General features: G+C 39.0%; 1 protein-coding gene across 2 annotated transcripts; it reads left to right on the top strand.

Annotated features, from left to right (window-relative positions):
• The first annotated feature begins 5,227 nt into the window (after positions 1-5,227).
• LOC110380376 (EGFR adapter protein) lies at positions 5,228-119,547 on the top strand. 2 transcript variants are annotated; one of them, XM_049838689.2, is made up of 11 exons: positions 5,228-5,441; positions 36,904-36,984; positions 73,846-73,920; positions 74,191-74,337; positions 99,018-99,098; positions 110,322-110,407; positions 111,050-111,268; positions 111,580-111,747; positions 112,991-113,132; positions 113,549-113,716; positions 116,766-119,547. In XM_049838689.2, exons 1-11 carry the CDS (start codon positions 5,418-5,420, stop codon positions 116,994-116,996), a joined length of 1,422 nt encoding a protein of 473 aa, XP_049694646.2. In that variant the 5' UTR covers positions 5,228-5,417; the 3' UTR covers positions 116,997-119,547. The 2 variants fall into 2 exon arrangements, with proteins under 2 accessions (XP_049694646.2, XP_049694647.2); XM_049838690.2 differs by lacking the exons at positions 5,228-5,441; positions 36,904-36,984 and adding an exon at positions 65,908-66,045.
• Positions 119,548-144,179: the final 24,632 nt, after the last annotated feature.

Raw genomic sequence — 144,179 nt, forward strand, 5'->3', positions numbered from 1 at the left:
ATAAATATTACAAAACAGTATACAATTGAACTTATTCTAATTGCGTACAAACCACGTATAAACAAGTAAATTAGACTAAGACGCCTTTATATACATTTTGACAGAATAATTTGAACGTTATATAAACATATTTGAATATAAACACATTAAATTAATTGTTTGGAACGAGGTAGTCTTAGTCGTGACTCCCGTTATATTAACTGGTAAGCTACAGTAATGTAGATATTATTAAGTTTAAATTTATATAATAAAAACAAATAGAAAAGAGGGTAGATAAAAAATTCTGCTTGGAATGCACTGCGTCGCAGGCGCACGAACTGCGTCAGGTGATTAGCGAGCTATCGTCACGATTCTCGAAGGAAGTAGTGATGTGGCAAGCGATATCGATTGTAGGTTCGAGAGTAAGGTAGTGTATGTAACCTACTTTTGCCTATGTCAACAATTAGTTTATTATGGTGTTTAGGGTTTTTGTGGAGATAAAATTTGCGAGATAATTTTAGTATGTAGTCTTTTAACAAAGGAAATTTTATTTTAATGTGAATATTTTTAAGGTTCGTACGAAACGGGGTGTTGTATGAAATTTTGATGGCTTTATTTTGAATAGTTTGTAATTTTTTATAATTTGTATCATAAAGGTTGCACCACACAGGTGCAGCATAGGTTAAGTTGGGTCTCACTAAGGTTGAATAAATAAGTAATTTGGTACTAGGACTGAGATTTGATTTGCGATTTAATATAGAACCTAAGGAATTAAGAGATTTTGAGCCTTTCAGAATAATATTTTGTGTGTTTTTATTCCAGTTTAATTTTTTATCGAGTATTACTCCAAGATACTTCACGGATTGCTGCCAGGGAATTTGGTAGCTATCAATTTTGACGTGTCTATTAGGTAGTTTTCGTTTTCGAGTGAACATGATGGCTTCAGTTTTAGTAGAATTTACTTTCAACTTCCAGGTCCGAAAATATTCATTTAAAAGTTCTAAAGACAGCTGTAGCCGTGAAATTACAATATCGATGTCCTTATCAGACGTGTACACTGCTGTGTCGTCAGCATAAATAGCAAGTTCAGTATGGGGCTGTTTAGGAATATCATTAAGGTAAATAATGAAGAGATACGGCCCTAAAATAGAGCCTTGGGGTACACCAGCGGGAATCAATTTAGAAGTAGAATGATGTTTTCCAATATAAACTGCAAAAGAACGGTTATGTAGATAATTTTGGATGAGTTTGATTAAGCAGAGAGGTAAGTTATACATTAGTAACTTATGCAATAGGCCTTCATGCCAGACAGTGTCAAAAGCCTTTTCGATGTCCAGTAGAATCATGCCCGTAGAGGAGCCAAGATTGAGACCATTGGCTACATGTTGAGCCACTCTCGCAAGCTGTTGTGTAGTCGAGTGAGCGCCACGAAATCCAAACTGTTCAGGTATTAAGTATTGTTCAGTTGTATTAGAAAGTCGGGACAGAATAACAGACTCAAGTAATTTTCCTATGCTTGGTAATAAGCTAATAGGCCTATAGCTGGTGGGATTCGATTGATCTTTGCCTGTTTTTTTAATAGGGATAACTTTAGCGTGCTTAAGAACCGTTGGGAAGTAGCCAATTCGCAAACAGCCGTTAAATATCTTTGTCAAGTATACGATACATTTCTGGGGAAGGTTTTTCAGTAGTCCATTTTCCAGACCGTCAAAACCAGGAGCTTTGCGTGTTTTTAGTTTATGTAGTAATTTCTGTATTTCCTTAGGTCTTACTAGTTTAGGATAGTCAATAATCTCATGTTGGTTGATCCTAGCCATTGATTTTTTGACGAGATCAAGAGTTTTACTGTCACTGATCCAGTTTTTTGTGAGAGTCATGTTTTCAAGGAAGGTATCGGAGAGAACATCGCATTGTTCAGAAGGGGATTTAGTAGTGATGTTGGAACCCGTATTCAGGGGAGGTATTGAAGAAAGTTGGTGGTTAAGTGATTTGACAACACGCCACAGTTCAGAGGTAGAATTTGAAACATTAGCTAATTTTCTATTCCAGAGGTTATCATTGAAGATTCGGATGTCAGATTTAATAGATTTTTGCATCATGTTAACCTGAGAGAAAAGCTGCCGCCGGGTGATCGCTTCGCGTTCCTTGAGAGCTTGCTTTCGCAGTGAATTTTTAATTTTAATATTGGTTTTGATTCTTCGAGGCAGCTTCACGGTGCCATTAACAGATATTTGGGGTACTGAGTTATCACGAGCGTTTTTCATTGCATGCGTGAGTTGATCAATGGCAAAGTCAATATCTTCAGGTTTGTCTATTGTCGTTGAATTTAAGCAAATGCAATCATTAAGGTACGATCGATAGCTCTGCCAGTTCGCTTTATTGTAGTTGTAGGTGACGCGGTCCTGTTTGATAACTTTAGCAGTGATGGTGAATAAGACCGGTAGATGGTTAGAGGATAGACAAGTGAGGGCCTGAAGCTGAGAGAGGTTAGCAGAGTTAGTAAGAACGACGTCGGGATTAGATGGCGTATGTGTACTATGATAGTGAACTAATGTTGGACTAGATGGAGCAAGTACATCATACTCATTATGTATCATATGATCAAACAGGACCTCGCCGTGCCTGTTAGATAGAGAACAATACCAGTATGGATGCTTCGCATTAAGATCCCCCATGATGACGGATTTAAGATTCAATTTATTGATGATATCCAGATCAGATGACAATAGTGGTAAATTGGGGGATTGATAAGCCGAGACAAAGGCAATTTGATGATTAGAGTCGGGTGATTGTATGACTATTCCAACACATTCAAGATTTTTTGTTGGGGGTAGTATTAATGGTGTGTGGGCAATGCTAGATTTCACTAATATAGCCACTCCTTGACCATAACCATCAGGATTACTGTCACGTCGATAGCAAGTGAAGCCAGGGGTTTTTAAATTTGTGTGTGGGTGTATTCTAGTTTCTGACAGGGCTATAATGTCTATTGATAACTCGCTTACCAGATGCAGCAGTTCGTATATCTTAGTGCGTATGCCGTCGGCATTCCAGTACAAAACACGCAAGTGATATGGATCAGACATATTGACCCAGGTGTGTAAGAATTAATATGACTTTATCCATCATATTGTTGCAGCTCAGAAATTGTGTTTTAATAGATTTAATAGTCATAAGTATAGCCACCATGTCATTTGTAGCTTCTTCTTGGGTAACATTATTTACAGGTGGTGTATGAGTTTTAGCAGCAGCAACTGAGTTCCAGGGGCGACCATCAACGAGATTAATCCTGGTTGGAGGCAATTTCGTGGTTTTTGATGCTTTGAGGTGTTCTTGTCGTTCCCGTAGAGCATTCAAATACTTTTCACGTTCTTTGCATTTGCGATAATTTGCCGGGTGATTGCCACCACAGTTACAACACATAGCCGGTTGGTCACGTGTTGTCTTAGCACACTCGGCTGTTGGATGCAGCTCGGTGCATTTAACGCAACGAGGACGGAGGTTGCAATTGCGTGATGTGTGTCCAAAATGTTGACATCTGAAGCACTGAGTACCATATGAGTTATTATTCTGATACTTGCGAATTTGCACTACTGTATTACATAAGAATTTGATTTGACGGAATTTCACAAAGTCAGCTCCGGGTGGCAACTGGATCAGGAAGGGTGGCAAGTTAAAAGACTTCTCTGCAGATGCTTTCATTTTGCGCACCTTGACATTATCGAAACCAAGTGAGGCAAGCTCGGCTGTCAGAAGCTCTTCAGCGTAATCCGGAAGACCAAAGATGACTGCCTTATACGTTTTCTCATCCTTACGTGAGAAGGTATGAAACGAGGCCTCTTCTAGACGTAATCCTTCCTTGACGGCTTGGTGGCTTTCAGGCGTGTAACAAATAATAGCCACTTTGTTGTTGCGTCTATACTGTAGGTGAAAGTTTTTAGAATAACTCATGATAGTATTTCTGATGTGATCGTGTGTCCATGTAGGTTGTATCTCAAGAATAATTGGAGGAATGCGTTGATTCTTCTTGGAAACAGTTGCATCGCGTAGCTTTGCGTTGTACTCGGTATGTTGGTTACTTGGGAGAGACGCAAATCGCTTATTGAATACTTGGCGATCATGTCGCTCCGCTAATGTTCTTCACATCTAAAACTGATTCACACTTTGTGAACTTTACGAGTGTTTCTATGCACTGAATTATTTAGTGTTCTTATTCGTTCTTCTGAACTAGGGACATGAAGTATTTAGAATTCATATATTTTATTTCTTGCTTATCTGCCTACTCTACAGATCGATAAACTACGTAGAGTTATGGTTTTATCCCTCGTTTTTTAAGTTTGTCAAGGTTAAATTCCCTGAAAATGTTCAGTAGTTCCAATACAGCGTGTGTAAGCAGGTTGAGTGAGGCAAAGGGTTCGTGTGCCGTGTGCGGTGACATCTCATTGATAAAACAATCCGGTGGCTGCAGGTGCGAGCTCGACACGCGCATATATTGAGATTGATTCCATTCCATGTATTAGTGATCCGCCAGTGAATACGATCAGATTGACGCCGATCAACATCCACACGACACATTGCTTTCATCTCAGATATGAGATCTTTGTACCTACAACGTTAACTCGAGGCAATTAAACCTAGACACTAGAGCGTGATGTCACAAGTACATAAGGGTTACAGGCATGCCCATTACGGTGCATCTGCCTGCAAGTATCAATATTTGTTGTAGTGAAGTTCAATAATGAATGGTGATGAGTGCTTGTTATGAGACAATGGCAGCATGGAGGCACGCGCTGTATGGCAACAGTTCGCATAGAATGTGGTAGCCGCCGCGTGCGCCCGCGCCGCGCTGAGCAGAAGCACCACTCACGCCGTGTGCGGGGAGCCGCCGGGGTCACAGCCAGCAAAAGCTAAGAGCAAACACAATCTCCTCAACAAGTTTCCTGCCAATGAAGTACCATAATGTTACGGTAGCCTATTGTTCGAATACGAAAACTATGTGATTTCTCCAGTCTTCGATATACAATATTAACACACTTACTTTCTAAGTTTCTTCTTACATAGATACCGCGACTACAAGTTTCCGCACTGAGTTCACGCTAGTCGCATGTCGCGGCGCTTTTGTCGTGCAGTAGGCCTTCTGTAGGTCTAGCACGTCGGCAGGCGGCGTACAATTCGGCGCGCGGCGCAGACGCCGGTCGGACCGGTCCTCCCCTCCCGCAGCCCGCACCCCGCGCGACCAGTTCTGCGAGGTAGTGGCACTCGCAAAAAGTGCCACAGTCCCGCCGCAAGCTCCGTCCTATTTGTTTTGGTAATGTCCAAGAATCGCGGTCAGTAGAAAAACGCGAGTGTCGCGGAATGTCAGCGGCGCCGGTGTCGCGGTGTCGCGAGTGTGCAGTGTCGGTGATGTAGTGTCGGCGGGAGATGTCGCGGGCGACAACATGCTCGCCGTCCGCCATGCGAAGGTATACTCCCACTGTCCTCCCGGTGTCACCCGGCAGCCTCGCTCTGCAGCAGTCGAGTGCACCTGCGTTCATATGCACTTTAACGCTCTATAGATCAGTGAAATGTAATATGCATACAGCATAGTCGACGTATCCTAATAACCGGTTGTATAATAATATAGTCTACTCAACACAGAAGCAATATACGTTGCTGTCAATTTTTATAACAATATATGATCATGACTTCAATAGGTGTGTTACTTCAACACGCTTGTAGAAGTCGGTAAAACCCGAGCGCTCGGCGCCTCCGGGGCCATCACTCGCACGGCACATCGTCTCCACTATTTACAATAATCCGCACAGATTACAGCGCTGTGTACTGAATTTCATATCCTTATAGGAGAGTGTCCCGAGGGTGCTCCGGGACGCTGTAACCGAGGGCTACACTGTTTATACGGTGAGTGACGCGCCGAATGAAGTCAAGTGCGAGAGCTCATCATCGGCGAGCGTTAGGAGCACTCGCGGTAAATGAGCCGGCACTAACAAAGGGAACTTTACAATAACCGTGACCAATGGCCTGGAAACTCCCTGCGAGCGCTACACAGATGACGCCTTGTATTTTAAAATGCAACTCAAGGTTTTTTTTTCGCACCAAATCTACATAAATGTAAGCTTTATCTTTGTATTCGCGTTAAGTTCCCCTTTGATTAAGTATTATTCGTTGTGATTGCGTGTTCATCCCTGTGGAGCGCTAGTTTGCCAGCAAACAGAGATGAGGCACAGATTGTGCGCCCGACACAGATATGAGCGCGACAGTGACAGCTCGCGCCGGCAGCACGGCGCTGGCGTTTATTTGCCTGCACCACCACACCACCACGCGTTTACCCAAAACTAGGGCTGCCATCCGTCCGGGTTTCCCCGGATTTGTCCTCGTTTGGAGGCCGTCCGGGGACCGTCCGGGCGGGGTTTCAAGAAGTGTCCGGGGAAAACCCGGACACTTTTCATGTAAAGAAGCACCTCATTGAATTTAAGTATATGTTAATAGTAAATGGATTACAAATTAGGTATTAATTTGTTTAAAAAAATCGTACTTGTTCGGGAAAAAAATGCGATTTACGCCAAATGTCCGGGTTTTCTAATGTTTCTTGTCCGGGTTTGGCGAAATTCGAGATGGCAGCCCTACCCAAAACCAGCATTTGACAAATAAATTCTTATTTAAGGATCGCAAGGTCGACTTACGTACCGAGTGCATTTATTTTCACGTTCAGTTAAAGCAGTCTCACACTGACAATCACTGAGCAAGGATTAGCATCGATAACATTTTACGGTTGAATGTAGCTTTCAGTATGATTTGTTCAGTGAGCCGACGATACAAAACCAAAGCGTTCACTGTTCCACCAGTGAACTGGTCGGCACTGTGCCATTATCTTTCAATTTTACTAGGCAAGTGTATTACTATATGAACCGGGAAATTATATAAACAAGCTAATTTAAAGTTCTCAATCACCTCTTGTGCCCGAAACATAAGCAATTTCCGCAAAATGTTTACAAACTGAAGACTGGAGAATTAGGTCAGGTGCACTACTCATATTTGGGCTACAGTTTCGGAGTGGTGTTGAGTTTTTGCGCGCACGTCGATGCAAGCCGCAGTTCTTGTTCGTTTGTGCGCGATACTAAAGTGATCAGCCGCACTAACGAGACGAGTCGCCGCATGCCGCCGCGACGCGCGGAAAAACTTGCATAACTAATAGCCGCGCAGACAACACACAGTTAGATTTAGTATTTTGCTAACAAACATTTGAGCGAAAATATTAGTAGCGTCTGTTGGAGATGATTAACGAACCTGAGTCGCATTGTTACGAATGAACAGTGTCAACATGTCTAATGTGGAAAATATTTTGTGATGCTTTTATAATCTTTATTTCCATTTATGTCGAAAACAGACAGCGGACAGGATTCATTTCCCGTGTTTTCGAAGTAGACCTGAGAGTTAACTAGTAGGTATGTTTCTAGTCGGCGGAAAACCCACACACCGCAATACAATATCATTTCAATTCTAGTACATATATTGCTAGTGAGCAAGTGAAATCGAACATAATGTGAAGCGGTTCCCAAACAAGCGAGGCTTAACTCAGAGCCGGGTGTTGATACACGCACTGATCGTTTGCTTAGGCCGCGTCACACACTACTGTCTCACTAACATACTGCTGAGGTATTACCGCGCCTCTGATACCCACACGCTTTGACAACGCATTCACTAGCCTAATTCCAAACCTAAGCACACTCGCCGGATCAATAAAGGCCCTTCTGTTACGATATAATTGTGTCGAGGAGCACTTATCATTCGCCAGAGGTCGGACCAATTTCCGACCTTTTTAAAAATGCTTATTTCATCCCTTTGAGCAGTGCGGTGAGTGCGCGGCGCGGCCGGGAGCGCGGGCGAGCGCTCGGTGCGCGCTGACAGGACAAAGCGCATAAACCAGCGCGCGGTCAGCGACCTGCTCGCGACAATAACGTTCATTTGTACTGCACTTGAACTATTAGCGTGCACACGTGTCAAACTGTGTGCATACGCTTTGTTTCCAATCCTCTACGGTGTGCTGCTGCTGGGGTCATGATCTAAGTGTCGCTTGTTTGCGTTTTTGTAAAAAAAGACAATTAGCTGTTTTTTTTTTGTAAGCTCGATTGATGTCTTATCTTTTTTATATCGGCTCACAGCGTTACTCGTGCCTCACGTGCCTCAAAAAAATATTCTTATTCTATTTCTATTTAGAACAGCAAACTCGTTTTGTTGTGCAAATGATTGGCAGCGCTCAAACGGAGCGACATTACTGCCAGCCGAATGTTGGTAAGTGAGAAGTGATGAGGAGCGATATCGGCCGCGTCTCCGACACAATGCCGAACATTATCTCCGCGCCGCCACCCGCCCGCGCATACACACAAAAATACTAACTGCTGTTTAAAGTACCAAGATCCACCCATACAGAAAGGAAACTAATGAACTGTTATCATATTATTTAATTACAGGTGTTTGATAGATAGATCATTGGATATCAATTTGCTACGGACTTATTGACGATTGAATAAACATCTATCTTGAAAAATTTATCGAAGACCGCCTCTATTTGGGGGTGAAAATAATGAAGTAACAAGAATGTATCAATATAGTGGTACCTTAAGTATAGTATGTTTGAAAATAATGAACAAACCTCAATTTGCTGAAGGGCAGTGCGAATTCTCGCTTTGTGTTTGTACGAGCAGCAGCAGTACGCGTCGTCACAGGCGTGTGATAGATTGTTCCGCCGACGTTATGTACGAGACTATTCAAATTACACGCGCCGTATCACTCAGCATTCCCTCAGAGTTATGGCGAGAGCTTGTTCCCAAGCGTCGCGTTCATTCTACCTTCTGCACATTTGTCTAGCGAGTGGACTTTGATTTGTGTTGAACGGATCGCGTCAATACGTGTTATTATAACACCCAGTGATTTCGCACAAAAACTAGTCCGTTGAGGTTGTTGCTCGCGAACACAGTTATTGGAATGAATCTCAACATAATTGTCTATAATCACTGTGATTTCACTTGTCTGTCTTGTTGTCTGAATACTGATTATTTATTGTATGTTTGTTTCGCATGGCAAATGACATCTGATTCGTCTACTGCCTCGTTAAAGGCAGATCAGTTCTATAATATCTGAGCCATGGCGTAGAAAATAGAAGAGTTTATCCTGTGTTGATTATTTTTTGGATGTGAATTTATACATACATAGAATATTAGGTATATTTTAATATCGTGTTGTACAACATCAGTAGACAGCTCTCGGCATAGCTTTATCGTAAACTTGTATTATTATAAAGTTGATAAGACCCTAGATATAGTTAAAGACTTTTACTTTCGTACTTAGACGTCGTCGGAATGAAACGTAACCTGTATCTATATTATTATTACCAGGATAATGATCTCGAACGCGTCAAGGGCGCACTTCAGTCTCGAGCCTCCCACAGAACGCAGTCAATGGAAAAATAAACTCTAAGCCGCAATAAATAGAGCTCAAGTAGATTCAGCATTGCAGTCATCTTTCATATCGGCTTAATAAATTGTAAAATATGCAGAAAGCTCATCTTCCGCATTATGTATGAACACTTAAAAAATGTTATCTCTAATTTGGTTCTTGAAAAAATAAGTGCGTTTTAATGAAGTGCAAAAAAACGTATTATTTTCTGATAATTATTGCAAGGCCCATCCGAAGGGTACGGCGCATCCGAGTGCCTCGCTCGCGCGGGCCGCGCTCCCGCAGGCCGCCGCGCCGCTGCGCGCGGTCGCACGCGCATTGTTTTGTGCTATAACTTGTGCCACAGAAGTGTGAAGTTAAGTGCGCCGCGTGTGTTACACTATGTATAGGTAAACCCTTACGATCAGACAAGATAATAGCATAGAGCAGGCGTTCGACTCTTACAAAAACATATCCGCGTGCTTTAAAATAATAGCTTCTATGTTTCCGAGCCAAGGTAACTCTCTCGAGCAATCCTTTAGGCTGCGCATTTTAGATATTCCGTATTTGTTTTATTAGAAGCAATCCTCATTAGCATGTAGTGTTACAATAGCTTATATTCGCCTGGTTCAGTGTTCCGTAGCGTTGATCTCACTGTGTAGTGTATCTGCTGATTGTCTAAGCCTAATGTAGCGCGGATGCTATATTTGCTTGAAGCAATTGGGTGGATGACTAGGTCAAAAATAAATTACGTTGTCATATTCATTTAGTGAAGCATCTAAAAATAATGTCACTTCCATTTATCGTTTTGATGGAATAATTGATTAAATTTTTTTATTGATAATATAAGCTAAATAAGAATCCAGTTTGATGTGAAAAATGTGTGACGTCATAAGTTGCGCTTACATACATATTGCAAAGAAAGTGACAGTTTTTGACAGTTAAATAAAAGTAATCTGAGGGCACGGCAGTGCCCCAGCCAAGACTCGAGCAAAGCGGGCACGGCCGTACCATCTTTTCTCGAAGCGTTTCGCGGCTATTTCAGCCCCCTGTATCTTCCATGTGAACAAAGCTAGGACTTTAGGTTTTCGAGGACCAAGAGTATGTATTAGAACAAGCTCAGTCTCAAAATTACAAGACATTTGAATAAATAGTTTACGAGTTATGAGCGATCAAAGTTACACCATTTTGTCACTGACTCACTCACTGACCGATCATCAAAAGTCTAAGGTACTTCTAGCAAACTTAGAACCTTCAAATTTGGCACCAAGATAGGTTATTAGCTACATATAAAGGGAAAATTATAAAAACCTTAAAACTTAATAAAAAAATATTAAACAATTTTATATTTGCGGTTTTTCAAGAACACTGTGTATGAATTTTGACTGCATTCATAACTTTGTTATTTATTTATGTACAAATGTATTTGTTTTATTGTTACGTAGTGTGGTATATTGTTATTATGTATTAAATATACATACATATGAATAAAAAAAGCTAGGTTAAAATTAAATGAATTATGATAAAATCTTTCATATTAATGCAGTGCGATAAATGCTGCATGCTCGCTCGATAGATGGCGTTGTCCTGGTCTAAATCGCGCTATGGTTTCGTTACATAGCTTAGTATAAATAGTACTTAAAAAAAATCAAATAATTTCATGTGATAGCGCCATCTACTTCTGAAATAAATCTCTTTTATTCTAAAAGATATTCGATTCAAAAATTCGACAATTTCGATTATTTTTAGTTTATTTAAAAAATGTTGTTTACGTGCTGCTTTAGGTGTACATATTTAGTTTGTTATATATTTAGTTAGTTGCATGTAAGCTAATTTAATTTGTTATATGTATACTTAGAGAAGAAAGAGACCTACAAAAAATAAATTAGATCCCACCAAAAACATTAAATGTAAAAAGAAGCCAATCCTCTACGCAACACCGTAAAAAAGTTTTGAGATCGCATAGAAGCCAAGTCCTGTTCAACTTTATTTGTAATAATAAATCAATATTTTGTGACTATATCAATAGTTTCGTTCACTTTACAATAATATTGTCTTGGCCATGAGCACAAGTTAGAAGTCGGTCCTTGAAATTGTAATGTGTAAATACCATTGAATTGATACATTCTATATGGACATGATTTTACGATTGGACTGATTATGGACCGATTGGAATTTGAGATCACCATGGACTAAACATGCGCCATAGTACATGTGCAGTTCATTGATGTTGGATGATACTGACTGTGGGTCATTTAGTAACAATTGAATAAACTAAAAGTATATAATTCTGTGATATTAAACTTCATGTTTGACTTTCACTTCTCCAAGATATGCTGTATAATATTTGTAGTTTATTGTGCTCATGGCCAAGTCAATATTATTGTAAAGTGAACGAAACTATTGATATAGTCACAAAATATTGATTTATTATTACAAATAAAGTTGAACAGGACTTGGCTTCTATGCGATCTCAAAACTTTTTTACGGTGTTGCGTAGAGGATTGGCTTCTTTTTACATTTAATGTTTTTGGTGGGATGAATTTGACTCGTTGGAAACTACCGTATTATATTCGTGCGCGAGTTGGGTAATGATGCTGACTGTACCGCCGCGCCGTGCGCGTTTACTTCGCAAGTCAGGCAAGCGTGGAGGAACATCGCCGCGTAAAGAAACAAATGTTTTATCATAATTGATATGTTTGCTCTATTAAGTTAGCAGACAAGACATGATTCTATTCGCGTCCTCTTCAGCTTAATGGGGCAGAATATTCTCGCGCCGGGGCGTGATGTGGGGGCTATGCTTGTGATCATTACATAGCTCATTAGCTTCATTTATAGTCGTTTATCTTTCATGCACGCATCAATTACGTGAGACGTGGGTATAATAGAATAGCTCGCGTAACTAGAGCACAGATTATTGCTATTGTTCGCTGCTGGAGCATTCGATGAGCTTGTCTAGTCAAAAGTATTAAATGAAACAGATTTGACTTTCAAGGCAGTACAATAAAGCGATTATCGCTGCTATCAATTTGAGCATTATCTCTTAACGACATAGTGGGTACAGTTGCCGCGTGACGATCCGAAGTGCTGCAGCGCGGCGCGAGCAGAGCGATACTGCGCAGATTAATGTCCGCCATTCAATTAAACGTATTAATGTAGCAGAGTGCTGCGACTCTTTGTTCGCGTAATCTGCGTAATGAATTCGGTCAATTTGATCGTATCAACAGGTTATAAAGGGTGCTTCATTATCGCGGCACTGTGTGACGTCACACTCCGCCAACACTACACTACACATAGTTTGCTGAGACCCTCGCGCTCCCCGACACAGATATCGTAATGTTTTATGGCGCAGCTTGGGGACCAGTAGAGGACCTTATTCAATGTTCTATGAAAGCTGAATTGATTTTATACGTATTCTATTGAGTGTGAACGTAAAATCTGACTGTCTAGTATTTGGAGGACCGAGGTAAATAGATGTGATCCTCTGGACAGCCAAGAATAGGTTCTCCTGTGTATGAAGTTTGTTATTCCATTTAGGTAAGCGTTTCTGTATTTTTATGGGTTCGTTCTTAAAGCATACAAGCAGAGAGTAGCAGTAAGGGTGTTGTTTTGTTAGTAAGTTGGCGTGTTTGCGCGGCGCGGGAGGCGAGAGACGTATGGAGAGCGATAACTCGCGGCGGCAGCGAGCGCACGTAAATCATACAGTTCCACGAGAGCCGCGCCTGCTACTGCTGATAAATTTCACTCTTTGAATAATCACATTTTCGTTTACACAAAGGAAAGTTAACGCTGCAAATAATTGTTCGCCGGTGACTCGGGAAAACTAAAGTGATTTCTTCAAAATGTCGAACGCAGACGAAATTGATTTGTATCAAATACAAAGGTTTGATCCCGGGGTGACAAGCCTATAATAACATTTACATTACATACATTTAATTGTAGCTAAACTAACGTCCTATTTAGACGAAAATTGTGGTAGGATCCATGTTTACGGTATGTACTGTCGCGATGCTGTGCAGCAGCTGAGCTTGACATGTTGTCTGTTTATGTACCCCTCCCAGTCCCCCACACCCCGCACCCCCCATCCCCCGCGTCTCCCAGCGCGTGTAATTCCATGGAGTCATAATATTTATTGTGTTGCATATCGCGGTCGTAACGCGTCGTGCCGCGTCGCCACCGCGCCGAGCCGCGATAACCGCCCGTGCGAGCGCGTTTACGACGCGCGGCTTATTACCCGCCTGATGATATTGTCTCACACAATCTCGATGGAGCCTGCGTTACGTGCGTCGCAGATCACTCCAATAAACATTTACTTATACATACACAGAATATAGGAGCCCCTATCCGTACATTGTATGTTTACATGACGTAAACCCGTGTAATGCTCTTATTACATGTATTGTTATAGGCCCTTTAAATATCTTTAATTTCTTATTTTTGACAATTATTATACGACTGAGTGTATCATAAAGTCGAATAGTCTGTTGGGTAATGTTGTTATGTAATACGCAGCAAACACAACTACCCTCAGAGTTGTGTATTATCGCGAGGTAAGCGCCGACACGTGAGACCAGTAATTTTTCCGCACTCGGCACACATCGCGTCGCTAGACAGGTACACTTACAGAAGGCACACTCCGGTAAGTGCTACACAGCGAGTTTCTTAACAAGTCTCACCCTTTCAGTCTAGCTTCAGTAACTTGTTGCTCAGCAACAGGTATTCATTTGATAGGGTAAACGCGCACATTTGTTACATTTATTATAGCCCACGTGTGGTTTTGGTCAGGCCTTTTGGCTTTTCGGTAAATTGACGCGCTTTCCGCATAAATGAATAACATTTTCTGTTACATAATGTACCTTCTACGGTTTTAGTTTAGGGGTAGCTAATACAGTTGTTTCGTGGAGGAAGTGGTTGTTCTGTGTGCGTGCGCCGCGGTGTCGGTCGGGGATTCCCGCTCGCCGCAGAGTGTCGGCACGCGCGCCGCTCGTCCTTGACGCAACTTCACTTGATATTTTCGCCAGTAGGTACTAACTATTAACTTAGCCGACGTACTATACCTACCATCGTTTCTGGGAGTTTGACACAAATACTCTGTGGAAGTGCGCGACGGTTGAATATAAAATTGGTGTATTTGTCACATTGGACTAGGATCGCGTGGGCATCCGAATAAATCACATATTTTAGCATTTTTTTTGTGTAATTTGCAAGTCAATATGGAATAATTTGTGAGTGTAGCTCGTTATACTCGGCTCCTTTATTTGTACTTGATGAACTGTTATGATTATGAGTTTTTTTTATGGAACTGTATGCTAATGTGGCAGTAATAGGTAGGCATCATACCAACGCCCGAGATCGATGCGTTTTTTACCTCTGCACGCCTTTTAAAGCTAGATTATAATTCCAAAATGGAGTGATGGAATCGATATTCGTGTTCGAGTTATATCAGAGTACATGTGAGGCGCATAGTGGGTTTTAAAATAAATTTCAAAAGCTCCGCAAAATAGCAATCGTGTTGCCATAACTTCCCGCAAGTTTAGTAAGGAGAACGAACATAATTACCTACTCGGATCATACGTACCTACCGTATTAATTGTACACAGTCACATTGTTCGTCCACCGGAATAGAACTGGCAGACCAGGAACACGTGAAGACAACCGCGGCGGGGTGCAATGTCGCGGTATTAGCCAGTGTACAAGTGTTTGTGAGTTGAATGTAAGCTAACGAAGTGTTCACGAGTCGCCACTCTCACACAGGCTCACTGAAGTCGGCGACGTCTGCAGCGTGGCTGCACTCAGTTTCCATACAAACTGCACTAACTTTACTGCACATTATATATGTATGTCGGCGCGTTGATAACATTAAAGTTATGAGCGGGTAACCCCGAATAGAGTAGTAAGTGTCACGATGAGTGATGGCAGCAGTCATTCTGGTGACAGGTGCCAACTGAATTGTGCACATACTAACCTATTGGCTCGAAATCTCATTCCATCTTACCGATTGTGTGTGATTGTGAATAAAATGGTGAAGAAACCAAATAATGGAACGGTGGACTACACAAGCGTGCCTTTATTTTTTGAATTCCGGTCGTTACAACGCCCGAGATGCAACGTGACAGCCATGACCGCCGCGAGGCTCCTTTTGACGCTCCCACATCAGAAGTGGGATGTAATCCGAATGCCCACATGTGTTAAGGATTGCCCTGCTACGTGTTCAAAAAAAAAAATTGAAAACGCTAGTAGCAAAAAAAAATATGTCTGATACGACACTGCTATCACAAGGAAGAATCCTGGGTGGAAACATCTCGTACTGCAACATAATGTTCATGGAGCTGTCTATGTAGAACAAGAATTTTGTGAACGGGTTTCGGGAGAATTTACCACATGAAGATTGCAATCCTTATAGTGCTAAATAACGACTCAAAAAAAAATGGAACGTCGATTATTTAAAATGGTGTTTTTTAGAAGCAGGTTTATAAAGAATTTCAGTGAAGGTACAAGTATGGTAACCACGGTTATGGTTATGGTATCGGTTTCCATTTTTTTTTTTAAAGTCGAGCTTGTTATCGAAGGTATGCTAGAAAATTAACCGAATTTATCTAATTTTCATGTTTCAACAATGATGGTGATTATCGTGCAATATGGCGACAAAATTACGGTCGTGAATGGAGCATCCCAGCTGCCTGCGGAGCTTGACGTGTCACCGTGAGTTTAGAGTGTCGGTGCTCGTGCATCTCCGTGGTGCCTGCGAACGTGAAGCCGCTGTACTGCGCGCCATAGCGATGAGCGCATCATCACGCACTTTGAGTGGAAACCCGGTGAGACCGATCCATTTTTGCTGTACGTTGAGGTTATTTGTCATACGACATTTATAAACTTGAGAGGCAGTTTCAATCGCGTTAAAAATTAAAACCCCAAGTTACAATATTTCAGTTTTTGCGTCATTGATTGATTAAATGTGCATCAGACTATAGATTTTTGGTAACATTTGGCGCTAAGTTGTACCAATGACGGATACCGGGTGACTTGAAAAAGACCCGTTGGCCTCGTGATGGCATTGGGGTCACCAGGAAGAGACCTGTGTAAAGTCTGCGGTACTGTTGTTTTTATTGTGTTAAGCTGTACCTATGATGGGTATCGGGGTGACTTGGAAGAGACTCGTTGGCCTGTGTGACGGCATCGGGGTGACCAGGAAGAGACCCGTATACATCGGTGGTACAGTTGGTAACATGTGTCTGATAGCTTGGCTAAGGGAAACCTGTGTGACAGCTACTAGCCTGTTGTGTCATGACTAGCCTGTGTGGCAACGACTAGCCTGTATGGCAATGACTAGCCTGTGTGGCAATGACTAGCCTTTGTGGCAATAACTAGCCTGTGTGGCAATAACTGGCCTGTGTGGCAATGACTAGCCTGTGTGGCAATAACTGGCCTGTGTGGCAATGACTAGCCCTTGTGGCAATAACTGGCCTGTGTGGCAATGACAAGCCTGTGTGGCAATAACTGGCCTGTATGGCAATGACTAGCCTGTGAGGCAATAACTAGCCTGTGTGGCAACGACTATCCTGTGTGGCAACGACTAGCCTGTGTGGCAATAAGTAGCCTGTGTGGAAATGACTAGCCTGCGTGGCAATGAGTATCTTGCATGGCAATGATTCGCCTCTGTGGCAATGACTAACCTGTGTGGCAGCAAATGGCCCGTCTGGCATTGACTTACGAAAAGTGTGACTTTAGGGAAACATTTTGTTTCGTTTGGACTTCAAACTTGTAACCACTGTAAGTTGTTGTATAACATGAGCAAAGGGAGTTATTTGAGGGGTCAGGGTGACCGAACGGAGTAGACTGTAAGATGAAACGGTACACACGAGGACGTGTGATAATGCAGGACGGCCGTGTCGGCGCGTTGATAACATTAAAGTTATGAGCGGGTAACCCCGAATAGAGTAGTAAGTGTCACGATGAGTGATGGCAGCAGTCATTCTGGTGACAGGTGCCAACTGAATTGTGCACATACTAACCTATTGGCTCGAAATCTCATTCCATCTTACCGATTGTGTGTGATTGTGAATAAAATGGTGAAGAAACCAAATAATGGAACGGTGGACTACACAAGCGTGCCTTTATTTTTTGAATTCCGGTCGTTACAACGCCCGAGATGCAACGTGACAGCCATGACCGCCGCGAGGCTCCTTTTGACGCTCCCACATGTATATAGAATATTTTCCCTCTGTTCATCGTGCTGTCCACTATATTAGTCTCGTTTGCTGAAGTATTAGCTACTTCACGACGCTTCATTTGTTCCCCGTGGGAATTTTTCATGCTGGCGTTCTATCTATCTTAATACCTGTCTAAATCAGGAAAAGAAACTATAAAAATATAATGCATCTATTAACTGCATCACACCATAGTATTCAAACCAATTTTTCAAGCAGCTCAAAGGATTAACTCCGCTCTTGTCACCCGGTCTGATTAACTGGCAGAAAATGGCGTGGAAATTCTAAAAGTTTCCTGTAAAATATAATCTGACGTGCTCCAAAACCGCTTGCTGGAATCGATAGTGTAAGCGTATAAAAATATTTCATTAAAGAAGAATGTGTCGTTTATCCGCAGCGACAGGTGTAGGCCAGCCTTTGTGCACGCGTCGCTTCTGTCACCGGGTACACAACACGAGCACAGTTGCACCACGCGGCTATCGACAAAGTATAGCGTCATACGCCTTTGTAGATATAATAAGCCAGTCACGTAAATTGAGATGAAATATTAAAAAAAAAACAACTCTTTGGCAAAAATAGGACCTTAACTACTTAATCTCATTTAATGCTATCAAAACTAATTACGAAGCTTAAGCTTTTCGTTGTGCGACAGTTTTACTCAATAACATGTTGAAGCGGTGTCAGCTGCATACTAATAGCTAGCAGTGACCGCATACATTACAATAGGCGACAAAAACACAGACGTCTATAATCGAAGGTAGTTGAACTTTATCCTCCGATGTAACCTCTCGCCCACCACGATGAATATGTTATCTGCTCCAATAATCTAGATGAGACACACAATACATGAAAAACTGCTCGAGAACAATATATCTAGCTGAGCTTTTTATCTAGTTTATGTAGACTCGGGTTTATGCTCCGCTGTGGTATTGTGTTGTTATATTTTTACGATCTCATGCCGCGATGGCGCTGCCGCCATTTTTCAGCACATCTAGCAATTCGCAGACTTATAGTACCTAGATAAATTATTTATGAATATCTTATTAGAGCTACATAACACAACGTGTGTTCTGTGTGGAAAACAAAGTTGTAAAGGAGGGTATCATCTGAAGCGTGTGAAACACGAGTCGTAAAGCAGTGCGCACAATGAGAGCGCCTGAGATTGTGAGTGTATCCCACAGGCCGACTCAAACAAATGCAAAATTATCTAGATTAAAATCTAATTAAATTTACAAGCGGAATAAATCGGTATCAAATCAAATCAAATCAAATCAAATCATTTATTTCATGTAGGCCTTTACAAGCACTTATGAACGTCAAAATTATAAATAAGTTTGCTTCTAGTTGCCCATTCCAAAAGTAGCTTCCTATGGAGAAGAACGGGCAAGAAACTCCATGGTTACTCTTTTTAAAAACATAATAAGTGTTACAATTTGTATGTATTGATACATACGATAATAACATGAAAAAGAAATGTTTACAATATTTTTTGGGTTGACTTTGAGAAAGTTATACAATGCAAGTTGAACTAGGAAGTTATAAGAGAAAATTATTATACAAACTATTTTAAGAAGTTAATAAATTAAACACACCAAGTTATATAAAGCAAAAGAAAAAAGAAATAATAATAATAACAACATGATAAGAGCAAGAACATTAATGAGGACAGAGATATTCCTAGACAGCCTGCCAGTCGCCAGGGAAGCCACTTGTGCAATGTAGGACTAACGCCATACATCCTTGTCGTCAATATAGTCTTTGATTTTATAGTATGCTCTCTTAATAAGAGTAGACTTGACGACATTCTTGAATTTTTTATCAGTAAGGTCTGTTATACATTTAGGTAGCTTATTGTAAAACCGAACACTATTCCCTAGAAACGATTTGTTTGTTTTGCTTAATCTAAATTTTGGGACGACTATTTTATGCTTATTTCTGGTATTAATATTGTGAATGTCGCTTTTTACCTCGTACCGGTGTAAATTTTTTCGAACAAACATGATGTTTTCAAGAATATAGAGAGAAGGCAACGTGAGAATATTGATTTCTTTAAAAAACTCTCTCAGTGATTCGCGAGGTCCCATATTATATATAGCTCGAATTGCCCGTTTCTGAAGTATAAAAACAGATTCTACGTCAGCCGCTGCCCCCCACAGTAAAGTGCCATAAGACATTAGACTGTGAAAGTAGGCGAAATATACTAGCCTAGCCGTTGCTACATCCGTAAGTTGCTTTATTTTTCTTACTGCAAAAGCTGCAGAACTAAGTTTAGCCGACAAGGCTGTAATGTGGGCACCCCATTGTAAAGTTGAATCTAAGGTGATGCCCAAGAAGGTGGTTTCTTTAATTAAGTCTAGTTTATTGCCCTCAAGCGTGATGTTGAGATCAGCTTGGGCTACATTGGGTAACGCGAATTTTATACATTTTGTTTTTGTGCTGTTTAGTAATAGATTATTGGCAGCAAACCATTTTGAAAGAGTAGCCAGGCAATCATCTGCATGTACATGGCTAGATTCTTTTCTATTAATTTTAAAAATAAGGGAAGTGTCATCTGCAAATAGAATTACATCTGCCATGTCAGACATCATGTACGGAAGATCATTAATATATGCAAGAAATAGAAAGGGGCCCAGTATTGAACCTTGAGGCACGCCCATTTTTAAACGGTTTTATTTAGCTCACCCTGTTTGTTTTATTATTTATTCTTTCTTGGGTCAAATTTAGTAATTCAAATTTAAGTATGTTCCTGTTGTCAGATTGTTCTGAAATTTGGTACACACCTTGAATTCCGATGACAATACAATATAGTAATATCAATAACATTGTAAATCCAAGATGGCCGCAGGTACAAAATGGCGGATTACATATCCACAACCCCCTCAATATGGGTATCAAATGAAAGGGCTAGTCAAGTAGAATACTGTCAGCAACCCCAGCGGGGCCCAACAAGGCCTGCCTGGGCTGGGGGATTGTTCGAAAGAGTTACCGTGGTCTTGGTATATAAAAGGCTTACGACGAAACACAACGGATTTTTAGTCAGTAAGAGTTTGGCACTCCCTCACCGCTGCTGACCCATATATAGAATGAGGAATATTCGGTATTTTCATTAAATACTAAAAACTAGAAAATAAAAAATCGGTAAAAAAACTTTTAAGTTAAACGGTTTTATCTTATGTGCACTGAAAACTAGAAAATAAAAAAAAAACTGTTACTTACCTTAAACCTACGTAGGTGGTCCCGGTCATATTAGACTAAAATAAAAACGTGGGGCCCTCTGAAATCCTACCTATTGCAAAGCATATCTTTATACTTTAGTAGATCGTGAGCTCGGCGTTCGCTGGTGAAGCCGCTACGGCTGATTATATTATTGATTGTCAAAATCTCCAGTTACGATTATAGTAAGTCGATGCAATCCACACCTATTATACCTCTAGAAGAAAGTATTACAGCAATAGTTAGGTAATAGGCCCCACGTTTTTATTTTAGTCTAATATGACCGGGACCATCTACGTAGGTTTAAGGTAAGTAACAGTTTTTTTTTTATTTTCTAGTTTTCAGTGCACATAAGATAAAACCGTTTAACTTAAAAGTTTTTTTACCGATTTTTTATAACTAATGACCCTGAAGATGTTGATCCGTTTATATCTACTTTTTGCTGTCTGTCTGACAAATAGGATAAGACAAGTTTGAGAGCTTTACCACGAATTCCGTAATGGTTTAGTTTACAAATAAGAGTGTTGTGATCCACGCAATCAAACGCCTTGGAAAGGTCACAGAATACACCTAAGGCGTTCTGTGAGTTCTCCCAGGCTTCTAGGATTTGAGTCACTAGCCTGACACCTGCGTCTGTAGTACATCTACCCTTCGAGAAACCAAACTGGTGGTCATGGAATATATGATTGAGGTTGAAATGTCTGGACATCTGATCTAGCATGATCCGTTCAAAAATTTTACTTAGCGCGGTAGACGCGGAAGCAACACAAACAACTGAGGATATCGCGCGAATGTATCGCGTGCGAGTTGTACGCAAACATACACACACTGCCTGCTGCTATACACGCACGAGGCACTCAAACGACTGCGCTGACTTGTCAGGAATGCTTTAGGATAACACTAAACAACTTCTCCTCATTAGTTTTCCGAGCATTCTTCACAAAGAGCATGTAGGTATGAAGGCCAGAGCTAGGCTATTTGTTTGTTTTATTATTGTTACAAAAACAAATTCTAATAGCCATTTTCGCGACGAAACAAAACGCAAACCGAAATAGCTAATAACAATTCACAAAATCTGCTGAGCCCGTGTTAAAGAAAAGCCTTATTTATTTATACACCTGACAAATAAGCTTAATGCTCAAAGTTTCCTGTGGGGCGCTCCTCGTGACGGGATTGTGTCGTTGTCTTCAGCGGTTTTACATAATAAACTCATTATTAAGTACATGCCGCTGTAATACAGACAGACATCGATTTTGTACAATTTATATGTAAAGTGTTTTCAGACTTATTTCAGTACAAAGGATTCTTAAAAGTGGTGAAATATAACATCATCACATTAGTGTGTGTTTGAGAACTGTGAGCTGTTCAAATATAATGTTTTACCTACTGAAATTATTCATGTTGTGAACTTATTTTAACGAAAAAAACCCTCGGTGAAGTAAGAAATTAGTCTGAGTTTCTCGTTAGCTGGTTGCTGAAGACACAATTTTAAATAAGGCCTTAATTAGATTCGCTTCAGAACTTATCTAATTTGCGTCCTGGGGGTTGTGTATTATGATTTGTGTGTTTTGCTCTGTGAAGTGGTTGATATATTGGCTGATAATAGTTGGATAGATCCCTCGCTATAACAAGCAGACACTCAGTCAGTGGTGGTGACAGCGAGCGCAGTGACAACGGCCGCGCGTTCAGTTTTATGGCGCGTTCACACGACCACACCGATTAGTGCAGCTTAATATGTGCTTGTCGACTACACTCCCTATTACTATGTGTATATTAAGCTCAAATACTATAATAAAATTGCTAGTCTAACTACATTTTTCATTTACTGACTAGAACAATACACCAGTAAGTTGGTCAGTAACATCATCATCATCCTCCGAGCCTTTTTCCCAAACTATGTTGGGGTCGGCTTCCAGTCTAACCGGATTCAGCTGAGTACCAGTGCTTTACAAGAAGCGACTGCCTATCTGACCTCCTCAACCCAGTTACCCGGGCAACCCGATACCCATGGTTAGACTGGTGTCAGACTTACTGGCTTCTGACTACCCGTAACGACTGCCAAGGATGTTCAATGACAGCCGGGATCTACAGTTTAACGTGCCATCCGAAACACAGTCATTGGTGTCTAAGATATACTTAGAAAGTACATACAAACTTAGAAAAAGTTGCATTGGTACTTGCCTGACCTGGAACCGAACCCGCGCCCTCACACTCGAGAGGTTGATTCTTTGCCCACTAGGCCACCACGACAATCCAGTTGTGTGAAAGTTGGTCAGTAACAAACATTCGGAATTTGCATTTAAAAGATGTCATATGTTTAATAACAACGAGTTGGTAGTTATTGTCAGTTGTTTTGCCAGTCAATAATCGAGTGACAAATCAGTGGGTAACAGAATACTTTGGGCACACGCTTATAGCTCGTGATGAATATTCATGAAGTGTGTTCACGTTATTACATTTCTAACTCGTCGCTTATTTACGAGTGTTCGCCGATTATTGCCAACGCTGTTTGATTTAGATAGCCATTGATTGGTTTTAATGCATGATCATGCGGAATGGATTATGATGGATTCATCGGTAAATTATGTACTCTATGTAATGAATATTATCTGCTTTGTAATCTACATATCTTTGTAGACTCATGTACAATAGTGAAATAACTGTATTAACCCCGACTATCAACGTAGGATTTTCCTCATAACTGGGTACATAGTATAAACTTAGTTGAAATCACAAACTGCGGCTAGTTGTATGACTTGTAGCTTGTAGTTAATTGGAGCACGCGCCGGCAGCCACACGTGAGCGCGCCGTCCGACTGTCCGCACATCATGAGCTCGAGCCACCTCCAGCACTGACCCTTCATTGTACTAGTCCGTCGTTCATTATTGTTACTTGCTTGACCTCATTGAAGCTCAACAAGAATATACAATACTGAATGTAAAACAATCATTGTTAATCACGACGACCTTTAATCAAGTCCTTAGTAAAGTCTTAGAGTAGTAGCACAAAGCACTAGGCATCGTATTAGGCAGCCGGATAATCCTGGCAATACCGTGACTCTCTATACCGCACTCAAAGGGACATTTAGTGAACATCTTGTAACGCTGAACTTTCTGCAACTAAGTACGGTTTTTGCTCGTCAACTCGGCCGGAGTGGAATTAAAAGATGAGTCGTGTTGGCAGCGAGTGTGTCGAGAGGCCCGTCCACTGCTACTCGCACTCACTTCTTTGATTAAAACTTATGCAAATCGTAGGAGCGACTCAAGTGGCTTCGGCAACTTACCAAACGATAGTGGAGGACCTGACGCGGCGCAAGTATTACGCGAGCGGCGACAGTCTATTAAATATTTAATGAGATTGAAAATAAAAACGTGGCCTCGCTATTTGTGGAAATTAATTAACAGAGAGATCCAAATACATTACTTTAGTACTAAGCAGTTAGTGCATTTTTCATTTTAAAATATTTTGCAGAACATAATGGAGAATTCCCAGAAGCTTCTGCAGATTGTTGTAAAACGCATTACTCGAAACGAATCCATCAAACTTTAAATTGGTTATTGCTTCTATCTCGAGTAAATCCATTAAGATTTATAGGCTGTAAATAAAAGTAACATCTATGGAGCGTCATCTAATTCGACAGCTTGAATTACAATAGGGCGGGAGGCGTCTTTATGTGAGCTCGTTACCAATCCCGTAATTACTCTCTGCAGATTCATTCTGCTTGTTGAGATATTTAAATTGAGTATATAAGTTCAAGAATGTTTCACTGTCTCGACCTTCCAAATCAGAAAACTGTAATGATAATATTTGATAACTTGCATTTTGCTGTTTATGTGACGTAACAATAATTAAATACTTTGTATATTCTGATAGATAAAATATGATAAATGAACGATTGGTGCATCATTTGCAGTGTGTGAGACGCACCCCGCTGCCGCTTATGGCTTGCGCGTGATTTGTTGGCGGCAGCGCGATGCTTGTGCTAACTATTTGTGCGGATTTTAATTAAGTTTGCGCGGTTTGAGTGACATCCAGCACCCCCGCCCGCGCCCCGCACCCCGCATCCCCGCAGCCCCGCGCGCCCGCCAGCTCGCCGCGTCAGGCACTCGCGCGCACTTGCATGTGAGCTCATGTTTAATCCCACTGGGTAAACAAATCTAGTATGTGTATGAAGATCCGTGTAGACACTTTCTGGGTCGCATGCTTATATGATAAAAACGACAATTGCTGCCTTAGACCTTTACCTATTTACAAATTCATAAATCAGCTCAGATGCATTTAGGTGTACTAGAATTTGCAATGGAAATACATTTCCTAATTAATTTTACAATACAAATGTTGCGCAATTAATTAAACTATTTCATGTTTCTCCGACACCGCTCGCTCGTTGGAAATGACAAATTATCTAATTATCTATTCCCAATGTTTGTTTTAGGCTTTTGATCGATTCTATAAATAATATTTGTTGTTGTTGTTTCTGGATTAAATTATTTTCCAAACATTAATAAAACAGATTAATAACAAAATAGTTTGGTGAACTGAAATCTAAATTATGTATCATGTTCGGCAATCTCGATAAATAAATTACAGCCGATACGGTATGTAACGCGTGTGTATGGAGTGACGCTTACGCCTGTTTATTGCAACAACATCCACCAACTTCATCTTGCAATAATCATGATCTTGATTTATCCCCTGGTCATCACGCTGCAAATGTTCTGTGTTGCGTTAGTTGGCGGTCGATCAATCTGATCACGTCCAGTCAGTTGCGGAGTGCTCACCTGCGCGGATGCTATTACTAAGTTAAACAACTCGAACTTCTTCGTACAGTTTTTACGCCACTTATCTGGAAAATTTGAACGTATATTTCTTGAGTTCGAACTGTGATGCAAACTACTTCCCGAGTACTAATGTTGCTGCTAGATATTGTAATCAGTAGGGGGTGATGCTGGATTGAGTGGTCATAGTCTATGATTTAAAGCAGGCTATCTTTTACGAGGCGTGTGAGGTACACAGTACGTACGACGGCGCGTCGTCGCGAATATATTCCGCATAGCATTATGAGCGCTATGAGATTCATATTCATAAAGTTGTTAACTTGCACAACTCCGCCCAGTGTGCCGAGCTTGCATTTCATAACTAACTCATTTCGCTCAATCTTTTGTATGTGCATAAATAAGTGGCATGTCTTCATCTAAGCTGTTAACGTAGACAATGTTACTAGATAGTAGATCTATCTCAGTTTCGATATACAGCTTTACTTATACAAAATTGCTTTTAAAATTTGTAAAGGACATTGTTCAATTTTGGCCTAAGAACCGATGTGAATATAAATTATACTATAATTTTCATTTAATTTTTTATTGTTTGAAACATATTTTAGTTTTCCACGGACACTTCAAATAAATAAATTCCAAATAAAAAGTTGGGTCACAATTATTGATGCCTTATAAAATGTTTCCGTCGGCCAGTGCTGCCAGTTTCGGAAGTTTTCGCGATTTCGGTAAATACGGACCGAATTGAGAACCTCCTTTCCGAAGTCGGTTATTAAAATTAGTTGCTAACACTTTATTCATTTAAATACCTAAATTGACTAGCTAGAAAAAAACTAGTATTCTATATGTTTTAAGCGAAATCGCGAATTTCTAGCTTGGCATTCGAGTAGGATTATAGTTTTCGTAATTGGCAACACTGGTGTACTTCAGTCAGTTTGATAGAAGTCAGTTTGATTGCTTTGCGACTATCGTTTCTTTTGTGATTTTCTATGCGTTTTATGGTTTTATTCTAACAACTTTGGCTTGATTACGGACTCCGATTAGATTGCGTACTTGGTAGACTCGGCTGTGTGTAAAAGACTGGATTTTCCTGGCATTTTCGGATATTGCTCTGTCTGTGATCGAATTTAGTTGTATTATAATTACAACAATGGATGCAGAATATAGTATATTGTATAAATTGTGGATCTGCTGGAGGTTCTTTGGTATTAGAAAACGAAGATATCTAACTCCGCCCCTAAGACGACCCACTGACCTATACTTCGTTGCATACAAAAATGGACTGTTCCCCGTATGGTAAGTGGTCTACGAAAGTGTTTTTCTAATTTTGATAAGAATTTATTACATATATACTACCTACTTATGTTTTCATAAGCACACAATTTCTCGGTTTTCAAATTAATTGCCACAATTGCAAGTTACTTGACATTTACTAATGTTTTATTGTATTTATTTATTACAGGTTGAAGCTCATGACCTTATGTACGACGTGTTGGTCTGAAGCAGTCGAGCATAATAAGATGCAATGCACTGTTGGACGCAATTGTGTACTTTGTAAGAAGCTCCTACCATCAGGCATACTGTTGCAATTGTATCGTTGGGCGTAGAACAGTGGGCTGTTGTGCCCACATAATGACTATTATCTGGTATTTAAGCTGGGCGAGATACCAAAATTCAATTGAACCCCCTGCTCAGTTCTTAGATAATATATTATTGAGAAATATTGATGATTAAAAACCTTTAATTGAATATAAATATTGTTTTTATTGCACATCCTCGAAAACCTCATTGTTATTGGTAAACCTTACTTTAACTGTTAAATTATTTTGTGTGGTGTGACATTTTTAGTAGGTATGGTCTGTGCCTTCTTGGTAATAGACCGCGGGTTCGATTCCCGCCTTATGGCATGTAGATAGCTAGGTAACTGTCTTATATAAAAGTAGTAACAATCATTTAAATAAATAATTCTCTATCGTAATAACATCGATATTTTATGAATTGTGGTGAATGGAACTCTTCCATTTTGGATACTTATGCGTTTTATCACAAATCCAAAGTAGATTCACTATATATTAAGAAACGTAACGTTGAAAGCAAAAGCGTTTAGGTAGTTGTTTTTCATACAAATTCTAAGCATTTATGAAAACTAGTCACACGCCCCGTCTTCGCACGGTGGCAATGTAAAACCTTGGTTTAAACCATCCTCTTGACCTACTCTATCTATTTAAAAAAATCGCACCCAAATCCATTGCGTAGTTTTAAAGATCTAAAGCATTCATAGGGACAGACAGAAAATGCAACTTTATAAAATGATCATTGTCAAAGAATTCTCTTAAACTTGACTAGGTACTATCTCTTTTCCCAGTATCTAGTAGAGTAGTCTTTCCCTAGATCTAGAAGAGAACATATAGAGCTGTACATAGTGTTGTTGATATTTTGTATAGTGAAGTTTGATTTTTAATTAATACTACTCTGATATTTCACGCAAGCTTGGTTATTTTTTATTTATAACCTCAAAATATTAACTTTTTTCGTAATTATTTTAGTTTCCTGAAGTGTCCGTTCGTGAAAACTTATTTCATAGGATTCCATATAATTTAAAGAGTTTATAGAAGTCACTTTCCATTCGAACGGTTCTTAGGCAGAACATGTATGGAGCCGGAACAATGTCCTTTGACGCTTCAATAAATTGTAACTTCATGTGACAGTTGACTATCAGCTATAACTATCTGTTTTTGTTCAATTTGAGGCAGATTAATGACGAGCGTAGTATCGTGGCGGGTGTAGTCCAGCGCTGGGTGAGATAGATCGCCGTGTTGGTTTAGGTGCGACGTTATCGCGTCTCGACACAGCTGCGCCCTGCTCACCTCACCCCTAACACTGTTCAGCTCATTCACCAAACAATTACCTAAACATGCACTTTTGATACCCAAATATAGAACATAAATCTTATTGGCTTTGATGTATTAATACGTATGAAATTGCAAGGCATTTATAGTGGGTGAGCGGATAGTTTGATTCATATCTCGCGATATTGTGTTATCTCGGCGTCGATCTGCGGCGGTCGCGGCGTTTTGTAAGCTTTCATGTTACGTTTAATTATATCACGCGCATTAAAGTTGATAGCTTGGACGTTGAAATGACCTCGAGTCTGTGTCCAGACAATCTGATTGTTCGATACATTAGTAAGTTTTGGCTTGTGTGTGTGTGTGTGAGGAAACTTTATCTTTGTGTCTTTCGAGTTTTCGACTCAGTCTCTCTCTTCGTGTTTTAATCTCGTTTTTCATTTCCTTTATTTTACTGTAATCATTAGATCGTTCCCCATTCTACCCTTTCACGCCTCCGTAAAGTGTAATGCTATTGTTATCTGGTCGTAATTTTAATGGAATTGTTATTGTCAATAACTTGATTGAAGAATGTTTTATTTGTTGTTGTTTGTCGTCTCGCCCCAAACTGACGTCAATTTAATAAAGCGTGCGACAGAGACAGAGCGATGCTGTATCATAGACACTTGTAAGAGGACATGATATTGTTCATACATTAGCTACTTATATATGATGAGCCCCGGGGACTTTATTATCCAGTGAACTGCCCACACACGGCTATGATACATATGAGGAAATGGCTTATAAAAACACTTGTGTATTGTCTATAATTAAATCTACAAGGTAAACGGGAATTATCTCAATATGGCTTGTATGTAGGTCTGTCAATTCAAACAGTTACCAATACCTGTATTCACATCTGCTACCAGTATACACAGTACACAGTGTGGCTACTCGTAGCCGCAGCACCGCCACAGCTACACCACAGCCACGCAACACGTCTGTCGCTAATTGTGTAGAGGACGTGATGCCGTGGCCCACATTCTATTTGCGGCGATCGCTTCACGTAAATAGAGGCCCAATAAACCTCCCCGGCTTACAGGCAATACTCTCTGAGAAAACTGCGCTAATATTGTTTACCGGAGGAGATTATTTAATTAGCCCTAACAACATGATGGACCTTCATTCAAGTCGCCCACCGGAGCTATTCCATCAATGAATTTTTCACGAGTGCTTTTCAAACTTTTGTCCAATAAATATTTCCCAAGCAATCCGGTCATTGTTTAGTATTTATTTATGGCATAATAGGGCTCAGTAAGAATATATTTAGTTAAATAAGGAATTTCTGTTCAGGCTTCTTGGGATTGAGTGTTTTGCTAATGAGAACGCGTTCAATCATATCGAGCCTACAATGAGACTAGTTGTCGTCAAGTGTTCGCCGACGATGATGGAATACACAATGAGTTTGTCGATTAGTTGCTCATTGAAGTAATTAGTCACATCCAATCAATAGTGGGTAAATATCTGCCAGAATAGCAGCACACAGCTACACAAGGGCTGATTAATTATATAAATAACAACAAAGGAGCTTATGGACAATGAATGTGGCGTATTAATTAGTAATCAGTCAGCTTGGATGTACTTATGTAGGTATGTGCTATAATGTGTTATCACAAAGAATCCATTTAATTGAAAAAAAAGAAATACATGTTCATTTTGATAAACTGCAGAATCTTGCGAGTCCTCCATTGTCGCTTACTGCACTCGGTATATGATAGAATACACATTCTACTTGACTTAGACTTGGGGTAGTACATATAGCTCGTGTAGATTGCATAGCTTCAGTAGCTATGTGGCGCTAATTACCAGCGGATTAGCTCAGTTTTATATCGCGCGCGCTGCCCGAGCGGCGGAGCTCCCGAGCGGCCCTGGCCGGGCTCGAGCGATCGCAGGCGCGCCGATACGCCGGGAGCCTAATTGTGTTTATTGCGAGCGAATGCACATTAGCGCTCATTACAATTATAACGAGGCTCTGTGTTATCTGGCTTTACCAACTTTATGATCTACTCTACACAAATTCATTTGGTATAATCAGGCGCAGAAGTCTCACGCTTTTGCGAATATCCGCTTTGTTCAGGATAATAATAACAAGATTTCTTTTTTCCTATTTGTAAAATAAGTCTAATTGCTTAGCCTGCACAAGTGCACATACTGAATTTTACTACACAACTACCTATGTTGAAAAAATTTTCATGTAATTAGACACGTGTTCATAACACTCCCAGCACCTACACGCGACGTCTAGGAACAGTGAGAATTAATTAAAAGTTTCCCCGACAAATAATGAACCAGCATCTCGCCAACAAGATAAGCAAGCAGTAAACTGATCATCTCGTTAATAACTAGTTAACTAGTGACGTCATCGGTGACTCCAACTTAAATGGACAGATATCCGCAGACGTGCGGATACTATCTGTAAGTTAGCTGAACTTAACTACAACTCATGACGGATCACTTAGCGCCGTCGCTACTTATTGCTAACTTCATTACTGGCTGATATGTTTATTAGCATTCATTACGGAGTTCCATTTGTTGTAGTTTAGCAATGTTAATGCGAAGCGGCGTAATGTGCCTAGCGCCTAGGTACTTATATTAGTAACAGACTATCACAGTACGCGTGTAAGTGGCAATAAGTTATTCAGCGTAGGTTTACCGAGAACCATTCCGTAGATTACCGCGGTATGTTGTTGCAATATGCATATTTCATAACTATTTCCTTTCACTTGCGATTTCAATCTTAAGAACAACGACCTAATAACGTAAAAAGAACTTCGCTCTATCATTATTTCTCCATGCAAATGCTGTGGACTTACTATACTATAAGAAAATTGTATCGTATGTTTTACATAGTTACTTCATACCTAGAGCATAGCGATTGGATATCAACAAGAACTTCAACCGATGTGACTGTCAGCGTTCATGGAGTGCAGAGCTAAGCGCAGTGGAACAAGTAACAGCGACATGTAATCACGGTTACAAGCTCGCAACTAACCCTAACAAACAGCGGCGACGTCTCCTAACTACCCGCAACTTGGTCCGCTGCCCTCGCACAACTTGGACGGAGCTCTACAACTTTATGAATTCCTAATCTTAATGTGTTGTTTATGTTAAATTTCACGGCGTATTGAAGCACTCCAGATATTGCCGAGCGCGCAACTTGCGCCTGACACACTTTACAAGTTTGCGGAAGAAGCGACCACTTGATTAGACTGGTGTCGACCTAGTGTTCATTATGAATACTAAACTGTTGGTGGAATTAAAAGAGGGAGAGCAAACGTTTAGCTTATCATCGTGACGTTCAGTAAAGTTTAGGGGAGCGGTTCATTTGTCTGTCGGTGGAGGTCGACACTGTAGCGAGTTAGTTACGACGTCTAGATGTAACCAAGTTTAAATTGAGTCGGGTCTGGAAAAAGCGATAGGCTTGATGGAGCGTATCATAATTGTCATCGCGAAATACCCGAGCTTACTGTAATCGAAATACTTGACAATGGCGGAAATGTTGCCAACTTACTAACTTTACGCCGACATATTTTATGTTGGTTGTTTAAAATAGACATTGTTTTCATGATTCATACTTTATTATTACTTTATTGCAAACCATTGTACTGTTTTCCTTGAGTACCTGTAAATGCTTATGAACATGGAAGTATCGTTTGAATAATTACGCTTGTAGTGTGCGGCTGGCACGTCACTTGACGTAACGTATAGCCGGTGGTCGAGTGGCACACCGGACGCGCAGTCACGCGCCACTCCACAGCGAGAGCAGCAGACGCCTGATCACTTACTGCACAGATGTCCAGTCTGCTGGCATTCACGATACTCCACCAAATGCCACGTCACTGCGGTAATTCCTGCTGTGGACAGTTAATTGTGTTGGCTTGTTACAAAGTTAGCCACAGTTAACATGTTTAGCATAGTTCTGCAGTTTTCCATTTCATACATTTGAATATTTGAATTTTAAAATAAGACCATGATGCAAATATCGAAGTCAACGTAATTGAGGTCGACTCCCAGTCCGACCGGATAAACAGATTACCGATATCGGAGTTCCGCAATCTAGTAACTGTGTGACAAGTTATCCTGCGACGCGACTGGATATCAGACTTTATGGCTTCTGAGTACTCGTAACTAGAGCGACTATGTGGCGATCTGAAATTGATGGACGTCGGGTCACGGCAAACCGAGCTTAATGCTGAACTATTACTGATCGTTATCGATAGCCGGTGAGCGCTATTACATTGTTCCAGGTAGGTGCAGGTATCCGCTGTATCCATCAAGTTACAATTGCTCGAGTTGGAGCCAAATGCGCCAGTTATGGCAGCATCTGGCTATCAATGTTGGCACTCCATACGACGGCTTATAAAAACATTCATCGATGATTGATAACCAATTGCCATAACACTCTATATGACTGGCTATAAAATTAACACATTTGCGGCGATCGAACGAACTGCAATCAAATAAACCACATAACTACTGCGCTTTGGGACAGCACATAAAAACTTCCGAACAAATATCGTAACTATGAAAGTTTTTATTGATCACTGTACGCGCATTATTCCGTACTACCTAATGCACTAAAATTTCAATAAAGTTTCCTAGCGTACGAGTTGCAACTTTTATATTAGGTAGCAGTATGTAGTGGTAGAAGTTCGAGTGGCGCCATCTAGCGCGGTTTTCCCGCGACGGGCGCACGCGTGGTGCTCGCGACTGTACCGCCTGTAAGGAGCGTGCTTCAGCCAGGACTGCAACTGGTGTCTACTCCACCCGATAGATGGCGACACTCGTTGATTTCCCATAGTATGTTTAAATATAATATGTACTCGACCGTGCTAGGAGATGAGTTATGTGTGTATTTCCATATCATGTTATATTTCTCTGTAATTTAGATTAAACTTTAGTTATTTCAGTAATAGTCACAACAGCTTCCACCTTCATAGGTAAATGTAACTTTGCATGTAGCACGGAGATAAAATATGGTTGTTTTCGTACTTTTGCCACATTGTTACTTTCTTACGAAAAACAAAAGCCGGCAGATGTTGGTCCTTAGCTGTAAAGTGAGGAAACCGTGCGACAAGTTGTTCTCGTCGGTAATTTATGTCGGCGGCATGTTGCACCCCGTGCTACCTCGCGCACTGGGTCAACAACTACCTTCAACAAACAACTTCTTATATCTTCAACATGTGCCTTTGTTTATTTTTCGTAAAGGGAACTTTGTGTACCTAATGTGCTGAAGTTTATTTCATCAGAATTTGTGTATAAAAAATATCTTTATTTATGAAATAAATCACAAATAAAAAACCTTACTGTGAAACTTGTCGCATTTACAAACGAAATTATAAGCAAGACTAAACTGAACTCGATAGATCGTCCGAGCCGTGAGCGTTCAAACATCATTATATTTCAATATCGTGCATTGTAGAGTTTCCTCTGCGCGCCTCCTGTCATCAACGTGGCTGTCTTCTGGGAAATTATGCGTCTCGTGTGCGTGGAGCCGACGGCGACGTGACGGCGACGTGACGGCGGCGTGACGGCAGCGTGACGGTGACGTAACGAGATTGGGAGGGCGCTGTCTCGGGAATTTATTATCGCTCGCGGTGACCTTATGCCAGTCTACAGGTGCTGAGGCTTTGCATAGTTTCATCTAGGAATACACGTCTATAGAATAGATGTGAGAAAGTGAAGAAATATTAAGTAAAGACTAAATTCATTTAGGTACTTTTGTTGTGGCATACTGAGCTCGCGGCCACACTTACTCAAATGCATATAGAAATGCAAATTCTCTAACTTATCAAGTTCCACTAAAATAGACAAAATATAATGTAAACATTTTCCACAATATACTTTAGCAGACCACATTGGTAATCCCCCTGCGTATGAAAGTGCGGTACAGTCGCGTACACAGAGGTACAGGCGAGTGGTGCGCGGTAACGCGACGCGACCGCAGCCACTTGCGGTCGGCTTTGCTCACTGCTCGGGTTTACTTTGTGGACAAGCGGTACACTAACAGTATTATAATATGACCTTTGCGATTCTAAATGTTGTTCGGAACTGAAAATGATACTATATTTTAACTTGTGTGTTTTTTAATATCACTAATTCCAAAATTCTGTTGAATTTTTCACTTGAAACCATCACTGCTCGTGAAGGCTTATAAATTATCACCCACCCATAGATATACGTGTGATACTGAATAATAAGCGAGAATTTCCTGCGTCTCACGTCGTTTCGGGCTAAAGTATTCGGAGGAAATGCTCAAAGTCCGCAAATATTACGCTAAAATAAATATTAAATGAACTGAACTTTGAAAGCTAACAGAAGACTTACGGCTTAAAGGCTTAGTGCTTTAGGCGCATAGCACTGTCAACACGAGGCGTCTGCGGTTACGCGTTACTAAGTCATCTTACCGACACTACACAATACACACTACACGTAATACACGTAACACGCATAATGTAACGGGGAACTCTAGCTTCGTTCATTTATTTGAGCAAGAGGCAGCCGACGTAATTGGAAATACCGGCACGCGACTGACCCTGACATTGACGGAACATCGCGCCGCTGAAACTGTATCGCGTTACCCACTGCTCTCAACTAATTACTTTCAACTAGAGCTAGATACTTTATTGCGCATTGAAATACGAAACAATTGTGTACTGTTTTAAAATACATACTACTATATTACATTAAACGCCTTCCTCTCTTCTAACTATTTTGCCATTAGGGTCCATAATTGTGACTATCTCTATCATTTTATATTTTTCACCAAATGTACATTATGGAATGCAATAAATGATATGATATGAAATACTATTGAAATGATTATAATTAACCTGTCTAGTAAATGTCCTGTTCGACTGAGTGAATTCATGTTCAACCAGCAACATTGTATGGGTAAAGTAAAAGATGTAGTTGTCTGGGTATAATAAGCTGTGTTCGCAGCAACACATTGAATAGTTGACAATAACGCACCGTCGCATGCAGCTTTCAGTGGGGTTTGCTCTGAGACATGTAATGAGAGCTGCGGCCGATCGCGACGACGTTGTAATTAAACCGAGATGCGCCCGACATCGCCTAGTCGCGCGACTTGCGCTTCACTCAACAGCTTACTATGATTGCAGACGTAACAACTTATTGTTTTATTACAGAAAGATGGGAGATTGTCATTATAATGTCTTTGATTCTGTTATTACTTTATTAGTATTTTATGTTGCGATTTTTTTAAATATCCAATACACAGAACAGAAGATTATTAATTGATGTTTTCACCAATAAAGTATAGAAGTCCTCTAGTTTGACTCCAGCTCCCTATTTAATTAATTGTTATACGCTCCCCTGCGCGTATCGTGATGTGTGTCAAATTAATCGTTTTGCACACACGTGCTGTGAGCAATCAACAGCGTTCAATAGCTCCTCGAGGTCATTACGTCCATTGCGGGCCCTTCGCGAGCACCTCTCCCGGGGGTGAGGGTAATGCACACCACTACACCGCGGTTACACTTGCGACCATCGCCACAACCATTGTTGTTGAAGGACTCAGCTGGCAACTTCATTAATTGCAAGCGTTCCAAACAGGGGTCAATGCACTCGCATTAAGTGTACCCTATACTTATTCGCACAGATTGATATTTATGTGGTGGGCGTGCCAGATCACGGCCGTAAGAACACGATATGTCAATTATGTTTGAAATATTCATGTGCAGGCTCCGATGTGTCCTGCAATTAGTTACATTGTTGAACTGCTCCAGTACTTAGAACTGAGATATTGTATCCGTGTCATGGACTTTCCACGAAAAGCTTTAAAGATTCTTTGATCAATCTCAAAGTGGATTTGGAGGCTTATTGAAATTAAATTGTCTGAAGCAGTTGGTAAGGCAGGTAAGTTATTGGGACGCAACCTACAGTTACCTGTGATTATGTTGCGACGACGTAAACATTGTCAGTGAGTACAGTAACTCCGAGATGTGCCGCAGCAGCCCCCGGCGTGACATGTAGCGAGTAGTGTTGTGCGGTATGTCGATAACGTGCCGTATGTTAATGCGGCGATGTGGACGGCCGGCGGCGGAGGACCGCACTTATCACGACCAGACCTCATTATGCGCCGCTCATTATAAATTCAACGCGAATTAAACACTTTATCAGCATCCGTCATCTGGACACGGTGTGCCTGTCAATTATTGAAATATTTATGGGAAAAACGAACTTGTTTTGGCAGTTAATCATTCTCTTGTTCTGATTAAAATTAATGTATAGCGTACCACATATTTATAGTCGACTAAGATGTAGATTATAAACATATTCACAATATTAATATGTAGCGGAATGAATCCATTGTGAATGTCTATGATAAAGTATGAAGTATGTGCAATGCGTTATATTACATAATAAGGGTTATACGTGTTCTTGTTGCAGTACCTGGGCTCGTTCCCGGTGTCCGGCGGCGAGCCGGCGGCGCGCGGCGACCAGGTCTCCGCGCATCTACACCTCATGAAGGTGAGTCAAAAACACAACACAACTGCTTTCCTTATGAACTAGCCTTTATACTCCTTTATGTACTACCTCTATGTGCTCTCTCTATGTAACGCGTAGGTTACAGTGAACGCCATTTCTGCACTCACTGCCGAACATTCCAGAACATCGAAACACTCTCAACTCCCTTTCAGTATTTATTACGTTTTATTCAGATTTGACAAAGACCTCGACGTAATGCCACCGGGTAATGGAGATTATATTTGTTCGCCAATTTTACGAGTGCCTCGGGAATGCGTCGACTGCTCAATGTTTCTAATTTTGGACCTACATTAGTATTATAAAAGTTATATCTTCAACCGTCCTTATTTCGGTATTCAAAAGCGTTATATCAAGTGCTATTTTAGACAACAGCCTTTTCATACTCTTTTCAGGAATTAGAACCAATACAAAGGAGTTAGATCTATATGAATTGATATAATATTATGTTGAAGTAGATTATATCCCACCAAAAACATTAAATGTAAAAAAAGCCAATCCTCTACGCAATTCCTCCACCGTAAAAAGTTTTGAGATCGCATAGAAGCCAAGTCCTGTTCAACTTTATTTGTAATAATAAATCAATATTTTGTGACCATATCAATAGTTTCGTTCACTTTACAATAATATTGACTTGGCCATGAGCACAATAAACTACAAATATAATACAGCATATCTTGGAGAGGTGAAAGTCAATCATGAAGTTTAATATCACAGAATTAAATACTTTTAGTTTTTTCAATTGTTACTAAATGACCGACAGTCAGTATCATCCAAAATCATGAACTGCACATTTACTATGGCGCATGTTTGGTCCATGGTGATCTCAAATTCCAATCAGTCCAATCGTAAAATCATGTCCATATAGAATGTATCAATTCAATGGTATTTACACATTATTTCAGGGAGCGACTATTAACTTGTGCTCATGGCCAAGACAATATAATTGTAATGTGAACAAAACTATTGATATAGTCACAAAATATTGATTTATTATTACAAATAAAGTTGAACAGGACTTGGCTTCTATGCGATCTCAAAACTTTTACGGTGGAGGAATTGCGTAGAGGATTGGCTTTTACATTTAATGTTTTTGGTGGGATCTAATTTATTTTTTGTAGGCCTCCTTCTTCTCTAAGTATATAACAAATTAAATTAACTTACATGCAACTAACTAAATATATAACAAACTAAATATGTAGACCTAAACTAGCACGTAAACAACATTTTTTTTAAATAAATTAAACAATTTCGAAATTGTCGAATTTTTAATCGAATATCTTTTAGAATAAAAGAGATTTATTTCAGAGGTAGATGGCGCTATCACATGAAATTATTTGTTTTTTAACTAAAAACCGTAGCGCGATTTAGACCAGGACAACGCCATCTATCGAGCGAGCATGCAGTATTTATCGCACTGCATTAATATGAAAGATTTTATCATTATTCATTTTATTTTAACCTAGCTTTTTTATTCATATGTATGTATATTTAATACATAATAACAATATACCACACTACGTAACAATAAAACAAATAGTAACATTTTGTACATAAATAAATAACAAAGTTATCAATGCAGTCAAAATTCATACACAATGTTCTTGAAAAACCGCAAATATAAATTTGTTTCCTATTTTTTTATTAAGTTTTAAGGTTTTTATAATTTTCCCTTTATATGTAGCTAATAACCTATCTTGGTGCCAAATTTGAAGGTTCTAAGTTTGCTAGAAGTACCTTAGACTTTTGATGATCGGTCAGTGAGTGAGTCAGTGACAAAATGGTGTAACTTTGATCGCTCATAACTCGTAAACTATTTATTCAAATTTCTTATAATTTTGGGACTGAGCTTGTTCTAATACTTACTCTTGGTCATCGAAAACCTAAACTCCTAGCTTTGTTCACATGGAAGATACAGGGGGCTGAAATAGTCGCGAAACGCTTCGAGAAAAGATGGTACGGCCGTGCCCGCTTTGCTCGAGTCTTGGCTGGGGCACTGCCGTGCCCTCAGATATTCAATAGGAAGATTAGTATAGAGTCAATAGGTAGGGCATTAACATGAAACATAGCTGGTCGTGTGTGAGTCACATAGAGGATAGCCCCTGGTGTGACAAGACGCTAGTGAGGGATGACGTCACGTGACGCGCTGACCCCGATGTCACGCCCTCTTGCCCTGCTTAGTGCTGGCGACACAGTGCACCATCGACACAGTAACATAACTCGCTCATATACTGAGATATCATTACCGAATGACTTTACTAAGTAGACCATTATATAGGGATACCCTAGCTAGGTTTATTATTGTCGTTAAATAATACCACAACGACTGGTTCACATAATCTTTGGTGAAGATTAGAAACGTACTGTGATTATGTTACACGTTTGTATTATACGTAATGTACTTTAAACACAGAATGCTGTACATACAGACCAGAAGATCGGCTATATTATTAAATAATGAAAACATTCTGCTTACTGTGTGATCGCTGCTGTACTCAGGCACTCCAGCGCGCTCGCTGTCAGTAAGCGGCTCATTGTGCGAGTGCAGTCAGACATGCATGTTGCATGCTGAACAACAACACCTCGTGTCAGTGCAGCGAGAACTCGCTCACCTGCCTTTGTCGACCTGCACTCGCCTACATTGAATGAAATGCTGCTGTTTCTGTGTACTATCATTACTTACAGCAGTAACACGTACGAGTTACTTAGCTAACTACGTGTGGTAAACAAGTGGCTGCTTTGATGACACTTTTCTTGCTCATAACATCTGAATTTATAAAAAAGAGCCAAAATATGCATAGCCCCGTGACCCCTCTTGATGAGGCCTCTGTCTGTGCCCCACATTTGGGACCAAACACCACAGCAGAGCGAGCTATATCGCGAGGGGTCGCGCGCCCTTTCACCGGCTCACCTCCAATCTATTTAGTGACCCACTCACTTGGCCACTACACAACCGAAAACTGATTTAAGAAAGTATATAAATGTACCAGTTTATAGATATCGCTTATTCAAATTTAGATTAGAATAGTTGGGTAAAATGCATCAATGAGCTTAAGTTCATGTTCAGTTACAATTCGAAAACTACGGATTATTATCTAGGAATTTAACTAAAATTCCAAGATAATAAAATAGTCGCAATGAGTGCAGTGGACGTGAAACCTACTGGCATGAGAACAACAATACAGTACACAGTCATCAGTGACGCGTGAACTCAGTGAACAGTGCCGCGGATCACTTGCTACTTATTCGGTCACTTGTGCCAATACAGGTACTTTAAGTAGTTTTTTGACTTTCATAAAACAGAAGATACAATTTCAATATTATTTGCTTTGACATTACGAGAACGAAAAAACCGAAAGTGACATAGACATAATACTAAGAACGGTAAAATGTAATTTGTAGTTGACGTATGTATGTGAACGACATTGTGTAGTTTGAATTCCCGATTGCATCACAGGCAGTAGATAAACTTGACATAGTTTTGATCTATGTCCCTGACTGCCTCTGATTCAACTGTCAAACACTACAGATCATTCGAGTGCAGTCATTGATTTATCGTTTGTTTGTCCTGTAATTATCAGCATAGGAAGGTGTCATTGTTTAGTTAACATCAGACTAAAGAATAATAATTTTCAATAGTAAACCTTTCTGTCTTCATTTAAGTTTGTCTTGAATGATTTTGAGAAAAACTATAAGTTATGAAAGTGATACTAAATAGGTATACACAATAATTATACATTGTACACGTTTCAATATGTGTGCGTAGAGTCACTAAATTTGGAGTCCCACAAGGTAGTGTGCTTGGCCCATTACTATTCCTGCTTTACATAAATGACTTACCTGCTAATGTTCATCAACCTACGACATTATTCGCGGACGATAGTACTGTAACAATTGAATGCGGTGATAAAAGAAACTATGAGAAAGAAATAAATGACTCACTTGAATCGTTAATACATTGGCTGAATAAAAACAATCTTATAATAAACTTACAAAAAACTAAAGTCATGCATTTTTACCAAAGAAAACTTCCTGATAGTGTAGAGACTAAGTATAAAGACCAAACAATAGATACAACCAATGTGACTAAATTTTTAGGAATTAATATAGATGACAGATTGACATGGCGTCCTCATGGAGAATATTTATCCCAGAAACTAGCCAAAAATGCTTTCGTACTTTATAACTTGTCTAAAAAAGTCAATTTAAATACGTTAGTATCCGCGTATCATGGATTAGTAGCTTCCGTATTGAGATATGGTATAATATTCTGGGGTAACTGCAGCGAAAGAGATCGTATATTTGAAGCTCAAAAGCGATGCATTCGTTCAATGACCGGTCTCAAGTCTACGGAAAGTTGTTTACCACAATTCAAAGCATTAAAAATCCTAACCTTTCCATCCCTATATATATAAGAGGTAGCCCTATTTGTAAAAACAAATCAACACCTATTTACATCACTGACTGAAGTTAGGAAACGTGCCGGACCAATGAGGTCGCAATATAAAGATAAGCTGTATACCGGTGTACACAAAACCGCTTTACTAAAAAAGAATATTCTACATATGGGCCCTCAGATATACAATAAACTTCCGCAAAAATTAAAAGAGTTACCGACAAAATTATTTAAAAAATCTTTAGTTAAAATTTTACAGGACAGATGCTACTACAACATTAACGATTTCCTAAATGATGAATTAGATTAAATTTGTTACTGTAAATAGTAAGTTATGAGTTTATTGTAGAGTTAACTTTTGAAATTTAATGTAAGTCTTATTTAATTTTTTATTTTGTATTCATTAAGTTTTTTTTTTCTATTTAGAATTTTTTTTATTTTAGTTTTGTCGATTTTTATTTTTATTTAGAGTTTGGGTAGAATTTTTAACGTAAGGATGTGTAATATTATAAGTTTATATATAATTAAGTTAAATTGTCAATGTCAACTAGACAACTAGAATACTTTGCATGCCGTAAAATTAATTTATCACCATTATCTGTAACATACATTTTCTGCAAATAAACGATTTCTATTTCTATTTCTAGTGATTGTTTGCATGATTCTTCAGACATGAAAAAAATAAAAAATACTCTTTTTTTGCAAAAAATGAGAGAAATCTTGATAAAAAACCAGGAGGCTACTTAAAGACGTGTATTGTGTCATACGTAAATACCACTAAAATTAAATATAATCCCAAAAAATCTCTGTCTTGGGATTAACTAATAATGTACTCAAGCCCTTAAAAAAGTTTGTCTTGTTTAGAATCTGCCTGACGAAAGAAATTCTTACTTGCTTCTGTTACCCGAATGCCAAGAAGGGGTTACGTTTTTCGCGCTCATCCTAAATGTTACACTCTTTAAATAACCCCATATATTTTACATGTTTCATCACTATTCACTAAGACTTTCAACAATGTTAGAAGACCTAGTCTACACGGTCGTAAGACATTGACACACAGACGAGACACAAATGACAGCCAACGTAACAGCTAAAGTTAATGTTTCTCTGTCTCCTGAAGACTAATGAGAAAGCTTCGGATTGAAGTAATTGTGCCGCAGACAGCTTTGAACTAACATGATAGATAGAACTATTTGTATTAGTCATCAATTTGTTGGATTAGTACAATCCTACTAATATTATAAACGCGAAAGTTTGTATGTATGGATGTATGGATGTTTGTTACTCTTTCACGCAAAAACTACTGAATGGATTTTAATGAAACTTTACAATAATATAGCTTATACATCAGAATAACACATAGGCTACAATTTGTAAACATATTGTTCGAAATACTAAACCTGCGCAGACGAAGTCGCGGGCACCAGCTAGTTAGTTATGTTTAGATGTAGGATTGTTGAACATCGTTGTCATTTAATACTGGAATGCTTAAGTTATTCGTAGCAGAAGAGTGCCTTTGTTCTCCAAATACGGCCGAAATAAATATTTCGTAGGACTACAAGCCTCCAGATTTCATAGTGCTAAAAATATGAGCCAGAATAAGACTAAAACGACAAGTTTTTTTTCTGAAAATCAAAATGCATATATTCCAAACTAATTTAAAAAAATACTACACGCAATTAAAAAAGGATTAGATACCAAATTTTTTAATACTTTTTTAAGAAGAACAAATAACAAAAAATTCACAATAAAATAAACTTAGCATACTAATTCCTAAAAACGCGTAAAAAAAGATTATTTCAAAAGACAATATCAAGCGACAATTTTAAGTACAAACAAGTTCAGTGAAAAGTTATCATCAGCTTATCTGCTTCAGTCGTTACACTTACCTGACTAGGAAATGGGTCAGCTTTGTGCTCTAAACTTAAGAGGGTTACGACTTCTGCATTATTTGCAGCGTGTAAAGGAACGGTTGTTGGTCTGTGTTGGTTTTATTGTTTGTTTGTGTTAATTAGTTGTGTATTATCTTTAGGATATTGCAAAAGAGATAATTAATTGCAACAAGGCCTTTATATTTGATGAACTTGTCCAATACAATCAATTTAAAACAAAGACAGTAGCAGCAAAGCTCATCTTAACCCATTGTTTCGTATTTTGTTTCGCGTTACTTACTCTTTGGATATATCTCAAAATAACTTTTAAGGCGAGGAAGTGGTCAACAATAATTCCATAACCGGCACGCGCATCTAAGGCGCCAAAAGGGGTCGGAGCGTCTGAGCGGGGCGAGGATAACAATACGCGCGCTAGCTTATAACTAAAAGTCGTAAGCGACAAAATGGTTTTGTAATTTTAATATTTAGAAATGATAATTTAATAAAAATTCCTACTACCATTTTAAAGAGTATGTATATACTCAACTACTAAAAAAGTTAAGAGGCTTAAATCGGTCCCGTTTGCCCATAATATGTGAATCTCTTTTTAAAAAGAGGTATGTTTGATATATTTTTCTCTGTTATAAAAGTTACCTAATCATGTTTCTACAACTAACAAAATAAGGCTTATATCATGAACTTTCAGGTAACCAAGTTGTATTTTGATCCGTTTTGTATTTACTGAGAAAAATTGACATCCTTGGCGCCAAAAATTCCAATTCGTCCTCTTAAACTACGAACAATTAAGTCATAAATAATCAAATTCATGCCAGACATGCATTTCTTATATTTACGATACGAGATACCAAAAAAGATTATACCCATTAAAAAAGTAGTCCAAACAATATCGGCTAAATGGCATGACAGCACTCAATACAGCGACACGACACAACAACGTTCCTTTATCATTTATTTAGGAGGAGTAGGTACATAAAAGAGTCGGAAGAGAGTACATAAGAGGAGTACATAAGAGAGTACATAAGAGGAGTACATAAGAGAGTACACAAGAGAGTACATAAGAGAGTTCATAAGAGGAATACATAAGATCATTCATAAGAGGAGTACATAAGAGGAGTACATAAGAGAGTACATAAGAGGAGTACATAAGAGAGTTCATAAGAGGAATACATAAGATCATTCATAAGAGGAGTACATAAGAGAGTACATAAGAGGAGTACATAAGAGAGTACATAAGAGGAGTACATAAGATAGTATATAATCGAGTACATAAGAGAGCATATAAGAGGAGTATATAAGAGGGTAGATAAGAGGAATATATAAGAGAGTACTTAAGAGAGTACATAAGAGAGTACATAAGAGGAGTACATAAGAGGAGTACATAAGAGGGTACATAGGAGTAGGTACATAAAAGAGTCGGAAGAGAGTACATAAAAGGAGTACATAAGAGAGTACATAAGAGGAGTACATAAGAGAGTACACAAGATAGTACATAAGAGAGTTCATAAGAGGAATACATAAGATCATTCATAAGAGGAGTACATAAGAGAGTACATAAGAGGAGTACATAAGAGGAGTACATAAGAGAGTACATAAGAGGAGTACATAAGAGAGTACATAAGAGAGTTCATAAGAGGAATACATAAAATCATTCATTATTCATAAGAGTGGTACATACAAGGAGTACATAAGAGGACTACATAAGACTATCATTCACGCTGCAAATGTTGATGCGAATGCCAGATCCTTTCTGAGTTAATAGTGACAGGAGATTAAGGGCAGTGCAAAGTTGTGAGCGATATTTTGTAGCTTGTTTTATTTGTGTAGTGTTAACTTTAGAGTGAGAAAATAAAATCATATTTAAAAACTATTCAAAAAAACTAAAAACAATTATTAATCTTACACAAAAAGTACAAAACAATTATTTCATTAATAATTCACAAAACAAAAACAAAGCTTCATGGCAAGTAATTAATGCTAATAAAAACAGACTCATTGAACCAATACTGCAAATAAGTAAGGGCAATGAATTAATCAAAAATCCTAAACAAATTGCAGAATCATTTAACAGCTATTTTATAGACCAAGTGCAAGATATCTCTAGTAATAATTCAGATAGTAAATACGATATTCCTAATAATCCAAAGTCTTTATTTATGCATCCGGTAATAGACCGGGATATTACACGAGTGATAAAAAACTTAAAAAATAAAAATAGTTATGGCTATGACGGTATTCATACGGTCGTAATAAAGTATGTGTCTGATATTATAGCGAAACCCTTAAGTCATATACTTAATGCTTGTATTAACACAGGTGTGTACCCAGATAATTATTAAAGACTAGCTTCTGCCCGCGACTTCGTACGCGGATCCTGTCCCTTATGCCAGCGACGGGGTTAGCAAAATCAAAGACCTGAATCGTCTGATATTGAATTTTAAGGGCCGGTGACTTGTAAACAACGGAATACGCATAGCCATTAGAAACGTTCCATATATTTAATTTTTGTACTTCAACGGCAAAAGCACAGCAGACTAAACAAAACGCTGAGAACTGAAGCGCAATAGGCGTGACCATAGGGATAAAAGTAGTGATTCTAATTAGTCCGCATTTATGTTGTGTGTGGCAAAAATATTACACGTATTATTACGTAAAAAAAAATTAAATGTTACTGAGACGACAAAGTCGTGATGACTTAGTGGAAGTTGTGGTGGTTTAGTGGGTAGAGAACCAATCTCTCAAGTATGAGCGTGCGTCTTTGATTCCAGGTCTGGCAAGTACCTGCCAATGCAACTTTTCTAAGTTCGTATGTACTTTCTATGTATGTATATTTTGGATACCAATGACCGTTATTTGGAGGGGATGTTAAACTGTAGGTTCCGGCTGTCATTGAACATTCTTGGCAGTCATTATGGGTAGTCAGAAGCCAGTAAATCTGACCAGTTTTACCAAGGGGCGTAGGGTTGAGCGGTTAACCGGTTTGTGGATAGGTGCCTCGTGGTAAGTGACCCACAGGGAGCGCGTAATCTGCGTTTGAAATCCGCCGAGGTATCCTCACACTTCAGCCGCTCATGTCCCTGTTGCCCTCCTAGTCTCCACCTGCCATTTTTACATGTATCTAATACATTGTCATCGGCAGGTGCCATAGTTCCCGTAGTTTCCCCATTCCTAGTCCATTAGCATCCCATCACAATAGCCCCAGTAGTATTCATCGACAGTTAGCAATGGTATAGCACAGAACCGGGGATTGACTTTTTTTTTTAACGACGTCCACCGGGGATTGTCCTTGGGTTCATTTCTATAGTGTATAAAGGGATAATCGTCGGTTTTGTGTCACCATTTCATTAAAGTTGTCTCAAAAGGGCTTCAGCATGTTGGCTTCGGCGTCACGTTTGCCTCCCGAAAATTCGGAATTCTGTAGTCCCGAGGTCTGGAAGAGACATACAAAATAATAATGATATATATATGTCGGAGCACCAGAAGTGGCTAGAATCTTTTGATACACTTGCATCTTGTCAGGATATGAAATAATACCACAGTAGTTGTTCACATCGTCTATTATCGTTCAGTACCTCAATAATCACATTGGTTACAATAAAACGGATACATTTCCAAGATCACATAGCCTGAACCTGGTTTCTCTTCGAGATTCCATTTAAGATTATCAATTGACGTTGGCACCTCACGTCACCATGACGACCACAAACAAGGAACCAGCCAGCAATATTGGGCCGCGCTGTGGGCCGCGCCGACACGGCCATCCTGCGCTTTACACGTCCTCGTGTAAGTAGCACTGTAACAGAAATAATACCAAAGAACATCTTTTCGTTCGGCCACACCTGACCATATCATTAAGCTCAGCTATTGTGAAACTTTATTAAAACATTTGTTAAGACTAGGATGCTCCCTTAACCAGGGACATTTCATAAATAGGGGTTTCCCTCAACCGGGTTCCCTTAACCAGGGTTCCCTTCACTAGGGACTTCTCTTTACCAGAGGCTTCCCTGAAACAGGGGCTTCCCTTAAACCAGGGGCTTCTCTAAACAGAGGCTTCTCTTAACCAGAGGCTTCCCTTAACCAGGGGCATCTCTTAACCAGAGGCTTCTCTTAACCAGAGGCTTCCCTTAACCAGGGGCATCTCTTAACCAGAGGCTTCCCTTAACCAGGGGCTTCCCTTAACCAGGGGTTTCTCTTAACCAGAGACTTCTCCTAACTGGAGGCTTCCCTTAACCAGGGGCTTCCCTTAACCAGGGGCTTCTCTTAACCAGAGGCTTCTCCTAACCGGAGGCTTCCCTTAACCAGGGGCTTCTCTTAATTAGAGGCTTCTCCTAACCGGAGGCTTCTCCTAATCGGAGGCTTCTCCTAACCGGAGACTTCCCTTAACCCAGGGGATACTTTTTTTTAATCTCTTTTTTTATTATCGTAGCCACTTAACCAGCGACACGATTTTGGTCACTTAACCAGTAACCATTTTTACACATTCCCAACGAATCTAAGTAATGTGGGAGAGCCAAGAAAGTATCGAGACTCTTTACAGACTGTTACTGCATGAGCTACGGCTACAACGTAGAATGATACCAAGTGTAGTAGGACTAGACTACTTCCATTAATTCTTCTTTTTTTTTACTCAATAACTTAGGTCATTGATCAAAGCAAGCTTAGATCTGATTTTATCAAACAACCAATAGTGGTCTAATTACAACATACTTTCTATCTGATGTTCATCAGACAATTCATCAGGGATAGACTTCACTCGTTACAGCTCAGCGAATTCGATACAGTAACTATCAACAATTCAACTGCTAAAACTAAATGCTCACTATCGGTATCATTATCTTCAACTGTATCTGATAAATAATCAAGTTCAAATAGCACGTCGAAACTAAAAACTTCGTTTAAACGTTTAGCAAACGTACAACTGAATCTCAATAGTCTCAGTCTGCTAATTCAATCGATATACGTCAAATGCAATGTTTTTAAATACACTACTGCTTCATGTTTTAACGCGACGTTCATAATACATTAACAACAAAACAGATCACCTGATTAACTAGCATAGGGAAAACTCGTAAAGTGTCGAATTGACAGTTCACTGTTGGTTCGCCTTTACCACCGCAGAATCGCACGGTATCCTGGCTTGCAACAGCGCGTGTCAGCAACCGCAGCTGCGAGCCATCAGCTCACACGGCGTTAGCGTACGTAGTTGATCACCTTCTCTCCTTCAGCCTCGGCCATCAACATCTGTAGTGATAAGACAAACATGCGCATCGGTAACCAAACATTAGACTTCAGACTTACCATCCGTTATTGTTAGAGATGAGAGCTTAAGTTAACTAACTACATCCAGCCCAGTCCTAGCCTTCTCTCAATAAGTTTGGATTGACTTTTATTCTAACCGAATGTAGCTGGGCATATGTGCCTTGTAGGGAGCGATTTCTCAACACAATTACCGAGGCAACCAGTCACACTTTGGTAAGACTAGTTATCAGACTTTATGGCTTCTGCTCTTTTTGGTAGTCAGACTTTCAACACGTTAATTACAGGAACCGTCACAACTACGGCTGTCGTTTAATTCACATCAAACCTTCTACTCAGGATTTTCACCGTCGGTGTGTCCCTTGACAGTGCCAACAGCCTATTCCGGCCTTGTAGGGTACACGATCACAACCACAGCGACATGACACCAACTGTACCACAGATTTTACTCAGGTCTGTTCCCGGCGACCCTTATGCCATCACACAGGCTTTACATGGGTTTATTCCGAATCAACCCGTATCCATCGTAGGTACATCTGAACACGATGAAATTACTAAATGGTTATTCGAGTAGATTAGGTACAGTCTACCAGCAAATGTAAAGTCTGACGCACAATGTAAAGCTGAACAACTCAATGTAAGTAAATAGAGCAAGTAGATAAGCAAAAGCTTAAGCGTAAGCTCCAGGTCTTCGTCAATCACTGCCTTTGTCGTATTCTCGGTATATACTGGCCCGAGAAAACCTCCAACATAGAACTGTGGGAACGCTGCGGAGAGACACCGATCGACCAGCAGATCAAACGACGCAAGTGGAACTGGATCGGCCACACGCTCCGAAGGGACCCCGATCACATCCCGAGGCAAGCCCTAGACTGGAATCCCCAAGGAACCGGAAACGTGGCCGCCCTAAACAATCCTGGCGACGGTCGATCATTGCAGAGGCGGCGACTATAGGCAGAACGTGGAGCGAAATAAAGCGCAAAGCTCAAGACCGAACGCGATGGCGGAGCACTGTGGATGCCCTCTGCCCCATCTAGGGGACATAGGACTCTAAGTCAAAGTAAGTCAGATAAGCAAAAAGTAAGCGATAAATAACAACAGCGTGCTATTTTGAAGCTATTTTCCAAGGTAGGAAATTAATTGCTATGGCTACGCAACAAGGTAAGAAACAGACACCTAAAAAGCTAACATGTGATTGATATTATTCCTATTTACTAGCTAAGATGTCCTCTTAGCCGATTACCAGCTACGACGGCTTTTCTCATGTAAGGAGATTATCCAACTGCGCAGGACATACTATAGTGAACAAGCATTCGCGCTGACACAGGTGCACTCATTATTCTTTCACTGTCGTAGTCCGACGGGACGGCAATGCGACACGACCGGAGAGAGATCACAAGCAGGACCTTTACTTGCCTTTACTTTACGTGCCCTCCGATGCACGGGTGCATCAATTAGCAATTTCCAGGCTCCGGAATGCTTTGTGAAAGTTTCTAAGGCAACAAAGCAATTTCGGCCCGACTCGGGAATCGAACCCGAGACCTCGTGCTGAGCAGCCGCGCTTATGACAGCTAGACCTACGAGGCTAACTATAGTCTTGCTATAATAGTTTCGTTACCGTACAGGGTAATAGTATCACCTGAACGGTGAAACGCTACATACAATGTTCTGCCTACGGCAAAACTAGCGTGTACGAATTGGAAGTCATTGAAAGCAATGAATGAGGTGCTAGGTCCATCAAGCAATATGACGCAGCCCGAGGATCAAACCCGAGTCCTTAGATATCACTACTAAACCAAAGAAATAGTCGACAATTATCAACGTTACGGATGTACAACTTTATAAAAGACGCAAAACAAAATTGGATTGATCTCACCAGGTTCATCATTCATGTAGCTCTTAGTATCTCTGTACGTAACAAACATCGCGTATCGTGTTTGATCACGCTGGAAGACAGCGCGCGGTAGAAGTCATGCGTTGCGCTCGCGGACCCCGCAGCGAAGAGCGAGCAGAGACTTCTTCCACAGGAAGCAGGAGAGGCTCACGGGATCATCACATGCAAAAGATATCATAAATCGGTTAATTTTATCACAACATTTTGATAACAACTCTGATATTGTCACCATAGCAACCAATCTTGTTTTAGTAACCATGGTAACCAAGTCCTGTTATTTTCCGTTGAGACTATGAAAATATCCACTATTTCGTTTCTCCAACAATGCAATTTATGAAACATCGATGTGCGATGCCATTCTTTTATCTCTTCGAGCACTCAATGCCATAAAACGCATCCCTTCAACGGAACAAAACATTCAAATTCTTGCAACAATTGTTAAGATTAGGGTATCATTTTAGGATAGGATTCTGATAGCATTATCAAAGGCACATCCCGGTGTTTCTTCCCCCAACCTTAGAATTAGCCTGTTCTACGACGTGACACATTCCAGGTGTAATGTTCCTTTTACACACAATCACAAGAAACGTGTAAACCAGAGGAATATCTTCACTTCATTTTTCACCATTAATATTGCTCTCAAAAGCTCTCAACACTGTCCATAACGAATACTTGGTCCGAACGCTCTCGCACCAAATAAACTTCGTAATGCGTGCGTACAGTTCATATCATTGAACTCAGGCGGTTCCACCAGGAGGACTGTAATCAGTGCCTTCAGAATTCGACCACTTAATTTTAACAAACAAAGGAACGGCGGTTGTCAGTTTCCTTCTCGCAATTTCTTTCAACATGATATTCCGTATTGCATCACGATTCCATGAACAATCTTTTCTAAATCAATCCGCTTCGGTCGTCACACACTTCATTAAATGCTGCACTCCATCAGTAGTACTTGCGTTCCGCGTTCCGTAACCATATCGATATCTTATAACGTGTTCTCATTAGCGACTGCATCTGCAGTACGAGTATTCGTCTTTTAGCGCTGCACCAACATCAGAAAGCCAATATGCGAACAAGGCAGCAATCAGTGGGCAAGGTCATCCATCCCACTTCTGATGTCGGAGCACCAGAAGTGGCTAGAATCTTTTGATACACTTGCATCTTGTCAGGATATGAAATAATACCACAGTAGTTGTTCACATCGTCTATTATCGTTCAGTACCTCAATAATCACATTGGTTACAATAAAACGGATACATTTCCAAGATCACATAGCCTGAACCTGGTTTCTCTTCGAGATTCCATTTAAGATTATCAATTGACGTTGGCACCTCACGTCACCATGACGACCACAAACAAGGAACCAGCCAGCAATATTGGGCCGCGCTGTGGGCCGCGCCGACATATATAATGCAACAAATTCGGAGAGTGGGGGCTCGTGACGCCACGCCTGGGTATGTAAAATTTGTACTAAGCAGTGACTTAACACAAAATTCAAGCGTGTTATATCTTCGTTATTGTCTTGTTTGTGTGAGAGAGAAAAGACAAAATACGTGTCCATTATTTTAGGGTTATCTAAAAGACGGACTAATTACTTTTTTTGATTCACCATACCTATTTCATATCATTCATTTCTATACATTTCAAGTGTAATATTGCTCTTGAAGTTCCACATCAGGTGTTCCAGATCTTCGATGTTTATACGTCAACAGAGAGTGCTTATCAGATTGAACAACTTTTGCTAAAACGTCATACCTCTATATGCTATAGTCTAGCTGGGCCCCTGGAGTTCCACATCAGGTGTTTTAGATCTTCAATTTGTATAAGTCAATAGAAAGTGCTTATCAAATTGAACAACTTTTGCTAAAACGTCATACCTGTATATGGTATAGAGAAGCTGGGCTCTTGGGGTTCCACATCAGGTATTCCAGATCTTCAAATTTATTATCTCAGCTGAAAATGCTCATCATATGAAACAATTTTTGCCATGGCACCATTTTTGTATCTCTTATAGTTTTGTTGGTCTGTTGGTGTTCTGCATCAGGTCTTCAAGTTTCGAAGATAAGTTATAGCCTATATGTTGACCAGGCTTAATACTGACACAACAAAGAAAAAATCATTGAAATCGGTTCAGTAGTTCCGAAGATTAGCGTGTACAAACAAACAGACATACAGACATACAGACATACAGACAAACAGACAGAATTTTTTTTTTGGATTTGTGCTCCATTACTGTTTCTAAACCCCACCCAATTATTATTTTTTTAATATATTCAATGTACAGACACAGTTTTTTTACAGATTTATTATATGTATAGATAGTTGTGATAAAACCGCTTTTTAAAAAGAAAGGAAGAAATGTCAAACTATAGGCCCGTGGCATTAATTCCTATATTTTCAAAGATATTTGAAAAAATTATATATGAATCTATTTATTCATTCATATCTAAAAATAATATATTATGCCAGGAACAAAAAGGATTCCGTAAAGACAAAAATATAAATATGGCAATATTTGATTTCTTAAAAGTTGTCATGAATAACATTGATAAAAAAAATCCCGTTTGTTCAATATTTACAGATATGTCAAAGGCATTTGACTGTGTAAAATATGAAACTCTGTTAAATAAACTTCACAGCTACGGTATAAGAGGCAACGTTTTAAATTTGATTACCTAAATCATACCTCACTGATCGGAAACAACACACAGAATTAACTAGAGTATGTACCAAAACAAAACGGGAGATCAAATATCTATCAGACTGTACTGTGCATGCACACACACATACTACAATGCTCGTGAAGATTGAATTGACGTAGGCACAGTTTAGCTAGATGCTACGAACCGTCACGTGTAATACGTAGCGGCTCGTAGCGCTACGCCGGCTACGCGCTCCGTAAACGATGATAAACGAACCCGTAGCGTTCACTAACAACAGACGGCTTATTCGTAGGTTCCTATATAACTAAGAGTATATAAGGGTTGTATTATTTATGACAAGTATAAAGTTATTGCAATTTCTGTTTCTGATAAAAGGCAGTTATTCGAAAAAGATTATAGAAATCAAATATAATAGGAAAAGTAAAAGCACAATGTAATATCATATAAACTAATATTGTTTTTCATAAAGTACGCGTCTCACATGATTTTGTTCGCACTAAGCCTCGAGGCGTAGTTTACCCGCGCGATGTCTGGGTGTTGTTTCGCCTGTGGAGCGCGATAACACACAGACAGCGTGTTATTCTATGTTAGCTATTATAATGAACTGACGGAATAGACCAAGTTATTCTCGTCGCCGCTACAGCACGTGTTTTTGCCATTTACCTTATTACGTGCCGGATAACATCTCAGTTGATGAATATTTTACTACCGGAATTAATAACAGGATATTATCTCGAGCGATTTACATACAAATTCAATTCTGACATTTAAAGTGAAGAAATGGCTTCAATTTCTGGATGAAATATCTAACTGCATTGGAGTAATAAACTACCTGTACTTGTATGACTTCGTACAAAAATACAATTAATATCAATATATCTTAGCTATTTTGAAATCTATGCACTAGATTCTACCTTATACTAAGATTTGACGACTATATTTGTAAAGGAAAGTTAACTTCTTGATGGCACGTAATTCAGTAGTATGCTCAGACGGACTGGGAGTTGGGAGCTAGTAGCTGGGAGCTGGGATCAATTCTTGTCACGTCCGTGGCACTTGTATCGTTTGGTGCAGGTTGAGCTCCCGGCTCGACAGCGCACGGAAATTTATTCATTGGCTCATGTGGGAGCTATCGAGGTAACCCACAGATAGATTAAAAGACTCATTCTACAAGATTTGGTAAAGTAAACTCACAAAAAAATATAGGTACTCACACCTACGGTCCATTTTTAACGGCAAAATAAACAGAAGATGGTTGAAAACATTGCCAGCATAGCTACCAAGTATAATAATGACTAAATAGTTCATTACAAGGTGGCAAATACTTTTTGGATCATCATTACTGGAACCCTTTTTTAAACATTTCTTATACATCTGATTTCACAGGGTTATCCTTCTGTACTCTCCCGCCGTGTGTGTCGCTCGGCAGACAGGCTGGACAAATTGTCGGCGCGTCTCGGCGGCGCATGCACAATGCGAGCTAAACGACGTTCCCGCGCAAATCTGTCGCCTTCACCAGCTCACTATAGTGCTACACTTCATCCTATCTCTACTCGCAATTGCACGTTTATACACCCGACTACTTCTTATAGGTTCTACAGAGAACTAAAGTTATGACAAGTATGTAAACCCTTAAGTTACATATTTGCAATTAGAGGTTTGGTTACGAGAGGTTCATTATGTTCAAGTTTGTATACCTAAATGCATAGATGAGACGACATGTTAAAAGTGTAATTCACCCTAAGTATTGCTCCCTTACAAGAACAAACGTCGCGAGGTTGAGCGATCACAAAGCGCGGCAAACAAACAAAAAGCACATTATTGCGTGCAGTCCCCCAAACTGCAGCCCTCACTGAGGGCACATGAAAGTAATCGCACTCCAGCGCTCGAACGCGCGTGAAATGCGCACCGCAGCGCAGACAACTCTCCCAGCGAGGGCTCACAGAACCCAAACATAACCCATTTGCAAGCTTCAAGTTGCCGAAACTCCACACTACAAAAGAAAGTCTTTGAAAATGAAACAAACTGTACGGTATCAAGAGCTAGGTTCGTAGTATCGCAGGATATTGCTGCATCGTTTCCTTTTGTGACAAGTTAATTAAATACCATCGAGTCTCGAACGCTTTGTCTCGCAGACGGCAAAAGAATCGTATGAAACTTCCATCTCTCTTTTCACATACACTACGTTTGTTTGCAAACTATACGGGACGTAGTGAATGGATTGATTCTTTGCATTTGAGAAAATAATAACTATGAAGATAAATGTCGCACACACGCGCGGGCCCTCGTTTTCTTCGTGATTTTATTTTACCCTTCCCCTTTTTCCCGTCTTCCAGTCAGTATTATGGTAACAACCCCTTTCATCAATGTTATAGCTAATTAGCTCTTACCGAGAGGACGGTAACTATTGGTGCTCGAGCCACATGACGCCTTAGAGTACCTATCATCATCATCTGTGATTATTTACTTCAATCGCAACTCAAGACCTTAACAGGTCGTAGGGAAAATAGCTACCGTGTGATATACAGCTTTTGAAAATAATTAAATGAGGGAAGAACAATTTTCAGTGTTTAATGAAAATCTTTATAGTCTTGTGGGAGCGCCGTCGCCGTCGGCTACACACAGATTGCTCTGGCATGTCTGGCAGACACACAGACGGACGGAATCATAGCAAACTGGCAGCCAGCGGCCCATCGGAGGATCCCAACAATGCGTCCCCACCTACTGCTGCACTACCTAGCCTGTTACTGCATAGTTAGTGAACAGAAGAACTAGCTAAAAAGCCCCGTTGTACTATTATAGTCTTTTTGTCATCCCACTGCTTGGCACAGGCCTCCTCTCACACGGAGAAAGAGAAAGCTCTGACGTTTAGGAAATAAGCACTGAATGACTACACATATGTACGGTACAACATGTAGATGGGTTCTTTGTCTAGATAGCTAATACTACTTTGGGGAAACATATAGCGAAAATGTTGAGTATGTTGTAGCGACTGTTTCGGTGGAAGGAGGCATCGACCTCAACTCTGTTCGAAGTGAGCATTCTGTTTATAACTTCTAAGTGGCGCGGCTCCGCGGCTGCAACAAGAATGCCATTTTCTGCTCCACAATAGATATTTTTTCTCATTTGCAGCCTTCGGCGGTTTATGAGTAACGTGTAATGACTTCTTTCGCTTAGTTAGTTCCTTTCCGCTGAAATGAAAACAATACTTTACGCAAAGTCTACGGAAACATTTTTGTTGAAGCTTATTTCTTCAGCGAAATGTTTGCGGCACAAATGTTGGATGAAAATATCCCTCGTAGCGACGTCTTTGTGTCGCTCTTGATTAAAACAAATGTTAGCTATGCCCATTCAATTCTGGTTTTCAATAAAAATACGGTTTTTTTTAGTCAATCCGGCGAGGTCTTTACAATTTGGTAGAAAAGTGTTCAATTGTAGGAATAGCGCAAAGCGTACCCAAACGTTACCGAACAGTGTCGTGGTAGATATTGGGCGACATCCAATCTAGGCGATGGTCCCCGCGGCGCGTGACGTCACGACCCGCGACCCGCGACATCACTGCTTATAGACGCTGAATAAGTATTTGAACTTGAGCTTTATTAAGTGGTAAGATAAAAGCGCACTGAACAATCATTTTGAAACTATAAATTGAGTTTGGAATAAATGGTATGTATCGGCGACACAAACCAGCAATGTTGTGCATCGCCCCTGAGACCGAAGCGAAGGCCTGCGGTTAAGTAAACCAACGTCTGCGCCACGCTCCACCGCCTCAACCGGCTCAACCTTATTCTCTCACTTCCTTCGATTGTTCCTTAAATACGATATTGAAATACCGAATGTTGATAAACTGATTAAACGCAATACTGCCGCTACAGTGAATTTTGGTGTTTAAACTGAACATTTAATTGATTTAATTCTCTGGATACTAGGAATTTACCACATTTTGTTAGTAAACAGTCGAAATTAAAAAGTAATTTTGAGCTAAATAAATGGAAGTCATAAAGATTTAATTTATAAATGTTTGATGTTCTATCAGCATTCTGCAGTAGTCTGGTAGCTGTACATATTTATCCTACTAATATTATAAACGCGAAAGTTTGTATGTATGGATGTATGGATGTATGGATGTATGGATGTTTGTTACTCTTTCACGCAAAAACTACTGAATGGATTTTAATGAAACTTTACAATAATATAGCTTATACATCAGAATAACACATAGGCTACAATTTGTAAACATATTGTTCGAAATACTAAACCTGCGCAGACGAAGTCGCGGGCACCAGCTAGTAGTACATAAATCGTTTACGTTCAGAATACTCTCCCAAAGTGATTCGTACTAGACACCGACCTCGACTGGCAAGTACTGCAGCAACATACACCCAATCTCTATGGGCAAGGAGTAGGGTAGGTCCAGTAAAAATAAATGGTATCTATGAAAGATAAGGGCGGCATGAGCCGGGCCGTCAGCCGGTCGATGCCGGACGATATTGGATCGCGATAGCGCCGGCCGGCCCGGGCGCCGGACGCACGGACCGACCGCCGAATTATGTTTTTATCAACGTTTCCATTACAGACTGCCCGAACAATCCGTCGTCAGAGAAAACTGTTCTCATAGAATAGAACATTTTATTCAAGGTATATTTTTGATAGGCAGTGTACGATATTGAATCCGTTTCGCGTTCTTACAGTAGATAGACGTTACTTTTCTTCTGAAGGATACACATACATTAATTTGCTAGAACATCTATTATAATAAGCTAGGTAATTATCGTGTTAAACGACTTATAGCTGTTAGTAATCCGCGTCAGTTAATATGAGCATCTCAAAGCATCGTAAAGTGTATAACTTGTGTTGTCAGTGTGTGCGTGTTTGTTACGATCATACCCATAATTAATTCGGCAGTTACGTCAACAAGCGCTCGTGATGCACGCTGTACCGACCATGTACGGAGACAGGGCTGCCAGTGCACAATGTTTAACGAAGAAATAGGTCTTCGAGTTATGGTAGCTTTAAACTTTCATTAATTATTCCAAGTTATTGAAGTTAAATACTCTAGACCATGTGCATAGACTGAATCTAACCTATACTAAACGTAACGTCTACTACAGATAGTTTAATTTCTCTCCTAGCTATAAACTTGCGAGTCTGGCAACCCTGTCTCAAAGCAGTGGGGGTGGTTCGTCGTAAAAAGCTAATGAAAGTTTCATAGCGAGTATAAAAATGTGTAATAAACGAGCTCGAGGTGTAGCGATTAACTAGCTGAGCAGCTGCGGAGATAGTGCTCGCTATACTGGCACACTTCTCTTACAAACTATACCAAGAGACAGTACCTATTCACGTTATAAACACTTCGAAAAGTGTTTTTTAATTTTCTTCTAAATTGCTTCAAAATGCTTGCATGTTCTTGTTGCGATTAATAGATGAATTGAAAAGACACCAATCTCTTCAAACAACAGAAGAAAGGCAACTAAGTAGTAACACATAACTAAGCGAAGTGTCCGTAGGTATATGTTGTGCAGACACGTGGTGGTCTGCAAGTGCACCAGCTGATGAATATTGAAGGCCTACTGCGAGCCACTAGCCTTTCACAGAGATTGCTGCGCCAGACGCTATCCGCACCAGGGACGGACTTTAAGCACTGTTCACGTGTTCCTTACAATTTCCCTGCATGAAGATAATGGATCTTTTGCATAAAAAAAGAATTGCTGAATTACAGGAATAATAATAAATTTGTAATTACACTATTGCATTAAAAAGAAGGAACGGAAATCTTACTGATTTTAACATGTGAATTAGGTACTTGCATCTGCACTTGATAAAGTTTCGGTACATAAAACAAAATGACGAGTTTGAATTAATAGTTTTCACTATCATACAGAAACATTTTTGTTTCCATTTACCAGCAGTTAGTAAGTGAAGTAATCATAAATAATTTGACACTCGATGCTAGTAAAAGCCGGCCCTGTGCTGGTACCCCGGTGGGGACAGTTCATACAATAAGTTCGCTCCGGCAGACGCGGCTATTGAATGCGATAGATAGCCTATCTAAGCTACATCTATAGCTGATATAGTCTACCGCCGGCGACGGCAGATAGCACACTATTGGAGATCTCTTCATCATAGTCTCCTGAAAACACGTCTGTTATAAAACAAACGTTCAGCAAATATGGAAGTTCTTTTGTAACGATTCGTGACAGAGTGAATGATTTTATATCTTCTCCTTAGCTTGTATGGAAATGTTGATACTCCGCTGTCCGAAGATACAATAGATAGTTTTCAAAGGCTTGATTGTTTTCTCCTAATAGGATTTTAATGGGAAATCATTGTGATATTGATGCACTATTATTATTACTATTTAAATAGTCCTTCGACATGAAGCCACCTGTCTGGTTTGGAGTAGTTGCGACTACTTATAAAGTTGCACAATTATCAGCGGCTGCAATTAGGCGCAGTCGGCGAGACGAGGCGCGCGTGACGTGTGACCGCACCGCGCGGGACTCGAACCCCGACCACTAATGAGCACGTCACATGTTTCATTACTTTGCCTTTAATTGACGTGCCTGCTTTGTGGATTGAAGTTTTTCCGTTTTTAATGGGGATGGAATTGATATCGGGTTATAAGAAGTTTTATTCTTATAAATGGTGTAAAATAAGGTTTCTAATGTAGTCACGCTCCGTTACCAACTTGACAAACATAAAGGTATTTCGAATCGGAAACAGATCTCTAACACTACGCTGTACAGGTACAATAAATAGTTTTCACAAAAGCTTATTCCTGCAACAATTACCTACATCCTATTCACAGTACTTAACCTTGTTATACTGTCTTACTGAAACTAGCACAAACATTATAGACTGAGATCTACCGTGCCTGGTGTCTACACCCACAAACCCTAGTGCCGTGTAATTACATCGTGTAGGACGGTGGCGCCATCTGCTAACTGTGATCATGTTTGACGGCGGATCCGACTGTCGAACTTAATTGATATATGATAGAAACATTAGCTAACGATATTAACCTGGATTATTACGTCTAAGTTGTCTTATATAAATCGTCATTTATCGATATAATTAGAGGGTTAATTGTGGAGTGTGGCCGTGAGCTGTATATGGCATTCTCTCGTCTTCAGACCGTTTTCCTTCGAGACTTACTACTAGAGAGCAACGTGTAACTAAACAATGATTAATATTAAGTTTCCAAATTAATCATAATCCATCAATCTTCTTGTTATAAGTTTCGTGTAACCAGAGATCTCAGCAAAACATTCGGTTTGTTATCTAAATGGAAGGTTTATTACAACTATAATTCACGAGCCGGCGGCTATCGGCGTGCTCGGAGATAACGCGGGTTTTTATCTTCCAGACGAACATCTTATAACAGTTACGATTTTGATCCCAAACTGAGATAAATGTAGCTAAAATCTTATTACACTTTGGCATTGCTTATTAAAGGAAGTATTGCTTTCAAGATGTTCATAACTTGCCAGAAAATTGGAGCGATGTTACTTAAAAAAAATGTTGCGTTTAATGAAGTAATATCTGAGAAGCTGGGCGAGCGTAACTGCACTTTCATTTTCCGAGCATGTTATATTCCTCAGCGGCCAGTATCAAAGTTCTACTTTTGAAATTCTTAATTGAATTACCTGCGGGTTGGGAGCGAACACACCCATGTTTATGTGCCAACTTCAGAATAACTTGAGCGTGAAAGATTTCCCCGGGACAGTTTTGTGTCACGGATAGTTGTGTAATAAAACTGTGCCGTCCGTAATATTGTAAACGTTTTATTTCACCGCTCATCCTCGTAAACTGCGACATCCATAACATAAATATTGGGCGGCCTGTAGGCTGCCGCTCAAATCCAATAGATCGCACATAAAACTGTTCAGCACACAGGTGTTGCTTATGTAACACGTCTGTATTCATATAAATATATTTTCGGGTTATTGTTTACTTGTTTCATGAAGGTCATTATTTATTGCTGTAGTGAATGTTGCCGGAATACTTCGCATTCGCTCAACAATATTTCAGGTGGTAGGTGTCAATATAAACCATTTGAACCACCTTCCTGCACGAGGTGTGACAAAGTGACCCATTTTAAAGATTTTTGTTCCCCAAACAGTGATATTATTTATGAGAGTCGTGACTCTTGTCGGTAATACTCTCAAAAGTAGGAGAATAAAACATTCGAGTTGGTCCACAGAAAGTTTTCCAATAAAATGTCGCAAGTAGCACAGTCACTTGTAGAGAAATGCTCACCGAACTTAGCGCAAGGCCAGCACAAGCTGACCCGCGCACGTGGCCGCGCCGCCTGCAACTTTTTCAGTGCTAACATTACTGCGTAGTTTATCATAGGTCTGTATTAACTGGTTACCCAATTACGACACTATAAAAATTTTACGTTTATTGATTTTACAAGGCTTTTCAAAGTTATTGGATGAAACTAAAGCCTTCGCTTTTCAGTTAATGAATAGCCGTTAGATGCACGACGAGCCGGGACGACAAATAACTGAAGTTGACAGGACGTTAATAACGAGAGATGAAACCAAACCTTAAATAACTTTATAGCCTATTTATCAAGAGGTAAACATATTTTAACTTCAAAGATATCCACAATTAATTCAGATGAAATGATGGAAAGGAAAAACATTATTAAAAATATGTGTCGTGAAAGTTCCATAAATCACATCTGTAAGCAACGATTGTATAGTTTATACTAGTACGCTCTACCTTCTTATATTTTTCCTATCTCTTTAACTTTTCGTGTAATACACAAGAATATATAGTACAACATATCAATAAATGAACGAGCATGTTTATTTCATTTCGCCTACATCCGAGCACGTATTATGAACAAGCCATATTATTTCGATGTACCAGCTCGCACGTGCCGACGCGGTCTCCTCATGTATGTACAAGTATGTATGTAGGTACAGTGTACCGGTACAATTGTACAGTTGTACCGAACTAATCAAATACAACCACATCTGTGTCCGAGATAAACCCGAGCCGGACATTCAGGGGTAATACACAAATATCACTTTCTCGGAAATTCCGAGTAACCAATGTAAAGGTCGGAACATACTTGTTGCAGCTGGTCAGTGTGCTTGCCAAGTTTTGTTTTGTATATTGGACTCACGTTTTACCAATAATAGTTCTAAAATACTGAGGGGTTAAATAAAGTTTTAGAGTTTTCCAATGTTCTTGTCAAAATGTTTTTTTTTGCATAAAGAATTTTATGAACCCACGTTAAACAATAACTTAATATATCATAAGCAGCTGATCCAAATACAAGCAAGTTTTTAAGATTTAACATCACCAACTGTAAGAAATATGTACCCGCCTTTATAGTACCTACTCCCTGGACATTGAAATGTTTTCATCCAGAGAATATCTTTCGATATGTCTGAGTCCACGGGACGCTGAGCGGGTCATTTGACCTGAAGAGCGGTCCTCGTTACGGTACATATCTAGTTGATCTGCGGGATCGCTCCGTACAAAGGAAAGCGTGTAACTACAACCGCTCACCGTTTACTATAAATACTGAAACGTCTGTTCAGCTGTAGCAATGAAATAGTATTGAAAGCTGTACCGTTCGGATTACTTATTTCTGTTAGAATTTTATACAATGTATATCCTCAAACATTTTTTGTGCCTAGCTTTCTATAATTTCCTAATCTGTTTTGAATTGTTTGCAAATGTGTCGCTGAGCGCTAAACGATATAATGTGTTGAGCAAACTGATGTAGCACAAAGTAGCGCTGTCAGCTCTGCTCAGCCGGTGCCATCACATCGCCATCAAGCGACGGTCGCCACAATATAGCGCTGATGGCGAAACAACGCCACAATCACTCGCGCCTCTAACCCTCGAGGATACTAGGACACGTCGTGCAGAAGGCCCAACACTTGATGTTTTATAGTTCGTCGTTCGTAATATGTCAATTGAAAAGGAGATGATATCATACTACTATATTTAATAGGCAATTAAAACCATAGCTGAAAGCAGAAAGCTAGTATCAGGTACCTTTACAAGGTGGACACAGTCAAAAAAAAGTCGCCTTGTCAGTCACGCGACTGACAAGTTTAACTTCCAACTTGTCCACTGCTTACTAGTCAGCCAAATTGAAAATATTGCCTATATAGTGTGTGTAAGAAACTTCTCGTTGGTGCATTAAGAAGATATTATACGTAGAACCGCAGTTTGGGGTTCAAGGATAGCAGTGAAATGATATGGAATGATATTTCTGTAGTGACAGTTCGTGTTCCGGGTGAAGCGATTGTAGCGCGCGTGTCGTGTCGTGCGGAGGACGAGTGTCATTACACGAGACGTTCTCAACCCATCCAACAATGTTTGCCGTTCCACTGACTTCGCGATTCTAAGCTAAAATCTTTACAAAAGGTTAAAGATTTCCTCTTTCTTTTTGTAGGATAATGTTTTCTATTCTTGGAAATAATTTTATTGATAAAATTGAGACTATTCATGACTAATAACATAATATAATAAGTACAGGGATACGAAATACCATTAGAATCGAATATAATTAAATTTCTTCGGTGGTTTAGGTATTTGAGTGAAAAGTAGTGAAAATCTTCCATTTAAGTAAACCTTCAAGACCGAAAAATATACCAATCTCAAATCTGAGCGACACTATATGTGAACGAAAAGAGTGCTCACGACTCACGAGCAGGTCGAGGCGTCGCGTCGGGACGCTCTCGCGCTCACTGGAGCTTGCAGTGACAAGGTAAACGCCGCTCCTAGTGTCGCCGCTACATCGGCTTGTGCAGCACTGGAAGTGACACCTTATTCAATGCAGTTGCCCTACTTGTAAACAGTGAGTAGGTATATGGTAAATGCACCAATAAAAGTATGCAATAAATAAAGGCATCTTCCCGCCGTTTTATAAGCGTTCCGAAGGAACACATGGATAAAAAGTAGGCTATATACTATATATTTTAGTCTGATATTATTATAGGCTACAATTTCGTGTCAAAGAGTAACAGACATTCTTACATTGCTTTCATTAAAATATGTACATATTTGCAAACAACATTACGAAAGTCGAGAAACGTCTAGTTTCTAGTACACCTTTTATTCTTGATCAATGTTATCAGCCCCACACTGCATGTACCTATAACCTTTGCTCGCGGTGTTCGAACTCGCGAAGGTGCAGACTTGAGTCAATAATAACATTGTGCACGACTGTCGCGAGCGTCGTCCGTCTGCGCGCCCACTCGGTAACTACTCCTCAAATACTTTCCTAAAACGTGACACACAGACATTTACACTAATGTTAATAGTTTATACAAGATCAAATTAAATTTCTACTTGTTTTAAGTAGCCACAGAATCTTTTGACCTTTCTGAGATCTTGCATATAACACGAAGACGATCCTTCGGTTGGCTACCGTGTGTCGATTTGATTTTGAAACGTACTGCATTTTTTATTTAAAAGGCATGTTTCTGAGGAACTCCTACCTAGCTTCAGTAACAGTTGCTTTTACGAGATAAAGGAGAATTTACCGCACTTCTGTCTGTGTGTCCCCTTCTCGTAAGGAAGACATAGTGTCGTCGTCACTTGTTCTCCGACTGCACCGCCAGACCCCACCGGGTATTGTCAGCTTCCTACTATTTACCTAGTAAATGATTCAATGGCTACAAACGACAGGTACCTATTATTAGTACCTTTTTGAAAATATTTCATAATATCCACCATCAAAAATATAACCAATAGCAGGTAATTTAGAATGATGTAATCAAGACAGAGCTTGATGAACAAATAAAAACTTGTTAAGTTATCGAAGTTTATCAATAAAAACACTTTAGTCTTTACAGCATTAACAAGTTTTCATTTAGAAAGAATTGTTCATAACTTTTGGAGTTGTTTAATTAAGCGCTGGCATTGATTGCGGCGTTTGCCTGAATAATGCATAAAGTCGCGCCTCCCACGAATATTATGTTATTTATATGTTAAACAGAAGACTCTAGATGTCTCCTAGAGGCTTGCCAGGGATCACTGAAGGCGCTACATTTGATATTATAATTTACCGCTGAAGCAAATTGTTCGGAACGTAACTCGGACAGAAATGCAAGCATATTTCCGCTGTGCTATAAATTAGCTCTGTGTGGAGGAAATGTTCCTTGAAACAGAGAATTGTATTTCGTAAACGGATAAATACAAATAGGAAAGAACTGTTAGTATAAGTTTACTTTAAAATAAATCTCTTTGTTTACATAATTTTATTGTTTTATGTGAAAGCAGAAGAATTTCTCCTACGTTGGCTATACCTTCTGGCTTTTTTCAAATAAAGAAATATGCCTTGACCAATAAAAGTATCCTGTATTACAACAGTATTGATATTAAATGATACATGTGAGCGTGTTTGGGTCGGTTTGCTCAAACGATGACGGATGTGCGGGGCTCGGGCGGCGGTCCGCTGCGATTTGTTTTATGTTGGGCTCGGAATAAATCCTCTTCTTATCCGCGGTATGGAACTACGATAGAATGCTTGTATTATTGCTGTCATGCCCACTGGCTGCTAAATAGCTGAGGCTTCGGTCGTGGTCATTCATCAACGGATTTGTTGGATGCGATTGACTAATTCCGAACTTTTCTTTGTCAGATGTCAAAAAAAACATATTATTAAACCAGGGTTTCTTCGAATATTTTCAAAGATCTTACACGAAAAAATCACGTTAAAACAATCTTTATTTTGAAAAATAAATCCTTGTTTTCAATTTTGCTTGAGAAACATTTGGTAAAGTATGTACTAGTGGTTAGGGCGGGCGGGCGCTAGGGCGGCAGTCGAGCGCCGCGCGCCGCCCGGGCCGCACGCACCGCCGCGGACGAACTCACACGAACACTACTTCGGAAAACTTCGTAACTGTTGCGAGTTCGTACTCTAACAGTTTAGGATATTAGTTTTATTACTTTGGAAGTTTTTTTAAAGAGGTAAGTATTTTAGATATCTGTAGTTTAATAAGATAAAGTTTATGCCTTCTTCTACAACTTTGTAGAATAAAAAGTTTACCCATTTTCTATGCTCTGTCTGTAAAAGATGTATGTTATAACTTACATTAAGTGAGTAAGTATATTATTTTTCCTCAATAACAATTGTTCACGTATCAAACTATTTAGGTTCATAACGGTACGGTATCAACAATAACCAAGAAATACTTTTCCCTATTGTAATGTTCACGGAATATAAATAATGTGGAATGTTCTGCAGGCTGTATATCACGGACCCTTTCTCAAATAGTCACATTGCCGAGGGGAACTGCAATTACGTTTTTCTGTTACATATTTTTTCAGTTACAGCTCGGGATTGGAATTTGTTCCAATAAATAGGGATGGCCATCGACGTCGACCCTTCTGTCGGCGACTGTACGCGAGTGTTCGCGACTGTACGCGGTGCCCTTCCTTACCCTTCCGTAGATCAATGCTTGTCAATTATGTAACATTGTATTGAACTTGCCTGTGGCTATTGTGCCCAATGTCACTGATTTAAGGAAGTTTGTAACAAGCCAAAGTGTATTGTTGATTTGTTGAAAAACACAACTTCCAATTAGCCTAGCTTTCGATTTTGATACGGCATCTAGGTATTGATTTTGTTTAAAAAATGTTATTGTTATCAGAAAACTATCATAAGTAATTCAGTCATGTCTAGAATGAGAGTTTACCGAAGTCAACGAAGTTAATTGCAGTACATGTACATACTTCTTACAGTATTTTGATTTTACAACACATGATGAATTTTACATGTAATACTTTGTGAACTATTTACTAAACGCGTCACGTTTGATAGTTAACGATTGAAACCTGATCGACATTGATTGAGCTGCATTCAACGGGTTCACACGAACGTGTAACTGATGTGCACTCATCCATATCCAGAGGATTTTAAACATTATTGTTGGTACTTTCATAACTGCAAGAGATTTCGAATAGTTTCATACAAATGTGTTCAAATTCAGGGCAGAGTGAAATTGGAAAATTGGGCAATAAAAAGCCAAAATATACGCATTATATATGTGTGACATCCGGAACATGTTTAGGGCAGATGACACGTAAATCAAATACATCAGAATTATTTTTAACCGGCGTTGTTCTGATGGCGTGAGCCGTACGTTTCCGTGTTATCGTTGGATTACAGTTCGCCACCATAAAACATAACACGAACCCGTGTTTTATTCACATAAATCTCGTACGCCTGACGGACGAATAAAAGACGGAGGACTTCACACAGTTACCCCGGTATTCATCAAGGACTTTACGTCGTGGTCCCAAGGGCTATATTTAAGCGTTGGGACCGCACAGATAACGGAGTCAAGCCGAAAGTTAGTCTGTTATTGCGTAACTTTTCCCATTGTAACGTGTCACTAGAGCCCCCCCCCCGGGCTTGCCTCCCCCTCGCCCCGCACATCTCGACCTGTCGACTGAAGTAATTAGCTCGGGTACAAAACGACACAACTCAATGTTGTACTTTTCTCTTAAAGTAATTTAAGAAAAATAACCTTCCTCTGTCGTCTCTTTTGTCATCGGAACTTTTACGGCTGTCGTGTTTTTTCCCGTGATTTACGCTTCCTGTTTCCATTTACTTTATGGAGACTTCAGCGTGATAGGAACGAAGGTATTCGTTGTATTACAAACTTTGTACTTCCACATAAGATGCCTTAGGCTAGGGATAATGTTTTATTCTTAGATTTTCCCTGCCATTTCTAAGAGATTTCCAACGAATAATATTGTTGACTGCCATTACGCAATATTGAATGTCTTCACAATGAATATTGCCATCAACAAACCACTTGCAAAAATATAGCTTTATGCGCCACTCCGACTGATCGTCCATACAATAGAAAATGGTTGACTGCGCTGTACGCACTTTGTGCGCGAGAGTACAGCGTAGGGCACTCGGCGTACTCGTATTAAAATACGCGATCAATGCGTCATTAAGCAGCGGAGCGCTCGGCAATTGTTTTACGCTCGAGTTTGAGCAAATACTTAGCGAGCGAGAGGTTTTCCGTGTAGCCAGGGATCGAGTCCGACTGACGCGATTGATTCGAATGCATCATCGCCACTTCATTAATACTGATAGCTCTCGTTTCAGTCCACGTATTTTATGCAGTTCATTCAGGTTTTATTTTATTTATTTATTTGAAAGTTTACGAGAAGTTCACTGATCTTCATTTTGTTGATTCTAAATCATTTGATTAAGTAAAGTATTAATTGATATAATATACAGGTATCTATGAAGATTAAATTAACGTTATATTAATATCCTATTGTTTTCGCTACAAGCAGATTGTTATTTATTACAAAAGTTTTAAATTGTTTCCTGGCATAACTGTTTATAACAGAAAATATCGAGATTCTGGTATGCATCCACAATTGCTTTTTGCAGGAAACCGACTGGGTGAGTGGAAAGCAATAAACTTAGTAATTATTTAGACTGTAAAGCGTTATGCGCGTTCAGCTGTAGGAACAGAAGGTTCACTATGACTAAACTCGAACCAGTTGAATTGAACTACTTTATTAGACCTATAAACCGACATCGTTGCAGTTTTAATTCTTCTTCTCATTTCGTAAAGTACTGCACTACAAAATAGCCGAAGTACCTAGTCAGACTCATAGTCTGCACGATGTTGTGGCTTTCTTAAGTTCAGCACATCTTAAATGCCTGGACACTGTTTTCACCAACGTACATCGAATCCGTCGCTTCGTCGTGATCATATTTCTGCGCGTGGCGGTGGCGTGGCGGTGGCGTCGTAAACTTGTATCGGTGCTCGAGCGCCGCGCTAATGGATCCGCACTATTATATCGCTTGAGCTGAGGGCGGCTGCCACTAATGTTAGTGCCATATTATGTTTTACTGTTACAAATTCTGCTTCATTCGATTAAAAGAAGCAGAGGTTTGGAGCTTTCAAAACAGATGGTTAGATTTAGTCTACGGTCAGCAGGAGCCGATCGCACTGCGCACACATCGCACACACAATTACAACAATGCGCTTAGTCAAAATGAACGACTGAACAACTAACGGCATCTAATGTTATCAGTTCACTGGTAGCTCCATACACTTCCTAAATTACAAAGGCCGCGTATTGCTCATGACTCGGGCGCTATAACTCAGCTCGCGAAAGCTGTTACTGAGTAGAGAGTAGAAGCTGAGAGTAAGTCCCAGTTGTGCGTCTTTACCGACACACTCTCGCCGCATCGCTAAATATTACATTTTAGGGCCGCCGTACACGGACTGCTCGAGCAGTTAGCGGCTGAGTGAAATACACGGACCGCTCGAGCGGTCGGCGTCGACTGCTTGAGCTGTCGGTTGTTGACTGCTCGAGCTACGACCCAACTGCTCGAGCAGTCAAATGAGAAAACAGACGCCGCGAGGCCGCAAAAGGCGGGGAGGAGAGGGAAGTCGGAGAGCTGTCGACTGCTCTAGCACAGTCAACGGCTCGAGCAGTCGGTGTATGCCTCGCAACGATGGAATTTCATCATGCAGTTGACGGCTTGAAGCGGTCGCGACTGCTCGAGCAGTCGTGTGTACGGCAGCGAATGAATGACTATAGTTCACTGCGCGGTCGCGGCTTTAAGCAGTCGGTCTCAACTGCTTGAAGCAGTCCGTGTACGGCGGCTCTTACTTTCAGCGAAACAACCGGCTATTAATAGTGGCTTTCAAAGAGTCTGAAAAGTACAAAAACAAAAAAGAGTATTTAACAGAAAAAGTTGTTTATAAACCAACCAAGTCGAGTTCGACTGATTTATAAAGTATCAAGTTGCAAAAAAAGAATATACAAAGATAAAAATTGCACAAATCATAGCTCTTAGAACGCTAAACGATGAGGAAGTGGTTCCCGCGGTGACGTCATATCTGCGACAGATATCAGACAATTATGTGGCGCATGTCAGCGAATGTAACGAGGCGATCACAACATCTCCCGCGTGTCGTGCGCTCCTGGTAATAGCGCTCTCCAGTCGGCTGTGTGCGAGATGATTGTCATCCTCCCTCCCACTCCCCCTTCACCTCCCGCAGGCGTGTACTAAATCACAGAAAACCTTGCCGGCAGAAGTTAGTTGAATGATGAACACCAACTTGTGCCGTTATATTTTGTCTAATCGCAAGGCTTTTTTTCCGTGTTCAGAAATGTAAAGCTTTTCTTTGTTTTTTCATTTAAACAATACATTTAAACTATTTGGTTAAATGAATTCTACAATAACTCAAACTTACGAATGCAAATTTTTCAGTCTATTGTCCTAGACGAGCACCCTTTTCACATTCCAAATAGAAAATTCTTACTGCGTTGAAAACATAAAAATGTGAGTGTATGGTATGGAGATGATCTTCGTATGAAATAGCCTATAAGGGCAGGGTGACAACAGGGAGTGTGCCCACAAATGTCTTCGGTATAATTTGTGGCGTCCCTGCGGCACGGCTGCGATCGGTTCCACACGTGGCGACCGGCGACCAGGCGACCGCAGGCACATGTGCGCACACGTGCACTATCGCTTATGGCGATAAATTGCACCTCAATGGACGTCTGGGGAAGCAATACCCTTTCTATACAGAACTGTTTTAGTTAGCAGTAACTTGGCAGTTGTTTTGTGTAGGTACCTATTCTATTAAACAATATTAAATCGTTTTAAAATAAGTTTACTTTAGTTGGAAATATATATACGTCTTTAAAATACAACAAAAGCGTTCCATTATTCCGTCAATCTAATCGAAGTCAATATCTGCGACTAACATCGTTATTTCTGCGATCACAGGAAACAACCTTACTGTATGTTGCTGTTGAGACAGTCAGCAGCGCATATTCCGCAGGGCAAGTCTCTCCATGCAACAGTCATGAGCTCTTAATAATACTAATATACATGTAATACTCCTGGGCCCCGATTCTCCTAAGTTAATAATGTCAAAATCGAATAGAAATCGAATCGCAATATGATCGTAATAGCAGTTTTAACCATATCGGGCATTCTGCTACTAATAAAAGACCAATCGTATTCGATTGACATTTGATTGGTGTGCGATTGGTCTGCTATTTTGATGATTTTGGTCTATACGGTAGTTTGTTGTACAATCATTTTGCAATCGTAAATCATTTGCAGACAAAGTGATTCATTATTGAATGACAGAAAAGGATAAAAAAAAGTAAAATTAGGAGAATCGGGCCCCTGAGCAATACTGCAAAACACGTTTTTTACTCACCTGCTGCAAAGGAATACAGCGTATCGTACAGGTACAGAAGGATCGGTATATCAAACAAATCAGCGAGAGATACGAAGTGAAAATGTATTCTAAGCAGTGTAAACAGCGAGGGTTACGAGTTGAACTACTTAAGTTTACCTGTGTTTGCTCATGGAGGTTTCTTATCACGTTTTGCAAGGGGTTGTTTTTCTGTACATTTGGCAGGCATGATGAGCGCGACACTAAAACGTAGCACCAAGGTCGCAATAAGCCGCACCACGAATAATTCACGATTTACATACAAACGTCGCCTCCCCACCATCACGCGCCCACTACGCGGCACCTTCCTCCGGGACCCTTTACATCGCTCGCTAGCGCTGAATATAAAAACACCGGCCTGATTAAAAATGGCACTGAATAAAAAATAGATGGTATCTCGGAGCTGCCTAGGCTTTTACCTGGCGATATTGCTCATTTGCTTTGTCAGCAGCGAGTGCTAGCGATGCGGGGGACACAGCTGTGCCGGTACAAACTGCCGCCGAAGAATATTTAATAAAGAGCCTCAATGTATTTTGCGTGTGAGGAGGGAAGTACCCATGCATATTTATGCCCAAATGATGAAAGGAGAACATTTTACACTTTTTCCCTGATCGTTTGAAGTGAGGCAGCTTATTAAGTATAGAGCAAGTCTAAATTTCGACACCGCTTATGAAACCCGACGTATTTTGTTTTGTGACATAACTTGCCAAAGCGACGGCTGAGAATATGTTCGCTCTGATTGCGCTGCGCCACATTAGCTACGTTTGACGCACATAAGAAATTAAGCAAATGAAAACATTTTAATCGAGTAATTTCTGAAGTCACATCTCCCGAGGTCCCTGGAGACGCGAGGGGCTCGAGGACCTTGTTTAGCAAAGTTCCGTTGATGTCTTGTTAGCAGTTATGAGTTCACACTTCACGCGTACCTGCATCTCCGCGCACCCGGGGGAACAAGCCGCGGTTACGAGATTGAAATTTAAAACAAGTGTGCTTCAAGTCCGTTAGTGTAACTGTTATTAGCACAGTGAGAACAGTTCTTAGTTCGCATTAAAACTTCCCAACTACTACATACTAATGGCTCCGACGCTTTAAATGTACGTCCGGAGTCGGAACACCCACTACTTGAGACTAAGACGCGATAAGCTGTTACATTTTCGGTTTTAAACGTCCGCATTTCCAGTACTCTTTAAAGTACTAAATTCGGAATAGTTTATAATTTCTTGCTCTATACTTTCTTAGGTGATTTTGCGTTATGACATTTCCGCTAGTCATTTTGCTGTCCATGGCATGTTCCCTTTTTGACACGACAGTTTCATGTTACGTTTCACGGTTCCCATTACACTGATGCCGCTACACGAATCGGGTCAAGAATTTGCGCCTAGAATTTAATATCAGTTGACAAAGATGTAGTGTGTAGCAGGTAGATAGTGGCCGTTACGGCTTGCGGCCGTCCTTCTTAATTAAAATGCCTAATGAGAGCCGCCAGGACCCCCTCCCCCCGCGCCCCGCACACCTCGCCCTCCTCACCCCTACAGTCTCACACAATCACCATTGGCACAGGCTACACGGTACACCCTCTCACTAACAAATGATGTTTCGTAAATCAACTTGTTTGTGAACTGTGGCCATGCGTTAATAAAATCAAGGATAATATAGCCCCTGAGGCCAGAAGTTGAAGGTTCAGTTTTAATTGAAGTTGAGTAGAATGAGTGTGCCTATGCATCACGCCGAACAAAATCTGTAGATATGATAACCCACTGAAGAGATTTGAATGGACATACGATGTTACGACATAACAAAGTCTTGTCTAGATATCAGAGATTATTTTTCCGACCCAAATATCGACCAATAGAATTGCACCATTCGACGTCACGTGGTACAACCTACATGGTATTATACTGATAATTTTTTGAATATTTTCTCTGGTAGTTGCTATATATAAAAAACAAAACATGATCCAGTCAAATTAACCACGTCAAACTGACAGGTTGTGGCCGACATTTGGGACGGAAAAATAATCCCCCGAATACCACACGAGCTTCAAAATTATCTGGCATTTCCCTCAAGGTTCCCTGCAAACAAATAAAGTCGTCAAGTTTTTCAGGAAAAATCAATTCAAGCAATTTTGAAGCTCTTGTGGTATTATTAGAGAATATTTAACAGACAGAACACTTGTAAGCAGACAGTTGTTAGCCAGACGTTATTTACAACGCAACAGCTAGTTATTTAGAAAATCATTTGTTTCTGAAACTGACGGAAATACTGCGTAGCTCACCTGCCATATTGATAGGTTTCAGAAATTACAGCTTATTTTCTATGAGTTTTCCTTACTTCTCGTATTACGTTAAAATGTCTGATATTTAGTACCTCATAGTTTGTGTAACCTTCTCGTGTTAGTTAATGACGGCTAAGTGAATATTAGGCACAGTTATTAACACACTTAACACGTAAACCAGCTGTATTTTGTTAATTAAAAGACTTGGTATATACTGGTCTATATATAACGGTGATGTTTGCTGGTCCGCAGGAGAACGGGCGTGCGGTCCCAGTGCTGGTGGTGGTCGCGCTCTCGGGGGTCAAAGTATGCGACCCCGACGACCAGGTAACTGTCACCTCATTCATATTTCATTATAACTAACGATGCTTATTTGTAAATAGTACTGTAGGATGATAATGTCGAAATGCTGAAAACATAAACTGTGGATATTTACTTACAGCCGTAGTCGACAGTGTTAACTTCCAAAAGGTCATTGCAGGCTCTTATGGAACACTGGTAGCATATTTCCAGAAAGTAGATTGGTCGTTCTACCCACAGCGGGAGCAACATATGCTAAGTTCATGTATTAGTGGTACAATAGTGTGGTTGTTGCAGAGCGTGCGCATGTACCACGCGCTGCGCCGCATCTCGTACGCGACGTGTGAGGCGACGCGCGCGCTCTTCGCGCTGGTGGCGCGCGAGCCGCGCTCCGAGCCGCCGCACCACTACTGCCACGCCTTCCAGACCGACACGCCCGACCAGGTACCATTCGCGACCAATATCATGACGGCTCGAACCTAATTTCTGACTATACATAGTTCCGCGTATGGCCCATACCTTTCGCGCACAGCTGGAGTAGCCTGAGTGATTCGACTCATAAGTGCTTACTTTGTTACTATCCCTCAGTTTTCCACTTCCATTCAAGTCTGGCAGCAGCATCATACAAAAATTCACTCCCCTTTGTAGCATTTTTTCTGATAAGAATTGGGGTAGCAAAACTTGCAGAACAGAGTTTTTAACTCGCATTGTTAACTACAGTATATTATGTTCGATATTTGCCACATCATATAGGAGGCAAGAATCATAAAGCTACGACAAAGCAGTGCAACAGTATCTCGTGTATGCAAATTGTACGCGAGCTTCGGCGGTGGGTACACTCGCGGCTTTGGTAAACCCGACACTTTCTGCATCACATCTCGTCGGGGACGCTACTGGCTTCTGCTTTGAGTTTCACTGGTTCCACTCAGCTGGCTAAACTACGTCACAGTGGCTTGTGAGAACAAGTCATGAGAACGAACGAAGTTGAATGCATAATTTTGTTTCGTTGCTCTGTTGCTGGATGTTACTTGCAACTTTTATTTTATTAGTTTTTATCGTCTACTGCTGGACAAGTTACGTTTGAGTTCTCTCTTGCCATTTATAGGTTTAAGAAAGGAAAATGAAGTTTCGAACGTTTATATTCACTTATTTGAACACCTGGGTAACATAATCAGTGTAATACTCAATATTTTAAACAGCGACTCAATAATTTCTCCAGACAGTCACGTCAATCAGATATGTAATTATAAATTAAGCAAAAAGGAAGCAAAATAAGCAGTCAATACTTTGAAAGTTGTGGAGAAAGTACGAACGCACGACTTTCGAGTATTTATGGGTGGCGTGAAGTTCGGGGTCACGGGAGATAACATTGCGTTCACCGCGCGTCGCCCGCACGTCGCCCGCACGTCGCCCGCCTCCGCCGAATAATAATGCACTGAACCATATGAATTACTGATGACACGAGCATTACATTGTACAATACCTTCTTTGAAGACAGACAATTGTGTCACATTTCTAGGTCTATCTAAAGAATTAATTTTATATCTGTTTTAATTGCAATCTTGTTTGTGTTTGTTGAAATGTCGTCTAATGTTACAGAGTAAATTCTGAAAGCTTTAACATTGGTATTTGCTAAATGCGACACATGAAGAGATCATGCATTCATACTCATACATAGCGAATACAAGAGCATTACTTTATTGTCAGACGTGCCAATACATAAACACGGACATTCATAACTTATTATAAACTGGTCTATATTCTAGTATGCTTGGCTATATTCTTCTTATGATAAGTAAGAAATTAATGATTGTCCAACTTTACGAATAAGCATCTATATCTATATACATAGGTATTCGACCAACGGTCACCAGATCGGAAAGCATAAAATGCTTACATCTTGATAGGACACATCCTTACCTGGGTATGTAAGTACCCAGTATCTGCTGGAAGTTAATCTCAGTATCAGAACTCAACCCACGCTGGAAAAATCTTCGACAAAGAAGCTGCGAAAAATATGTCGTTTATAAAGTAGCACTTCATTCATTGAACTGGCTGATACTCCTCACGTTGTGATAGCGACAACTGCTGCCGATAGTGCTCCGTGAGCTAACGTTATCATGTCACCAGCGAGCGTGGGAAGGAAGGAAACTGCACTATCTGCCTCAGCAATATACTTCACTTTAACTTGGGCGCTGTTGAAGGAACCCTGTTGACAAATTCTTTTTATTCTCTTTACAAGTATTATATGATGGCAATTCTTCAGTTATTCCAAAGTATAGTTCTCGTTAGAAACTTTGCCTCTCCGACGTCACCTCTTTACTTTGACCATATCTACTGTTTAGATACGTCAAGTTCAGTAGTTTAACCTAAGATAAACAAAGGTCCGGTTAACACGAGATACTACTTAGTTGTAGTTTTTGTTAAAGAAACGGTGATAAAATACTTGACACGCTGGCACTCGTTCCTTTTGTGTGTAACACGATAATATTGAAGAAGGAACGAAATAAAACCGAACGGCTCCCAGCGCTCGCCGGGAAACCGCTGAGGGAAGCAAATAAACTGTTCACAGGATAAGATACGTGCCCACTTTGTTTCCACTGACTTTGTATTTAAATTATGTATCTACTTAGGTACTATTTTGTGTCGTTTTTTTTGTTAGGCTGAATTGATCTGGCTTAACCACTATGGTTTATCCGCTGACGCGCTCCTAGTCGAACTGTCACTTGTTTCTTCTGAGTGAGTGTCAACGGTTTTTTTTCTTTAAGTACTTACTTTTCATACAAATAGAAAGTTTGGTATTAGCAGACTGTTGGTTTATTCAGTGGGGTCTCATCTCTGAATAGTTTTCGCACAAGTTCTTAGTGACAATGTAACACATAAGTCATAAGAAATGGCGGCGTTTGCTGTGCAGCCCTATAGGGTGCCTAGTGTCAAGTAGTTCACAGAGCAAGTTGTGTGCGAGTGTCGCCGCAACTTTGCGACTCGACTGCGGCTTAAGAAATGCACCACTGTCGCTAAGCCTAAGGATACTGCACTGTTTGTTTGTTGCACTAACTTTTGCTGGGACTTTATCTGGTAGGGTTAAGTCTGTAAGCTCATAACAATTCTTGAAAGATGTGGAGAGAAACACTAAAGTTTTCGGTATAGAAGCCAAAGTCGCCAAAGATAAAATGAATTGTTAAAATCATAACATTGTTTTATCAGTTTTTTTATGTGATCTTCTACAGTAGAAATGTAAAAAAATACCTGCTTAAAACCTTTTACCACTATAGACATAGCTACACCAGGCACAGCCAGGTGAATGCACTAGAGTCACAATAACTCCGAGCGGTCGCTGCAACTCAGATCCAGCGGTCTAGTTCCCGCCAACAGATAAACGCACACGACATCATCAGGCCTCACTTCTCATCAACAACCCGTTATTAAGTTTCTGCCGATCATCTAATGCTATATATTTATTGGTATTTACGAGTATACGCGAACTTTCTACTTGCCTTTAGTATTTATAACAGATTTCAATCGATGCACGGTGATTGAAGTAAATGGTTTTAACCTACATTTATGCTCCATCCATATCTCTTATAATATCTAAACACCAATTTTATGACTGTATAAATAGTAGCCATGAAAATTAGACCAATTAACATTCTTCTGTTTTTCTCATAATTAGGATCTAATTGCCTAATAGCCGCTTGACAAATGTCAGTAGAGGCGCAGACGCAGCTAATGACGGAAGACGGCACGACGGCTGCATTCGTCACGACTCGTACAGAAGTGATGAGTCATGATCCGCTGGAACTAATCCCATATTAGGTTCACTAGGTTAAACTGTTTGGAATACCAAAGTTTTTTACCAATGTAACTTTAATTAAATTGGTCAAGCTGTTGAAATATTTTAGATGCTTGACGTAACACCAGGAATCTTGCGTTGCTAGTATTGCGAATTCATTAAAGCTGAAACCTCTACCTGCACAAGACAGTTGAAAACTTCTTTGACACAATAATACAACAAATGCGGGTAAAACAGTGGGTCTGCAATAAATCCGACGCCGCTTGCCTATTTCGCGAATAAAATCTTGCTACTATACAAATAGTGCAGTTGATCTGCGCCATAACTCGCTGCCGCATACAATGGTATCAGAGTATCTGCAGACAAGCTCACAAGCTGTACGGTTGAATATGCTGCTTGAATATAATATGAGTGTACGGAATAGGAGAGTGAGAGAAACTGAGCGTATCAGCTGTCTGATCTCTCGAGCGAGATGTAAGAAACGAATGTTATGTGTGGATGTGCACGAGAAGCAGAGGTGAAAGAAGATTCATAATTTTAAAAGTGTAGTGCTTATCTGTGAAGTTATCATACAATTCATTCATACTCTATTTGAAATAACTGAGTCACGGGCTGGTTGGGATTTCTTAAATATGCTGTCCTGGAGCATTTTTATGAAATAGGTAATCTGCTACAGTAATTTATCTCCTTGATTAATAAACTCTCTACTGATTGCTCGGATTTTAGAAGCTTTACAGATGGTTATTATTCTCACTAACATATTGACTTACTTGTCTATACCGATCATCTCTTCTTTATTATCTCTTCAGGCTTTAACTTTATTCTCTAATCAGATAGGTTTGTGTTCCAGGACAATATTCGATGTTATTGCTCCAACGTAACTCAAATACTGACGTATGATCTTTAAGCTCCATAGTCCTCGATATAAAACACATTCGAGAGTATTTGGGCTACTAATGTGATTTTGTCAGTTAATATATTTTCAAAGCTTTAAACGTCGAAAATAAGCTCACAAGAATAATAAACACGTGAATGGGCCATTAATATTTACTTGTCTTGTTGTCGTGCGACTGTTGTTGCTCACAAAACTTGTCTTTATTTCTGTAATCGGATTAACTTTGTCGACATGTTTATTTCGAGAGCAATCGATCCTCACTCCCCTGACACGTTGTAAATTTTCGGTTTGTTGTAATCCGTTAGTCGCGAGTCATGACTGTCATCGATCAGATGTTCTCGGTATTTCTTATGTATTCCGTGATCCCACCGGTCGACATGTCACTGCCAAGTTACAGCTGCAAAAGTTCCACGTGCCACAGAAGCTTATACTGTTCGGTTTGGAAGTCGACCTTTTGTGGTTGCTTATGTTTTGGCAGTGCAGTGCGTCGCGCGCCGTGCATACCTCCGCGCGCGACCTTGCACGACGCACTCCGGGGCCGCGGGGCGGGGGGAGCCGCGCATTCCTCACGACCGCCTCCCAAATAGTAAACAGTGCAGTTTCACAAACGTCCGCTATCGTCAGCTTCATCTAGCTGTCCGTCCGCCCATTCATACGTCCGCCGCGTACAGACGACCGACAGAAAAAAGCTCTGATGAATTACCAACCATTATGCTATGTAACTTTGTCTGAAATAAAGTCGCCGCTGATTGCTTGCCAAATGAATAACCATTAACATTGAATGTGAATTGTTCGATCGATGGCGGTTGAGGTCCCATTAAATTATCATTAGGGACTTCTGTTTAGGGTCATCAACCGTTCGTCCGCTCGCAGAAAAGTTCGACGCCTTATAAAATTAAAAAGAAAAAGGAGTATACGACACAGGTGCGCGGGCGCTCGCGTTTCCCATTGTGCCTGCGCCACTTACCGTGAAGGCTTTAGTAGAGCTCAGAACGAGTTTGTTAGCATCTCTGCAAGCTCAGTCGCGCTCAGGCTCTCGAGAGGCACGCACGCCGCTGCGGCGGACCACGAGTATTAGTGACGCGCGTGTCAATTGGTGACGTCGTCGTGGTGATTGATTGTTTGATCACGCCGTGTCTGTGGTGTAACCCGGCGTGTAGTGAGGTGTGATTGACCTGTGAATAGTTCGAGTTTATTGTTCGTAACAAATCGTGGGAGCTTACCTCTGGTATGCAACTGTACGCTTTTGTATAGCTGTATGGAGAAATTCTTCTGTTTTGTCCTGTTAAGCGGCTTCGCGGTGCTCGGTTGTATCTGCGGTTGCGACGAGTGAGAGACGAGTTTCATTAGGTGCAACAGGTAATGCAACATGTATATTGGTCCAACTAGTCAGTGTTTATTCAAGTCCTCTGTTTTTGCGGACTGTACAAAAAGTGTCACAATAGAGGCGGGTGGTCTCGCTCCCGCTGCACTGTCTACCTGATCGTTTAATTACAGCTCTCTTTGTGTCCAGACAGCGTTTTGTTTAGCAGCTATTGTACACTCCTCTTTTGTTCCTTTGACTGTTATATTTGTACACAAAATCATAATTTGTGATTACTTTTAGAATAGTAAACCGAGCTTTCCTCTATGTTGTTAATGCAAATCATAAACATCGTGAATGAAAGCTTTCTGTAACACAGTAATAAAACTTAATTACCCTATATATGAATGCCGTATAATAATTTGCAGAAATTACAAAACCAATAAAAGTACCGATATTCCTTACTCTCCATCATATTTTTTTAAACCTAATCAGAAAATACATACCATTTATGAAAACGGCACCAGAAACTAGACAAACTTCAATAAATAACCACCTTGTTAGCAATAGTTGAGGAATCCAGCATTCTTAAGATGCTTGTGCGAAACTGCATCAAGCAGACATGAACATCGCCACATTTCCGTACGCTAGCGCTGTTGGCTCGTACATATCTGTTGTTTTACGACGCGTCGCACGCCGCAGTCCCGCTCGTCTGTCCCGATGCCCATCATTGTCCCTCTGCCATTGTACCCAGCTCTATTCAATGACCACTTATTGTTTGCGGAAAATGCTAAATACCACGGACTTCTAAACATTCTATTGTTTTGTAAATCCTGGTCTACGTGATTTAGTTGCCATGCCGCAGTAACATAACATTATCATCGTCTATGGTTTTGTTGTCCAAACATATCCATAGAGGAAGCACTTAATTGATAGTTCGTGCTTTTTCCTCAGTAATAAACTTAAAATAGTTTATAAAAGTGTTCACATCCTGTTCCACTCTGGTGACAGATTTATAAGCTTTGACACCTCCCACTGGACGTAAGTTTTTTATTGTTTGTTGGCTTTATGCTTAAAATTCACACGTATGTCATTCACTCTATTACAAAAATAAATATGACTCTTATTATTATGAAAATATTATTTAATATGCAAATATTACTTTTTAAATATAATTTATACACATTTTATGTTCTCTGAGCTACATTGAGATACATGAAAGTTTTAATAATATCTGTTGTAAGACAATCTCGGTTAATTAACCGTTTAATATGGCGTAACCCGATAACGCGCCGAAAAACCGCCGAATTCTGGGAACCCTCGCCCGGCACACATCGTAAAACATGGCTTTGATTATTTTTACATATATTTTTTACCTTGAATGTTACCGTGGAGCGTGTAAAGTTTTTGTAAGATTTGTGTCGCGTGATGCGGACAGACATCGCCACAAAAAAAAATGGCTAAAATGTCACCGTATTTTCAAGTTGACGGGAAGAAGCGGATCTATTTACTTTAAGAAATTTGATATTTCAATACCTCAAAGGCAAACAATTAAAATTGTAATCTCTTTAATTTACGCATTCAGTGAACCCCTAAAATCTCGTTCACAAATTCAATTTCCGTAATGAAGGAAGCAAAAACAAAAGACAATAAATTATTCGGTAAGAATGCGGCTAATCGTCGCTGATTGGTCGGTATCTGGCATTAATTATAAATTCCACCGCACACAGATGTCTGGGAGCTACAAATTGAATAATAGGTCCGCGGGGAGCCGCCGAACGCACCTCACTAGATATCGAACAAGGGGCCTACTCCGATCTCATTAAGTCATGTTTGTAGGCTCTAAAATCTTAATGTTTGTTTGTTAACCTTTTCATCCGATTTCCTGTTGTTTGATAAGTATTTTTCATTTTTGTATGTAGAGCCATTTCACTCGTAATCTTTTGATTTACTGGTGATTGATTGTCGCAACAAACAATAGACTATAAAGCTACAAGGAATTGGGGTGAAAACCATTTAGCCGAGGTTTTATTTCATACACTGAAAGGGACTCGACCTACAACCAGCGAACCGGTGTATTTCACTAATATTTTACCCTTTACCTACGAATACGGACGTTTACACGAAATCGAAGGCTTTTCTATTAGACACGTGATACGGGTCACAGAGTTTTGTTGGATTTTTCATACATTTGAAATGGTATTTTAGAGCCTATTCATAGAGCCGTTGTAATGTACTACCACGTGAATATTATTGAATTGAAATCTATTGAAAACTGAGCCGCACTCTTTTGGAAAGGAAATTGAATGTGAACACCCGTAATGAAGGACGTTTATTATGAAGGGTTTACAGGTCACATTACTTATGTATTTTATTTCAATGTTTAAATTTCGTGAAAGGAGATTGTATCGTCAAGTGATGTAATTATTTTTTGCTATACCATAAAGGAGGTGCTATTGCGTCAGTAGCAGTGAGAGAATGTGGAAATGGAATGGAAATCTTGTATCGTAGATTCAGTTCTGTAATGAGGAAGGCACATGTGCCTCAACAAATGATGATATTACTGTAGATAGAACGGAGAGACAAAAACAAAGTGGTAGCATGTTTTCAATTTCGAATTTTAAGTACACGAGCGTATGAAGTTTTTCGTTATTAATAACGTTATAAAAAGGTATCAAGAGATTGATAAACATTACGTGTATGTTATGTACTATGTAATATAATATTATAATGTAATAGCTCATAGTGGCTTATATAATATCACAGCTAACACAATATCACGTTAATAAAGCAGAGTAATGCAGTGAAAGCTTCAGGATGTATTTAATTACTGAACACTCTCGTTTCTGCGGCTTATTTCTATCAACTAACGTAATGGAAACAAATATCATTTGACTTGTATAACGAACGTAGTAAACAGTATCATTATAAGATCAGGACTATTCCATTATGTGCTTAATTAGGAAGGTATACTCCCGAATGGGAAACTATTTACTCGTAGGTCATTTATTATGAAAACCAGATGAAAGCAATTAGTTACTACTGAAACAGTAATAACGCTGAGAAATAAAACTATAATTATTGTAAATGTCAATATCCACTACCAATTTCTTCACTGTGGCATATTCTGTGGACGATGTCCAAATATTTTTCTAGCTTTTATCTATCATCGAAATATTCTATTCGTCCACATGATAGAAGAAACTACTGAGTCCTAGAAGCACTTAGTTAATTGTTTGATGAAACTTTCTGAGCGCACGTACACGGAATCGACACACAAGCAAACGCAACACAGGAATAAGTAACAAACTGTTTATTCGGGGTTTACAAATAAATAGTTTGTGTGTTATCCGTATAGTGGTGCAGATCAAACAGCGTGGTGTTGTGTAAACAGGTGGGGTGCGACTGCGGCCGGATGTGGCGTGCGTGCGGTGCATCATATATCTAGCTACTAGGTAGCTACACTAATGCTATCCTTTTTTTATATATTTCAAACAAGCGGAGGAGGTCCTTAATTGTTTTGTTTATAGCTACATGTATAGATTACAGCAATGTTCATACTTACAGGAGAAGATTGTGTAAAATGTTGAAAGAACTGATAGCCAGTTTATATACCTAAAAAACTCTTTACTTTATATTCAAGATAGTATCTACTAAACATTCAGGCATGTGGCTAAATAGCTCTCAAATTTTACCGCAATCGATTTGCCATCACGAGTCATTCTTTCTTCAGCGATGCACATAGGTACCTACTGTATTATTTAAGTATCTGCACACATTACACACCTCCGTTATCTCAATAAGATGACATTACACAAGTATCAATCGGTAAACAAATAACGTCTGCCATAAAGACATAATCGCGGGATTCGAACCGGAACCCGCGCGTTTCACAACTCCTTAGCCGAACAACGTCGTAAAACAGTCAATAAGCCTGTGACGTCACTTGTTTATTAACTTTTATTACTCAAGCTTTAAGTACTGCATGTGGGGGAATTAACAGTGACTTGAGTAAAAGATGATCCACTTGTCAGAGCTGTGTTTAGGAGAATTGTGATAAATAGTGCGCGATCAACGCGTGTGTCAGGAGGCGTGAGAGAAATAATGAAAAATCATTGATTAATTAATAGTCCGAGATGATGTTTAGTTTTGGGAAAAAAAATGGTATGTAATTTCGTTCTATAAATAACTCATAGACTACTTATTTGTTTTCTTCGTATCTACATTAGCACTCCAAATAAACTTCAGGTAATCCACTAAAACTAGGAAACATTAAAAGATTCGATTTCAAAGAATGCACTTAATTTCAATATCCCCTAAAATTCACGCTGTGACTAATTAATGCTAGCTATTAATTAATAGACACGACAGATGTAACCGATGCTTCGCGACTCAAGATAGAAGTTGTAATAAAACGAACTATTCGTAAGCGGAAGAGATCAATAAAGTTGTTCACATCAAAGTGTTTCCGCCGCTGCACGTGAAAATAGCGACAACTAGCAAACACACGCTGAGCAAATACTGGGAAGTGAGGAGTTACTGCACATCCGTTGCTATGGTAACGTTAACACTCAACTGGGCGGCTGCTGTTAAGTTTAATGGATCATTTTATGTAACAAGCGACATTAAATCCGTCATATGTATTGTACGAAGCATTAAACATTGAATGGGGGAGGTCTATCGAAGTCCTACGGCTGACATGAACATCGTGAGTGAAATAGTTAAAGGCAGCTGAAACTATTGCTGTACCTAGTATACTAAAAACTCTAAGACCTACTTTAGAGCTACTCCTAGGCTTGGAAATAAAAAGCGCTAACAACTAAGTTGTACGCAAGAAGTAGCCACTTACAAGCTTTTATATCTGAGTTGAGAGCGTTGTGAAAACTTACAATACAGTAGCAATTTGTACTGCAGTTTATTTACGTTTAGAAGCCTGTTAAACTATATTGAAACAAGGCGTAGCATTTCAAGTTAAAATGCATCTTTTACTTACTTTCACCGTCTATCATAATTTTTTGGCCCATCCTAGTTATAATTATTTTAATCACTTACTAGCTACCACTTCACATGTAAAACTGTAGATTTCAACCAATTTGAAAAATATAAAATAATTTACCTACTTTCTTGTCGTCCCACGCGAGCAGTTCCGCAAGGGTCTACAAAATGCACAATTCACATGACAGCAGTAAATCCAATATGAGCTGGCAATGTGCTGCATTCTGTGGTCTCCGCGGGGGTGAGGTCAGGCGGCAGGCGTGGGGGGGGGGTGTCGGTCACGCGCGAGCGCCCATGCCCTCCATAATATATTGCATTACCTCTGGCCGCCTGTCCCGGCGCTCCTCCAACTGGTCCGTACCGATATGTCCCCGATTACAATCTACCAACTTTATATGCTGATTTTTTATGAGGTCGCGCGAGTACTTGTAATCAGAGAGAAGACAAAATAATTGTGGACAGAGCTTATAACTTTTATATTCTCTGCTTAATCAAAACTATAGATACATGTAGCTTTGATGTCTGTCGCGCAGCATATCATTCTTTAGTGATTAGATCATTGAATGTATCACACTCCAATAATATCGTGTGACATCATCTCTTCGAACGTGTATTGAACAAAAACCGAAGTAAATCAATTTGAACACCAATACATGAAACGACCAAATATTATGCTGTAGCAGAGCTAGCTTATCATATTAGTGTACGGATGTTCCGCAGGCACCGTTTCTAAAAGTATAATTATCCGCAGTTAATCGTTCAAACAGTGGTAAGCGCGAGTTACATTTACCGACGTGCAGTAGTGTGCGTGTGAGATTTACTGGCGGTTGCTGGCGTCAGACTCCACGAACTTAGCCCCGGTTTGAGTGTTCGGCCTAACTTGTTACTGTCGCGAGCTTTCTTGCCATTTAGCTCTAATTTAAGACTATTCAAACATTTTCGAAGGCATTTGTTAAGTCTTTAACCCCTTACCGCATACGATACCATATATGGACGACCAAGTTTACATTTTTTTTACAAGCTATCGGTATGTAATATTTAAAAAATCAGACCATTAACAGAACCAAAATTTCATTGGGAAACGGAAGGTAATTAATTAATTCATGTCAAAAGACAGTTGTCAAATATTTTTAAAGTTATGTTGAGCGCGTGAGGCGGACCAAGTGCAGTGAAATAAGTCTTACTTTGTAATTTCAAAATAAATACCATAAAGGTGAGTAAACGCTTGAAAAAAAATATTATAGTATTCTTTAATATTTCTTTTATGCGGTGATTGTTTGATTTTTGCTTTGTGTTGCATATTTTCACGTAATTTTCAACTTTTTCAAAATTGCCATATTTGGCTTCGTATGCATTATAATCAAAAGTGACACTGTCATATTTGGCTTGGTATGCATTGAAGGCTTCTTTCTCTTTTGTTTTATAAATGGACCCAGCACGCTTTTATGGCACTGCAAAGCATGTGAACAATTCCAAATGATGGTGATATTGATTCGGATTGTGACGATAATTGTAATATTGGCTCCATTCGTTTACCTCCAAAAAGACACATTATTATACCAGAATCAGAATCAGATTTTGAAGATGACGTCCCTCTGATAAATTTTCAGACGGCAACAACTTCCAAATCTAAACACTATATGATTTCAAATTGGCCGTTTCCGAACATATGCGAAAGGCTGGAAAAGCTGTTATGAAAAAGAAACGTGGTCGTCCATCGAGCATTCTTGGAACTCCGACATCCAGTAGGGGTGGCACCCCCTCCTATTTTCCTGAATCTCCGGCTCCCGCAAAAAAGGCACGAAAAAAGCCAGCTCGACATCAAGACTTACCTTTGGAGTCCGTGCGAACCGATTGGATTGGCCATTTTCCAATTTGGATGAAGAACGCCCGTCAAATATGTCAAAATTGCTCTAAATTTCGTTCTTTCACACTATGTGAAAAATGTAATATTTATCTGTGTTATAATGATAAACGTAATTGTTTCAAAGAATTTCACCAAGAATAAAATTTTTCAAAGTTTCGTTAGTCCTAAATGCATACGAAGCCAAATTTGGCCGAAGGTTATATGTCTAGAATGCATACGAAGCCATATATGGCGTTAATTAATAACTTTTGAATTATAAGTAAAAATTTTTTTTTGTTAATTTGATCTCATTAATTAAGCTTAAATAAACACATTTTTGCTAAAAAATATTTTTTATTTCATCTCTTTCATAATCCATGCAGTAAGGGGTTAATGACGTTATGTTAATTTATGGATTAAAGACAAAAATACGAGGAAGTCTTTTGAAAGTTTAGGTCAAAATGTGTACCTAATATCAACATACTTTATTTTGCTCTGGTAACGGAAAACATTCACATTCCAATTTTCTTATGACAAAGATTTTTCTACGAGAGCTTGGATCTAAGAGTCAATAGCTTAATATTGCGGAGTTTGCACTAGCATTGCATATCGTTAACTGCAGCATGCAATCGCTCGTAAACTATCGCGCACATGGCGCAACAGAAATACTTTATGTAACCGTTTCTCTGTAACCCGGAAATATTATAAACAGCCAAAACATATAAGATTTCCGTTAATGTATTTTTAACCAATATAAGTTAGTGTTTAGAACTAGCTAATGAGCCACTTCACGCCCGGATAATTAATGTAGCTTTTATGTTCTTCTGACGTTTTGGGTTTATAAGTTAAGAGGATGCATTCGAATATTCATCACGAACTGGACGTTGTTGCAGTGAGCATGAAATCCATGTATTCTCCAGTTGGATCATCTTCACTCAGAGCAATAAATCTTAGTTTGAAGTCTAACCTCTCACCCCGCACTTGCATACAATACTATATCTAGTGAAGTATGTACCTTAAATCAGTTACCTACTTGCAGAAGGATCACTTTGATATTTACGTATTAATATATTTTTTTATAAGTCTTTTATCACCCATGACGACTGGTTACACATTTTTTAAAATTAATATTTAATTTAAATCTATCGAATACAAATCATGTTTTTCCTCTAAGTTTCAGTTATACCTACTTGAATATAACAATTAACCTCAACATGTACCAAAAGGTATCCGTGGAGATCAAAGGGGGAGGCCTATGTTCAGCAGTGGACGTCCTATGGCTGAGATGATGATGATGATGTACGAAAACGCCTATCGTGAAGTCAACCAAGTCAATCATGAACATTGTTTACCGCCCCAGCTTGTAGTAACTGAACCTTCTGCACATAATATGCAGTTGTATGTACAGCGCACGTGTTCTGGACGGGAAACAGACGCGTCCTGCGGGAGCGCTTCCCCAGATAACAGTACTTTACGACCACCGACCACCAGCCGCCATTACATGCACTGACAGACAACACACGTTCAGATATTCTTTACTATCATATTTTTGTTATTAGGACGATTCCGGACGTCCTATGTATGCGAATCAATGCGAACTCTATGCGAAGCGAATTCAAAAATTCGCATCTACATCTCTTACATAGGACGCACCGTTAGGCATTTTGTCTAGTAGATATCTTATTCGAAAAAATGTTTAGGTTTTTTCTGATCAAATTGCGTAACAAGACCTCAGGGGTGTCGTGTCTGGCACTCGTGTATTCAATGTACGATTTACCGAAATTGAGTCAGTTGTTCTAGATTTTTTCTTTTTTCATTTGGGTTGACCACATTTTACTTTATGTGAGCTGAGTATCGTGCCTGGCGCTCATCAATTCTTGCGAATGGGTGGTCTGGTTTAGTTCAACATTGCCTTCTTTATTTAGCTGAGAGCTTTTGATAATTTTGATTATTTAACTTGATTCAATTATAAGAAAAGAAGAAAAGGAAAATCTCTTTGCGTTTTTCTATACGACGAATCAAGTCATAATTAAATTCATATGAATTATTATTTTGTCGGGGCATTTTGGTAATTAAATGAAATAATTCAAGTTATTTGTACGTTAACAGTACGTTGTTGGTAGTGTTCACAACTTGCGCAACTTCTCGCCGGATTGCTTCGAATCCCGTACGAAGTAAATATTTGTATGACCCAGTGCCAGTTGTTCCGGATATGGCTGTTTATGCAGTTGAGGTTTATTTCTATACGGTGTAATACGTACCTTTTTGGGAATCGACAGAAAGTATAGTAACTCGAGAGTTTGTTAAAAAAATTGCTTTATTTTTGCAATGGATTTCTTTGCCGGTCGAGTGTGCTCCACCCCTAGTAAATCTTTGTGCCTCCAGAAGGGTCACGGTTGCCATAGAAATGCCATAAAGCCAGCAGATACCCGCCTAATGTTATGAGATGTAGCCCTCTCACAAATTGACCGGCCGCCGCCGTGCGCCGCACTCCCAGACATCGAGTAATCGCAACATTCATCAAGCTGAGAGCTCTCCTCACTTTTATTGTGATTATTTGTTGGTTTCCTTTGTGGAACTAACTAACATCGGATCTCGTTTAGTCTTTGTTTCAGGACAAGTACTTTACTTAACCAGTATTGTGTACGTCAATACAGCGCTGTTAGAGAAATGAGTTTTTGTGCTGATTGATGTAAGAAACTACAATTTACAAAATATTCCGTAGTTATGCTTCTTTATGCTATATTTTTTGCTAGGTCATATTTGGAAATAATTGCAATTGTATCTGAAGAATATCGTTAGTTATTTGTAAACATGGTGGTGTTTGTTTCGTTATGAAACCACCTGATCCCTGTAACTAGAAACACGATGTCGTACCGCGTCGCGTCGTGCGATACCGAGTGGCGCCGATTTGCGTGGAATAGCTGCGAGCCGCGGTGTCCCAGCTTTTGTAAACAGATACCAATTCAGGCGAGGATCTAAGCTTTCAGGGTGTGATGTCACTGTCAGCGACTTTAATTTATTCTAACGATAATACGAGCTAGTAAACATTGTTGGCAGAAGTAAAATTACATACTTGCAAAACATATAAATTATGTAAATTGCTGTAAACAAAACGATCCAGTTCCACCTGGCTGTAACTTTTTGACACACAAAGATGAGTACCTATACCTATATGTTATCCTTCCACGGGAAGCGTTCGAAAATATAGGAAGTCAGTGTTATCAGTGAACGCTCGATTTCCCCGCTAGTAGAGACACCGCGCGTCGCCCGCGCGTCGTCGCTATCAATTCGCACGCATTCGGCGCTCGATTGAATTACCGCAGTGTTTTGCGGCTCGAATAAAATGTAAATGAAACGATCGCAATCCTGTTACCCACGGATCGATGCGGACGACTTGCCTGGGGATGCACACAGACACACGCCTGTATGTACACGAGCTTTGTGTGTATGTGTGCTGTTGCTTAGCATTTTGTAGCCTGTTTGTGGTTCTGGAAGATATGGAAGTCAAGTTTTTAGAAGCTTGCTTAGCTTACTGAGGCATCGATGCGCGGAAATCATGTATTACAACTTCTACTGTCTTACAGTATGGAATGCAATAAAGGATTTCATTACGAAAAGCGGCTAGTTCAAAAGTGCTCTAAACTTAAATTAGATCGAATAATATAAAAAATCTTATCACATTCTTATTTCCTAACGGTGCAGTTTTACTAAAATAAAAAGTTAAGCGATGTATCAAAGTTTTTATTCCATTTCGCGGTGTGTCGAGTGTTGGCGCCAACGCGCAGCTCCATGGATGGAATATTTATGGCGCCCAAACTAGTTTGTTTCTAATCCACTGAGCATTTACATTAATTAAGACGAAAAATTAATATTCTTACGACTTGACATGTATGAACGTCCGAAAATAATTATACCGTTGATATTATTTTAGTGGGCGAAACATTTTGATGAGTAAATTATTATAAGCTGTTATGAACGTTTTATTAACTTTTGGATTTGAATATTGTAATAATCTACGAGGCTTGATATGATGTATATAGCCAATAGACCACTGTGGTGAATTGTCTGACTTTCTTTTTTAATTCCATCACTTTGTGAAATTGATCTATCTAGTATTTTACAAACGTAACGTAGCAGTTGATCACATCAATTCAAGTTCAGGAGTAAAATACGAATTACATACAAAAAACAGCATTAAATTAGATTGTTACTTATAAATAAGTAGTATACTAAATGACCATGAAACTAAAGAGATCAAAACAAATCGGTCTGTCACTCATCACCACATACACGCCAGCATTTAGCGGTCCGTTAGTCGCATAGCTAATTAGTTCCCATCTCTTTATGCTAATGTCGCCCTGGTACCTTCGCGGCCTGACGCTAAGTATTACTCATTAAGAAGATTATAGCTGTTCACTGTATTTACCTTGATTGATGGCAATTTATGACAATTATTACAGAAGACAATGTCGATATTTTTCTAAAAATCATTTAAATCAAGATGAAAATTCCACTTAATGGAGATGGATGCCAAAGTGTCTCGTCTTCAAGATTTACGGAGCGAAAAACAAACAGCATTTTTCTCTCAATTGAAAAACTTGGTATCCCGTCCTAAAGAAAGTAAATCGGGGTCACAAAGTTAGTGGGGTGTATCCCGGAGCAGCCGTAACATTTGACAACAGATATTATGATAAACCCTTGTGGCGCACATGTTCGAAGTTTGTTCTCAAAGAAACCTCCCGATCCCAATGCTTCACACGTCTGATAGTTTGCGAGCTTAACTGGAGTTTGAGAGCGTTGGGAACTATTTACCATATCAAGTTTGTTGGTCGTTATCAATTAGCTGCTGACCGTCAGTGGGACGTTATGGGCGAGTGGCGTCTTCACTGTAAGTTATCTCGCCACGAGTGTTGGATAAGTGGCTATTACTTGCTTCACTTGACTTTGGGATAGGAGAGTAGTTTGTATCAAGTAAATTGATTTGAAGGAGCAGAATATGATTAAAGCACAATTCAATTTGATGAAACTTTGGAATCATTGAATAAATTCCGTTACTTAGATAAGTTCGAGAATAATAAGATAATTCTAACGTGCCTTATGTACGTGGTACATAATGTTACGAAGGCAGCGCTGTAAACACGCGGGGCCGCATTATGATGGATGCGCGCGCGCGGGCCGCATGCCTAATTAAGTAATTAAGATGGAGAGATAGGCCGATTGTAGATACTGGCTTTGATACATAGCTTTGGCAGTAGAACAAGTCTACGCAGTCCTCAAAAAAAGAAAGTGCTTTAATGATTATTGCTATCGCCTTGTAGGGTGTTCTCTAATAGTCATTGCAGCAATGCACGTTGTTTCTCAGATATTAATTCACAAATTTTATCTTTATTGTATCGATAATAATCAATTTCCGTTCGTATTGCAAGAGAAGTAATTATTAGTTTTATGTTTTACAAGTCTCGTGTTCTACCAGTAATTTACAACAGTTTAATATCCTATGTACCATTAAGCCTCTATAGCTGAGACTAGTTTAGGTATGATGCACTATAAAATATTGAAGTGGTAATCAATTTTAATGGACGAAGATTTATTGTAATGTGTTCTTGAATAACGATAGCACACCATCCTTTAATCGTCTGGTTAAAATACTTAAACAATTAAAAGATAGAGCAGCTTAAGTTTACAGTGACGATGTTAATGTAGATTTTCAAGTACCTATAAACCAATAGGCTATATTCCCTGCGTTATACTACAACCCTTGTTAAATAAACGCTATTATTCAGTTAACAGTTGAAAAGGATCCAGGAACGTATTTAACCGAGTTCAGTGTGCCGTCGTATCTCGCAGGGGCTCCACATCCGCTCGTTGTGGTTTCTGCGGACAATTAAAACATTACGACGCGTCCGTACCGTATGGCTCTGCACCGTACCGCGTCGTACCGTGCCACACCGTGCCATTTAGGCCGTGTTATTACATTAGAGCCACGTGGTAAATGTGTGATGCCTCTACATACATTCGTACTGACGCATGCCAGCCTGCCCGGCAATAGAATTTCAGCGGAGACACGTGAGTAGGGATGCTTCCCACTTTTGCAGATAATTGTGCTCAGCAGGACAGTTTTACTTATACTATTTGTGGTTTTTTGTTTAGACTGATGTTTGTTAGCAAGACTAAGTAAGTACATAGTTTGTAAAGAAAGAAAGAAAATCACCTTCGAAAATCTTCTTCTAGGACGATGGCGTACCTACATTAAAAGGGTTGTTTAAAAACGTCCAGGAAGAACAGCAATCTTTACAATTTGTCAAATTATTAAAGTATACGAGTACAAACAATAGAAGACCACGCAAATGGTATAAAATTACGTTGAAAAGACTTATGCAAAATCACGACTAGGAAATTACAGGAAAAGGAAGCTAATTGTTTGTGAATGCATTCGCTTCTATTCTCTATAGCAGCTATTGCAGTCAGTTTCCTGCGAACTAGAAAATTATCCTGTCACTGAGACCTAGCGGCCGAGACTGTTTATTTATATAATTACATGCTTTTGAAAATTGAGCCAATTTACCCAAGAAGCTTTACATTCAAGACAAGCTAATATCGACCTTATTTAGTTGAGATAAGAGTGTGTGGACGTGCACTTGGTTTGTGCAGCACAAGTCTCCCTGAGGGCGAGTCGGCGTGCTTGCAATTATAACGCAGTTGTTCGGCCACAACCGATCGTTAGGCGACTGCTACCGGCGACACGCTCAAGACGAACAAACATTGCTGTTATCCAACTCCACTAATTTCTTCCTACTAACGGTCATACAATTACACAGAAAACTTCATGTCTTCTATTAATAATCGTTGCCGCCATCTTTGAAGTTTCCGAGTGATATATTAGTCGATTATCGGCTACAGATAATCTATCAATCTGCTATCGATTAATCAGTTTTTTATGATCCACTTACGCTAATACATTTATCATAATCAAGTTTTGCTACCAATAATTTATAACGTGATGAGAAATTATTGTTTTTGACTTTCTGTCGAGTGATTACTAAACATTCCGATATGTACCCTATCTAAGTATGTTAATTTCGTATGTATGCTAATAGGGCAGGTTAATCGAATGCAGTTTGTCGAATAGGATAATTAAGTGCTCATTTTGCTCATGTATTAGCATCTGATAAAGTAACATTGATAATTATGTGCTTGATGATTCCTACGAAGGAATAATACGTGTCGTTATCATCTTACTATTTTGACAATGACAAAAGTACGTTTTATCTCATTCAAATGTTTTAACGAAGTAGATTAACTTTCCTCTTACCCGCTTTTTCTGTTCCACGCTTATTATTTTGGTTGGTAAATAAATTGACACTAAATTATTGACCTACAACTACACCAAACATAATGAACAAGAACTCTACGTCATAAAATACAGTTAGACTGTATAAAAACTCGTTTTGACAGATCAATAGGCTCCAACGGTGTTAATTAGGTAAAATAAGCGAGTTAATTAGCAGTCAATAGCGGAACAACTCGCAGAAACGTGTTAATCTCAATGCGCACAGATTGACTCGCGGCCACGACCTCACACTCGGCAACACCATGCAGAAGGACAACGCGAACAACATATTGATAATGATTAATATAATAATGATATAATTGATTTTATGTTGGTTCGGTGCTTCTGACGTTTCGGTTTTGGTCTATTTGACGTTACTTCACGCGTATTTTTTTTTAGATTTCTTATTTTTCTATGATTTTATCTTTCACGTCACTGGTCACTTTGGCCCTTTAACTCTACATTTCTACAGGTTGTCAAGACCTTTCAAAACCATCATTTATGAAAAATCGTGAAAAATACTGTAGAAAATTCGTTATGGTTACCGCAATCACAGAGGAAATAAAATAATTCTCCTATGTTGCTAAGAATTGTGTGGAATGCACCTTCTGACTTGTTGTATCATTAGAACATCGCGGAGGCACGTCCTAGCTTTATGTGAGACGTTGTGAATTAACTCCACAACTGAACCGACTGCGGTGAGCCTGGCGCCTTTAATTAACTGCTCCTATTTATAGCAGCGAATCTCTGTTTACTTTCATACTTTCCTATCATTTTCACAATACTGGTAACCATACCCTGGATTGTAAACAACACATAATAAATGATTCACTGATAAACAAACACAGGCATAAAACAGTTTTAGGTTCAAATCAGATAATCGTATAATCCATTCCGATCGCAGAATACAAAATTAGTTGTTTCGGGATATCATGCAAACAGTTTTAGTAATGAATTATCCATTGATTTCCTACTAACGTTGATGTTATGTGCCATCAAATGAAGCGATACGATCGTGTGCTAGTGACGTGCCGTTAGCTGTAGTGGCGCATCGATATCGATATCTGAACAAACGTCCCTAACGTGTGGACACGATTACGTGCGATCACATAATATGCCCCCATAACCGAGAGCTTTATGAATGTGATGCTCATATCGTTGTATGGGACTCATATTGACAATCAGTAGCATGGCTTTCGTATCACACAATTTGTTTCGGTGATCAATTGGGTGTTCAATCAGTTAACTTTCATTTGTTCGCTTTGAACATTGGACCGTGTTAAGATTAATGAAGTTATCCAAGAATAAGAAGTAATAATAAGGCTTCTAAATCTAATTTAATCTATGATAATGAGTGAAAGTTACTTTCACGTAACTCTAGACAGCCATTCGATAATAACCCGACAACTGATTAAAACTTATTACTTTGTTATGAAGGCATGTTTTGTAGTCCTTTTTACAAAACTCTGTCAGATTGGATCCAAATACATCCGGTGTTATAAGGTTCAAGTTCTTGTAAATAAATCTTCATCCATAATACCGTGTAATTGTTTTCAAACAAACATGATGGGCTGAAAATAAAGGCTCCTCAATTTTTCTCTTATTATAAAACTAACAGTGGTTTATCCATCCAATAGAGCAGCGTTTCCCAAACTTTGTTGTACTGTGACCCGGTAAATTTCATACTCCTCCTTCGTGACCCACTTAAGATTTTGGACCCACTGAAATAGGTATTAGGCAAAATAAAACACATATATTGACAGTTTCATCCTGAGGTCTGGGTCTAATAATGTCAAAATCGAATAGAAATCGAATCGCAATATGATCGCAATAGCAGTTTTAACCATATCGGGCATTCTGCTACTAATAAAAGACCAATCGTATTCCAACGACATTCGATTGGTTTTCGATTGGTCTTCTATTTTGGTGATTTTGTTCTACACGGTAGTTTGTTCTACAATCATAATATTGCAATCGTAAGTCATTTGTTTGTTTGTTTTCATTTTGTAGCAGACAAAATGATTCATTATTGAATGACAGAAAAGGATAAAAACGTTTATTTCAAAGGAAAAATAGCGGAATGCCACATACGCTTCAATCGTAATCGAGTCGGGATTGGATCGCAGTCGAACCGAGTCGAACGTGAATCGTATGTAGCTTAAGTAAAATTAGGAGAATCGGACCCCTGATTCGACTTCAAGTCTGTTTCTATATTTATTTTTGAGTTACACTAGTGTTGAAAACCCTGCTTCCCATTTATAGGTTGTGATAAAAGGCATTAAAAATTGTATTGCTTGATTATATAGCTATATGCCAACGCAGCAACGGTCGAGTTTATTACGGGCTAGGACAATAATGCAATAAAAAACGTACACAGCTGCGCAGATTTTACTAATTTCGGCAACTTAAAAGGTACTTTGTATACCTTAATTGTTGTCGTTATTAAGAGTGGGTGTGATGCTAGATGGTACTTATTTAAAATATGGAGACAATGCTGCGACCCGGTATTTTTTCTTCGCGACCCGGTACCGGGTCGCGACCCACCATTTGGGAAACGCTGCAATAGAGCTATCCAAGTTAATATGGTGTAATTTGTCCATGGTCTCGAGTGGTCTCGGGTCCCGTTACACTGCGATGTTATACGTCGATTGTTCTCATATTTCTGCTATGAAGTCACTGCTCAACGTATGGCATAGCTTTGTTTTGTGAGCATCACATACTTCTGAAGCTGTGCTATAGATATGTAAATAAAGTTATACAGAAAACAAACAAAACATATGAATGTTAAATAGTAAAACAACATGGCGCCAGGGAGCCGCGTGGATCTCCGTCAAGAGACTGTAACACATCTCTAAAGTAACAAATCTCTCCGTAAATTGTGATTTTAGCAGAATCCAGCGAGTTCTGTTAGCAAATTACGTGATTTTTCATTTAAATTGTCTTCTTCACTTAGAGCTAATTGTTGTTTCTGTCAACTAATTTAAGGTTTTAGAACTAACTGCAAAATGTGCTTCATTTTCATAAAGTTGGTTTTAGCAGTACTTAGGTGTCTGGGTTTTAACCAACTTAATATTATAATATTTTTTTAGAAGGTTATTTAGGCTAGCGTAGCTTAGCCTTCGCTGTGTAATGGGCTCAGTCGTCAATCTTTGTCGTGGGCGCATGACGGCTATCACTCTCACATATCGGTCACACCCACAAAACTTACTTTTTTGGAACACATTCAGACTATACCAAAAATAACGTTTATGCCTATAACAATAAAATCTGAAATCAAGTAATAAAGCAAAAGTGTATTTACAAACCGTACAAGGTATCACAGTAACTTCCATGTTTGTTTTAACACAATCATATTTGGGCTCAAGTATTTGGTATAACAACGGGAGGTACGATGTTTTATTAATGTTTATTTTTAAAAGGCGGTTGTTTGACGAAAGTAAATGAATTCTGTATTTACAGTTCTCGTTGGTTTCATCCGTACCTCATTTTAATATCGCTCATGTAATATCTCCGCTATTGACTGTTGTGCAGACAATGTTACCCCAGACTTGGATCCCAGACTTTCCGATTAACTGGAGTACATTGACTGTCGGCTTCCTGCGACTTTCGCTCCGACTTCCTATAATAGTGCACATCTCTCAGGCTTCGCGTAGACGGCAGCGTTTAGTTTTAATATTGCAATGCCTATAGGAGCTTCACTGACGTTGTATGAAGTGCTTTAAACAAGAGCAGATAAAATACAGTAGGTTGACTTCTATTATTTGGAATATATATTTTTTGAATAACTTAATGATCAGGGCTATTAATTATCTTTTGGTCATCATCATCATCCTCCGAGCCTTTTCCCAATCACGTTGGGGTCGGCTTCCAGTCTAACCGGATTCAGCTGAGTACCAGTGCTTTACAAGAAGCGACTGCCTATCTGACCTCCTCAACCCAGTAACCCGGGCAACCCGATACCCCTTGGTTAGACTGGTGTCAGACTTTCTGGCTTCTGACTACCCGTAACGACTGCCAAGGATGTTCACTGACAGCCGGGACCTACAGTTTAACGTGCCATCCGAAACACAGTCAATGGTGTCTAAGATATACTTAGAAAGTACATACAAACTTAGAAAAGTTGCATTGGTACTTGCCTGACCTGGGATCGACCCCGCGCCCTCATACTTGAGGTTGGTCCTTTACCCACTAGGCCACCACGACTAACTACGACTATTAATTATCTTTTGGTATGATGCGAATATTCAAACATTATATATTTTAATTAATTTAAATAAAAATGTGATCCACTCAGTAGATGAAGTTCAAGTTTCTTAAAACGTCTGTCTTAAAACTAATTAGTCTAAGTATCACGCTTAAACTTTGCCAATAAACCTCTATCCACTGCATACATTGTGAATAAGTTTCTTCACCATTTTGTTCTAAGCTACAAGTACCAGCGACTACTGAAACAAGTACCGAAAATAAAATAAAAGTGCAGCGCTGCACTCGTAAACGTAACAGACTATTTGTCTGCGTCGTAAAACTTCTGCGTTGCCTCGCGCGTGGGGCGGCGCAAGTAGCGGCGGGTGCGGTGCGGTGCGGTAGTGGGCGCAATACCGCAGACTCACTTAAAACTTGCCGCTCAGCCTTCGGAAAAATGTTATGCCTTGTTTATAGTAATAGCTGTTGTTCACCATCTAGTGTAACGTTATAAGCTCTAGTTCTGCAGCTCGTGTTAATAGCACTGGAGCTGTTATATTTTTCAGGAGTTCTTTTAATAGTTTTAGGAGTAGATTGGATATAATGCACAACATTACCCGGAATTCTTCTTTTTTACTGCTGATTGAATAATAAAACTTAAAATTTTTGCCCTCTAACTAACTTCTACATCCGAAATATCTGGCTGGTTTGTCTTCTAAGATTATCATAAAGTCCGAGTATAATCCATGTAGTAATGTGTGTTGTATGTTGTTGCAGGCGGAGGAACTGAACTCGCTGGTGGGAGATGCTTTCCGAATGGCGTTCGCCTCGCAGCTGCAGCCCTCCGCGCCGCTCTGGGTAAGGATAACCAATTCGTATTTGTTTCTCAACAAAACTGCTATACTCCTTTATCTTTGTCTGTATATGATTTTTTCTCCGACACGCATATTTCAGAGTTTCAGGCCCAACGCATTCTGTGATATTGAATAGAATTAAGTAACCTAGAAATTGAACGCAAGATCTCTAACAACGCTGTAACGTTAACCAGGAAACCTACAAACTGCATCATTATTAAACGTAACCACAGCTCCTTGCGAGCTATTAATAACGTAACATCTAATATTATTACGAGCTCAAGTTTAATATCTGCTGTGTACACTGCACACGTTTAGTGCAGGTAACATTAGCGATGATTTAGTGTTTACCTCCTGCGCGCTCCTGGCACCCTAGTACTTGCTGCATATGGTGACAATGTTATTTGTGCACGTTTTATTAAAACAAAAAATGGGTCCTAGGACTTAGGTAGCTTTAAAGTCTAGTACATAATAAATACACTATGATAATATTTGTATTTAAAATTATAATGTTTCGCCACTGTTAGACCGGGAGCTATGCGCAGAAAAGTAGTCCCTATCTGTCACAGCAATGCTAGCTTGTTTTACCGGATTTTTTACATCATTCTAACGCATAATATCAATAGATTAGAGAACTGGACAGCTTATCATTAAAACTATCATTGGTCTCATCTGGTTTCATACGACGTGACGTGTGATGCCACTGTCATTACTGTAATTAATTTTGTCTCCTCCCGTCTCGGATAGTTGACGGATATTATGCGGGTTCGGTTCCAGCCTCCAGTAATTTAAAGCAGTTAAAATAATAGTAGGTACAACTTGTGCGGTGACAATAATTATGGTAATTTATAGTTTTAAATAAAATAAAAAATATATAATCGCAAAGTGAATCGCTTTATCTGCTCTGGACGGGTGGTACCATGTCAATGTGACATTTTCTGTTAAATTATTATGTTTTACATACCGGTTTGAAAAAACTGGTATTATAAAAAGCGTTGTTTAATAACAGCGTCGTAAACATAATTTATACGAGATTACGAGAAGGCATTGTTTATAGCTGATTTTAAAATAAATTTAAAACCTTCACACCTACACGTATAATTTAAGAATCCCCAAACAATTTAAGACCCATAAGACTACTTAAAAACGAATAAATCAAATTGAAGCAATCAATCAAAGAGGAGTAGCTGCGATAAACAAAAGCAGCGCAGTGTTTAGGCAAACCTATCAATATGGCGGCGGGTATGTATTATTAGCGGCGCTAAGCGGTCCCGGCTCCCGGTCTAACTCGCGGTAATCATATGTTATGAACTCTCTGCTTACTACTTATTGAGGAACAACATAAGTAGTTTGTTTTCGGGATGATGGGTTTGGCTTTTTTTGTTGGTTGATAATTTGTTGTCGGTAATTTGATGGAATGTGAGGTTCCTCGGAAAGAAAGTTCTGGGAAGAACTAACAACGACTCTCTTGAGCAAGAAATTGGTGAATGCAATTTGATGTTATAGTTGTTGTATAAAAATCTTGATTCAGTTTTTTTTTAATAAAATCTTGAGTCACAGTTCGCAGATATTACCCATTTCTAAACGAGATAGAAGAAAATTGCTAAAGAGGGTAATTTTACTATTATAGTATAAAGACATCTTTTTGTCCGAGATGTTAAAATCAAAATAAGTTACAAACCAATTAACTTACAATAGTACTTCTAGATTTGGAAATAACGGAACACTTTGGACAGCAAACGTAAAGATTAGAGTTACGCCAATAGTTGTGGAAGAGCGCGTCAAGTGTCGGAACTCCTCCGAGTCGAGATAAAACTGAAGGCTTCGACGTTCTAATGATTACGACGAGAGCGAAACTCCGACAACTCTCAACTTTGTCGGCTCCGACGCAGGTAAACGCTCTTAACGACACTTCAAAAATGTTTTATATTATTATTATATTCGGAGAAAAGAATTTATTCGCTTTACGTATAAAATTCAAGGGCCTCACATTTTCTGAAGATTTATACTAAAGTGTTCTTACAAAAGTAAGTTTATTTTATAAGTAGAGGGTGAGCATATTGGCAGACGGATTCGAAGCTGAAAAACTAAAACACTCAGCTACATTCAAATTCCGTACCTCAGCAACGGGGAAAGTAACAAAAAGTCCACATCATAAATCACAGAGCTCTCTGCACGTGTTCACAAAGTCACATTAGTTTGTCCTACATAATAGTTTTATATCTATCATCCTTGGGCTCCAAACTTTACCATCTGAATGGAAAACAACATTTTTACATGTGTACACCCGTGTGCTATTAACGTAGTAAATCGAATGATGACTTTTTATAGGTACGTGGAATTACAAGCTATACAACCTTTTAGGGTTAAAATGACCTAGCCAGCATACGTCTAACATATGATAACAATGTTATTTAAACCCCCACAAACAACATGAGACATGATGGTCATATTTCTCTCATTCTAATTCTAGTCACGTGCTGGTCTGCGCGGTCTATAATCTGGTGCATTTTGCTCCGTCCCTCCGATCCGGTCGGTCCGTCGGCCGGGTCGGTCCGACTTCGATTGAAACCGCGGCTGCCCCAGACTGTTGTGTAATTAAATTGTTGGATTTCACACTGAAGTTAGTCGTTGAGTTCGGTCGCCAGCACGTAGTTTTGATTGCTTGTTGAAAAGATTAAGTTGTGTTTCAGTTAATATGGCGTAGTTGAATTTAGTTAAAGTTAATTAAATACTCGTAATATTTTCTGGTGGTTTTCGATTTTTGGCGTGCCTTTTTGGAACACTATAAAATGCTCTAAATATAAATCATTTTATCTGACAACTATCGAATGCATTGGATAATAATTTCACACCAAATGGTGTTAAATCGTTTACGATGAAAGATATTGGTAAACTTAAACATTTTAAGAAAAAGAGGTTTAAGGGTCCATTAAAAGGATTATTTTTTTATTTTTAAAAAGATTTGGTATTTGGTGAAAATGTTGAATGAGTGACTTGGCAATTAAGGTGTTTAGTGCGCGCGGGCACGGCTCCCGCACGCGCAGATAACGCGCGATTTATTGCAACCTACACAGATAGGGTTGTCGAATATTTAAAACGCTTATAACATGTATTGATATATCAAAAAAAAAAAAAATTGTGTCAATCTGAAGTCCACCTGAAAACGTTACGCTGTTCATTCAATATAGCGTTAAGTTTAATGAGGTAAAATCATACAAGGAGACTCACCCATTTTGCGTAGTTGCCTGAAACAAAGAAAAAAATGAAATTAGCGTGGTTTTCTACACCGTTGTTTATTAATGTCCGACAAAGAACAGTGTCACAATGACTCTCAGATAATGTTTCTACCTTTCTTCGTCCCGTGGATGTTGTGTATGACATATTGTTGATTTCATGTGAATTATTCATGGCTATTAAATTATTCAATACGAAGACATTGTCTTTTTAGTTGTGATTGTTGCACGATGAATTATTATGAATGCTCTCGTATCTATTTGACATAATGTAATACTGCACTATTTTTTAGGTCGCAAAGGAATTGTAATTACTATACATAATTTACCCTATACAGTAGTTATTAAGCAGACAGCCTTGGAAAGGAGTCATGGACATTTATTTATTTGTGATGTAATTTGGCAACCCTGTTTGTCCATAACTTAGTCGAAGCGTATTGTTTAGATAAAGCACTCCTTACCATAAAACTTTACTGCTCTTTTTATTTTAAACCTTTCGTTTTTAAGGCACTGTCCCAGTTTTACATATTTTTTCATAATTTATTGTCAACTTTTTACTTCTTTTAATAATATTTAGACTCATTAAACTTCTGTGATTAGTTTTAGAACGCATCAAGTAAAATATTGCTCCAACCAATTAGCTAGCCGGTCTCCAAAAGATCATACTAATAAATCATAGATAATTAAGTATACAAACATTCCAACACTGTGTCAACTGTTAACCTGTCGCACACGACAACACACTCCGCACCCGTGACCTCTATACCTTGGAATCAGTTCACCACCGGTAGAAGTTGTCAGCGGAACACTTTCTAGCGCAGGAATTCAGTCCCGCTGTCCCCGTAATTAAATAACCCTGCCGTTCGGCGATACTGCCGGCTCGCACTAGCTTAATTACATCTTAAGCCTACGACTAATTCCAGTAATGAGTGCCCAGTGTAACGTGACACGTAACATACTACCGAACTAACTGTACGAGCACTAAGTTAGACGCGATGGGAGGTCAAGATAAAGTGGACAATGTCTACATTTGTACTGGCACGTCCATATTCAATCAGCTTATGTTAATATTAACGAGTGACGTCACAGCCGATGTCGCTACTAAGTTATTCCACATGAAATATGACGCTACTCAATCTGACATCTGTATAGTAAATTATATTAGAATTCATAATGAAGGATTATGTGAATAAATTACTTAAGAATTTTAATGTCTGCCTTACTTTTTTTGGAATAATTTATAGTGCGCATTTTATGATTTTAATATCAGGTTTAAGTTTAATTACTTAATTTTTGTAGACTTGCAATAAAAAGGTCTTGGTGATTCATCTTTTAAGCTTATTAACATTCAAATTACTTAGTTTATCCATGAGTAATCCCATATGATATCGTATTTCTAGTTGCTAATAATATTTTTTAATAAATGATTAAAAGCAAAAATCCGCGCTATAAGTGTGAACCCACACATGCAAGTCACGGTGTCCCGAGGGACGCAGTGGAATGGAATTCATCGTACGTTTACATGTTGATAGAAAACGTGGCCGATGTGTTCACTGCCATCGCGGCATGTAGGCCAGCCCTAACCCCCTGCGGAATTCACATGAAATATTAAGCGATTTTACACGTCATTACCAAAGTGCGTAGTTTTGATTTGGATTTCTGAAGAGGTATGATTGGCTTTGAGGTCCTTGAAATTGATTGCAAATATCTGGCAGGTTGTCGGAAGAATGATTTTCACAAGTCTAAGGAATTGATAAGTCAACAGCCCCCGTTAAACTGGTTAAAACGCTTTTGAGGTAAGAACAAAGCTCTCTTTTGCTTGTTCAAGATAGAAAAAATAACAATTTCTCTGTAAACATCCAAACAATTCTAACCAAAATTATATTACCAGTGCACAAATTACTTTCACATTCTTTTTAAAAAACGAATTCAGCGAATATTCGAGATATGTAGTTTAAAAGTTCAAACATATTTTAAAAGACGAAACTTCTATTCAACGATAAGGCCCTAATTTAATAAAAGCGTACAATAGCGTGTCTGTGTCCAATAATTAGTAAAAAGTAGTGCGCACATTATGCGTAGGTACGAGTCGGCGCGGTATCGCGCGACTGGCGGCTACTGCGCGCTCGCACGCAACTAATAAATATGCTCCCAGATACACATCTGCAGTGCTACTGCTAATTGTATTAAATGTTCCAAACTCAAATATTGTTCTGAAGGTCGGCCGTGAACTTTTGAAAATCATAGACACATTTTATAAAGGGCGCCTACTGAATATTTAAGCAAAATTGATGCAACAATGTTAACATTAATCTCATTAATGGGATTTTTGCTGTCTATTAGACATTAATTAATTGATAAGTCCGTCAAGTATTCCATAATTAACTCGCTGTGAATTTAAATGTTTTTGGTGTATGACAAGTACTAAAAGACTAAACATCACATTTGCCTACTCATATACATAAAATGTAAATAAAACTGGCAAAATTATTATAATATTTCTAATTCACAAACATATCACAACAACAAAACTCGGAGCGCGTTGTTAGTCCTTCTCACTCGTAAGTTCTCATAAACTTAGTTAGGTCATATCAATGTAAGCCAGGTCTCCTGTGGCTACACTACTCCGCGTAGGTACAATCCCGGCGCATCCCGAGTTAATCCAACTTAGGCAATAATCTACGAATACATTAGCACCGACCTTAAATATGAAACGGAATTTAAATTCACAATGTTCCTCCCGGCTAGACCATCACGGTAACTAGGGCGCATAATTCATATTTGTACCAAAACTATTACGGTCCATGGTTATGATTTAACACTACGAACTAAAATAGTACCAAAGCTAGCGTTCGTGGTACAAAGAGCCGACAGAAAGCCTAGAAATTAATTACCCAGTAATAAAACACTTAAAATATTCGGGCAAGTGAAATAAATCGAGCCGCGCACGAACGATAAAAACAGGCATTATAAAGATAAAGAAATAATTGCTCGGAACAGTCGTTAATTGTGCGCCGATCGTAAAAATGCTGAAACTTGGCGATCGCTTGTTAGGGCTTGTCCACGTTCAGGCGAGCTAATTTTAATTTATTACCATTAGCCTTTATTGCGATTATACGCTGTCTTCATTAAATACATTATGCTATATTATGAGCTTCCAGAACGATATCCTTAAAACAAAAGAATACGCAGACGACCCTACGCCGAGGGTAGACAAATCATAAGAAGTTATTGTCTGGTGATTGCGCAACGTCGCGTGCTCGCACGAACGCACCACTATCAGCTATCTCAGGTCGTAAGCTCGCTGGAGTTTCTTCAATACGCGTATACAATGTTCCCAGTTAAAGTACGTAATTGTTTATTTCTTCAAACGGCTACAAATTACATTTTATCCTTGAGAAACAATCCAGTAGCAGCTTTTACGAATTCTTATTGTTTTCTTGCGGTTTCGGCTGCGTCTCGGGGGAAAAGTAGCATAAAGCCTTCTTTGATAAATGGGCCAGTTAACCATCACAATAATTGAATTTAAGGATCTTTACTAAAGTCAACACTCTCAAACTAACTACTAACGGAGTCTTCGCGTTTATTAAATAAAATAAAAATAATATGGAATCAGTTCCATTACTTTTAGAAACTCAATCACGTCCGTCGACGGGCAACTTAATGATTAATGAATCCATAAAACAATATTCAAAACTCCCATCAACCCCCAACGAAAACGTTCAACAGATGGTAAAGCAATAATATTAATATACCCTAACAAAAAACAACTAATGAAATTATGAGGGTGATCTAATGCTGTTATGGTTTCACACACATTAGTGCGGAGGGAGTGGTTCCGGAGAGGGTCCGGCGCTTGTAATGTCATCAATTGGCTATCATTCGATACGTTTATGGCTGTTATATGATCGGTAAATAAGGAAAGCTTGGCATTAATTACAGTTGGTTTGACCGGATGTTATAGCTGTTGGATTAGGTACTGTTGAGGATGTTTGTAACTTCTCCCATTCAATAACCCGTTTGATGAACCAGACTTTAAATTAAGCTTGAACAGCAAAGTTTATAGTCTTTTTACTGTTCCTGACTATATTCGGCATTTCCGACATCTATGAATGAAAGTTCCAACGCGGAGCGCTCTCACTTAACTATTCGTGAGGAACATTCCTGCTCACATTATTGCCATTCTAAAGTCGTCCAATTCCCTTTAGCGCCGTGCCTCCATTCCTATTTGATTCGGCCATAAAGCGAGTCCACGAGGAGGTGCACACAACCACTAAAGTTTTACGTGTGAGCATTTACGGGAGTGCACCCGAACATGGCGTCTTCCTTTAAATATTTTATACGGACGTGTGTCGGCTCGTAAGCAGTTGTACAGATACGAGTTTTCGGCAATTTTAATACGGGAATTATGTATTTTATTTGCTTTGGAAATATGAAAATTTTTGTTGGTGTCATTTTGCTGATTTCAATAAAATTGCACTACAATTATTGACTTCTAATCAACATGTTTACATCTTATTCTCAGTTAATAACTGCTACTTGTCTTCTTTATTTTGTCCTGATTTGGTTCCAACTTCATCTGTATTTTGCATTTGTTTTTTTCCAACACAAACTTATCTAGTGCATGTAGAATGACTCCAGGGTGTGATGCGTTGTGTGCAGTTCTCGGAGGCGCTCAACCGTGCCAGTTAGCCCGACACTCTATTTAGACGAGAGCGGCACGTTTTGTTTGACTCTGAATTGGGTCACCAGGATATCTGCTCTGTGTTGTGTAGCATTGTTGTAAATACATTGTGGTTAGATAAATTATTTATTTTCGTCTTCCTTTGAGTAATGTAATTAATTTATTAATTTTAGAGCCAGGCTGATCTTCTGATTACTCCCGCTTGCCGGTGGTGTTTTTACACTTCATTTATTTGGTGATTGAAATATTGTTCACCTATTTTCAAGTGTTTTCTCAAAAATGTTGGCCTACTTAAACTTAATAGCTGGTTTTATTGCTGTTTTGTCATTTATCTCGCAGGGCTTGTGACCTCCATCCCAGTTTTACGAGTCTCCGTTGGTTAGGCTGAATTGCGATCAGGCTCCGTAAAATTCCACAATCAAACTATGATGTTCGGCTGGGGACTGGCTTCCTATGTCTGAGGTTTAAATCAACGACCCTTAAAACTTCTTACTGTTTACCTCCTTAGACGTACTTAAATAGTCTAGGCCATCTTGTTGCCTATGCTTGTATACTGGTTAGAAGGAACAGGTACTTGAATTGTTTTGTTTTTCTTTACATTAGGTATAGCATATTTGTTGTAAATTAACTTTTAAATAAATAAATTAGATTTTGGATAAGTGAAGACAATACAACACTTGAATGGTTCTGAATTTGAGATTATACACCTAATTGTTTATCGAAGTCACTGAATTTAATATGGGGGTAGATTTAGCGAATAACTTATTGTTTCGTGATGCTATAAATTTTGAGCGAGATCGCTAAATTGTTAAAGCCGATGAAGCCCAAAGCGTCTCAGTAACAATAGGGACGTTAATTACTTAATGTGAGTTGAACAATAATCGCGGACTTGTTGAGTCGCTACAGTCTGCGGCTTATTACATTAATTGTGATTTAAACGTCTTTGTCTTAGCACAATGGCGGCACTTAAGGGCTTCTACAGGCAGACACACTTGCAATAAAGGGTCTTCTCTTAGGTAATGGTTTTAAGAACACAAATTATTAATGTTATGATGGATCACAGATTCATCAATAATACGAAAATGTCAGATGAACAATAGACATAACTTATTCATGGATTTGCATAAAAACAAATTAATAAATAAGGATATCATTCCAACCGACACAAACATGGCAATGAAGTTAATTTATGCGTTGCCCAAACACAACAGTTTTAGGTCGACATGTGAACGTTAAACAAGGAGCGGATACCGGAATCACAACATAGTTTATTTGTGGCAGCCGACGGGATGTGTGACGTCACGCTCAAACACAACCCTATCAACATTCTTCACGTATTTACACAGGATCGAGTTTTACGAGTGTTGCTACTTCAGTACATTATAATTAAGTTGTAAGGTGCACGGTCAAATCAGATTCTTCTATTTTCTTTTTAAAGTGAATACTAAGTGAAGGTTAATGAATACTTAGTAAGAAAATGTTTTTCTTATTATTCAAGGTCAGTTTTCACGTTTTTTTCAAAGGTGTGTTTTCGTACTGGGATTGAGCCTTTATTTTCTTCTTACTTTTTAAGGGCAAAGTTTTGTCATTAACCTTTTAAAATAAACAGTTTCTGAACCTTTTGGAATAATTTAGATATAAAATAATCTTTTAAAAGGTTCTCCATTGTCTTAAAATTGATTTACGTGGGGACGGTAATTATAACGGTACGGCAACGGTGTTTGTTTATCATAGGATACTATGAAAGCTTTGAATGAACTCAGTGTACTCCACGTAATATCTTCTAATGGATGATAATGGAGTTTTAAAATATATTGTCTCATCTTTCTAATATTAGGTATGAAAAGGTCAAGTTATTTAGGAGGTTTGTAGAGGGTAATCTGAATCCCTTAAATACGTTTTTAGATATTCTTTGGTCTTAGAGCAAGTAACGTTATTTGTAAATATCATAAGCCATATTTTATCCCAGTATGGCAAGAGATGAAGGTGAAACGGCAAGAAATAGCTGGATACAAATAATTTCAAGCCAAAAGTCCACGAAGAAAACTTGCAGGTATTGAACGCTGTTATTCACCAGCAAAACGATTGAAAGGATTCAAGCCAATCAGCTACATTGTAGGATCTGCGAGACTTGCTCGGTTTTTATCGAGACATGTCAAGTAATTTCCTTAGAACGAGGAAACAGCTTGAATTTCAATTCATTGTACAATAGTGCATTAGGCGCACATGAATATAAGTCAGTATTAACTTCAGTCGTAATAGCCTGTTGAGTGCGTTGCCATGGCAACGGTATGAATAAGAGCAGCAATGTGCGGTAATGTGGCGTAATGTGCCGTAATGTCGTGATACAGATACCTGCGGCATTGCAACTGTGTCGCTGATATTACAATATCAGAAGTACCAGTTATAGAGCGATAATGTGAGATGAACGAGCTTTAGAAGTCTATAACGATGGTGCCTATGTACGGCTGTGGGCTGATTAGACATTCGGAAAGCTAACTTTGAGAAAATTACTATCAGAACATTTTTGATCCGTCATTATGGGTAAAATAAAGGTACTGAAATGCCGTCTAATGCGGAGCAATTTACAGAGGCTGAAACTAAACTTTTTGATAAAATAATTTTTAATTTTCTATTCTATCCTTGAAGTGGAACTTCTTTGCATTATTTTGTCTCTAACATTCTTTGGTAGGAATGCGGTTATATCGAGCTGTAATCAAGTGGGGCTATTGAAACTCCCTTTGTATTGAGTTATCTGTCGCCAAACGACCTTCGTTTGCGGCCTTTCGTCTGTCAGCAGTAAATGTACTGATACCGGTATCATAGTGCACTGATTAATATTTCCGTAAAGGTTGCATTCCGATTTAAAATTGGGCAACAGATATTTATTGATACCAGTAAAATATCGAGCTATAATTCTTAAGCTATAAACTATTTTGTAAATTATATTGTCTAGCAATTATCGCCATTTAGATTACAAAATAGTCTAGTAAATATTGCACCTAAAGCTATTTAAGTGTGCGAATAGTCAAATACGCGTTGATATTCTTGTTAACTGACGTGCTTCTTTTCATAAAGAACATTAAACAAAGAACAATATATTTTGAATTCTGTCTTTCCGTTGAACACTACAAACCTTTTAACTTAGTTACACTTTAGTGAACATCGCTTACACATTCGGAACCTCTGTGTTGAGTAATCCTCTTACGTCGAAAGACATGGTTTTCTTATCAGAATGACGTTTGAAGAAGGGTTAGTATCACTATATAATAATGATATGTTGATGTATATTGTTGTGTTGTTTCAGAGTAAGGAGTTGAGCGGCAGCGACTGTGGCATGGTGCGCGCGCCCGACTCGCTGCCCGGCCTCACGCACCACTATTGTAGTGACAGGTAACCTTTCTTCTCTACATATTCGTCCATATATTCGTCCATATACTTCTATTTGTATCTGTCCGAGTTACTGACTGTAAAAGAATACAGTTATCCAGGTACCTAAGGCAGTATGATGTTTCAAACCTGCCCGACGTCTGCGGAAGATGTAAAAATTGGCAAAAAGCTACGGACTATTGCTGCAAGCTTAGTAAAATATGTAAAAGTCCAAAAATATCGCTTTGCAATTTTCGGCTCTATGACCTAAATATAGGTGTTGCAGTAACATATTTTGTAGGGTTCTATGCGGCACAGGTATGACACTGTGTGCTGCCATGCAGTGTAAAGTCGTTTCATATTATATGAACTCGAGTGTAAACGCTGTAAAAACTGGAAGCTAACATGTTCAATATTTTGTGAAGTTATTGAGGCTAGCTTTTAGAGTAGTTTTTGGCTTTTAGACTAAAGTGACGTCAATATTTTATCGTCTCTTCCATAAGATTATTTCAAAACTTCAACATAAAACTTAAAAAAAAACTCATGGCCCAAATGAAAGGCTTTCCAAAGGAATATAAAAAGTACATACAGGTTCACGCGATTAATGCCGTATTATGTAAAAGGAGTTGTCAATCAATAAACCCTTCTATTCTCATGTAATTGCAGGTCCCCAGCGAAATGCAACATAATGGGAGTATCGAAGCTGGTGAACGAGCCGAGCCCCAGCAGCTCGGAGGAGTCCAACTCGCCCACGGAGCTGAACTGCTACCGGCGGCTGGGCGAGCGGCCGCCGCTCATGAAGCGCCTCGCCATGGGGCTCAGCGGCGCGCTGCTGCAGCCCGAGGACGACGACTCTACGCCGCTCGTCGCCGATACACCCACCACGTCAGTAGACAGCCAATTCCCTCTTTATTGTTACAGGTTTAGGGATGAGAATCCTTTGCTCTTAGCCATGTTTCCAAGATTCTTGTATTCCTCAAGCACTGCTTTTCTGAATGCACTTAAAATAGTCTTTATGGGCGACAATCGAACAATCAAAACGCATGCTACACTCTCGCCAATGGGTTCACCCACATTCAGCAAAAACCGATAGCCTGTTAATGGCAACATCACAAAAGGAGCATCACTAGTTCAGTTTTCAGTTTCAGCAGTCTCTTATTTTTTGGTCATTTCACCATTACTGTTATCGTCTTCAGGCCCACAAACCTCCCGCTGTGCATGAACGGTGGCTACATAAACGAGGCGTCCGAGTCAGAGGCTCGCGCGCGGGAGGCGCCGCCCGCCGTGCCAGCCGCGCCGCGCCGGCAGGACTTGCTGCCAGAGCTCGATGCTGACTTCAGGAGGTGTACCAATATGAAGAATAGGTGGGTAATTACTGTTGGGATTGAATGGACCAAGGTCTTGGATAGGGACTCGAAAGCTTAACTGATGTCATGATGTCGAAATATTTCTATGATTCCTAAGGCTCTGGAACTGCAGTTGTTACATATTCATAACATAGTTATTAAATCATCATTGTTAATGAAAGCGTGAATAGGAAGAATTTGTTTCTAACAAAGTTAAACCGAATTTCAATAAATGTGATTGAACATTTTGAACCTGTTCTGTTCTTTCTGAATCACAGTTCAACTCACTTAATTTAGCACGACACTTCTTTTCAGAAACGAGAGCTGAAAAGATGTAGGTATTCCTTTTGAATTTTCAACAATTCACCGTTGAATTGAATTACAAGTCCGAATAAATCGAATATTTCAAAAAATTACTGCGAATAAATTCCCAATTGACACGCCGGTGCAGAACTTTTCAAGTTGCACGGTACACTTTATAAAATCTATTCCGCAGATTTAAAATATCCCGTAACGAGAGCCGCGGAGCTGGGACCATTCTATTTACTTTTTGCTTTTAAAAAAGTTCTTTATTAAATTACCGCGATGATAGCGGCTTAATGGAAACTAGGTCACGACTTTTCATTCTTGCGAATGAATGTGCTCCCAACAATATTTTATTTTAAATATTTTCAGCACAAAGAACAGGGCAAATGACGTCACAACTTTTTGTTGGCTGCAACTTGTTAATGTGGATTTTGTGAAAGACCAAAATGAGTTTTTGAGTGTTTGGTTTTGATAATGAGAGTAAATACATTTCTTTAGTTACACTTTTTTCTTTCTTTTGAATGAAAATAATTTATCTTTTTACAGATATTGTTCAGTTAGTAACATACAACAGTAACTTTTTACTTACGTTTTCATAATCTGTTTACATTATTGAGAGGGATCTATTTACTCACTTTCTCTCGAATGAGAAATGAGGATATTTGGTAAACAGTACTGGAGTCATCAACATAGATCGGCTTAGTTAGTTGAAATTTTGCTGGCTGGACAGTACTGTGTAGCGCATATCCAAGTACCTTCCAAGAATCTTAGAATAGCAAACACAGAGTAGGAGAGTCATCAACTAGAGGGTTGGACAAACCATGAACACAAGTTGCTTAGAAGCTTATTAAATTGAAGTTCAGTTAGAGGACGTTCTGTTTACGTTAACCTGTGTGTAGAAAAGGCCGTTCTACGAGTTATGTTCACTTTAAACAAAATGTGTGTATATTTCCAGTGAGTCGGTGACGTGCAGCCGCACGACGTCGTCGTCGTCGGGCGCGTCGTCGTGCGGCGGCGCGCCCGCGCACTGCGCCGTGCCGCGCGCCGAGCCCGAGCTGCGGCACGCGCCCTGGTTCCAGCACGGCATTCCTAGAGAGGTAATACTATAGCTAGCGTTCTATAAAGCGTTAGGTTGATTTCATGTAATGCGTGCGTGTACCTTTGAGCATATTTTTTTAGCTTATCTATTTATTTTCTGCTCCGACTGTTCAGCATGCCTGCAGACAACGGCCTCAGTCTGACTTTACTCCAGCAGTCATCGTTCATGTACCCCTCTGTTTACTCAGTTTATTTCTTACTTAAGAGAGTTCATTTGATAGATTTTTGTGGTATTTCTTATACTGTAAGAAAACCATTGTAAACACTTTCTTGAAAAGTGTTTGTGGAATTTCTTGTTGGTTCTTCTCCATGAGATCCTTGGGACCGTGCAACGAGCTAGACGGATTTTGAGGTATGAAAGATTCTTGATCTCGTAAGAAGTTGATCATCAGTATTGTATTGTAAACGTCTCCAGATAGCGTTGGAGGTGCTGGGCGCGGCGCCGGTGGGCGCGTTCCTGGTGCGCGGCAGCACGACGCAGGCCGGCTGCTTCGCGCTGTCGCTGCGCGTGCCGCGGGACTTCACGCGCGCCGGCATCGCGCACTACCTCATACTCAGGACGCCCAAGGGATACAAGATTAAGGTATACACTGCATGTACCTTTGTTGATTGAAGTGTTTAATATCTTCGAGATGGAAACTAACTTTGAACAAAAGTCTGTTTTCATCAAACAAGGCTACGCTGTCAGCCTTTGAGATTCTACGTATTAAATTAACTAGAATGAAAACGCTGATCGGCATAATTTTTGCTTACTTAAAATACTTTTTAATCGTTTAATATTTGGAGTGGATTGAACAGCAACTATGTTGTTAGTTAAGGAAAGAATTATCAAACATTTTTTGTAGATGGTATGGAGCCTAAACTTTTGTTGGAATGATTGCTAATCCATATATATACACTCTTTTGCAAAAAAAACGGGCACTTATGCGAAATCTTAGTTTTAAGGACTTTACGTGTATTTCAAAGGGTTTTAATGATTGTAGTATGTTTCTACCGTCAAAAGAGGTAGCCGAGCATGCGTGAGAGTGTATTCTAAATTTGAATTTTGTACAATTGCTAAGAAATTGGTTAAACCTTGTTTTGGACTAATTACTGGCAGAAAGTTCGTCGGTGTTTTGAAAAGTTTTTGAAGTGATTTTCAGGAAAATGGTAATGCAATTTTAATTAATGCTTAATGTACTTTTTTGTTAGATCAAAACATTTTTGAAAAACTATGCGTATTTGATAAAATTTTCACCTGCTCTAAATGGGCTATACTGATGATTGATGGAAATGTTACGAGTATCGGTATTTTAGTGTAAAGCGTTCTATTGTTTAGATATTGTACCCACGTGTTTTAAAATATCGCATTTTTATAATTAAACACTATTTAGAAGAGTATCAGTACCTTTGGCTGCGACAAAACCAATTTAAAGTAAGCAGTGCCGATCACAACTCGTCTCCTATCGGACTTTGACATTTTTAAAAGTATTGAAATTTTACAAAATACAGAAAATAGCGCATAGACTGTGGGCACGAGGTCTTAAGGTCTCGTAATCACTGATTTTTAAACAACCTCGTCTCTTGGGAAACTCCGTAGTCCTCTGAAGATCTATGAGTCTGATTGTTTTAATAGCGTGTTTTCATCCCACGGACATTTTATTGAATAAACTTGCCTACAATGAGATTTTCTGGCATCTACAGCACTTTCCTGCTTAAATCATAACAATAATTGGCTATCTGCTCATTTCTTAAGGAACATACGTTCGGCCAATAATTTTGAATTCTTGACTCCCTTTCAGCTAAATCGTCGTTTAGTAACCCGATACCTATGGAGTTATCGAGACCTTCAACGCGGCAATAATTTGACTTTTCAGATAGCTTTAACCCTCCTTATAATTTTTCATGTGGTTAATTTTAACATTTATCACAAAATTTGGTATTTTTTTAATGTCAAAGTCCGATAGGAGACGGGTTGTGATCGGCACTGCTTACTTTAAATTGGTTTTGTCGCAGCCAAAGGTAATGATACTCTTCTAAATAGTGTTTAATTATAAAAAAGCGATATTTTAAAACACGTGGGTACAATATCTAAACAATAGAAAGCTTTACACTAAAATACCGATACTCGTAACATTGCCATCAATCATCAGTATAGCCCATGTAGAGCAGGTGAAAATTTTATCAAATACGCATAGTTTTTCAAAAATGTTTTGATCTAACAAAAAAGTACATTAATCATTAATTAAAACTGCATTACCATTTTCCTGAAAATCACTTCAAAAACTTTTCAAAACACCGACGAACTTTCTGCCAGCAATTAGTCCAAAACAAGGTTTAACCAATTTCTTAGCAATTGTACAAAATTAAAATTTAGAATACACTCTCACGCATGCTTGACTATCTTTTTTGATGCTAGAAACATACTACAATCATTAAAATCCTTTGAAATACACGTAAAGTCCTTAAAACTAAGATTTCGCATAGGTGCCCGTTTTTTTTGCAAAAGAGTTTATATTGATCCTGGCCGATTTCGGCCACAGCGACTTGGATCTGCGCTTAATTTTGAGAGCTTCGCTGGTGTGCTCTCCAGTGACTGACAAAGCCAATTTTTGCAGTGAATGTCCGTCCACATTCACTGCAAGTCAGCACTCCTCCGATATAGGTGTATTGGATGGCCGCGGGTGGTCGGGCCTTCAGCTCATCTCGCCTAGCGTCGAGCTGTTCTCTCCGCCGGCTCTCAAACTCGCACACCTTGTCCTTAATAGTCCGCCTCCATTTGGTCCTATTTGCCGCCATAGCCTCCCAGTGTGACGGATCTAAGTCACATCTCTTCATGTGGCGTTTCAGCACATCTTTGTACCGCAGACGTTGACCACCCTGCTTACGCTTGCCAGTCTCCAGTTCTGAGTAGAAGACGCGCTTTGCTACTCTGGCATCTGACATCCGGGAGACATGACCAGCCCAGCGCAGCTGTCGACGCATAAGATAGGCCTCAATACCGCTGACATTAGCGCGTCTAAGTACTTCCGTGTTACGAACACGGTCCGACCACTGGATGCACATAATGTCACGTAGGCATTTTAGATGGAATCTATCTAATGTCCGAATATGCTCGCGGTATAGACACCAAGTCTCAGAGGCATATAGGAGATTTGGCAGAACTATTGCCATGTACACAGCTACTTTTGTAGAGAGCTTTATGTCATGTGAGCGGAACACCTTGGCAGGAAGTCTACCAAAAGCTGCAGCAGCTGCTCCTATTCGGCTGTTGACTTCGTTATCAAGGAGACACTTGGATGTTATGGTGCTGCCAAGATATTTGAATTGGTTTACTTGCTTAAGCGAGACATCTCCGAGTCTAATGTCAACTGGGGCACTGTTCACAGTATCAAGTGCCATGACTTCGGTTTTCTTGACTATTGTATTTATCTTCAGGCCAAATCTGCTGCATGCCTGCAGTAGTCTCGACATAAGCCTCTGCAGCCCATCTGGGGATTCCGCCACAAAACATAAGTCATCTGCATACATCATCTCAGTGATAGTCGCGTGAGACACTCTTGTGCGAGCCTTGAGTCTATTTAGGTTGAAGACACCACCGCCATCGGTACGAAAAAAAATACGGATAATCCATAAAATGTTTCCGATTCCAGGGTTTCACAAAAGAGTTCTCATCCCTGATGGCGCTGGTGACGCACCACAGCGTGATGCCGGAGCTGCTGCCGGTGCCGCTGCGCCTCGCCCGCAGCCCACGCGCAGCGGCGCGGCGCGACCACGCCGACCTGGACGCGCTGCACGCGCCGCACGCGCCGCCGCCGCCGCACCGCGCGCCCGCCGCGCACACGCAACATCAGCACCACTTCCTAGCGCAGCTCGATGTCTAACACGCAGCCTATAGCAGCCTGTAGCCTACAATACCTGGGTATTTCTGATTCTCTTTCTCTGATTTCATTTCAATTCATTCCATTATACATAATATGTACTTCGATTTATTATGTTTTTAAAGTGAAAATTTTGAATGAGTAGACTTTTTGATTGGGTACCCATCTGAAAAAATATACATCCAAACCTGTGGATATTATGTTCCGAGGATATAAACCTAATTGTATGAGAGGTAGACTGCGGCTGAGTGTGTGGTATGGTGCAACAGTGCATATTATGCAGACTAGCTTAAAGAACAATCGCATATCTGTGGCTTCGATCAATATTCCTTACTTAACTCAGTGCATTAAGGTATTGTCAACGATTTCACCTGACCACAGTGATAAAACAATATGGAAAAATACTATAGCAGTAACTTTACACTGTGAACAAAAAATTGGTGAAAAAGTTAATACATAGTTAAACGCACATAGATTTAATACCGAAATCACAATAACTCATTTAATATAAACACTACAATGATAATATCTTCGTATTCAAATAACTATTCACTGTTATATTAAAGTCAAAAATATAAAGATTTCTATATCATTGAGTAAAGAAATTATCTAAAATAGTCATGTTTAAGGAGTCATTAAATTATTGTATGTTGTCTAGTAACTGTTGGTAAGTTCTCTTTTGTAAGAATAATGTGATAAATATCATACTTAGGACGTGTACGCAAATGTAAAAAAGGTATATTTGTAAAAATAAAATGTGTATATGGATTGTAATTATTAGAAGATTCGTGTCATAATCATAGTTTATATTATAGCTATAGAGAAGGAAATGCGCATTGTTTGAGTTATACCGTGACATCGATGTTAATACTAATTAGACATGGCATAATAGAGAAGAAATCCTGATATTTTACTTAAGAAGTACCTACTATATACAACATTTTATCAATACAAATATTGATTAAGTTTCAAGCGAAATATCCCAGAGATACTCTATAACTTGGTTAACTTCATACTGTACCCATTACATGGATTTGTCGTCTACTTGGTATAACATCGTTGTAATGGATTTCCAACTAGTTTGCGCTTGTGTTACGTTAACGTTGTGTAGGTATGTTCTAGTCTAATGAGATGTACAGATGTGTGCGCACGGTTTGTTTCACGAATAATACCACACATGTTATAATTAGTTCTACTAGATTGAGTAATGTGTTATTTATGTTTTGTGTTGTTGACACCACGGATTCGTGTATTTATGTAACTTAATAATACGCACAAAGAAAATTACATCAATAACTAAAAGCTGTTCCCTTTAATAATTATTATTTAAACGTCTTCGTCACTATCATATCTGTTTCTAGAAATATCTAATTGATAGAACAAGTAACATGTATTATTCCATCTAATATCAATTATGTATAACACCCTTTATTTACTGCAATTTACGTAAAAATACGTGGTGTGAACAATACGAGAACATTTGCAATAATGTAAGAGTGGTGATGGGCGCGACGCCCGCCGGTGTATATTGTAAACAAGTTGCCTTTTAGCGAGTACACTACGGCTTCGCAGTTCTGGTCTACAGGCATACAGACAACATAGAAGTATAACATAATACGTATTCCACTATAGTTTGCGCCAAAGAACTTCGCTATTCTGACATTAGCCATTTTACTCCTTGCTAATTTGTAAGATCTTGGCTTGTTCGAAGTTCGCTACTATTGACTTCACAACAGCCATAAAATATGAAAAAAGTACTTCTGTGCACGCAAGAGGCGTTAAACGTCTTACTTCAGAGTTGCAAATTTTTTTTGTGCGAACTGTAACGGTAGTACCTTTTTGTATAAAAAATCTACTAAAAACCACCCCTGCTTCAAAAATGAAAAACTAAATGATAACTGGCTAAGTGCATAAAAGTATGTCTGTACGTCTGTAGCTCACACAAAATGTTGATTGTTATACACTGCCTTAGTACGAGACGTTTGTATAAACATAACGATATCAGTAGTTTAGTCTGTTGATGTTATCTGTAACTCGCCATCTCATCTTCACTAACATAGGAACGTTACGATGGCTTTCTCTTTATATGGCAACACTGGCACTTACTCAGATTCATATTTATTTAACTGATGCATTTAATGTTACTCTTATAATATTCTGGCTGTACGGTAATAATCTTAAAGACTTAGGTTTTCTAACAGTACTACATTAACATTTTCTTTAAATGACTTTATCATTTAAAGAAAACAACAATTTTAACAAGTCAACCTACTAAAAAAAATGTATTATTTATGAATTTACATAAAGAAACTACTTAAATCTTTTGATACTGTGTACTGTTCTAAATTAACTTGCGTTTTACAAAAGTATGTTTTGAGGCCCAAAGCAAAGTGGTCAAATCGGTAGGTACATCACAGACTTTGTCTTCAAAAAATAGTTTTGTAAATCTTGTATATTCTAGACACATTCATATTCATGTATCGCAGAAAACTAAGTTAATAATTTAATTAAAGCATGAATTTTCGCTTTCATCTGTTTTCCTGATTTTTTTTTTTAGAAAAGCATGTAGTTCACGTCACCGTCGACAGATGTCGCTATGCGAACTGAGCGTCAGATTTGTACCTAATAAGCGAATTTTATCCACCTTTACGAGTGTAGTTAACTACATCAGTGAAACTAATAATTTATTTACGTATTAATAAAATAAATATCAAGAATATTATAAGGCATGGTTTTATTTTCGTAGTACCTAGTTCCTCTAAACAAACGTAAGGTGTTATCATGCGTAGTAAACAATATGAAATTATCATTGGGTAAAAGTCTTCAAGCTAAATTCCACCTCAGCCTTTTAAGACGATTTATCGTGTAAGCGTAACAAATAAACCCAATTTCGCATTAAGAATCAAAGTAAAACTTATGGGTATGTATTTCTAGTCTGTGACCTATAAGAAGAACCAATGAAGATGGTATTTACCTACGTACCTTCTCGCGCATCTTTTGAAAAAATTATAATAGTTACAGTTACAATAAGAAAGATACAGGATCACAATAGGATTATGTGCTGCCATCTAGCAGCGGAATCGAATATTTCTTTCCAAGGCTCGTTACCGCACCAGCAAAACTCACAACCCACCCTCGGCTATTTGTTTCAGGATTGCAATACCTCAATCCTGAAACGAACTCAGTACTTTCGTTGTTCTCGTAACTCATAACAGATGTCGCCATTAGTACCTACTATACATTTAGGCAATCTTGTCTCCATGACCAGGCCGGTTATTATTATGTATTATTATATAATTCTTAAAATAATATAATTTCTCATGTAATTCTAAAAAACCTAAATTTAATTTAAAACCTACATTTGATTGACTAATGTTCTTTTTTCTAAATTCTCAAAACTCTTCGCCTACGCATTCATTAACTAGACCTAGGCTTGCTAAAGTACTATCCTCGGCTTTCTAGTACCTAAAATAGACTAAAAAAGTCCTACATTTTAAATCTTCCCGAGTGTAGGTAAATAAAGGCAAACAAAATCCATTATTTCTCTAATTACATCCCTAACTAAGCATTTTTACTGTAACGAAACAAAACACTGAATATTTATTTAAAGAGAATCTCTTTCAAAATAAAAGAAAATAGTGAAAGTAGGTTCGTTTTTATTTCATTATTTCATTTGGCCACTGGCTTCGCTAGGATTTAATTCCACACTATTTAACCATTCCAGCCAAGCAGACATTCGCATGTGGGTTTAAAATAATAACTGTTTTGTGCCTACATTGAAAATATTCTAAAGTTGACATTTGACTTAAATGACTAATGATAATCCTCTAGTTCATAAATCTGTTTACGTAAAAGATAAAGGAACTTAGCGTCTCGTTAAAGGTTAAAGGTAGACCTAATGTATAGCACTCCCACGTTAATTAGGGAGCTATGTTCTAAAGTCATTAACGGTGCTTCTCAACTGGGCGCAAATATACTTTTCGTATACTTGGCAACTTTTTGTAAACCCTAATTATTTGTGCTAACCATCTATCATGATAAAAAGCCAGTGAGCAGACTAACAAATTAGGTATTTTTTTATAGAAGCAGGAATATTCAATGAATAGTAGTAGTTGTATGTTTAAGAGCAACAGTTAAGCAACAAAGGACAATGCTCAGCGCTCGCTCGGTGAGCATCTACGTAAATATTGCATTCCGAGAGATTCACTTGCACTTGGATGCGTCTGCCGTGCGGGCCACACGGACAGCGGGCCAGGACAAGCGGACGGTTTTCTGACTAGACTCTATCTTTAATGGATATTTTAATTTATTACAGTATGCGTGTATTTTATGATGAGAAACGAGTAGGTAATAATATATTGATTGGTTTTGAGCTTTGAGTGAACACTCATAGTAGAGATGAATTGCAGGGCAGTATATTGAGATGACAATTAGAGGTGAAATGCGGTTATATAAAAAAATTGGTCTCTGTCAAGTAGTTAGTTATAATTAAATTGATAAAAGAAGAAACATGATAAAGTAATTATTTACGGTGACCATAATAAAATTAGACACCACAGCTTCTTGTAATTATTTCTGGTGTCTCTTTCTTATTCCCCCATCATTAAACAGAGTATAATACCCAGCCATTTCTATTTATAGCTACAAAATATAATTTGGCCATTTCTAATAATAGCTGCGAGCAGTAATAAGGCTACGGATCTTGTTTTAAAATGTATTTTAAAACAAGCGTTCATTTAGCGTGTTAATCCGGTGTTGTATTTTATGATTTCTCCATTGCTCATTGTTTCTCGCGCAAAAACTTTATGCTATCAACTTTATATTGCTTTGGCATTCACTAGGGATGCGCATTTACCAATACAAAACATTAGATAGTGCTCGATCAATGATTGAATACCACCATATAACATGAAAATCGAATAAGACTGGGTCATACTCATTAATTGTTTCTTAAACATAGATAATTATTATCTTAACGCATTATCATCTATCTTATAATTAACATGCTGAGCTAACTCTCACAAGAAATACTACTAGAAATAGAAGAAGAAAGATTGAGACTATTTTCAAAAATATCCGCTGGTAAAATATCCTGCAGCAAAATCATAACAGCACTAGGAACGTGACCAGTATTGGCTTTTAAGTTTATCGCTTTAGTACAGCTATGAGTGCGAAAGCAAAGACGTGCTGTTCACAAGTCTTACGAGCCACGTACCGACACTATAAAGATTCGTAAAAACCGAAAGAAGCCGAACATAGCCGAATGTTGCCGAAGCGAACAACACTTAAACCGATATCGATGTCGAGTGTAGAATGTGTATCGTTTAGTGTTGTACGAGCTTCAGATTCCGTGAACGATAGAATCGCGAACGAGTTATTAGCACGTTTGGGTTTTAGAAGTTATTATTTCTTATTTTCAGAGCTTTCGATTTTACTTGACATTAAGCTTATGTTAACTTAAGTTTGGTCAATGCGTTGCAATTGAAAACAATTTTAATAGTAGGCAACAGAATTATTTTCAAATCGCTGTTTTAGGAGACACCCTATCTCAGGTACTTAGGTCCCTCCTTCACCTCTAAACGCTTTAAAATGTAAAATGAATGGACATTACGAGTCCTTGCTTTATTCGCGTCTCAGAGCTGAACACAAGCGGAGGCGCCTAATGGCTTATATTGTTCTTTTGGGAGCTTACGACCTTTCAGTCTTTGTGTAGTTGGTATTTTATCATTAGCCTACATGAATGAGCTGCTAATTATAACACAAATATGTAGGCTCCTTAAAAGCTCAGCAGAACTTTCACACGATATATTTCTCTGAAACGTGACAGTTACCATCATGCTCACAACTGACACATGCAATATTAAAAGTTTTCCTGAAAAACTGGAAACTAAAAGAATTGAAACAAAAAAATCTTTTCTGTTCATATTTCATACAAAACAGGCGTGGGTAGTCAAATTTTATCGCACCTCAAAGACGTTGGCTTCAGTACATACCGGGAGCGTTCTACTCTCATAACGCCGAATGAAAGGCTCCGAGCGAATGTACCAAGTACTGCCAACTCGTGAAATACGCCAGTAGGATCATAGCAAATTGAATTGTCATACAGTTGCTTTGGTGGTATGGAACTTGCTGTAAAATAAATTCTAAACGTCTTTCGGGTTCTCAATTAAATACTACGGAACTAAAAGTTTTTCTAGACGGCGATTCCAAGACGAACTACATAAATCTGAATCGACATATATACCTGACACATTCGAATGCGACACATCAATCATTACCATATCACGATCATCAATTAAAACAGAAGGAAAATGTGGAAAACGGGTTCTGTACACCTAATTATTTGAATATTCCCGCCAAATCCACGTTTGTTCCCAGTGGATCTTCTGTCAGTTACCCAAGCTGTCATGTGCTCGCAAGCGCTAATGACGTCACGGGTGTACCTGCCTCCTGAATAGGTACTTAGCCCGCGCCTTGCCGTGCATCCAGACAGTTCGGTTCTCTCTAACTACCGACACTGTTCCTCTTGTACTAATCAATAGTTGACTGAGAAAGGCACATTAACATGTTCTGTTTTCTACATAATAGAGAAAAAAATGCCTTAGACATTCACTCCAGTAAAAAAGATAGGAGAAAATTCAAGCTTTTCTCAATACATACATCAGAAGACAATGTGACCAATTGTGTATGAAGATACTTTCTCAGCTAATTTTACAACACCAATTACAGAGCAAATCTACTCAACCCAATGCCAGAAGCCCATCAAACAATAACACTTTTAAAGGAATTACATTTATGTAAATCAGCAGGCAGTTACATAAAAACAAATGCCTACTTAGCAGCCATAACTGCTCATTGTCTTCGCCACAATGAGTGCTGTGGAAGCCTGTGGGACATCTGGAAGATTGGCCGATTTGTCCTGTAATTAGCATCGAACCCGCACTCTCAATGCCACTGGTATTGACTACGGGAGTCAAGCAGAATACTAATAGTCTCAGATGACTGGTAGGGTCAAAGGAAATGTTATGAAAGTTCTGTATACGTTGGTATTTTTGGCAAGATTTAATTAGTTGGGGGTAAAGATATGTGTATGTTTCTTTGAGGAAATTGCTATTTTATTAGTTCCTGTGTAATTTTGTGTATTGTTTTTGTTGTGACAGTTAATAATGATAGCTGAGAACTTCATATTGGTATAGATGGTATGCTGAAGATGGTTACATAGACTTTATACCGTCATGTTCCATGCCCTCTGAATAAACAGAACAGCGAACAATAGCCAGCTTTAAATAATGAACATTTACAAAGTAATTTTATAGCTGCTTAAATAAAAAATCGCAGTCTCACACTGACGCGATATGTCTGCCATAATGTGTGGAAGTTCTGACATTAAACAACATTGTGTGTTATGATGGCATTACAGAATGCTGCTATATCTACCGAACAAAACGGCTGCTCGTTTGTGAACGATGTATGTTCAACTTCATTAACTTTTAATAACTAAGGTCTGCTTTAACTGTCTTTTGTTAGTTTGATCGAAAAGTGCTGTTTTTTCTATCAGATTTGCGTATTTAGATTCAAAGCCTTTTGCTATTGACATTACTGTATACACCTATTGCAGACCATACTATTGGTTAAATAATACAACCAAACATATAAGAAATTGATACATAACTTGCCAACACTTTGATCTGATCGCAAACATTTGCTCCCTCGAGGATAGACAAACACATCACGAGTGTCCTTGGCGCGGTTCCAAGGTCACCCCCCCCCATTCTGTCCTAGACCAATTACCTAATACACGTGGGCTCACACTTAGATGTAAAATTGGTCTATTTAGGTGACAAAGGGCTTCTAATTAGGACGGCAGCCATTTAATGGATATATTGGGACAATGGACCGAGGCATAGTGACGAGCCTCTCGGCTTAACTCCTTTGTTAATTACTGAAGGCTAACAACCAACTACTCTTGATTTTACTAATGACTGTCACAATCAGGTGCTTCAATAAACATTGTATTGCGTGGGCGGTTCAAATCCTGATGTCTGTTACTTAATAGTTGAAATTTACAATAACAAATAATACTTAAACACCAAATAGTTTTTCCAATGTTTTATGTATGATGGCAGAGGCAGACAAACAAATATGATTTGGTGGTCACATTCGATACGCGTACAATTTTGGCAAAAGTTCCTCAAACTCACTGATAACTTATCTATCAAAGCAATAAGCCAGTTTCCAATACATCACGTAGAAAACAGACGCATTCTGTTGGACGCGAATGGCGAAACTTGCAAGCCTCTGTAATCCATACCTTCGGTAAATTAAAAAACTTCTCGAAGAAGTGGTTTCCTCTCACATTGTGCATCCGACTGTACGGAACTAAGATAGCACGTGCAGTAGTAACCACACTGATATTTATGTGATTGGAACTCTATTTGTTTCTCTGTATTCTTTAGAAACTTCTACAAACTGTACTTTGATAAGTGAAACTGCATGTGTATTTGTATGCAGGCAGTTTTGAATTTTATTTATTTTATGAGTCTACTTGGTATGTTTAGTAAATATTTTTTTATCGAGACAGATTTCATAAAATAAAATACTCGTATTTTGGCATATACATACATGTTTACTGACAAATATAAACAAATAGTTCCAGCATTATAATGTTGTGTATTGTTTGTTGTACACAAATAGTTTTAATATAAGTTTTTTTATGAAAATAATATTCAGTCATCGGATACGACTGGCAAACATTGTAAACACAATATCAACGTATTAGATAGACAACCCTTCAGGTAAACTAAACGAGTTTCATATTTTTTCTGAAAATATTTATTCAGTCACAATAATGTAATTGATTTGTTGTGAAAACGGTTTTTATCTGAACAAACAAAAGTCGTTATTTCTTTTATATTGGTATATTTCTGCTAACTGTCGTCACTTTATCACAAGATGTAATAGAATGACAGTCGCGACTCAAGTGTTAGCAAGAAGCAATAAAATGTACAGTGGCAAGAAACAGCGGAATCCCGGCAGCGGTGAGCGTCCATTAGAGCGCGGTCCGGTACTATCGCGCGCAATATAACACGCCGTGCGACGCGGGCGACGCGACAAAAACCTAGCGATCCGGAACGTCTTGCGACAACCTACAGCGTTCTCAATGTTAAGCAGTGTGCAGACAGTGGGGCGTGTCGCTGCGATAGATATCAATATATTGGTATAAGGATGTATACATGAAAAAGAGTGATGAAGGGTTAGATCAGAATCTATCGTAGAAAGAGGTATGCTTCGTGTTGAAATTGTTGAGTAAATAATGGAGATAATATGATGACCTCTCTTTCTCTACCACTAGATAAAGCAGGCTACAACAGATAATTGTGAGAATAGCATCGATCAAACCTAAAAAAAAATTGGTTCCCTAATTAAAATAAAACAATAAGATAGAACAAAACGGACTGCAATCCTAATAAATTGCCCTTGTCCCTCCTCTCGCCCAAAGCCCACAACAAAAGAAAATAGAAATAATCAAAAAAGTTTTCAAAAACATTGCACTCAACTGCAGCAGCGCAAACTAATTTTAAAAAGTTCCCTCGCTCCGTACAATATAAAATTAACATCGGCGGGCCATCTGCCGCTGTGCAGTGTGCACGCTCCCTAACTCGGAACTGTAACGGACCTTTATTTCATGTTTGACATCTTTTGTTTCGCGACGACAGAACAAAAACGTTATATATTGTGTGACAACAATGGACACACCATTTTCCAAGTTTTATTACGGTTTTTATCAAATTAGAAAGAAAATTCATTTTGGTATTGATTGAAGTTGTTAATTGGACATACAGATTTAAGACATTGACACTCAAAAGTTAGTTAGATCTAAAAAAGTGTTTAAATAAGACGTGTTATGTTTATTAAATGATTTGATACAGAACTTTCCCCGTAGTAAAAGCAGCTCTAGTTCACAACTACAACATTAACAGCGCCGTGACGTTTGCTTAAACTTGCACCTTGTTATAAAGTAGAGGAGTGTGACGTCACGACTCAGCTCCGTCACGTAATTGTATGCACGCAACTGACTTCACTGCAACGTGCGAAATTGACCGTCTTCTATGACCGGGGCTAGACTACGGATTAAGAAAAGGATACCTACCTATGTATGTGCCACCTACTCTATAAATAATGTATATATTTACTTATATGTGCTTCTGATTAACACCTAAAAGTGCCAGAAGGCCTAATTATAGCAAAGACTGCTGTTAAATAGTTTTGGGAATTTTCAAATATGTTAACTACGTTGTTGGGGTGTTTAATATCAAAGTGTTTCTTATATTCTTCGTTTTGTAAAAACTGTTACAGCTTTTATAATGTAAATATTACAGTTATTCAAATGTTTCATGAAATACGATTTTCTAGCATCAGTAGGTGTGCGTGCCTTGATCCGTATTCATTATGCATGGGAAGGTGCGCGATGCGTTTTGTTTTTACAGGCGGCGGATTACGCGCGCCTCACTGGACCTACTGACTGCAATCTAGGCGAATTTCTAAAATGCAAGGTGGATTGAACTTATCAAAACGGATTTTTAAGACTCAATATGATGTATTTGTAAAACTTGGATTATTCCTGTCTCTTGAATGTGACATTTTTAATTAATGCAATTAGACACCCACTCAAAGTAATAATATATATCGACTCTATTGGTGCTTTTTATACGGATAGTAAAAAAAACATTTACATTAACATTTAATATTCCAACGTTACACTACTTAGATCGAGCGCACACTCGAATACCACATTGCGGCGCGAGGGTTATAATAACAGTCGAGTAAATGCACACGGCCGTAGTCGCGTAGTGTGCGCCCGAGCTTACCGAGCGAGTTCACTCGCTACGGCAATACGAATTCCTCTGAATGGAAAACCATTTATGATTTCAGACGTCATAATATTTTTATGTGTAGCGGTAAACATTTTACTTCGTAACAATGTTGTGTGGCTGATGGCTGATGGGCTCGCACGGTGTGTGTGACTTTCTGCTTGTTTTGTTTTATGAAACACTTTACTTTTTTATTTTGCTTAAGGATAGCTCTTTTAACAATGTATGTAGTATTTCGTCTAGTGTAACGAACAGTTTGGATAGCCACTACATTTTAAAAGCCAATTTCCATGATTAGTCTCAATAATTGAGCAGCTAATCTCAGCAACACTAACGCAATCAATGCGGCAATCTTACAGCGGCGGTGTAAGGTTAGGAATCAATCTCTTGCAGGTTGCATCAAGCCGGCAATTAATCACGCGGCTCCGGCGCAATGCACCAGGTGCCGCGTTAGGTGCCGCCGTCAACTTAGATTGTGTCCGACAACTTAGATGACGCGGAGCAGGGTTACCCACTGTACATGGAGAAGGACATGAGTGACATGAGTGATGAGTTCACGAGAGGGAACAGTGAGTGATGCACTTTTGAATGTCTTGGCGGTTCAGTTCGCAAGTTTCTGAGACTAATGTGGAATAGTACGTGTGTGAATATTGTAAATGGATTGCATCTGTTGTGTTGTTTGGATCATTTATTATGGCACGCGGTTGTCTTCTTGGTTCTAAATTGAAAGTGCTCTACTTGCATAAAATAACAAAAATCCACCATAAAAAGTTAAAAAACATGATGCTGTGTGTACTTTCACGTCGGTGTGCTACCAGGTCAAGCAATATCTATTTTCAGGACAAACAGAGACTCCAAGCGGTCAAACTTATGACACACCACTTTTTGCATCTACCTATAGTTAATAATATTAGCTCAATATATAAAAAAATAATCACCGTCTGCTAAATTGCATCCAAATCCACAAATGCATTTAAAGCAGTACAAATGTTTCTATAAACTAAAATGTAGAGCAGACCCTGGTTCTATTCACAGCGTGTCATAAGTCCGGGGCTCAGTTACACGAACTATAGAAGTGTTAGAATTAAAGTTAGAAATCTCATCGTGGCGAGGCGCCTAACCCTACGCTGCGGCGCGGCGGTTTGTACCGACGCGACGTTACCGAGCTGCGGTACTTTGATACTATACAATTAAATGGTTTTTCATAGGTTGTTAGTTCTATAACGATGGTAATTGGAAGGGGATTATTTACACAAAGTAAAATGGTCATAAATATTTATTTTATTTAAAAAAATAAAATATTACATCACCCTCGTTTTAAATCGACAACATTTTTTTTAAGTTATCTATAACTAATAGAATATTTAGAGGATAGACTGAGAATAAATTTTTACATTACTTTTAAGAAGTTGGACTCATTGCCACCAATTCATTGATCTGCAATAAATTGGAGACGCGCCAAAATTATAGTTTTCTTAGTCAGCGCCATAAATCAACTACCCAAGACAGATTCAATTTCGAATCAATAAAGTCGGATTGCAATCCGATATGAATACGTGAATAACATTAAATATTGAAAGGTGTTCGCACGGGCGCGCCCGTAAAGCTGTCCGGTTCGGAATAAAGCCGTTACGGAATGCATCGGTCGCAGCGACCGGCGGCCGCTCGCGCAGGGTTGAGTTATACCACGTCGCCGGATGCACTGCTCGTGTGAGAACTTGTTATATTATGCATTGTAAGTGTTTCTCTGATTACGTTGTTGACAAATTGTTGTTTCACTTACAGAACATATGCTTCGAAATTGTTCAACATTATTTCATTCACACATTGATTTCGTAACTTACTGAAAATCACATTTATAGTGAAAAGCAATAACATTAAAATTGTATTCCACAAACATGATGTCAGAATGCAACCAGCTGTTTGTTAACTAAAATAACATCAGGAAGTAGAGCGCTGGTGAGCACAAAACATAATTTGATTAACAAACACTCAATGCAGCGCTCACGCCTGGCGAGCTCACACAATCACACGGGTCGTACACTTCATTTTACACTCACTGGCTACCAATAAATACATATTAACTGATCGTAATTAACATTAACAAGGAATGCGTTTAATATTAACTGGCCAGTATGAGTTAAAAATTGCGCTATTGTTATTCATTTGAATTGAATGCTTATTTTGGTTTTATTAAGTAGTTACTTATTCTTTTTAGGGTTCCGTACCTCAAAGGAAAAAACGGAACCCTTATAGGATCACTTTGTTGTCCGTCTGTCTGTCTGTCTGTCTGTCTGTCTGTCTGTCTGTCTGTCTGTCAAGACCCTTTATCTCCAGAACGCGTGGACATATCAAGCTGAAATTCACATGAAATACTTAGGTCTGTTGTCTCTTTAAGCTGTGAAAATATCAAACTTCTAAGCCAAGCCAATCAAAAGATACAGCCGATTATGTCGATATTTTCAACAAATTTTCGACACTCGCAAAGGAATCAAAACCTACAGGATACTTCCCGTAAACTCAGAGTCTTGAAATTTGGCATGAAGCATTGTCATATAATGCAAATATAGGAAAAATTCCGAAAATCTCATTATTTTAGTTATATAACATAAAAAAAAATATTTTAATAAAATGAAACTTACTACCTTATTTCTCACGAACGAATAAAGGTATCAAATTGAAATTTATACCAAATACTTAGGTCTATTGTACCTTTAGGCAGTGAAAAAATCTAACTTCTAAGTTAACGCGATCAAAAGATACAGCAGTTATACCGACACCTTAGACGAATTTCCGTCACACGCTAGGGAATCAAAACCTACAAGGTACTTCCCGTGAACTCAGAATCTTAAAATTCGGCAAGAAGCAACGTTATATAGTACAGATAAAGGAAAAATTGCGAAAATGATAAATATGAAGTTACATAAAATATTAAAATATTATTTTTGCTTACATGACATAAAATATTTTTTTAATAATTATAAACTTACTACCTACCCTTTTTCACATGAACGCGTAGATATATTAAAGTTGAAATTCATATCAAACACTTCTTAAATATAATTGCCTCTAAACTGTGAAAAATTTTGAATCATTCAAAGGTCATTGGGCACCTTAGTATGGAAACCATACCCACGGCGGATACGAACGAAATATAGCACAGTATAAAGCGGTCTACACACCAAAGCCGCTGATGCCGGCGGCACAGCCCGGCGGCCCAACCCGCCGGCCTTATTTTGTACAATCATGCCGCCGGCTTGTACAAAATAAGGCCAGCGGGTTGGGCCGCCGGGCTGTGCCGCCGGCATCAGCGGCTTTGGTGTGTAGACCCCTTAATGATAAAGGCTCTGATTTACTATGGCATTAGTCGCATCAATGTGAACCATGGGAATCTAGAGAAAATCAGGTGTAAACATCAAATATTTTCCTCATTTCAATGGGGAATTTAAACGACCAAGTTTGACGGATTTGAGAAATCATTTCTTTGTAGTGAAAGAGTATACTCGCCGTTTATTTCCATTGTCATTAGGTCAGGATCTGATGATGGAAATCCTGAGAAATGTTGAAAGTCTTCGCCAATACAAATAAAATAAGCCCAAACATGTGGTAGTTGCAACATACCGTTCAGGAGTTCCCTCGACTCTCTGTAGTCTCCATAATCAAATCAGCTCCAAACCTTCACTGTTTACCAGTACCCTCAAAACTACACTCGCATGTCTGGTTTTGACTCGATGCGTGCCTACAATATCAAGAGTTGACCTCGATTTCTCTGGGTTTCCAGATCCTCATCAGATCCTGGTCATCCGAATTGGCATCTTCCTTCTTTATGAAAAGTCTTTAACAATAAAAACTAGCATTGCAACCTGTACAATCCTCTGAAACTGATTGTCTTTTATATTTTTCAAACGATCCTGGACATTCGTCTCCATGGAATTTTAATAAAATATTTAAATTCAAAGAAACGTCATACCATTCTCCACGATTTAAAACTACTTTGATTCATGTCCGCCACTTTTTACAAAGCGGGTCAGATATGCCCAATGACCTTTATTTAAGACATAATTAGTTATTTTCAATTAGATTTCTGAATGATGACTATAAAATGTTGTATATAAATAACTTTAATAAAATAACTTTTACAAGGTACTGGCCTACTATTTTAGTTATATTATAAAATAAAAAATATTAACTAGGTATTTTGACTCTCACGAAATTACCATAACTATGATTGTTCTAAACTGAACGGTTGGCGCGAGACTCACTTTTTATCTATACAGGAATTGTACGGAACCCTCGGTGCGCGAGTAGGTACGACTCGCACTTGGCCGGTTTATTGTAAATGAATTCGAAGAACTAAGTAGGTACTTCACGCCCCCATGTAACTACTATGATATCTCTTACGTTGAGCTCTTGTGAAATTGAACAGTGAAGTGAGCGTAGGTTCATGCACGTTACCATTCTACTGGAATAAAACCTCACGGACATAGAAGTATGGAAGAAAAATGCATTTTGCGCAAGCCCTAAATAAGAAATTGTGATACAGGCAGGAGGATGATAATTTTGATGTATGAAACATCACCCACCCTCGACCAAGAGCTCAGTGAGGCAGGTTCAATATCACACATTGTACACGTAGGTACCGACAAACACGTTCCCCCAACAACACACAGCTTATCAGTAAACTTGGTAATCCGTCAATAGGTAACAATGTAAACTTGTGTACGTACGTACGCGCCGAGCCGACATAAAACCTGCCTCTTCAAACATTGACGGGTAAGGCTGTTGCTTGATTGCGCCTGGTTAATAAGGCCCTCATTTTATAGATTTAATTAATAAATGAGCCGTTAACGTCCAAAGATTTAGAGCATTTAAACAAGAGGATCCGTCTTGAGCACAAATAACTTTGCGACAAAGTCAGCATGCTTAAACGTAGGCCTGAGGCCATGAAACAGATAGTGATAGCCCACTCATGTATTTTTTATTCAATCGTTACGCATGCAAACAAGAATATTGACAAACACAAGCATAAACTTGACGCGTACACAATTTCATGTATGTACTACATAAGAATATGATAGGCGGTCTCATACCTATGGCAAAGGGGAAAATAAGACAGCCGCGTCTCCGGTTGTTTGCATGCTCTAAGTCCAAAGACTGTAAAACGTCAAGTCTCAAGTGTTTTACGGAATTTATTAAGAGCTAGTCTTGCGCTTTATGATTTGAATGAAGCTGAGAGGGCGAAGGACCCTGTTTCACTTGAGTTGTAAAATATTAACGTAATCTACAGATATTGGAAGGCATTGATATTCATAATTGGATAAGGTAATTGAGCAAATAATTTGATCTCTTTATTAGGCAGTGAGTGTCTTAAAATGTATAGAAAAAGATAGAATATAAGTTAAGAAAATGTTAGATGATTTACATCTAAACATATGTGTATAGGTAGATAAATAATATTTCTTAGTATTAAATGAAATTCTATGTAATAATAATTATATCTCGAATAAGCCTGTCAATCAACGTGGCGTTTTGACATGTAATTCATTTGTTATCGAATATTATGTTGTATTTCAAAAGCGACATTGAATGAGCACCTATTAGCATTGTCTAACTACTATTAATATTATAAAATACACTCATCAATACGTTTGAGGGATTTTATAAGTTATTAAGTTTTCAGATTATTAATTAAGCTCTACCCTGAGCCTTCCGTCTCCCTAGCATTTCTATTTGGGAAATCATCAAATGACCCCTTGCTTGGGCGTAGCAAGAGGGAGTGTCAGACTTCTATTGAGTAATACCTCTGGTCCCTCTGGAGCCCTTTGTGCATCAGGATTGCGGTAACTCTGCCAAACAATCTCGCAGCCTCATTTTATGATATCCTGAGGCTATAATTTTGTGATCTTCAAAATGAAAAAAATGCGTATGTAAAACTGTCGCTACCTAGCTACATAGGCTTTGCGTCTAATTTATCAAATGATTTAAGCAATATCTGGCGACCAGATGGCGCTTCGTGCATTATTTATGAAAACGAAACAAAACCAATAAAACTTATTGCAATGAATTTCATTTCGTATATTTTTCTCGGCGCCGTTCGTTTCCGCGAACTTTTTCTTTGGCCACGATTAATGAATGCGCTCCGTATTTGTGCTGATTCCGGTAAATATTTTAACATTTTTAAATGCGAGAGGTTTTTGTTTTCCTTGGCTTTCGAGTTTTAATTTAAATTATATTTATATTGGGAGATGAAATGTTACACATGTTCATGTAAATTACGCGTATTCTTGTTATTTTTGAGTAGAGACAAATGAAGTTAGCAAAAACAAACGCTAGCGTTTCAGATAAGTTTTAGCTAATATCTTTGAAAGGAAAAACATAGCTTGTCTAAGTAGATGTCAGTTTTTGATTCATTGCCTTGTTTACAAAATACTATAACATGATGTTATTTAAAAAAAAAAACTTAAGCTGTTTTTATTTTCTAAGAAAAACATAAGTTGAATAGACTACAACGTATACGTAGTATGTATATTTGTTACACTATTTTGCAGTATTCGTTTACCTACTGCTCATTACAGGCAGAACACTTGCACCGTGTTTCGTTTCAATCATCGAGTAAAACGAATTCGCTTAAACTATATTTTCTTTTAATACCAGATCCAACGCGAACATCAAAGTGAATAAATACAAACTTTCCAAACGTTATTAAAAATGTTTCTCTCCGGTGCACTCCATTAATATTTTCATTAATTTATTTACTTGTACTACAGTTTCTTGCTACTTTGCAAAGTTATTAAGTAAAGTTTTACAACGCAAACACTAAGTTACATTGTGTCAGTCAAATAAATCGTCGTGCCAGCGTAATGAGATCTCTCTAAGTGAAGCAATTTGTAGGATTTAGGAGACGAGTGGGGTGTCTTGTGAAATTGGTTGTGCACTACAAAAGAAAGGAGTCAGGATGTAAGTTCAGCAGTAAAATAAAGTTGTATGTTTGTCGCATTGTGTTGGGTACAATATTTAGTGTTGTATCGCGACGGGTGCACTGGCTCGCGGCGCGGGTACAAGTGTGAAGTCTCGATTTCAACGCCTTTGATCATTTGAATGTTCCAGTCGTGCGACAAAGACATTTCAGAAATGTGCTCACATTCTGCAAGTCTAACTTTATAAGTTTGCTTTGCTCAAAGGTAACTAGATATACAAAGTGATTCGTTTCACAGTTTACTTAGAAAACGCTTACTGTAGCCGGTTTAGGGAATATACATAGAATTACCGTGAAGTCTGTATAATTTAATGATAACTTTATTTACTTCTACTGAAGATCATTCTCTTATATTTTGTATGAGGTACTAGGTAATATTTCCCGCAATAGAGAGACAGACTGATACAGTTATTTTTGCATTTATTACGTTTAATAAGTTTAAAATATATAAATTAGTTAAACAATCAGTAGATAACATTAAAACGTTCTTTTCAACTAGAAATATCCATTGCAGATTCAGTGCAGCAAGTCTTTTGATTGTAAGTAACTGCTAAACCCAACATCGATACCTGTTAGATAAAGGAATACTTCTCTGATACAGAAGTACGGCAGCTCGATACTTATGGCAGTCGCGTGCGGCACAAGGATCTGCATGTCTGATTGCGACACCCCGGGAATTTGTAACACTCATTGAACAACGAAGATACTCGGAGAATATACTAATTTCCTATTGCTTATAATTAGGTTACAATTATATTCGATTACAAATAGAAAAATGGTTTGAATATTAACAAAGTGTTACATACATATGCATGTATCTTTATACTTAATGTTAAAATGTATTGCTGTTTCTGTAGGAGTAAGCGCTTAATCTATTTGTCCGTTTGTGAAATAAAAGCGTGACAATAATACATCGTTTTTAAGACAGACAAACAAATTGATGAGTGCCTGCAGTACAAACAGGATTACCGGTGCGATAATGATCATAAAAACAGAAGCATTTTAATATTTCCCTTTGTAGTTTCTCTTGTAATTTTAAACTTATACAAAAATATAGTTTGTGTAACAGTTGGAATGTTTTCAGGTGTTACGGCTATCTGAACACAGTTTTAGAGCTGTTAGTCAATTGTGGAGAAAATCTCATAAACGTGTGGTCACCGATGGGCAACCGTCCAACTTGTGCACTAACGTGTGGTGATACCAAACACGTTATCTGTGTCCGGGACTTTAAGGACTCAAGTGTTACTATTGTAACTAGTTTATTAGTGCACATGTGGACAAACAGTATATAGGTATATTTCAGGAGAAAAAATAAGAAAAAGTCAAACGACTTTATTGTTCAAATATAAGTTGTTGTCAATTCGACCTTACTATGGTGTACTTTGGAGACTTTTCAGTAAAGTTCTTTTGGAAGTTTCTACGCGTTTCCAAGAAAAACCAATGCCCCGGGGGCCAGTGAGAACTTTTAAGTGAAGGAACCAATTGCTGAGGTATTAATAAATATTTAGTGAGGTGAATGCTTTGTGACACAAATTAGTGTTTCATTGGCCGCGGCCTAGATGTGAATCTGTACGAACATAATAAGCACTTTGCCTAGCCTGAATAACGCTCAGCCACGCCATACAGTTTGAGCTCACATCGTGCCCCAGCGGATCTCTGCTCATGAATACATGAATACAATAATATTTCCACTACAGGTGTATTAAAACTAAATTACTCTCGACGTAAATTTGATGGCAGAACATAACTCAATTTCACGTTAAATTGAATTTTTAAAAGTTCGCCTAAATCATCTGGGAGAACTATGTAAGGCGAAATTGCCTTGAGGCTAGTAAGTAGGCCATTGGAGAAAAGTTTGCCAATGTACCTAATATGTCTTGAGATTAGAAAAAAACAGAATTAGGTGATGTGATAAAAAAACAACCTTTAAAAATAAGAACAATTTGACTACACAAACAAAATAAAAATATTGCTTTCAAAAATTGAATATTTAAGCATTTCCTCGTTTTAATTCAGTTGGTTACACGTGCGAAAACAGAAAATTTTCCTCCCTGCCATACGGACACATCGTCTTTCCGTAACATTTTTATCGTCACCAGTAGAAACACAAAGGTATTTGCACACCGAGGCGATATTCCGCGCGCTCTCGTTAATCCAATCGCGTGGCATCATTAACGGAACGCTTTGATGCCCCCGTTCCTTTAACCACCGTCAGAGAAAGTTTTCTAACAAACGTCGCGACGAATTGATTCCATTAAAAAATCGCAAAGTTTCAAGACCTTTTCTACAGATGTCTGAGTAAACTGTTAATTAGTCCTTCGGTGCAATTAACACATCTTGCTACCCCTGTTAGTACTCTGTGTTAGTACTCTATGTTTGCTGTCGAGCTACGAATGCGCAACTTTTTTTAATGATAAATCATCAAATAACCCTCGCTGTGACTGCGACGCAGATTAAAATGCACCTTTGTTCCTTCTGGAGCCCTTTATGTAACCGGGCCGCAGCAACTCTTTCGAACAATCCCGTAGCCCCGGCAGGCTTCAGCCCTAAGGGACCCTCGTATTTTGTTGACAGTTCACCAAGCACGCGTGAAGCAAGGGCGCCCTAACAACTCGGGGGATGTGTGACCCTATACTTCGTATTCTTAAGTAATGGCGTGAAACTTTTTTAGTTTAATAATAGCCCCAAATCGTAACCACCTGTACAGCTACCCACTATCTAAATTATAGTAGATGCATGCAATAGCCTAATCCAACAATTAGTCGGCAAGCTATCAATGGCGGCGAATCAATTATTGCGGCCACAGATTATGTAAAGCAATCACTCAGCAGTAATAGCCGTTAATTAATCAATAAGCTGCGGCATCAGCCACGTGGTATGTACTTGCGATGTCACATAAGTGTGTCTTAAGACTTAGGGCTGATTGCACTATTGAGAAGTGCGTTAAGGAAAATATACCTCCGTTTACAACTTATGTACATGTTTTTTTTTTTTTATTAAGTTCATAATAGCGACAAATGTCGATACAGCGTCTAATAAAGCGATGTACAGGAGACGGTGTAATACATTTTGCCACAAAGGAGAGATCGCAGAAATCTAATTTCATACAACTGTCGAAATTAGATTCCAAGCTATACTATAACCATCTAGTCTGTATCATATAATTTCAAGTAGTATTCAAACCATTAGATTATCCACACTGACATGGTTAAGAGAAATTTCGAAGATGGCGTCTCGGCTCGATTTAAGTGCATCATTGACAAATAGCCGTCGATAAAAGCCACTCAAGAGACGCTTATTAGAACAGTTTTTCTAATGCAATGCTAATAGATATAGCCTAGATATATTGTGCGATCTAGCCTTCTGTATCTTCTGCCCAATCCTATCGACTACAGTTTATGCGGATCACGAAGCGGCGATATGCGCTCACGTCCGAGTAGCCGCGTATCGCGCGATGCCGCTCGGACGTGCGACATGATTGGCCACGCCACGCCATTAATACTTCACGTGCCACTCATTGCCACTTCTGTGATCACTTTCTTGTTTATTAAGTACGTATTGGGAACTTGTTTGTTAGAAGATATACCTAATTATATTTTTTTGGATCCCCATGGTGACTGACTGAATTGCTGCTAGATTCTCCACCTAAAATATATAAAAAAACTCTTAGTAGATCAGTTTTGTGTGTTTTACAATATTGTTCATTTATCTGTAAATAATAGGAGATACATTTTATTCATAAAATATTTCTTTATATAACTGTGTCAATTTTAAAACAGAATAAATATCGTCGGAAAGAAAAATAATATAGGAATAATGTTGGCATCAGGTGCTGCTAAACCGAGTAGTTTCACGGCTTCGGAAGTAAACGAAAATTCAAATTACATTTTTTTGGGAACTTACTCGTATAAAAGAACTTTTGATAAATCATAGTAGCTTGCTCATTTTTTATTTTTGCCGATTTTGATGATAACTTTCGTAAACGTTCTCGTTCTCTCTAACGTTCTTCAAATTAAACTCATCAACTGAAAATCTTCAAGAAAAAAAAATATAGCTAAACACCCTATTCGAATTTTACACCAACCACTTGGAAACATCTTCCCATTTGCACGCAATCATCCCCATATCTCAATAATTATCCTTGGTGAGTCACGTCCACATAATTCAAATTGTATCCTCATCTGCCAATAAATGTACAAAACACGATCAGCAAATAAGCCTAAGTAAGTAATGCAATAGGCAAACAGTTTCTGAGCGCCACAGTGTACACGCAAGCAGAAAACCTACTTGACTGTTTATATCCAAGTATTTTTTCAGCGGTAAAGTAAATTTTGCTAGGATGATTTACAACAGCAAAATATGCTATTAGGTATTTTGATAGATCTGTCTGTGATCTGTGAGTAAAATGATATCTTCCCACTAGCAAGATTTTACAAGATGAAATTACAGAATGCTAAATCTCCACAAACGAGGAGTTTGTCTCAATCAATCAACTTATAATTTAAAGTTATAGCGCACATAAAATGTCTGGCCTATAACAACGTGGCACAGTTGATCGGTGCTTTCAGCCATTTAAAACAAACCTCTCGACGGCGCGTTAGTGTTTCCCCGGGGGAAATTACTCCCCGTCTGATTGACGAGCTCACACCTTTGTTTAAGATTTTATTTACCCTTCCCAAAGTAACGCAGCTTTGTACACGTCACAAGCCAAGACCTTCGATTTACTCCCCTGAATTATTTATTATGAAAACTCACATTCAGAACATTGTAATTAATTTCTGAAGCTAAATAAATGTACGTACAATTATTGTACATCATTGTAGTTGATTTCTCTCTCATTTGCATGTATGTGTTCATAAGCGGAATGCTTTAATATTAATTATTATAATTTCATTCATTTGATAATTTGCTGCGTTGATATACTCAAAGCATTCAGGTATGTGAATGTTATTTAATTTATAACTGTTCACTGATAGTATTTATTAATTAATTATGCTTTGTGAATACTTGTGTGATAATGTCATTGATTGCTAATGAAATTGCGTAGACCACAAAACAACTATTTATGTCAACGTTATTTAATATTCTTAAGCTCCTAGGCTCGGTTGTCTCAAGTTGACCCACTGTATCTCCTACACTATGTCCGCCACTCGTTCTCGTATGCGCGTCACGTGACCACGCTAAACGGTCACGTGTGAGCGCGCTCTGGCGACACCTACAGCCGCCGCCTTCTGCGAGGAGCTCCTCAGCCATCAGCCATGAGCCATGAGCCATGGGGTACATGGTAGATTAAGGTACATGATAAGATTAGATGTGGGTTTGTTTGTGGTTGGTAAAGCTATTGTTTTAAGTTGTTAAAGTTGATTAAGATATAAGAAAACGGTCTTCTTGTAGTTTCTGTACATCCAGTCTAGTGTAGTCAAGTGTTTTTATTGATTACAGGTCTAGTACTTCCCAAGTATCTCATTTGGCATCGGTAGGTTCAAGGTTGACGTACGTGTGTGACACTCCGTTTTTACTTTATAGTTGTATAATTAACTTAATTTTCGGTCTAAATAGACAAATTAAGGAACGCGTCATGATAATTTACAACTTTAACAAAATAATATAATACGTACCGTACATACGAATGATATGGCGGAAATCACGGTCGGATGAACCACTTGACATATGTAACTAGTATGATATGGATTAAATTTAGATTCTGAATACCACATTAATCAAAAGGATTATTATTATCATCGGCTCTAATTTTAGCCATCAACATAAATAGGGAATAGTAATTATATCCCTTTGTGACTATTTAAACACAGCTTTGAATCCGATAGTAATGATACTTAGTGCTCAATTTTATAGGTCTAATAAAAGCGAGTTTATAACTGTTTCGTCAATTGGGTCGTTTCAAATTGAAAATAGTTTAGTGATACAAAATGATTACAATTTATTGATCTGACTTTGTAAAATATAAATTGGGTTGGACGCTTTTCGCTGATGTTAGCACTATTCTATGAAATCATAGTGGAGTTATAAATGTTTTTATGGTTTGGCTTAATTATCCATAACATTAGAAGTTTTTACGGGGAACTACTTCGTGCACCCATATAAAAAGTAGCCCCTAGCCTTCCTGGATTCTGAAGTTGAAAGATTGTTTTTAATTGGTTCAGTAGTTTCAAGCCCTAGTGCGGTCAAGTAAACAAACAAAGAATCTCTTCAGTTTCATAATTTATTGATGTACGTAGATAGAAAACTTTCAAGTTCAAGTAAGTGATATAAACACCGATCATGTAGATGAGAGAAAGTTTTCGTTCACAATTTACGCTTCTCTAATGAGACTTCTAGTTATAAAGTGAAACTTTTGTTCACGGTATCAATAACACGTTATTTATCTAAATTGCACTAGATAAAGTTTATGACTAACACCTGCATTTATAGGCGGTTACCTATTATTCGAAATCGTTGTTTTATGGATCGTTAAACTTATATGTGCCAAGTGAAAATATTAGCTTTCCTCCAATTTGTTTATTCAACATATTTTCAGATAATATTTAGAGCAAATAAACAAAAACAAAGAGCCTAGTTGTAGACATCTATTTATTAAAATAAGGCGAGATCCGGTGTCGGGTCGCTGTCGGCTCGGTGTCGGGTCGGTGTCGGCGACGCAATAAATGTGTGCGCCACAGTGCCGCCCCCTTCCGTTTCCCATAACAAAATCTTTGTTGGTGACGGGAACAATTTATTTTTGTTTTTGTTGTTAATTGCCCCCATGTTTAATAAAGTGGGCTCTGTACGAACTATGTCGGGGGATGAGCGCTATTTTTATAGCTAAGGTCTTTATTTTCATACTGGCGTGGAATAATAATGTTCATAGGGGTCCTTTTGTTATTACGGAAATTAGTGGCTCTAATGGTATACTTACTAATGTAATGGGAAAGAAAATATTCCTGTTATATAGCTTTGTCTAGCCCCCAGGTCTGGTTATTGAACCCATGTTCATGTCAGAACTAGACTGTCAAAGGTTTCTTAATACCCTCAATGAGTCGGTATCTACAAAATAAAGCAGCAATAAACAATAGAACGCCAGGTTCTACAATACCTAAATCACTCAGCGAAAAAGCGCTGAAACATTGTAATATGAATTCACGTTAGTTCGGTACAAAGCGAACTACTTACCATCCCTTTGCTGTCTGGCACAGAAAGCTCTTCAGCCTCAGAACAAATATTCTGCCGAGATAATAGCTATATTCGATAGGTTTGAACTCAAAGGGAACTTGGAGACTCGTGACTAGGTACGCATACATACCTTTTTTCATTTCGATTGTTCAGTATTAGGTACATACGTGTATTCTGTATAACGTGTTGATATTAAAATTATCATAGAAGAATATCAGGAACCGTACAAGGTATAATATACATTCCTATAAGTATTCTATTTCATGTTATTGTGTGCTACGAGAAAATTCCATTTAATTCTCATTATAGTCAAAAATATTTAATGAATATACAAGCAATTGTGCCAATTTCAGGAAATATTAATAGAAATAAAGACGCACGTTGTTTTGTTGCGAAACCAACGTGTAGGTAAATAAACGGGGTACTTTTAATTATTCTTTGAAAATTGCAACCGCGCGTCACAATTAAAAATAAGCAAGAAATTATAGCACAAGATGGGATAGTTTATAATTAAACAACATAATTAAAATTCAAGAGAATAATATATTCAGCAACACTAACGCTCGCTACAAACTTGTGACATCAAATAAAAAGGTAAAAACGTGAACTGTAACCGTCCACATACATTCGTATAAAGCCGCGTACGCACGTACGAACAAATTTGTTGCGTTACATGATATGCAACAACTTGGTTCGCACGTGCGTACCACTATCGAACATCAAACACTCTGTTCGTCAAACATGTTCGCGGCGATCCTTGTAGTGTGTTCTGTATGGACGGTGTTCGAAGCGCTTTAATAACTTCACAATCGACCACTTCCAACGGCGCCGTCATGGCTACTAAGATAGCGTTCACGACTGTTGTTCGCGAACTCGACTCGAACTATGTTTGCGTTCGTGTTCGAATATGCCGTCCATACGTACGAACCAAATGTTTGGGTCTGGTGTTTGTGTTCGCTATGTTCGTGTTCGTACGTGCGTACGCGCCTTAATGAAATCCTTACAACAACTGCACTGTGCGACTTTAATTAAAAAAAGGCGACAAAAATAATAGGGAACTGTATGAAACCGAGTAACGGAACTAATTCTGAAGTTTTCAGTTCACGTGCGGGGTAAGTTGGCGGCGGTGGGCGCCAAATTAAAAAGTTCCGCCGTGGCCCGGGATTACCGCGGGACTCCGGCCGGGATCAATCGGCTGCAGCCCACTAAATTGTTTCGCTAAGTATTTTACGCTAATCTCGTGTTTCTACTTCGTCAAGAACTTGCTTATTTTTGGAAGTTTTGCCGAGGAATGTTTGCTGCTGACTTATAGTAAATTATTAGTTTCGGGTTCGGCCCGACTGGTGTCTGCAAACATAATTACGCTCAGTGCGACGCCCAACTTCCAGCGAATCCCAAGAAGATTAACTCGGAGTCACATCAAGTGCTCACAACTCCGTCAATTCCGTGTAAGTGCTCATGTCGTCCCATTCACATCTGAAAGTAAATGTGAGGAACAAATGTGGGTAAGTGTTGGGGAGCGCAACAGCCCGATTATCCAACCGCGACCGCCATTTATATCAACAGCTGATGTCAACACGTCGATTCTCACAAGATATCCCTGCGTGCCACTTCATAAATCACATTGACCGCTTTCCCTCTGTCGGCTAAAAACTCGCTCGATTTTCGCTTAAAACAGCCGAAGCCCCGCCATTTATAACCGGCGCCCTTCATACATAAGCATCGCCCTTTCCGCGCGTTAGAGGTGGGCCCACTCGATTTATTACTCGAATAAAAGTCGAATCGGAGGTAAATCTATTTAGCCGACTTCAAATTGATTCCAAGTACTATGGTGGTGTTACTGCGCTATCTAAACGTGGCAGATGGATGTTCAAGAGAGATCTCTTATAAATCACCCTAATGGGGATTCTTTTATTGTTTGAAGTCTTTCTTTTTATTCTGATGTGGCCCGTGATAGCAGTCAATGAACGGTAATTTTATTCATGTCACAGCTCTTTTGTAAATATTAAATTTAACTTTACACTTCCACCTTTAACACTGAAAACTATCAAAACTGGCGGTGGAATCATGTTTATAGAATAAAGGAGTAAATGAACCGGCGGCTGAACAAATCTGCGCACAATTTGTGTGAGCTCACTCAGTCCTGCACAGATGACGTAGTTTTGTAAA

This window comes from Helicoverpa armigera, chromosome 12 (genome assembly GCF_030705265.1).
Source record: "Helicoverpa armigera isolate CAAS_96S chromosome 12, ASM3070526v1, whole genome shotgun sequence".
In the NCBI taxonomy this organism is placed as follows: Eukaryota; Metazoa; Arthropoda; class Insecta; order Lepidoptera; family Noctuidae; genus Helicoverpa; species Helicoverpa armigera.

Bases quoted from the DNA above. Each gene is read 5' to 3' on its own strand.
- LOC110380376 (XM_049838689.2), top strand. From the start codon at position 5,418: ATGCTCGCCGTCCGCCATGCGAAG. The intron at 99,099-110,321 runs GTAAGGATAACC...GTGTTGTTTCAG, and splicing joins AGCCCTCCGCGCCGCTCTGG to AGTAAGGAGTTGAGCGGCAG. The intron at 111,748-112,990 runs GTGGGTAATTAC...GTATATTTCCAG, and splicing joins TGTACCAATATGAAGAATAG to TGAGTCGGTGACGTGCAGCC.